General features: G+C 39.9%; 2 protein-coding genes across 6 annotated transcripts in view; both read left to right on the top strand.

Annotated features, from left to right (window-relative positions):
- The first annotated feature begins 1855 nt into the window (after window positions 1-1855).
- LOC137301046 (guanine nucleotide-binding protein G(I)/G(S)/G(T) subunit beta-1) lies at window positions 1856-62336 on the top strand. Of its 3 annotated transcripts, none has more exons than XM_067970427.1 (11): window positions 1856-1931; window positions 39063-39170; window positions 43636-43674; window positions 46479-46585; window positions 49276-49339; window positions 52020-52182; window positions 55178-55244; window positions 56445-56646; window positions 57635-57851; window positions 58320-58430; window positions 60812-62336. In XM_067970427.1, exons 2-10 carry the CDS (start codon window positions 39114-39116, stop codon window positions 58424-58426), a joined length of 1023 nt encoding a protein of 340 aa, XP_067826528.1. In that variant the 5' UTR covers window positions 1856-1931; window positions 39063-39113; the 3' UTR covers window positions 58427-58430; window positions 60812-62336. The 3 variants fall into 3 exon arrangements, with proteins under 3 accessions (XP_067826528.1, XP_067826529.1, XP_067826527.1); XM_067970428.1 differs by lacking the exon at window positions 1856-1931 and adding an exon at window positions 2421-2802 and having other exon boundaries at window positions 58320-58434; XM_067970426.1 differs by lacking the exon at window positions 1856-1931 and adding an exon at window positions 2424-2802.
- A 22752-nt stretch (window positions 62337-85088) lies between these two features.
- LOC137301045 (NAD kinase-like) overlaps window positions 85089-121896 on the top strand; it is an 85244-nt gene continuing 48436 nt past the window's right edge. Inside the window, exons 1-3 of one of the 3 annotated variants that reach the window (XM_067970422.1) lie at window positions 85089-85228; window positions 85398-85618; window positions 119434-119517. In XM_067970422.1, the coding sequence (XP_067826523.1) occupies window positions 85443-85618; window positions 119434-119517 (260 nt within the window). In that variant the 5' untranslated portion in view covers window positions 85089-85228; window positions 85398-85442. Of the gene's footprint in view, window positions 85281-85346; window positions 85619-119433; window positions 119518-121896 lie in introns of those variants that run through there. The other 2 variants (XM_067970423.1, XM_067970424.1) reach the window with 2 other exon arrangements.

Raw genomic sequence — 121896 nt, 5'->3', positions numbered from 1 at the left:
GTACGCTGACAACATCCAGCTTTACCTCTCCATCACCTCTCTCGACTCCTCCATTGCCTCTATGTTGTCAGCCCACTTATCCGGCATCTAGTCCTGGATGAGCTGCAATTTCCTCCAATTAAACAATGGAAAAGTAATGCCATCATCTATGCCCCCTCACCCCCACAAGCTTCGTACCCTCAACCCATATTCCCTTGAGGCCTTCCATGACTGGAGGGCGACACAGGGACTGGACTGTATAGTGTATAGTGACAATAATATTATTTAATTTGATAAGTTTCCTTTCTTTGGTGTGATTTGGGTGTTTTTTGTTTGTGCCCCTCAAAAATAGGGCACTTTTGTTAGATTTCTTTTATTTGGGATAATGACAATGAGGCAACCCAGTATCTCCTTACAGGTTCACCAAAAGAGACCAACCCCTATCTAGCTATTGTCTCAGGCTCAACCAAACTGTTTGCGATCTCAGCAAACTATTCGACCCTGAGCTGAGCTTCTTTCTCGTTGACTTTGGCTCCGTGTTTCCCAGCATATTGAATTTAAAAACCTTGTCCTCAAATTCCTGCCCTATCTCTGCAAGCTCATCCAACCTTTTCATCCAACTTTTCATCCAAGCTTTTATTCACCTCTCCTAACAGTTGAACCATAGCTCATTGTCCATTCTTTTATTATTTTTATCTATTTTATTTTTTCTTTCCCCTCTGTAAAGCATCTAGTGACGTTTTTGACATTAAAGGCGTCATTTTTGAAAACATGTTCAAAGAGGTAGATTTCAAGGAGGTATGTAAAGATATGGAGAGAGATAGGAAAGCAGATGGATTTATATTTGAGTTTTAGTGGCATATTTATGCCATTGAGATTGTAATTGCAGAACTAAAATTCAGATATAGATCTGTCAGCAGCAAGACCACTACAGATCGATGGTATTCCAGTAGATTAGCATTATATTAGCTCCAGTTTAACATGAAGAGCCAATACATAAGGTAGTCATAAAAATACATAAGGATATCATAAAGTCACAACTTGAGTCATCGTAAAAAGTTATACGTACTTGCTCCTGAAACCCTCATCCATGTCTTTGTTACCTCTAATCTCAACTATTCCAATGCTTTCCTGGCCACCCTCACACCTTGCATTTTCCGTAAACTTGAGCTCACCCAAAACTCTGCTGCCCATATCCTAAGTCGCACCAAGTCCCATTCACCCATCAAACCTGTGCTCACTGACCTACATTGACTCCCAGTCTGGCAAAGCCTCGATTTTAAAATTCTCATCCTTGCTTTCAAATTCCTCCATGGCCTCGCCACTCTGTAACCTCCTCCCGCCCTACAAGCCTGAGAGAGCTCTGCGCTCCTCCAATTCTGGCTTACTGTGCATCCCTAATTTTCATCGCTCCACCACTGGCGGCCGTGACTTCAGCTGCCTCGGCCCTAAGCTCTGGAATTCCCTCCCTAAACCTCTCTGCATTTCTCTCATCCTTTAAGATGCTCCTTAAAACCTAACTCTGTGACCACCTGTCCTAATGTCTCCTTATGTGGCTCGGTGTCAAATTTTGTTTGATAACGTTCTTGTCAAGCGCCTTGGGACATTTTACTACATTAAAGGCGTTCTATTAATGCAGGTTGTTGTTGTTAGTGCATGGTTGATTGCTTGGGTTGGCTCTGATGACATACCGTATCAGTGATCACGTAACCTGGAGACTCTAGCTCCCTCTGAAATTGGGAGTACTGCGAACTGCAACGTGCAAACTGGCAATACATGATGAGTGTCACCTCTCCAGAGAGTTCAGTTGTGTAAAACACCACCAACGTATCTCAACACCCTCCAGATCCTCAACTGGGTGCACTTGCCACAGAGGGTTCAACCCATCAATCCCAGTGGTGTCAACTAACGACACATTCTCAAGGTTGATCTGAGGAGTCAGGCTCACGCTGGTAAGTAAATCTAATAAATGCAAAGATTAATTATGTGTCTGTCTTTGATTTGGGTTTATCACTGGAAGCTATTTTAGACTCTGTGGAAAATGTGCTGTGTGCTACGTGCTATTTACTTGAAGAGCTGAAACACTGCGCCGTTATCTTTATCAGAGTGCATATGAACATAGAGCAGAAAGAAAATATTTTCAAGAAACAAAGCTGTATACAGTCCTCATTAGGACTCTGGAGTACGTTACACTGAAAATAAATACACTTCTGCTCCTACTTTAACTTGTACCTGTGCTGTAGACTAGAGGGCGCTGCAACAGTCGGCGGGTTGGAATCTGGAGGCACGTGGCCGGTCCCCTTTCCCCCTCCCCCTTGACGAAAGGGTGGCGCGCGCGCGCGCACACACTGCTGATTCCCGTCAATGGGCGCGGCGCGAAGTGCGCGCGGACGAGCGAGAGCGTGGGGTTTCCCGAGCGCCCAGTGCAGGGGCAGTGCTGTACCGCGCCCATCCGCTTCTCGCCGTGTCTGAGCGAGAGGGGGGGGAACGAGCGAGAGAGAGTGTCTGTCTCCATCTAATGGCCGAGGGGAGCTGCGCTTCGTCCGGCTGAGGAGACGGTACAGAGTTGAAACCGGGTGGGGGAACGAGAGAGAGAGAGGGGAGGAAGAAAAAAAACCCAGCAGAACGATCCGAGTAGAAGAGAGAGAGAGAGAAAAAAAACACAAAAATTTAAAAACAAAATCCGGCTGTTTACAGTCGGCCCGAAATCCGACCGTTTAGACGGCAGCGAGCTGGGGAAAAGAGCAGGAGCCTCCAAACAAATAACGCCAAACCGAGGGCTGTGAGAATTCAATGATACTGGCAGGGAGCGAGAAGCTGTAGGTAAGGCGGGTACAAGCCAACCGACTCCTATCGTTTGAAAACTGCGAGCGGATAAATAGCCCGAAAATAAGCGCCGTTTGTGTGTGTGTGTGTGCGCGGGGGGGAAGGAGCAGGAAGAAAGGGGGAAGTAACACGTTTGGCGAGTGAGGGCTGATTAGGATCGGGACGGGGATGTTTGATGTGTTTTTTTTAAAAAGGGGCAAAACGTGTCCGTTGCGGCAGTGTGGCAATATCCGATCTAATTCCCGGGTTTAGCCGAGTGTTGTTGGAATTGTTTGGTAATCTTAATTTCTGTTCGGTAAAACCGAGAGAGATTTTGGGAACCGTTTGTCTTCCTTGTAATAATGAATGAGTTCCTCAATCTGGGCCCACACTCCAAACCTGCACAAATATGGCGTTGAATTTTTTTTCTCTCTCTTATTCCAAGAGTAATGACGGTAAATGGGTGCAAATCCTGGAGTTTAGGTAAAATACTCGACGGATTTGAGTTCTTGACCCATTTCATAGCAATCTCGCTGCCTGTGAAATCGCCAAATGTGCTATTTATAATTTGCAAGACTATTTTCATGTAAGTGATTGTATTGGGGGCACCTCCTTATTTCTTGCAGGGCTGGGTTTGAGGGAGTGAAATTCGACCATGCTGAAGATTTGCTTTCATAGAATTAATGTTGCGTCGCCTACGGGTTTTTGACTTTTGCCAATAAAGTGCAGCAGTCATTTTTTTCTGACAATGTCTATTATCGGCAAGGAAACATATAATTACTGATCAACCACAGTGGCATACTAAGACTATTTGGTAATCCCTTTTCCTATAATCTTTCTCCATTTGTTTTTAATGAAAGAGAAACTCATGTCTTAGTCTGTTTTTTACCTTTTCCCCATTCCCCCTGTTTTTACCTTATTCAACAATAGCTTGTCCATGTAATGTGATGCATATGATTTAAAATGAAAATTTTTACATCTACGTGCTACACAATAGTTAAAATATGTGCAGCCAAGAGATTTGTTCCTTAGAGCACCGAGTTAACATTTTATGACGAGTAATGGAAAATTGAACAGGTGGGGTTGTGCTTATATTTGAACTAATCCTTTCTATCACTGAAATGATATTTTTCTAACTAGTATCCTGGTATATATGATGCACATTAGGGAAGGAATGGTTCTTGAAATTTAAGTTAGGGATCACGGTCTATAATACAAGTGCAAGGAGTGAAGACAAGCTGTGATGCAACACTGTTAGTCTTCACAAAACCCTGTCTGATGCATGTACTGTTTGTACAATACTTTTTTAATGCATGCTCAAGATGGTGAAATTGTAAAAGAAGTAATGCCTTAATAGAGACACTATGTAATTTTGGACCACCCCTTCCAGTAGAGAGAGAGAGAGAGAGAGATGTATGTAATCATAAATGGTGGTACAAATTCAAAGGTCAGCTGGCTGTTTTTCTTCATTCCTCACTCCCTTAGGTGCACCACTCTCCACTCTTGACTGAAAGGGTGGCTAAGTGATCTCCGGCATCTGCCTGTGGTTCTGTAAATGTGCACTTGTATATGCACAGAGGTAGCAGTGATTTATTACCCCAGTCTGTAATCTTTGTTGAGAATGTTTCTGATAATATGGATAACATACGAATTAAGAGCAGGCGTAGGCCATTTGGCCGCTTGAGCCTGCTCTGCCATTTAATAAGATCACGGCTGATCTGATTGCGACCTCAACCCTCCTTTCCCATCTACCTGCTATAACCTTTGACTCCCTTGTTAATCAGGAATCTAACTCAGTCTTAAAAATATTCAGTGACCCTGCCTCCACCGCTTTCTGGGGAAGGGAGTTCCACAGACTCACGACCCTCTGAGAAAAAAATTCTCCTCATCTCCGTCTTAAATGGGCGACCCCTTATTTTTAAACTGTGGCCCCTAGTTCTAGTCTCTCCCACAAGGGGAAACATCCTCTCGGCATCTACCCCTTCTAGTCCCCTCAGGATCTTATATGTTTCAGTAAGATCACCTCTCATTCTTCTAAACTCCAGTGTATACAGGCCCAACTTGTCCAACCTTTCCTCATAAGATAACCCCCTCATACCAGGAATCAGTCGAGAGAACCTTCTCTGAACTGCCTCCAAAGCAATTATGTCCTTTCTTAAATAAGGAGACCAAAACTGCACACAGTATTCTAGATGTGGTCTCACCAATGCCCTGTACAACTGTAGCAAAACAACTCTACTTTTATATTCCATTCCCCTTGCAATAAATGACAACATTCCATTTGCCTTCCTAATTACTTGCTGTACCTGCACACTAACTTTTTGTGATTCATGTACTAGGACACCCAGGTCCCACTATACCTCAGAGTTCTGCAATCTCTCTCCATTTAAATAATATACTGCTTTTCTATTCCTCCTGCCAAAGTGGACAAGTTCACATTTTCCCACATTATACTCCATCTGCCAAATTTTTGCCCACTCGACTTAACCTATCTATAACACTAACTCATCGTGAAATGTATTTGCAAACCTATAAGTATGTATATATATCTGCAGATAATTGTATACATTAGTATTGAGCATTGTATACCTTTTAATCTCAAAGAATGGCAAGGCATTAACTGAATCATTGTCTGAACATTGTACAAGATTCCTAACATTTTAGAAACTTTTCTCTTCTGGTAGAATTAGTTTTAAATATTGCTCTGTACTTGACTTTTCTATGGGCACTCACTTAACAAAATGTGTTAAGATATATTTTTCTTAGTGCAGATGGAGATTTACCCCATAACTGGGACATTATGCCAGTTATGGACAGTGAAACAAGCCCCCGGCCTACAGTTTAGTAGTGAAGCTAGCATTGTGGCTGATATATTGCAGAATGCATGCAGTATTTAGAGTCATAGTTATACAGCACGGATAGAGGCCCTTCGGCCCATCGTGTCCACGCCTGCCATCAAGCCCTGTCTACTCTAATCCCATATTCCAGCATTTGGTCCGTAGCCTTGTATGCTATGGCATTTCAAGTGCTCATCCAAATGCTTCTTGAATGTTGTGAGGGTTCCTGCCTCCACAACCCTTTCAGGCAGTGAGTTCCAGACTCCAACCACCCTCTGGGTGAAAAAGTTCTTTCTCAAATCCCCTCTAAACCTCCCGCCTTTTACCTTGAATCTATGTCCCCTTGTTATAGAACCCTCAACGAAGGGAAAAAGCTCCTTAGTATCCATCCTATCTGTGCCCCTCATAATTTTGTACACCTCAATCATGTCCCCCCTCAGCCTCCTCTGCTCCAAGGAAAACAAACCCAATCTTCCCAGTCTCTCTTCATAGCTGAAGCGCTCCAGCCCTGGTAACATCCTGGTGAATCTCCTCTGCACCCTCTCCAAAGCGATCACATCCTTCCTGTAGTGTGGCGACCAGAACTGCACACAGTACTCCAGCTGTGGCCTAACCAGTGTTTTATACAGCTCCATCATAACCTCCTTGCTCTTATATTCTATGCCTCGGCTAATAAAGGCAAGTATCCCATATGCCTTCTTTACCACCTTATCTACCTGTTCCGCCGCCTTCAGGGATCTGTGAACTTGCACACCAAGATCCCTCTGACCCTCTGTCTTGCCTAGGGTCCTCCCATTCATTGTGTATTCCCTTGCCTTGTTAGTCCCTCCAAAGTGCATCACCTCGCACTTTTCCGGGTTAAATTCCATTTGCCACTGTTCCACCCATCTGACCAACCCATCTATATCGTCCTGCAGACTGAGGCTATCCTCCTCGCTATTTACCACCCTACCAATCTTTGTATCATCAGCGAACTTACTGATCATACCTTTTACATTCATATCCAAGTCATTAATGTGGACCACAAACAGCAAGGGACCCAGCACCGATCCCTGTGGTACCCCACTGGCCACAGGCTTCCAGTCACAAAAACAACCTTCGACCATCACCCTCTGCCTTCTGCCACTAAGCCAGTTTTGTATCCAAAGTGCCAAGGCACCCTGGATTCCATGGGCTCGTACCTTCTTGACCAGTCTCCTGTGGGGGACTTTATCGAAGGCCTTACTGAAATCCATGTATACCACATCCACTGCGTTACCCTCATCCACACGCCTAGTCACCCCCTCAAAAAATTCAATCAAATTAGTCAGACATGATCTTCCCTTGACAAAGCCATGTTGACGATCCCTGATTAATCCTTGCTTCTCCAAGTGGAGACTAATTTTGTCCTTCAGAATTTTTTCCAATAATTTTCCTACCACTGATGTTAGGCTCACTGGCCTGTAGTTCCCCGGTTTTTCCCTACTCCCCTTCTTAAATAATGGTACTACATTAGCGGTTCTCCAGTCCTCTGGCACATCCCCTGTGGCCAGAGAGGTTCTGAATATATGTGTCAGAGCCCCCGCAATCTCCTCCTTTGCCTCACACAGTAGCCTGGGATACATTTCGTCCGGGCCTGGGGATTTATCCATTTTTAGGCCTGCTAAAACCGCCAATACCTCCTCCCGCTCGATGTTAATATGTTCGAGTATATCACAGTCCCCCTGCCGTATTTCTATGTCTACATCGTCCTTCTCCATAGTGAAAACAGATGCAAAAAATTCATTTAGAACCCCTCCTACATCTGCCGGCTCCACACACAGATTGCCATTTTTGTCCCTAATGGGCCCTATTTTTTCCCTAGTCATCCTCTTACCCTCAATATACTTATAAAACATCTTAGGATTTTCCTTTATTTTGCTCGCCAGTGTTATTTCATGGCCCCTCCTTGATCTCCTAATTTCTTTTTTAAGTATCCCCCTGCACTTTTTGTACTCCTCTAGAGCTTCCTCCGTCTTTAGCCTTTTGTATCTGCCAAAAGCCCTCCTTTTTTTCCTAATCCATTCTCGTATATCCCCTGACATCCAAGGTTCCCTGGAGTTCTTGGAACCACCCTTGACCTTTACGGGAACATGTTGCCATTGTATGGTCTCAATCTCCCTTCTGAAAGACTCCCATTGCTCCGATGCGGATTTTCCTACAAGCAGCTGATCCCAGTCCATTTTGGCCAGATCCTGCCTTATCCTATTAAAATCGGCCTTCCCCCAATTTAGAACCTTTATTTCCGGCCCCTCCCTGTCCTTTTCCATGACCACCTTAAATCTCACCGAATTATGGTCACTGTCACCAAAGTGCTCACCTACTAGCACTTCTTCCACTTGGCCGGCCACATTCCCTAGAATTAGGTCCAGTACCGCCCCCTCTCTTGTAGGACTTTCTACATGCTGGCTCAAAAAGCTCTCCTGGATGCACGTTAAGAATTTTGTACCCTCTAAGCCTTTTACACTCTGAGTATCCCAGTTAATATTGGGGAAGTTGAAATCCCCCACTATTATTACCCTATTATTTGCACAATTTTCTGAGATTTGCCTACATATCTGTTCCTCTATCTCCCCCTGACTGTTTGGGGGCCTATAGTACACTCCCATCAAAGTGCTTGCCCCCTTTTTGTTTTTAAGCTCCACCCATATGGCCTCATTAGAGGAACCTGCTAATATATCATCCCTCCTTATGACAGTAATTGATTCTTTAATTAATATTGCGACCCCTCCTCTTATACCTCCCCCTCTGTCTCGCCTGAAGATTCTGTACCCCGGAATATTGAGCTGCCAGTCTTGCCCCTCCCTCAACCATGTAAATTTAATAAATTACCTGTCATGGATCTAACTGTTAACATCTCTCCCTCCCCAAGAAAATCTTGGTATTCTGTTTAATAAGTAATTAGGCACTACTTGTATAATCTACATGATTAGAAATTTTAAATGAGATTTGTTGGATAAATGCTCAAGCTATGGTATGAGTAGCCTCGGTAATTGAAATTTGTTGTTCATGGAATTACTCAAAAGTTTTGATATACTAAGACTTAGCGCAAACTACTTTTATTGCAGTGTTGATTTGCCAAAAATGGAATGGAAACTATTCAGCCCCCCATCTTGGCCAAGATTTTGTGCAGTATAGTGATCGTTTTCTGGAAGTTTGTTCTTTGTAAGAGTTTAACTCAAGTTTTGAATATTTAAATTAAGTTCTGCACTGAGTATTCTGTTATAGTGTACTTCCTACAACTGTTTAATTCTTTATACTGGTGAGAAAGTGTGCTGTTAAGACTGTTTGCAATTATTTTTGGTAGCTGTGAAGGGTGTCCATCTTTGCACATATGGTATTACTAATATTTGTGTTCATTGCCCACAAAGTGTGCTTTAGATATTACTTACACGCACTGTTCATTTACTTTATCTAGATGTTAGTGCTCAACTGTAGTAACTTTTGTGTTCAAATCAAGTATATGTACCTAACTGCATTATGGGTAGATGTATACTTGACAGAGCACATTTAACTTTTTTTTTTAAAAACTTCCTTTTCATACCATTATCCCCCTTTCCTTTTGTGAAGATGCTGTCACCCTTAACAGCCCTTTTAATACCTCATCCTAGTGACCATGTTTCATGTATGAGCGAAAATGGTGAGTGGTTGGCTATTCAACCACATGTGGCATCACACAAGCCCCCCCCCCCCCAGTGATGACTTCTCCTGGTCCCACTTACATGTACCTTCGAGTGTGATCATTGATTTCTTTTTCTCCTTATCACAGTATGTTACTTATTTTTGCTCAATAACAGATGACTTGGAGTTTGCCCAAGAACATGAAGTGCGTGGGTTCTGATACCCAGGAGTGTTCAACTGGTTTATAAGCAGCTTCTGAACCCTGAGACGCTGTTACAGCCTCAAACCTATATTTGTCATTTTTCCCCCATTTATATAATTAACTTATTTTTTGATTAATGTGCTTTGATGTTTAGGTCTTACCATTAATATTCATGTTTTCATTATTACTCTGCATAATTCCCATTTTGTATCCAGGAGGCTGACAAGGTGACTTGTTGAGGCTTTTCCTTATGATCTTTAACCAACCATTAGGAAGTATGCTAGAATGGTTCAAGATTATGTATGCCTTGATATTATGCCCCTTTCTCCCTTTTTACATTTGGGTTACATCATCTCCATGCCATACGGGTTAAGGTCATAGGAACAGGAGTAGGCAATTCAGCCCCCCCCCCCCCATTCAATTAGATCATGGCCAATCAGTACTTCCATTTACCCGCCCTTTGATCCATGTCTCTTGATACCCTTTCCTAATAAAAATCTGTCGATCTTGGTCTCAAAAATTTCAATTGACCCAGCAGCCACAGCCTTTTGGGAGAGAATTCCAGATTTCCATTATTCTTTTTGTGGAAAAGTGCTTCCTGGATGATCTCGCTTTAATTTTAACCCTTTAATCCCTGGTATCATTCTGGCAAATCTGCGCTGTGTTCCCTCCAAGGCCAATATCACCTTCCTGAGGTGCGGTACCCAAAACTGAGCGCAGTGCTTCAGATGGGGTCTGACCAGGGCTCTGTTCAATTGAAGGATAACTTCCTCCTCTTTGTATTGCAGCCCCCCTGAGATAGAAGCCAACATTCCATTAGTCTTTTTGATTACTATTTGTACCTGTGTACTAGCTTTTAGTGATGTGACCTAAATCCTATTCCTCCTTCACAGTTCCTAGTCTCACCATATGTTGCCTACTAAATATTTAGTAAAATATATACCTAATTCTGTTAGGCAGACATGTAGCTTTTAATCCAGATTACATGAAATAATTCGCAAAGATGTGATTTCAAACTGATCCTGTTTTCAGAATCACCATTACAGTAAATCACGTTTACAAGCAGTGCTGTTATCCTACTTTGTAAGTCTCCATTTCCTTTGAATGTGTATTAGTTTTAAGAAGCTGAGTATTATGGAATAATTTGTTGTATGTACAGATGCCCTTGTTTTTCTCTGGGCCTCTTGTGACAGGGGAGATATTTTTCCGCCTGAATCAGGGAGGTGATTAACTCAGCTTGTTAGTGCAGTGCTTCCATTGGGACCAGGCGAGCTATTGTCAGTGGCACTGCTTCTCCCAACAGGCAGGAAATGGATGGCTATTCCAGGCTAACTAATGTCTGCGTGCCATTATTTAAAACTATTTAAGACCATTTATGTGGTGTAGCACTAATGCATTGATGGGATTGTATTGTGCAGTTGCTCAACTTGCATATAAGCAGGAGATGATGCAGACTGAAGCATATTAAGTCATAAACAAAGGTGTCAGATACTGTGACAGTTACAACTTTAAAATACACAAGAATTAGAAATTTCACTCAAATTCTTGTGAATTCAGGTTTCTCATTTCTGATCTATAAAGTGGCAGTTCATTAACAGTCTTATTGTCTAGATCACATTCTTTGCAAATTAAAATTTGTTTGCCATTGACATAACCGGTTTGACTATGAATTGCACCGTACCTTTTAAAAATAGATTTGGTTTGTCAGAATAAAATGTAGTTTGAATGAAAAGACTAATGAGAAAGAAAGGAAACTAACCAAAAGAGACTGGGAGAGGAAGGGAAATGAGGAAAATTCTCCCTTCAACCAAAAATGAAGCTGGTGGTAAAGAGGTTGCTGACCACTTTAATACAATGCGCAATGAACCACAGAGCTGGGGTTTTGATTTCTTCCTCTGCTGATGTCCAGTCTTGGCTGGTTCTTTGCGCACAGTACTAAAGTGAGTGATATAGTGAATTTTAGCAGACGAAGCATGAAAGGCATTGATGCCCATTAAGGCAGGCTAAACAACCCATTTTTTTTTGTGGGTTATTTGATTCTGTATAAGTTAATTTGCATTTCAGGAATAACCATTTGAAAGTGCTTTGATGGAAATTATCTTTTGGTTTTCCCCTATTAATCTTTTTGGTAGATATATTTACAATTTTTAATGTTTGACTTTTTTGCTAAATTGCTATTTATTTCTTTTGCATCAAAGTATGAGATTGAATAACTCCTGGTTAAGCAGGAACTGTCTCAATTCCTCTTCACCTTGAAATTCTGGAGCCAATTGTAATACCCGCAAGGAGTTTTTATTCTTAGGATTATGGACAATACTGGGATGGAATATATTTATTGCCTGTTTGTAGTTGCCCTGAGGGCATTGAGTCAACCATGTAATTTGGGACTGGAGTCACATGCAGGCCAGACCAGATAGGGGTGGCAGGTTCCTTTTCGATGAATGACATTAGTGAACAATCTGGCAGCTTTCATGATGCTAGCTCACATAACAAGATTTATTGAATTCAATTTCACTATTAATCATGGTGAGATTTGAACTCCAGACCTCTGGGTTGCTAGTCCAGCACTATAACCACTAAATGTACCTGTAAACGTATGTATCTCTGCTGACTGGCTCCAGCTGATAGTGAAATTCCGAATGTTGGGAAAAAAGCTGGAGTAGTTGGTGCTTTTCTAATAGGAAACGTTTAACGGCAGTACAGTAGGCCAGTGGTTTTCCAATTTTTCAATGTGAGAAATTCTTTGCAAATATTGATATACTCACAGCAGTCGGCTACATATTGTGACACTACTGGGGATCTTCTGTTCTAACTTCTAAAAGACAGTGATAGCTCCCTAAAATAAAGCAGTGATACTCTTGCTGGAAATGTTTTACTATCAAAATACTGCCCTGGTGAGTTGACAAATTGAAATCTGATGACCTCTGTTCACCTGGGATCCCCTTAGGGTCTAGGCATCTGTTTGAAAATCTCTGTTGCATGCTACCATAAGGGATTTTTTTTAACATTTTAAGTTCAAAAAGTCAACTCCATATTTGCTGTAGTTACATTGCAGCTGACATATAGTAGTGATGGTACAGTATCACCTCTGGTGGTCTTGTAACTTTTGCAAACTGATTTCTCATAGATTTTTTAAAAAACTTTCCCGATAGTGGACAAGCAATATAACAGGGCCATTCAACTTGGCACCACACCATGTGGGTAGGGGGAGGTTAAACTAGGAATACTTGAGGCTGACATTGGGTGCAAAATTAATGCAGAAAAGTGTTCCATTCTTCAGTGACAGCCATCGTTTTGAGCACAAAAATCCCAAAATAGGCATTGCGAACACTAATCGTATTCTCCAAAATCAGACCCCATCAAGCTCTTCCCTGCCAACAACCCCCCCCACCTCTGCTGAAGTGATTTCCTTGTTTTCCCCCTTCCTTCGTCCTCCACCTTGATCCACTTAACCCCCCACAATCTTCCAACACTGTTTGATTTGATATCTTGTCTTTACTTTCTGCATGCAATGCCACAGGAGTTCAACCAGTGGTTTTAAAAAGTTCCTTAATACAGTTGATTACTCCTACTGTTGAAATTATTTTCTTTTCATTGTGTTGAAATTTAAGTTCTGACCTCTGTGTTGATATTGCTGCCATTTAATTCAGATTGCCAGAGACTGACTCTCTTAGTCAGCTGCTAGTGTTTACTGTGCTAAATCCTTATCCCAGCAGTAGACTTGTAGAACCAGATTTCCATACAAGCATCAGTATTACACACCAGGCAGAGAGAAAATCTGGTCATCTGATTGGCTATCTTAAATTTAAACTAACCTCCCCACTGTTAACATTCTGAGACTGTTGTTAAAACTGAGTTTGGCTTGCATTTAAGTTATTTTTGACCAAACAGAATATCTGCATTCAGCATTTCATACATAATTTCCACTTTTCTCCCTTTGAAGGTTCCATTGGTGGCATCACCCTCCAGTACCTCACTAAGCTAGCTGTTCTCTTAATGTGTAAACCTGGACATGCTATCTATGTAAACCTTAACTTATTTTAAGTACAATTTAGACAAGTAATGAGAGAGATTATATTTTTTTTGAGGGGGGACGAGGGAGATAGTAATCCAGTCTCCAATATCATTTATAATTGGAGTATTTGGAATACTGGGGCAGGAAATGGTTATCATTTCAACCTCTTAAAATTGTTCTAGCCATAGCATTCTGCATATAAAGTAGCCATTTTGTGTTTTTCTAAGGACATGGAAAGCTTAGACGTTACGTTAATCAGAAGTATAAAAAAGCCTACAGTTAGTGTATTAGGTTGTCCACCTGTTCTCATTTGACTTACTATAGGTAAACATTTCTTGTAAATACAAGTGGGCAGATCTTAGCCTCAGCACCGGTGGCTATGGTGAGGTGTGGCCTTTAAGGCTGAAAACCCTGAGGATGATCTGTCAGTTATCTGATTGCCCATGAGACACAGGACATTCTGTAAAGCAAGGCTTGAACCAACTTTCTAGTTGTATTTTAATGAGTTTATGACACTGTTTTTCAGCCATCTTTAGGAGTCTTAAATTTACCTTGAATGCAGAAGGATGTGTGTATTTAGTTTTGAGGCTGTTCGTGTGCTTATGTGAAAATGCAGGTGGTGTTCTAGGTTTAATTTGTGTAGGAATTATAGCTTGAGGGACCAGCCTTGCCAAAACCCTCTAAGGACTATAGAAGTGTTCTGCAGTGCGTTAAAATATTACTACATTAGCATTTGGGTTCATGCAGAAAATACTGATTAAAAATCTTTGTTTTCCTTTCATAAAGACTGTTGGGTTGTGCATGGTTTCGAAGGAAGCATTTTCATGCAAAGTTGTTTTGAAGTCCCCTTAGTGTGAATTGATGTCATGTATCTATCTAGATGTGATAGGTGTGGCTTCCTTGAAACTGTACAAAAGAAAAACAGCACTCTTTGCCTCCTAAAATGCATTTACTGAGACTGAAACACATTTACATCCCACTGCAGATATGGTATCTGATCAAATCTGATCTGATTATTGTTATAAATATGAAGTAACTGCTTAAAATCTGAAATAAAAAATTCTGGAAAGATGCAGCTGGGATGCTGTTAATTTCTTTTCTGTTGCTGACCTGCGTTTTTTGATCTATTTAGCTTTCTGTCTCTTGTCTTATATGATCATTGCACTATATAGGAACGTTGAAAGTGTTCGCATGGTTCTTAAGAATTATCGTCTAAATAAGCTTTAAAGAGCTTTACAGTAACAGCAGTGAAAACTGTTAAACTGGTTCAGAATACTTTGGTATTGGGAATGGGCTCTGGGTTTGCTAAGTGCACCTTTTACGTGGGTTTTTAAAACACTTATCTCTAGATCTTGGCAGACCATACCCATATAGAGTTCCTGTTTCTTTCTAATGGAATTAATGTTAATTCAGGTACTGGCATTAACAAGTTGCACAATATAGTGTACAAATAATTAGATTTTCTGTCTAGTTGCAGAAATCTCCAATGTGGTGATTAAGTTCATTTTGCATGGGTCCAAATAATGAACTTGTAGCTACAGATACTGAATCTACCAGTACCCAATCAATACAGCAATGTCTAAATAATAAGTTGCACCTTGTAGCCCTGATGCAGAGTTTTTAAATTGTCACATTCTGCCATTTGTTTTATTGAGCGTTGCCTGTAACAGTGAATCCTTAAAGAAAGATGGATCTGAATTTGGTCTTTATCCTCAAATCTTAATGGTCGTTTATGGAAATTATACAGTGAGCAGTGTGGTTCAAATTTGTGGCTTCACTCAGGTGTACGGTTAGATGTATTTGAGTGTACCCAAGTTTTAAGTGAATATTCTCCATGGGGGTAGGTCAGAGTTCAGTTCAAACATGCATTATTATTGCATACACAAGATGAATAATGAGGTTTCTGTTAGTACTTAACAAGCCTCAAACAGAGGAAAACTAGCTTTAAACTATTAAGTTCTTAATACCCTGATTTTGCTGCCAAAATAACGGCGAGTTTAATGGTACTCGTCGTTATTAATGTGTAAATCGTCCAGCAATTTGTGTTGAGGAAGAGAATACCCTATGAATTGTAAATCACCAGTAGTTGCTGGATGATTTGCACTGCGCTGCCAGCAGATCACCCTCAACCTCCCTGTGAGTTTCATGAAATTTCTGTGTTTGTGCATTAATTGCCAATTAAACTCACCACAAAGTTAAGGCTGCTACTTAACAGCATAAGTACCCATTTAATGAGATTTATGTTCCTACAATGCCACTCAATCCCTCCAGCCCAGAAAACGAACAATTGAAATGGAGTCTCTTTCCTACAGATAGTAAATTGTTATTACATTTTTAAAATTTTAAATTACATTTTTTTGTTACTTTTCCTTTTTTGTCTCTTTTTATTCACTCTCTTAATCCAGCCTTTCTTTCCATCCCTTTATTTCTCTTTCTGTACCTGATTTGACTCTAATATACTCTATTTCCTTCTCCTTCATTCCTCAGTTTCTTTTCCCATGCTTAAATCACATTGGTTAAAGAGATAGACCGTTGGTCCTGTCGTTCACCAAGGTCCCAGCTGCCCCGTTGCCCTCACTTCAACGTTACCAGCTTGCACATCTAGTAACTTGCAGGGCGATGGGAAAAGTTTAGCTAGCGGGGCATGCCATGAGATGCCCTGCTCCAGCAAAATCTGGGCCATAATCTTAAACATTAGTTTGATCTATAGTCTGTTTTGCTGTTATGCCTAAAAATCTGGGGTCCCTTCTGGCCAGCAAGAGCCTGAGAGAATGGTGCTGCTTTATACTGCAGTTATTGGTTTTGTATTTACTTTTTCAAGGTTGTCAAAATTTAAATCTCCTTCACATTAGCTGTTCCAAACCACCATTGCGCTCCACTTTGTATGAGAGTGCAATATGAAAAGTGTGTTGCATTAACACAGAAGCGTCAAAATAAAAAGTAGAGGGGTATTTAATCTTGGTAAACTGAAAACATGATTTCCTGAAAATTGGCATTTGTAAAGAGATCTGAAACATAGCTTGTCTGTGACCTGTGATCTTTAGGCATGCTGCAACAAACTGCTTGGCATTGAACTGATTGCTAAATCATTAGTATTCAATTTCTGGCCAGATGATTGTGCATCCTGATTGACATTTGAGCTTAGCTATTTTCATTTGGTTGGAATGGAAATGGTAAAGAAATAAATCTAGGCTAAATAAATCATGGTGGCCATAAAGTCTCTGGAACTTCTCTGGATGGAGAGGAAAGGACAGGAATGGAGCATCTTGGAGCTATCCAGACTGAAGGTAGTATTGAGGCTCAGTATTGGTATTCATCTGTACACTGGAAACCAACTGAGGGAGTATTAGTATGCTGTACTTTTTGTATGCTTATATCACATGGTGTTTAAACCTTGCTTAAAATTAATGATTTGCCAAATATACTGCTTGTATGCAGCTTCCACAAACTGCTTCTGTAAAATTAATTTATGTTTGTGCTACTTTTAATTCTCTGGGTTAGTATGGATCTAATGTTTGAAGAATTAATGCACAGCTGTACTCTGAGACTTTTTTTGTCAGAGACAGGAGATCAGGAAATAGTGCAAGAAACATGTTAGCAAGAAGTGGATTGATAACTCTTTTCCCCCTCCCCTCCCCTGCTGCACTGCTATAATAAAATAAATAAGATTGAGCAGGACAAGCATAAGCTAATCATTGAGAAGGCCAGAGTGGTATAAAGAGATTGGAGTATTAACATGATAAAGGTATTTGAGGATTGTGCCAGGCAAGGAATAATCCTGATGGAGGAATAAACCAATGCTTGTGAGAACATTTTGTAAGAGTGGAATCAACATAAAATAGGACTGGGTATTCTTCTCCTAACGTCATTAGTACATTAGTTGGATTCTGAGTTTATTAAACTCTTCCATACTAGTCTCTAGATTTAAAAATGGGTTCTATAGGTAAATTGAACAACTAAGGTTATTAAAGGGAATATAAATCTCTTGATAAATTTCACTTCTTGCCTGTATTTAGTGAATATTAGACTTCATAGCCATTGTTTATTCTTCAAGTTCAAACATACTGTACTCAGCCATCATGATTCCTATGATTCCCCCTTATGGAATTATGATAAGCATTGTAATTGTGTAAAATGGATAACTTTACACAATTGTTAAAATGTAATATTGCACAGATTAATGCATTTAAGGTGAGTCAATTTTGTAAGCCTTTTGATCTTGATTCTGCTGTGTTCTGTCAAATGGTGTGTTTAAGTGAAACTTTTTATATTTGACCACATATTGAATAAAAAGAGTTTATTCCAGGTTTTCACCATTTTGGTGCTGAAAGACCTCTTTGCTGTGGGGAGACTGAAGTGAAGCAAGCTTGGACAGTCTGAATTTAGTCCTAATGGGTATGGACCAATCCACAGAACTGCTCACAATTCACTACTAATCTCACTTCGAGTGGGCAACAGAAAAATTCACACTAGCACAGTTGGGTTATTGTTGTGCATGGAGGCAGAGAAAAAGGAAAAGGAAGTATTCGGTGCTGTAGCTTGGCAATAGAAAGCAGAAGTATTCCATTCTCCAAAACTGACAGTGACAGACTGTGTCTTAAGCACAAAACTCATCAAAATATAAACTCAACTCTGTAGAATAAATGGTCAGTTCTATTTTACAATATTGTGTAATCTCTAAGTGAAATAAATGAGGATCTACATTCCAAAAGCAGAAAAATGTTTCCTAACTAGTAATTAAATCCTTTTCCCTCGAGTACAAAAATTCATGACCTTGTTGTTTACTTGGATTTCTTTACATATTAAATAGATTCAGCAATTAAAATGAAAATGTGCTAATCTTAACATTTCAACTTTATGCTTCATATTGATTTCTTGACCTTTGGCTAAAGCTAGTGTAATTGCAGTCAGGCTCATTTTCTTGAATGCCCCAACTCATATACATTCCAACAGGAGCCAGATGCTTTGCTCAAGTGGCCATTAATATGTGAGCTAAGGTAGGCTGTTTGACCGTGGAGTGTATCACAGATGAGCTCAATTCTGGATTTAAGAACCAAATTGTTTTAAAGCGTTACATTTTACTGGTTTAAAATAGACAACAAAAATGTTTCCAGAATGGTAGCTGTTCCACAAAGGCAGTGTCTATCAGTTAACCTATTCTTAAGTCAAATATTTCACCTTTTGATTGAGGGCTTTTGGAGGGGGAGACGCTTTATTTACTTTGCTATGCTGTCATTGATGGCACTCTGACTTCATAAGGTACGCTGTTACCTCAAGAATGACACCTGAATGCTGATGTAAATATCGTCTTTGAAAGCAAAATAATGTATTTTCTGTGTGGCTCAGCCGATTCATATAGAATTTGAGAATCAAGTCAGTTTGCACAGCTGTTGGGATAATTTGTGGACTTTTGTGCCGAACTAGTTCTTTTGGGGAAGAATTGACCAGAAAGGAAGAAAACAATGAATTTTTAAACTAAGAATAGAGTAGAATGGCTTGTCATGGTGTAGTTTAATTATGAAAAAAATTGCTGTGCTATTTACACTTCAGTACTATTGCACAAGAGCATTTTATTGAGTAACACATTTTTTAAAATGATGCTGGAATGTTACTATTCAGCTTTTAAAATATTTTCCATTGGCCTTGGCATCAAGGCTTAGGGAATGTGTTTGTAGGGTTGGGTAATTATTGACGGACTACTGTAATTACATAACCAAATAAGCATGGCCTCTATAATTCTGTGGCATCTCCAGGTGACTTCTACAGAATGAGAATGTAGACTCTGTGGCATATCTGTCCATGATTGGGGGCCAGCTCAATAAATGGAGGAGATGTCTCCTAACCAACTGCACTGGTCAGTTACCAGTGGCATCTTATGTGACTGTGATCATGGCTCACTCTCCCTCCTCGCCCTTCCTTGACCGTTCCACAGCCTTTGACACAAGTCAGCTACTCTGTATTCCTCAAATGTTTTTTCTCCACAGAGCACCCCTGTAGACCTGCTGTCTCTTGGTCCCACTTCTGCCATTCACACAACAGACATTACATTACCTCAAAATGTTTCTCCTGTGTCCACATAGTTACTTCTGATGTATCCCAAGGTTTTATCCTTAGCCCCCATCTCTCATTTACATATCACCCATTGACAACTTTATCCATAAGCAAGGAGTTGGTTTTCACACACATGCTGATGTCATTCAACTGTACCTCATCATCTCCTCCGTTGACCCCATGTCTCCAAATGCCGATCCAAGATGCAGACTTGGTTGAACTAAATGTCCTTGGTATTCTCTTCGACTCTCCTAAATACCCGTGTGCTTCAACTACAATCTCTCGCCCAACTGCCAATTCTAATGACCCATGGAAGCTAAACTTGAGCACTGAACTGTCACCAGTATAAGTCCATGTCAGAAAATATGTAAAAGTCAGGTATACTATATAAAATGAACATTTTTCTGCATCAGTTCAAGAGTTGGAAAGAATGTGTTTTGGGTTTCACCTCAAGCCATTAAATCTCCAGCTGTGTAATCACTGTGGTGCCAAAACGCACTAAAGTGGTTAATTATATCATCAATACAATTTTCTGTTCCTGGAATATTGACCATACCTCACTGGTCTCGCACTGGCCAATTGACCTGGTAGATCAATGAGTATGACCACATTTCATATCTCAGCGTTGTGTGATAGAACCAGAGGTGGAATCTGTAGATCTGCTCCAAGCTTGCCAATGCTGTTGTAAATAAGTCATTTTCAGATTGGCTTAGAATTTCTCTTGTGCATTGGCACCATGTTTCATCCTCTGATCAAGGAAAGAAGGGTGATGTCAGAGCCTTGTTTAATTGGATTCCCATGTCTATTTATAATTCCTTTGCTTAAAAAAAACTTGTTTTCTTTTACATCTGATGTATGTTGAATTCTAAAATGGTTAGATGTTGGAAAGCACAGAGTTAAAATTTTAACCAGTGATGTATTTTTGCAGATGGCAACTCCATACAGATGTTGAGTAAACAGCAGCATACACACTTAGTGTTGCCTTATAAAGGGCCTTTGTTTTTACAAGATGACACCATGAATTCTTGAACACTGAAATATCAGTTCCAGCAACAAAAGAAATTACAATTACACATACATTGTATGCCCCTTACTGAATCTTGGGGACCTATGACACAAAAATTACAATAATTTTCTTCTTTCAACAGGTAATTTGCCAAGTTTTAGAAATAAAAAATACAGAGCAGCCTGTGGATCTAACAATATTGGGCTCCAAGGACATTTGAACTTGAATCATAATTTGCATTGTCATTCAAATTTATCAGTCTTGAATAGGTAATATTTTTGTTATGTTGATTACCACTGGACTGTAAAAAGGAACTTCACATCATAATAGAGTAGCCTGTCAGAACAGCATTGATTGTAACTATAGAGAAGTCCACAGCCTGACCATACCATAGTTCTGCACACTGTCATAATTTACTGCAAGTAGGGTAAGAAACTAAAAATGTTAAATGGAACAGCAAGCTGGTGGTCGCAGAATAGCTCTAGGTGTTGTAGTGAATAAATCTATTAGTGCCTAGCTGCAGCAAAAAAAAAGATAAGATGGGTTACATTAGTAGAGGGGTGGTCTGCTGCCTATGTTGGTCAGATAGAGTGAATAGGAAGGACCTGTTTCCCTTAGCAGAGCGGTCAGTAACCAGGGAGTACTTGGTAGAAGGATTAGAGGGGAGCTGAAGAGAATTTTTTTCATCCAGAGGGTGGTAGGGGTCTGGAACTCACTGCCTGAAAGTGTGGTAGAAGCAGAAACCCTGAACTCATTTTAAAAAGTACTTGGATGTGCACTTGGTGTCCGTCACCTACCGGGCTACAGACCAAGTGCTGGAAAGTAGGATTAAGCTGGATAGCTCTTTTTTGGCCACGATGGGCCAAATGGCCTCCTTTGCCGTAACTTTCTATGATCCCATGAATCATCTGGTGTAGTGTGCAGTTCTGATTACCTAATAAGGATTCTATTGTCTGAGAGAGTACAGGTAGTGAGTAATTATTGGTATCTGGAATTCAAGCTAACGGGAAAAGTAGGGAAGTTAAGCCTATTTTCTCTTTTGGGGGGTGGCGGGGGGGGGCGGTGAAGGAGTCTGTGAAGCAGTGTCATTAACATTTTCACTGTTATGAAAGAAATTGTCAAAATTAATCCAGAGAAATTGTTCATGATGGTGGAGGGCTCAATTATACAAATTCCTCTATTAATACAACCCATTTTATGCTGTCCGAACACCTCAGCCACTGTCTCCGGCTCCAATATGACATTCCTATTTCTCTCACCAATCACTTGCAGGCTCCCAAGTGTAGTTGTTAATATAGTATCAAAATTACAGACAGATTTGGACATGCACTCCACTAGGAACTGGACACCAACTCATTTGATTTTAACCTTTGTAGCTGTCAGAGGTAACATTTTAGGGTCTTGGCTGAGCAGAGTTGTCAGAGGTGAAAGACTATATTAATCCACTGTGCAATCACCTCTCTTATAGAACTGCTTTTTGATTGTATATTTATCAGTATTGATTCATGGAGCTAATGTTTTGAAAAATGTGTAACTGAATTGCATATTCAATGTTCTTAATTACCAAGGTTTTGCCCAAGTTCCTACTTGTCAGCTTGGCTCAGTTGATAGCACAGCTGTTTAAGTCAGAAGGTTGTGGGTTCAAGCTCCATTATTGAAGAATGCATAATCTAGGCTGGAGATTTCAATGCAATATCGAGGGAGTGCATCATTGTTGAATGCCGTGTCTTTTGGATATTAAATAAGGCCCTGTTTGCCTGTCCCCAATTCCCTTGCCCACAAAGCCAAACCTCCTCTTGGGCCCCATCCTTCTATACCCTTGAACCCCCATCTTGTTTTTCTCCCATCTCTCCACACTCATGCCATTGCTGAGCTCATCTTGTCCATGAGTTTACACCCTGCTTCTTTGATCCCATTTCTTATAAAATAATGACCACCCAATTTCCGTTCCTAGCCCCCATGCTAGCTGACATTGTAAATGGTTGCCTCTCCTCAGACACTATCCCTTTCAAAACCGCAATCATCGCCTATTCCTCAAAAAAAACACTCAATCCCTCTGTTCATGCAAGCTACCACCCAATCTTGAACTTCCCTTTTATCTCAAGTCCTCGAATTTGTTGTCTCCTAGATCCATGCCCATCACTCTTGCAACTCCCTATTTGAATCCCTCCAGTCTGGTTTCATACCCTACAGTAGCCAAAACGGTCCTAGTCAAAATTACAAACAACATTCTCTGTGGCTTTGACCATGGTGCATTACCACTCCTTGACCTTTGTGCAACTTTTGAAACGGACAGTCGTGCCATCCCTTAACGTCTCTCCTGTTATCTGGCTCGGTTGGGACTGCCTTCACTTGGTTCCACTCGTGTCTATCCGATCATAATCAGAGCTTCTCTCTTAATGGTTTCTCTTCCCATCCCTGCACTGTTACCTCTGGGGTCCCCTAGGAATCTATCTTTTCCCCACTACTTCCCTCATCTACATGCTGCACCTTGTCGACATCATCCACAGACATGGGGTCAGCTTTCATGGGCACACTGACACTCAGCTCTGCTCTCCACCATCTCTCTTGACCTCTCCATTGCCTCTGTCCTGTCAGACTGCATGTCTGACATCAGGTGTTGGATGAGCTGCAATTTCCCCCAGGTAAATATTGGGAACACCAAGACCATAGTCACCCACCCAGCCGTATTATCCACACCCTCGTCACCAACGTTATCCTTCTCCCTTGCCACTGTCCTGGGCTGAGCCAGACTGCTCGCAACACCAGCATCCTATGCGACCTGAGCTGAGCTTTCAACCCTTTTTCCTTTTGATCACAAAAGACTTGCCTGCTTCCACCTACGTAACATCTGCTCCTACTTCAGCCCATCTGCCACTAAAGCCCTCTCCCTTTGTTACTTTCAGACTTGACTATTTCAGTGCTCTGCTGGCTGGTGTCTCATCTTCCACCCTCCATAAACTTCAGCTCATCCAAAGTTCTGCTGCCAATTCTGACCCGTCCATCACTCCTACATTGACCCCTGATCCCCTAATGTCTCAGTTTTAAAATTCTCATCCTTATGTCCATGGCCACACCCTTCGCTATATCTGTAATCTTCTCCAATGCTACAACTCCCTGCCCCAAACTCGCCACTCCTCTTGTGCATCCGCCACTCCATTTACCCCATTGTTGGTGGCTGTGCCTTCAACCGCTTCAACCATATGCTTTGGAATTCCCTCCCTAAACTTCTCTGCCTTTCCACCCTCTCCTTTAAAACCCTTCTTAAAACCTACTTCTTTGAATAAGCTTTTGGTCACTCCTCCTAATATCTTTTTTCCTACATTACAACTGTGTATGTGTCAAAAATACTTGATTGGCCGTAAAGTGCTTTGGGATGTCCTGAAGACGTTAAAGGTGCTATGTAAATGCAAGTCTTTCTTGCTTTGGAACGGGGTCTTTTTTCTATGTTAAGGATGCTATATAAATGTAAGTAGTAGTAAAGGATACCATGGTATTATTCGAAGAAGCCAAGAAATTCTCCTGGTATCCTGGCCAACATTTCTCCCTCAACCAACATCAACAAAACAAAACAGATTAACTGATCATTCATCTCATTTGCTGTTTGGGGGACTGTGTACAGTTTGGCTGCTACATTGCCTACAAAAATGACTATTTCAAAAGTAATTCAATGTGAAATGCTTTGGGGCACATTGAAGTGTTATGGCAGTACATAAAAGCATGTTTTCTTTAGCTTTTCAAGGCGGCAGAGGGATACCTCTGAACAGTGGTTAATGTTACTTTACCTCAGCTGTAGTGTACTCCACCATTCATTATTATCCATATAATTTGATTTTACATAATGGAAAAATTGTGTATTTAGTGTGTTGCTTGCACTCATTGGAATGCCTATGTTCGAATAAAGTGGTATTCCACATTTGCCTGCAGTTTACATCTACATCTTAGTGCGATTATTAATCCTCTTTTAATTGCATCATAAATGGGAAATCTTTGACTATCTGTGTGCTAGTTTTGACTCACTGATCCTTACGGGTTTTATGCCACTTGCCAATCACAACCTCACATTTTTTATTTCAGTTCTTCCTGTTTGCAAATTCAGATTTAGTAGTAGGTAATCAATTTCGCAATAGCCTAGTTTTCAAATGACAACAATGTTTTTACTTTTTAAATGAAATGATATGCATTGTACTTTATACCTGTGGGTGATTACAGCACTGTAATCTGTTTTGAGGTTAACATCTTGAGCCCTTTTCTTAGAAAGGATGCCTATAAATGCCCCATTATCACTTCTGAATAACACAGGACTTTTTTTTTAAATAGCTGAGGGCCTAAAAAGTCTTTAAGACATCCTCTTAATGTATGGTTTACAGTCTTGGTACTCTCTTCCCCACAGCCATACCTGGTTGTGAATTTCAGGTTTCCCAGCATAACTACTTAGTTATGCTATGATCTCTTCAGAATACAAGTGAATGTATACCTCCTAACATGGTCTATACAATCACCTGTGTGGTTTTATGTCCACTTTCTCCTGAAGGTGATTTTTTTCTGTAAAATGATCAGTGCTCAATAGAGTCACATTAGAACATTAAAAGGAACACAAATTTGAGCTGAACAGAGGGTGGGCTCTTCCCTATAGAGAAGAGAAAATTAGAGTGCCAGCCACTCCAAGTTGTTTCTGTACTCCCTAGTGACAGTATATAGTGTGAATTTGAGGAGCCCTGAAAACTGGTCTCCTGTTCCTCATCCAACCAGGGAAGGTGAGAGGGGAATGTGTTTTTGTATAGTACTGTAAAATTTCCTCTGTCATAATGTACCTTTGATAGAATTTGTTAAATGGTTCAAATTGAAAATAGAAGAAATTGAGTGGTTAAGCATTATGAAAGTGATTCATAACTTCCCTTACCTTATGGATAGCGTAGTAATATTTGGGTCAGCTTCCTAATCCCTGACGTGGCATTTCTTAGATCCTCTTTATTTTATCCCACTGCTATCTGTCATGCTCCAGTTTCTTGTCCACATTCAAATGACTAGGAGGACTGAATAGTTGTATTGGGTGTGTAATAGAGGCTTCCACTCTGACATTGAAAGGGGCTTGCCATCATTTGGGGATAGGAGCAGACCATTTGGCATTTTAAAGGCTAATTTGTTTTTTCATAAAATATAATTCTCTCAAAATAGAACTCTCATTTTATTGAAATTATTTCATCTAATTGTTTGCGGTTTCTTTTTGAACTTGTGCGATCTGTTTTAATTTGATCTTGCAATACTGGCAAGTCTCATTTATTGCCCATCCTTAGTTGTGTTGAGAAGGTGGTGCTGAGCCTTGAAATGCAGATTAAGTGATAATTTGTCAAATTCCTGTTTGTGGGATCTTGCCATGCACCAAGTGGCTCTGACATTCGTGCAATAAATGCATATATTTTAAATTAAGAAACCAAATGCATCAATTTATTGTAATGTATAGGGAAGAAATTCTAATTGCTTTGATTCTAAAAATGAGTACATCATCCATTTTAATCAAGTGGAGCATCGATCATTCATTCATACATTGTCTGCATTCTCCAATATCCACAAAAAGTATTAGCTGGTAATGGGAGACCAATGGGAGTTGGAGCTTCCAGCAAATTCTTTCCTTTTGAGTTGCCATTTTTTTTGTATGGTGTTGCTGCCATCAAAATGAAATTTTGCACCAGGTGAGGCTGGCTCACAGCTTTCCCAAGCAGCTGCATGCAACTAACTGCTGGACCTACCACATAGCTGAGAGCTCACCAAAAATGCTTCGCCCATCACAACCAACTATAGAAGTTGCACTAAAGACACTGTCCTCAACCTCCCGTGATCCCACCAGAAGCCATCTCAGATAGCACTGACATATGAGAATAATTACCGAGTCTGGCTGCATGTTTGGGAGTGGCATTAATCAGCTCTGCAGTGTCAGCTGATACTTGCTGGTAGAAGTAATTGAATGCTGCTGGAGAGGTTGGAATGGAGTTTGTGTGCAATCAGCAGCAAACAGCTCATTATTTGCCAATTACCTGTGGGGATCCTGCAATTGCGGTGGATAATTGAGTGTCTACTGTAGTTGGATAGAATGTAACCATCTTTATATTTTAATTCATGTTAACTTGCAACTATGCTTGTGCTCTTTGTATTTTGTACAGATACAATTGTTCAATGTATTGAAGATACTGTGCCTATAATATTCTAAAGTACTTACCAAAATCACCATAATTTAAGATGATTAGCCTCTATTACCTTTTTAATTACTGAAATATAGTAAATTGAAGATTATTTTTAAAGTTAGAGCCGAGTCAGCTACTTGGGTATGACTTACTGTTATATTTGCTGATCTGCCTGTTGGATTGAAAAGTGCTGGTAGGTATAAAGGATAAATCAGGTCCGCACTTAGATTTGCCAAAGCGTGTATAGCCCATGGATGTAGCTTTATCCATTTACCAGTGCATAACACAACTCCCATCCTGTTTTTCACAGATTTTCCATTTTTTCTTGTGTTTTTATACTGCTCTGGTGTCAAAAGTAGAATGTTGTTTTGGCCTTTGGGCATAAATTTTGGTTCCTAATGGATTACTTTGTAATCTCATCACGGAAGCTCGAATTTACCATATCCTGGGAGCAAAAAGGTGTAAACTGGGGAGGATTACCTCCCAATGCCAGTCAATCAATCTGACAACTGCCTCTCCATGGATCATAATTTACAATTCTAGAACAGATTTTGGGAAGATCATTAGTTGATATCAACTTCTAAATTTGCAGAGGGTTTTGTTCATTTGGTTGCTTATTGCTTCTGCTCTTAGGAAAAAATATACTAAGGGACATCAGGGTAAGATTCATCATAGCAATCACACCATCCCTCATCCCTGATGCTTTCATGTAAGTAAAGAGTGTACTAGTTGCACCTAACTCATGCTCAGCAATGTGGTTGGTATTGCATCACCTGTTGGGTATCACTATAGTTGGATCTAGAAATCCAACAGATGTTTGATAACTCAAGGATCAAGCCTGCTGTGTCTTTGACATTTAGCACTCACCCTTCCAAGCGACAGATAAGAGATCTGTCTAGGATGTACAGGTTTTAGTACTCTTCAACAGAACACTTAGTCTCACTATTGAATAGCAGAAGTTAGGAATGAATAGAAGAATATTTGTATTTATATAGTTCAGTTTTTGTCAAAAACCCCTTGAAATGCTTTACACGATGAATGACTTTGCACTGACTGTTATGTAGGCAGGTTAAGCACACAACGTCTGTCACATGGTTGTGAATCCCATTATAGCATATAGAAGCATACTGTTTGATCAGTTTTTTTCCAATTTTATTCCCTGCTGAAGGAGGTGACTTATTTAGGGCAAGGTCCCAGCAGCCCTCCTGTAACTCATTCAAATAGCGTTCTTCATAGGTGAGCTTAGGTTTTATTGGTAGAATATTTGTCCATGGCAGGAGGAAAACGGCTAAGATTTTCTGATCTTACCATTTGCATTTTCCAGCAGTGTTTACAAGAGCCCTCTCTTTTGTTTCCCCTCCTGCACCCCCTCCCCCAAATAAAAGGCCTGATGGCATAGAAGCTAGTTGTACTATCTGTTCCGATTGAGATCAGCTAACAAAATCCAGATTAGGGTTGAAACCTCAATGTTTCCTCGTCTGTTTAGCTGAGGATCACACTTGGGCTATTTATAACCCACTGAACAATTGGGGAGCCCATTGTTTATCATTAAAATAGAAATGGTTTGCTGTCTGGTGCCTGGACACAGTGGCGTGGAGTTTCCGCCAGGGGTGTAATCGGTGAAATGTGCCCAGAATACACTGGACTATCTCCCATGAATCAGTGCAACAAAACAGTGTATTTTTGATTGGAACAGTAATCTCCAGTATCACAGAAGAGTGGGATTGCCAGGAAATGAGCCATTCCTCACCAGGGGAGATCAGTTGACTGATTTAATGCTCTTGGTCTTACTTTTTAATTGGCTTCAAATGACTGCTGTGTTTAATTAAATAATTACTGTAGTAGTGCAGGACACCTGTGTGGCTTCAATTGACTGCTGGTCATAGGTCTTAAGTGCCACGGGCAGATTAAGTTAAACTATTTGCAGTAGCAGAAGAGACAGACCTGGGTCAGTCTTCAATTGACTGCTTGGTCACTACAGGTCAGTTGATTAAAGCTGGATTCATATAACCCTGGGTGCGTTGCAATGTGATGAATACCCCCAAAAGGGCGCAATCGGTGGAAACTCAGCATTCTGATCTGGGGGTGTGGCCAGTTTTCCGGGCGGGGACTGCTTCGGGCGAATGGACTTTTGAACTAGCGTAAAAGATTGCGGATACTCCAGCGTAAGGTGGTTATGGGCGCAACTTGCTTAAAATTTTGCGATCTTTGCGCTATTTCATTCAATTCCACCCAGATTAAGCTGATATCTGGGCAGAAATCATGTGGAAACTCCAGCCCAGCATCTCCTTTGTAGTCTTGCTAACTTGCAATTTGGGAGCTAACGAGTTGCAGTCTGTGTTCCTTCCATCTTCCTATAGAATAAAGTTCACTAAAGAACATTCCTTCTATTATCCAGAGAAGCAAAATGATTGTGGAAGATCACTTGTTTCTAGTAATCATGCTATAACATCAATTTATGCCTTAGAAGGGGTAAAGCAGGTAGCAAGAGAAATCCAGAGAAATTGTTTAGCTACATAAGTGTTAGACTTTGAATTCTTTTAAGATTTGCGTGAGTTGCATAGAAATATGAACGATCTAGAGATTGTGAATGTGCTAAATGAATTTTTCTCCTCAATCTCGTTGAAGATTGGACATATTCCAGATCTAGTCATAATTTATCTTTGGAATCTAACATATGTAGGCATCAGTAAAGCATATATTACTAAAAGAATTTGTTGGCTTAACACCTGTTGACATTTTGTGGAGAGAACCAGTTTAATGGGCTAACTTGCATTTTCTCATTCCATACATGTTAGACCATTCAGCAAGATCTGTTATAACAAAAACTGATTTGCATGAAGCTTTGGAGAACACTTGCAAGGCACCAAATATTTGCTTCTGTCTCAAAACATTGTAAGGTTGACTTCTCTTACTATTCCTAACCAGACCTTCCTGAAGCATGTTACTTTGGGAGACCAGTTCATGTGAAAGAGAATTGCATCTCTTCCCCCTCCCCCATAATCCCTTCAGGAGATGGTGACTCATGCTGAGAGTTTTAGTTTATGTGGAATGTGTAAGAAGTAAGCAGCATTTTGTTAGGACACTATCGTGACCAGTGTTTTGCTCTCCATAGCTGACATTTTTCTGTCGCTGGTACGCTAGTTTGTCAGCTTGTGCAGTTGTGCATTCCTGTGTCCAGAGTGAGAGGGTTGTTTTTCCTTTTTAATCCAAAGTTAGTGTTTTAATTATCTTGTAACATATTGTGGCCAAAATCTGAATGCTAATTTCTAGAATATAATTTTTAGAAATGTATCATTTGCTAGAGGTAGCCATTGCAAAGCATTGTGTGCTTATTTTCTTATAACCCTGCATGTATGCGTGTTTGTTGCTGCTGTATCTCTAGCTAATTAAAAAGATTAGTCAGAGCCGAAGTGCTGTACTGGATGGAGGGAGTAATGCTTGTTGCAGGGCTATTAAATATAGAGACAAAAACATGAGGGAACACAAACCTTACAGTGTGGATAGATTGAAGAGACTATGTTTCCGTTTGAAATCACATCACTGGAATCCAAAAGTGGCATGGATGCTGTTTCTGCTGAAGTTTGACCAGAAGTTCTCAACATGTGATCAGCTGAAAAATAAGACTGCAAACATCTTGTGCTGTGAAGTAGTGGGACCTGCACTGATTCAGCGATTCTGTGAGCAAATTAAGAATAAAATCAAAACCTAAGCAGACCAGATAGGGCAAATAAAAGAGTGACCATTTTGGGGGGGAAATTATGGCGCCAAACTGGTAATTGTGCAGTATTTCATCAATTGCCAGTCTTTAACTACATCCATGTTATTTCCAGGCTTAGTTTTCAGTGTTGCTTCATTTAAACTTGCCCATCTGCTCCCAGCATGCATACCTCATGTTCAATTGGATATGTAATAGTATGTGTGTGCAATGAGGTGGCTGGTATTGGGAGGGTATCAAAAAAGATTTTGTAGTTTTAAAAGTTCTGTAGAACAGTAGAATATTGGACTTGTATCTCAGCATTGAATTCAAGCAGTCAGTAGCTTGAGTTTTATCAGTTCTTAGCCAAAGCCAACAAATAGTGTCACCACAATTAATATTGCTTAAGAAGATTTTAAATATCACTGTTACATTGGAGTTACTGTAATTGCTGGACTAAGTGACAATTTACAGATATTAAGCAATTGGTAAATTTACATGGTTATATCAACTACAGTGCAGAAACAGGCCATTCAGCCCAACTGGGCTATACGGGGTTTATGCTCCACACGAGCCTCCTCCCTCCTTACTTCATCTAACTCTATCTGTATACCCTTCTATTCCTTTCTCCCTCACGTGTTTATCTAGCTTCCCCTTAAATGCAGCTATACTATTTACCTCAAATACTCCTTGTTGTAGTACGTTTCACATTCTTACCACTCTTTGGGTAAAGAAGTTTCTCCTGAATTCCCTTATTAGCGACTTTTATTTTTATGACCTCTAGTTTTGGACTCCCCCACAAGTGGAAACATTTTCTCTACGCCTACCCTATGAAACCCTATCATTATCTTAAAGACCTCAATCAGGTCACCCCTCAGCCTTCTCTTTTCTATAGAAAAGAGCCCCAGCCTTTCCTGATAAGGATACCCTCTCAGTTCTGGTATCATCCATGTGAACCTTTTTTGTACCCTCTTGCCTCTATATCCTTTCTATAGTATGGAGACCAGAACTGCGCACAATACTCGGTGTAGTTGAACAAAGATTTTATACAAGTTTAATATAACTTCTTTGCTTTTCAATTCTAACCCTCTAGAAATGAACCCTGATGTTTGATTTGCCTTTTTTATGGCCTTATTAACGTACATCGCTAAATTTGAACATTTGAATTTTAAGGAAGGATGGCGTGGTAACCACTCCACTATGATTTATCGAGGTCTCTGCTGGAGTTTTTGGTGCAGACTCTAATCCATAAAGAAGTAAATGTAAATTGTAGTAATTTTAACTTACATTGTGAACTGCAATTAGATAATTTGCATTGTCTCCTGGGATAAATTCAAAATACTTATCTTTGAAGGACAGTAACCCATTTCTTTGGTCCAAAAATACTGTAATACTATATTTGTGCTGAAACCCGACTTCAGCATAATTTGAATTTGCTGTTTCATGGTTCATAGAGCATTTTGTTAGGACACTATCGTGACCTAACTTTGTCAATGCTATGATTTAAAAAGTACAAACTGAATGAATAACTCTGCTCCTACTGCCAACTCTGTGCAGCTGGTTTTCCTCTACCTACCCTATTGTGCTAGTTCCCTATCACCAAAGGAAATATAAAGTCAAAGTAAATTTTGCACATGTTGATAGATTCAAACCTCCAGGTGATGGCTAGTTTTGGTATCTTAAATAAATTTTTAAACATAGTTTAAACAAGCTTTTATATTTGGGTGAGTCTTAAGTATTTGTGTGTACGCGCACCTTTCCTACACAGTGGTATCAAAACTAATTTCTGGACTACGCAGTCACGCGTGTGCTCTCGTCTCTGGACTTTGTATGTTGGCATCAGTGTATGGTGGGGGAGTGTAGTTCCTACCCTAAATTTATTTTATTTGGCTGTACTTCAAAGCATGTATCTGTAGATTCTGAGTTAGCTTTTCTGAATCCTGTAGTCCAGTGGCTTGCACGGTCAGAATACAAACCATGGTTTAAGGAAGGGTATGAATATTTGGAGCTGCCTCAGTTTGTGAGTAGTGGAATGTGGGCCATCTCGTATTACACCGTTTACAGTGACTGAACACATGCTGGGCAAGAATCCAGTGTTGTCATTTGTATTTAGTAAAAAGTGAAATTTTCTTATTCTGTGACCATTTTAACTGTAAATCTAGCTAGGAGTGCCATTATAGATTTTTATTCTACCACACATGGATTGCATCAGGAGACCATACTGAGATATATATATACACACACACACACACACACACACACACACACACACACACTAGAGTTGTTGTAGGGTTGTCACTGGTAGCTTCAATGAGAGCAATGAAAGATGATGCATTAAGAACATCACATAATAAGTGTATTGGCACAATTGTTAGTTGCTAGCTTAAATGCAATGTTTTCTATAGTGTATTGATATTAATATGCTAAATAAATAAATTGTGAAGACACTCCTTTTTACCTGCGCCTATCCCCAAATTTCTCCCTTCTCTCCTGAGACATGAAACCGAGGCACAGTCTGCCTGCTCAAGTGGACGTAAAAACACACTCAGCACTATTAGAGAAGGGTAGGGTCAACTAATATCACTAAAACAGACTATCTAGCCATTGCTGCTTGTGGGATCTTGCTTTTTGCAGATTGGCTGCCTAGTTTGTGTGAACTATAGCAATGACCCCACTTCAAAAGAACCTAATTGGCTAAAGAGCTTTGTGAAGTGCTGAGGACATGAAAGGTGCTATACAAATGCTAGTTTGTTTGTTCCGTGATGGCAGTGACTCGTGCTAGTTGTGGTTCCGTGGATGTGAGCAGTCCTTTGATATTGCCATTCCTCATGTTAGCGTTTGTCAGCATCAGCAGGCTATTTGAATAGGGATCACAGCTGAATGTAAACTTGCGTCCACATGTACAGTTTCCAACAGGGATTACTAAATACCAATGATGCATTACCTCCAGATTTAATCAAGTTCCAATTGTGTTGATAGATTTTACTTCTGTATAGCTATTGACTCTCAAGGGGTCATTCCTAAAGTTTGAAATGTTTCCCAAACCTAGATCTGTTGATCTTGAACTTCTTTGAAGTTGGAGGAGGAAGATAAAGGAAAACTAAAATACTTAATTTGAATCTCTCCAGTCTGGTTTTCACCCCTGCCACAGCACTGAAAGGTACCAAATGACATCCTCTTTAACCGTAACCATGGTGCATTATCCTTTATCTCTGAAGCCATTGACACAGTCGACAACACCATCCTATTCCAACACCTCTCCTCTGTTGTCCAGCTCTGTGGGTCTGCCCTCACTTGGTTCCACTCTTGCCTATCTGCACATAGCCATTGCTGGAGATGCTCTGGCTTCGACCCTGCACTTGTTCCCTCCAGAGTCCCCCGAGGATCTGACCTTTGCCCCCTCTTCCTCATCTATATGCTGTAACCTGGTGACATCATTGCAGACATGGAGTCAACTTTCACCTATATGCTGACGACACCTAGTGCTACCCTGTAGCTTTTTCCTCTCCGTTGTCGATTACCCAGCCGTTGTCTATCATTTTCCCCACAGTGTATTTGGTTTGGGGACATTTATTATCATTATTTTAAACAGCAATAACATGAACAGAGCTAAATTATTTTGATGGGATTTAAAACATCCAGTTCCCATTAGTGTTTTAGGTTTATTGTAGAAATAAGACAATTCACCCTGTGTTTTTTATTTTTAAATTTACCTTGTTGGGGGGAAAGCTTTGCACAGGAGCATTCAGACTTTCATGTGTGCTGTGTATTAGTTGAGGGCTGTTGCCTGATTATACTGTGAAATTCTTGCGGTTCTGAAATTGCCTGGATGATGAACTCCTCGGGTGAATCTTAAGCCCAGAGAGCAATTCAGAAAACGCCAATTCATGATTACTTGCAGTAACAGACCAGAGTCCATCTGGGTGCTTACCCACCTATAAACCTGCTGGTTTAGTCCAGGAAGACCTGGTAAAAAGCGGATTTTCCTGGATTGGCCGTAGTAATTCCACCAAGTTTACATTGGGGTTGCCGCTGGTTGCATGAGACCTCTGCTTCAGGAATAGGTGGCACAAAAACCTCACTGCCAATATAAACACAGCTTACAGTTTATATGCCCTTCCCAAGGATAAGAGTAAAATGCCCTAAATAAAGGAAAAACCATTTATGTAAGGTACTTGGGAGAATTGATAACACACTCAAAATACGTACCAGAATCACTATTTGAACCAGACTTCAAAAAAAAATAACTCCCATGAAAGTATATTGGAGCTAAAATTTATGATAGATTTAAAATATCTGTTCCATTACTAAAATAATCATACCCGCTTGGGCCTTATGAATACTGAACTGTTTTGTAGCAGTCAAAACTATGTGCTGTTGAGTGATAACGTCAGTGAATTGTATGATGTGTTGATTAGTTAATACTGTGAAGTAGAATTGGACAAATGATTAACATAGTATTACCATAACACGTAACTGATTTGCTGTTCTGTGAATTAAATAGAAACATGATTTCTGTCAGTTTGGTGAATATATTGTGAAAGAACAGACCACCCTAATCATTCCATTCTTCTGTACTCTAGTATCTGGATCCCCATTTCTAGCCTCCTTTGCCCATTTTTCCTCTCAATATGCACCAGAAGTGGTGGTTAGTTTGATAACAGGCGAGTTATGATGCCACTCTTCCTGATAATGAGAAATCTTTATTGCCTTCAACTCAAGTTAACTGGTTCATACTTTCATAGTTTTCAGGGGTTTTTTTAGGCATATGTCTAAGTGTATTTAAATGGCTTTCGTTAAAGAAATAATTTTAAAGATTGTATTTGGGATGTTGCTTTTTCATTAGACATACATTGAGCAAAAGGAAAATTTATGTTCTTAAATGCTACCCTATTAAAGGTTTTGAGAATCAAACATTTTGCTTATACTGTATGATACAATTAAGACAGTCAGATTTGATTAATCTGCGATATGTTAGTAGTATTCAAACTTTTCCAGCTGGAAGAAGCAACCATTGAGTGTTTATTTTTCCACGCCTCTTCAGTTCCTTTTTTAAAATTTACTCCCACCACTGTGCTGCTGAAGTTGGGGGATGGTTCATGCCCTTTTTAAACCTTTCCTTTCTGGTCATTTTCAAAACTATCCAAATCTGCCCTACCCAGTTAGCGACATCTTACTGTCTTCCTATCGTGAGCACAGTAAGAGTGTGGGTCAATGTTTGCCCTTCAAAAGAAATTTCACTCCTTGATCCAATCGAGTCTTAAAGTTTGACTTTAAGACTCGATTGGATCACTAAGTGGGTGATAATTGTCCACTTTCTTTGGGGTTGAGTCATAAAGATCCATTGTGAATTTGAATAAAGGGTAACCTATTTTTTCTGATTCTTTCTGTATCTCAGTATCTACCTCTCTTTCATTTTTCTTTTCTGTTTCCTTGCTTTTAATTTTCTTTCCCCCCCCCCCCACTATTCCTCCCCCCCCCCTTAATTCTTCAGTGTATGTCCCCATATCGTCTCTTCCCAAATTGCCCATTGTATGTAAGTTGATCAATCCAGTTTGAGCCAGTCCAAGTATAGTTGGGAGGAATGCAAGAACAGCAGCTCAAAATAGTGACTGCAATCGGCACACATTTCTTGCTGTAAGAGCACAGTCATAGGTTTAGTCCCAAAGCACATTTGTCCAGTCAGCATTCCTTTAAAGCACCCCCTCAAAATGTTGGAGTGTTTGCATGATGGGGCCTGGGTGTCACTGCACTGCACCCAATGAGAACCACTACATTAAACCATATGCCTGGGGATCCAAATTACCTTTGTCATTGTCAATACTTCCCATTGTATTATTGGATAATCTGTAAACCTCTGACTCCAAATTGAGTTAATTTAATATCAGACCTCTGATTCCCATTGTTTTTGGGTTGTTAATCCAAACACTTAATACATATTGAACTGTGCATAATGATTGTGATGATAAACTGGTATTTATTTAATAGTCACTTAACACTAACTGGCTGTGCCTGATGAGGTTGTTTAAACAAACGTTTAGACCAGCCATCTTAAGATGTATGGCAGACCTGGCAATTGACCTATTCATAATTTGTAGTTGTCATGATATAATACTCTTTGCAACTGTTTACACATTACTGACCATATTCACATTATACTAAAATTTTATTAATGGGAATATCTTGCAAAATACAAAGCTGCATCCAGTAAGCTGAGAGCACATTGTTAAAGATCAGCTTGTTATTGTACACTCAACCATGTATTTTCTCTCAGGCATATATAAATGAAAATATGTAAAAGACACCTACAGTTAAATTATTTTCAGAGGGTTTCAGGCTCTGTGGGTACTGGTTTTAAATGTTTCATTTCTTTGTATCTGCTGCTTTCAAGCAAGGTATATTAAAACCCAGCACCCACAAAAACTGAAGCCCTTGTAGTATCTTTAATTTAACTTTTAAGTGTCTGTGTGCCGCTGAGAGGCGAGCCCATTGCTGGAGGCCAGCTGGTTTCCATATGTTCTGCCAGTGAGCAGAGTTTGTTGAAATTGCTGTCCACTCACTGGCTGCAACTTTCAACTTTACAAGACATCATGACACTAGAACATGAATTTTACTAATAACAAAGACTTGTCAGGTATGTCTCAGCTGTTCTGAAGACTGTCACTGCAATTGTAGTACATACTTTTAAAAAGGATTGTCAGACCACTTCTGGGTTTCATACTACTTAATTCTGAAAATACAGTTCAGTGATTTACACCCAAAACAAAATTCTGTTTTCCAAAACTATTGAATAAACCAGATCTGATTGTAATCCATGGGCCAGCATAGTAAACATTACATGGAACCAATGCACAGTCTCTATGACTTTGCACTATAGGAGAGACTAAACAAACACATTAGAATCATTGGAGTGTTACCAAACCACTGGCCCAGTTGATAGGACTTAATAGCATCTATATAGCAAGGCCCAAATTTGACCTCCATTGTATACTGGAGCAGCCCAGATGCATCAGCTACTGAGAAAGTTAAAGCAACACTGTAAGTGAGTAAATTAGTGTGATTAAAATGGCATAGAGGTCATTCACTATACTGAGCAGTAAATGGTACTGACAGCCCTATGGATTAGATCTTGTTCTGATAGCATTAACCCTGACATATTTTTTCATAAAAAGATTAAAGGATTTGGTATCATTACCTAGCCACAAACCCAGTTTAGGAGAATGGACCAATCATCATGCAGGTTGGAAGCCAGTTTGCAGTTAAGACTTAATTCTGTACATTTCTGGTGCAGCACTGGTCCAGCTATTCACTTCATATAGAACTGGCATCTTGGTGAGTAGAACAGTGACCGTTTTGTCAACCATTGTTTGATTTAAGTTCATTTTGTGAAGTTTCATCTGTAGTAACAAAAATACTGAATTGTTCAATGAGAATAAAAACAGACGCTTACGTTTTTGCCTCAAACTGTTACTGCCAGTTTGTTTCTTGAACTGAAAAACAATCTTGACGGTTGAGAAGTTTACTTGGTCAGGTTCGCTTCTGTAGTTTGTTTTTTTCAAGAAACTCTTCAAAGTGGATGCCTTGTATTTAAAAAAAAGTGTAGTACCCGAAGAAGTCCAGTTGTAGCTGCGCACATGACTTATCCATTGTATTTTTAATGTAAATAGTGGCAAAATTAGTAGTTGGGACATTCATTTCAGCTTACAGAATTTGTTGATTTGACAATGTCTGTCAAATGCTAAGTAGATTCTTTGCCCAGGTTCAGGTGAAGGAAAAGAAAGGAACAGAAGTGACTCTTCATATTTCTGATTTCTCAGAAAATAACAACTGATTTCACCTCCAGCTATGAATGGAACCTGGTCATTGTTCCATGTAAATGCCAGCTTTCAATTGGCTTAACATGGAGAAAGATAACAGTGTAAATGTAAATTGAGTGTCTTATGACAGTAACTGGATTTGGGTCATGGATTGTGGTAGGTTTGTATAATCAGCAGGTTTTTGTTAAACCGATTTGGCTTAGCAGCAGAATCAACAACACTGAGCCTGAGTGAATTATACTGCTGAGAAAGATGCAGCCCTACACACCTAGTGAATGGACTAGACTGTAGGAAAGTGTTGAACGATTAGGACAAGCTGACATTTAAAAACCCTCAGAAAATTTTGTAAGTATGAAACAACTGAAAAGTTGTAACGATTTCCTGGTTTATACAGTGCTCCTCGTGGGGATTGTATTTCTTCCCCTTGGTGCTAAGAGCGTTTAAAAGAAAAACAGTGGTGCATGACTCTCTTTGGAAACCTTTTTAGGTGTTCCAACATGTTATATCTGTATAATAGTTGTATATTTTTGTTATCTGATATATTTAGTACATATGTGTATATAAAGAGACTAGAAAAATGTGGAATAAAATTTTAGAAGTCAATTCTCAGTTAACGCTTGAAATCTTGATCACAGTTTAGTCCCATACACTTTTCTGCATTTTTGGTATTGGCTAAAAGTAATTTTTTTAAAATCTGTTTTGCAGTTCTTTGTCTTTATTGTTAACCCCTCTCCTACATTTTAGCTATGCTAGATGTTCTGACATAAGTACTTTTTCCTCCTATCTCTTTGATCATTGTCAGAGTATGTGACTTACTACTGTTTTTTTTTAGATAACGGAGTGTCCCAGTGGAGGCAATAAAGCACAAGTTTAGCACAGGAAAATGAGTGAACTGGAACAGTTACGTCAGGAGGCTGAGCAACTGAAGAATCAGATCCGAGTGAGTATTGCACCAGCTGCCCAACACATCCAGAACTATTAGATTTTAGTTTGGTTTGAATTCACAAGTAGGTTGATTCTTTAAAATTATACTTGAAAAGAATGGCAGCGGACTGTGCTGTAAATAGTAGATTGTAGGTTTGTCTGCAATTTCCTGTATGGCAAGTTCAGTATCTTGGCATATTATCGTTTGAGATGGGGGGGGGAGTGGGAGGCGGGAGAGGAAGGGAGAGAGAGATGGACATGAGGATGCATAGAAGTGAGTGTAGAATATTGGAATTTCTCCATAGTGATGAAAAATGGTAGTAAGTCACTTGGCCCACCTCTAGCAGCTAACTTGTGCGGCATTGGCAGGGGCCTTAAGTGGGTTTAAGTGGATGGGGGAAGAACAACAACAACTTGCCTTTATGTAGCCCCTTTAACGTAGTAAAACATCCTAAGGCGTTTCACAGGAGCATTATCAAACAAAATTTGACACCGAGCCACATAACAAGATATCAGGACAGGTGACCAAAAGCTTGGTCGAAGAGGTAGGTTTTAAGGAGCCTCTTAAAGGAGGAGAGAGAGGTAGAAAGGCTGGGAGGTTTAGGGGGAGATTTCCAGAGCTTAGGGCCCAGGCAGCTGAAGGCACGGACACCAATGGTGGAGCAATTAAAATCGGGGATGCACAAGAGGCAAGAATTGTAGGAACGCAGAGATCTTGGAGGGTTGTAGGGCTGGAGGAGGTTACAGAGATAGGGAGGGGAGAGGCCATGGAGGGATTTGAAAACAAGGATGAGAATTTTAATATTGAGGCGTTCCCGGACTAGGAGCCAATGTAGGTCAGCGAGCACAGGGATGATGGGAGAACGTGACTTGGTTCAAGTTAGGATATGGGCAGCAGAGTTTTGAATGAGCTCAAGTTTATGGAGGGTGGAAGATGTGAAGCCAGCCAGGAGAGCATTGGAATAGTCCAATCTAGAGGTAACAAAGGCATGGAACGAAGCTTTCAGCAGCAGAGGAGCTGAGGCGGAGATGAGCGATGTTGCGGAGGTGGAAGTAGGCGATCTTGGTGATGGAGCGGATATGTGGTCGGCAGCTCATCTCGGTCAAATAGGACACCAAGATTGAGAACGAAGAAGTGGGAAAAGGAGGAGAGCAAACCAAAAGAGAAATCAAAAATTGAATGCAGAAATTATAGTGGTGCCAAGGTGTTTTTGGAGATTAATCACTAAGCAGCATTTCTCATTTCAGTCCAATTCTATCTTTAGCATGTCTTAAATGAAATTGATACAGTACTTTTTTAATAGAAATTCTTTATTAAAAATGCATGCATATACATAAAGCAAAAACAGAAAACTTAGGTATAATACATTTTTCTTCGTATATTTTTAATTTGTTCACCATTTTTATCAGAGTTTTCTTGACAGCTGTAAAACACTTGACCTATTTGGGTAAGTGTTCCTGGTCTACTGTTCATGTTACACTGTGAATGGCCAGTAGGAAGTATTATTTGGTAGGGCTGATTTAGCTTGGTTGTTTTTCTGCCCACTGCAATTGAAACCCCTTCCCCCAAATTGTTCATCAGTGGTTTAATTGAAATTATTCAACCTGTGGTAAACGAGGCAGAGCTCTTCAAGGGTTCAGGATATTGGATGCCAGCATTTCTTTGTTTCTGACTCTGGAGTTATGAATGTATAATGCCTTCTTAGGAACTGAAGCTCCTGAACACTCAGGTGCCAGCAAACATTCTATCAAAGACCTGTTAAATGTTTATTTCTTCAGTCAGAGAATTCCAGGCCTTTGATTTCTACCTCGAATGGGGACAGTCAGCAACTATTTATGCAAATTTATACCAAGTTATGGCTTTGAGCGAGAAGCTTAATGGGCCTCATTAACTGCAAAACTTGTTTACCTGGTCGGCAGCTGACTTCCCGATGGTCCGTCATGCCCATAATACAAATTAGCTATCCACAGCGAAGGTTCTGTTGCTGCATGAATGGGTAAAGAATCTAAACACAGATACCTTCCAATTGCAGATGTTGATGAAATTTATGTGCAATGTACCCAGGCCTTTTGGCCCAACTGGTATTTATGCTCCACACAAGCCGCCTCTCACCCTACTTCTAGTAGTTTCAAAGTGCATCACATAATTCATTACTTTGTGAAATGCAGTGATTGTTATGTAGGCAGGAACAAACTGATGTAGAAAATGCCAAGCAAGACAGCTTCTCCAGCAGTTGGTTACGGTCCTGCAGAAAAGATTGATTGGAAAAGTCTTTGGCAAATAGATGCCGTTCTATGCTATTTTTAAAAAATATATATTGTGCTCATGGTGAAGATTTTACTACTGAGAAAAGGAACTCTTCTCGTTCCAGGCACCTGGTGTCTGCATTGTGCAGATCGGGTATAGCACAGTGAGATGCAGAGGGACGCTCTTTATATTCTGCCCCAACATCATGTCTTGGCCCCATTCTCAAACGCATTCTATACTGCACCTGTGTGGTGTTCTTTTCATCTCCCATACAGTTATCTTTGGCTTCTCCAATTCAATTTGGCAGCTATTGCTTAATTAGGGGCAGATTTGAGCTATAGCCCCATGGCCTCTAGGAACTGGATTGATACTATTATGCAGCCATCAGACATGAGATTTTCATCCCATCAGTCTGGGCTGCATTTGAACCCAGGGCCCAGATATGAATGGCCATTGCCTAACCCAGGTCTAGCTGGACAGCTTTTATGATGGAACAAATAAGTTTGCGACCCATCCTTGGTTTAAGAATCCAACCCAGAAGATACACCATTTGATGAAGAGGTATGTCTGACAAAATAGTGCAACCCTTCCAAATTGAACCTATCAGAAAAGGTCTGCTAGAAGAGGAAAATCCATTGATGTTAGAAGAAGGCGGCATAGGCACAGCCTCATCTGAGTTCACAAGACTGGTGCTGCCAGCTGGGGGTTAGATAAGTTGGTGCAGTGTTATTTTAGCACGTGGAGACTTCTGGCGAACTGGTCATTTTGATACACAGAAAAATAAGTTGCATTTCTGTATTTTTCGGTATCACTGGCCTATGGGCTTTTCCACAATTGTAAATTATTAAATTAGTGGATAAGTAAGCTCTTAAAATAAACTCGGAATGTTTGATTTCAATTTCCAGTGGGAGATTTAAGATCTTTAACATCTTTAAAAATTCCCTGTATCCCTTTTTCTTACGAGAAGGTGAAGCCTAATTGTATCTGTCCGGAGGGAGTGCAGAAACATAACATAAGAAATAGGAGCAGGAGTAGGCCATTTGGCCCCTCAAGCTTGCTCCGCCATTCGGTCAGATCATGGCTGATATTCGACCTCAACTCCACTTTCCCGCCCAATCCCCGTATCCCTTGATTCACCTAGAGTCCAAAAGTCTATCCATTTCAGCCTTGAATTTTTTCAGTGACTCAGCATCCACAGCCCTCTGGGGTAGAGAATTCTAAAGTTACAACCCTCTTTGTGAAAAATTCTTCCTCATCTCAGTCTTGAATGGCCGACCCTGTATCCTGCGATTAAGCCCCCTAGTTCTAGACTCTCTAACCAGGGGAAACAATCTCTCAGCATGTACCCTATCGAGCCCCCTCAGAACGTTATATGTTTCAATGAGATCACCTCGTTCTTCTGAACTCGAGAGTATAGGCCCATTCTACTCAACAAGCAAAGTCATTAAGTAATGGTTTTATCAAACATGAGGTGTTTCTTACCATGCTTTTTAGTGGAGAAGTTACGGCTTTTGAAACTCCAGAAGGGCAGTATGGCCATTCTCTAGTAATCGTGTATCTTGGGGTAAGCACAACCAAAGGACAACCAAACTAAATTGACTGATAGGAATGATAAATTTGTGTTCCAAGCTATTAAAGCTTTTTGGAAATTAGAGTATTACTTTACATTACCAAGCTCAAACTAGAGTGATTAACATTAGCGTATTCCTGTTAGTGTTTGCACTTTTGCGTTAAAACTTATTGCTGTTAATTCCATGGAATCTTTCAGATTAAGCAGGATACAGTAGCCTAGTGGTTATACTTCTGAACAGCAACTGGGCAGAGGTTGAGTGTTCAAATCCAATCATGGCAAGTTGTGAATTGAATTCAATAACTCTTGGCCTAGAACTAAAAAATGACCATGAAAGCTGCTGGATTGTTACAACCCAGCTGGTTCACTAACGTCCTGCCACCCCTACCCAGTTGGGCCTACACTGACTCCAGTCCACATGGTGTTGTTGCTTAATGCACTTGGGGCAACTAGGGATGAGCAATAAATACTGCCTTGCCATTGTCATCCACATCCCAAGAAGAATTTTTTTTAAAAATAAAAATTAGATAATGGAAAAGGTTTTGAAAGGGATAGGTAGTTAGAATTGCATTAATGCTGTATAGGCTATTGATCTGTTTCTGGATGGACTTGTATTGGAATATGTGGGTGCATTTTTATTTATTGTCTGTTTTTCCTTTTTAGGATGCCAGGAAAGCATGTGCAGATGCCACTCTGGCCCAGGTAAGGATATTGTTAGTGATGGCGTACTCATTATATTTTTGCAAGCTTTTCCATTTTTTTGATAGGTTAAGTAATTTATTTAATAGCTTCTGAAAATATACCTGTTAAAGAAAGGGAAAGGATAACTACAAAATTATAGTCTTGTTAGTCAGTTATGGGTAAACTAGAGTCCATAAATTAGTGAACACTTAGAAAAATACGGGCTAGTCGGGCCATCAGTGTGCATTTGTAAAGGGTGGGTTGTGTTTGGCTAATTGATTTTTTTTTTGTTGTGGAAATTGGAGAATGATTTGATAAAGGGAACACAGTGGATGTTGTAGTTGTGGATTTTCAAAAGGCACTTGATAAGGATGTGGAAGCAACTTGTAAAAATGAAAGCACATAGTATTAAAGAGATTGAAGCTGCAGTGGTAGCGAATGGATGAAGGGCAGAAAATGGGAGTAAATGCATTTTTAACATTGACAGTGTGGTTAGTGGTGTGCCCTGGGGATCTGTCCTGCGACCCTGTCCAATCGTCGCTGTTTATAGAAATGATGGGCAGAGGAGGAATAATATTGATGTTTGCTGGTGATATCAAATTAGGGGGCATCGCAAACTGAGAGGAAGAATGCAGGGAGCTGCAAGAGGACATAAACAGGTTAGTGAAATAGGCAGGCGGCCAGTGCAATTTAATAAAGAGAAATGTTACGGTACATTTTGGGGGAAAAGAACAGTGAAAGGAAATGTACCCTAAACAGTGAGATTCTAAAAGGGAATAGATATCCATAGACCCTTCAAGATGCAGATACAACTTTAAAGGTGGCAGTACAGGTAGAACTGCATTTTAAAAAAAGCGAATGGGATTCTGGGTTTTAAATTTAGGGTTTTATACACAAGCAGTTGATAGATTGTACAAGACATTGGTTAGACCCTAGCTGTTATAGGCACCCCATTAGAGGACGATATTAGTCATGGATAGGGTTATTATACCAAGAATTAAAGGTTATTGAGATGAAGAAAAAAAATAACTGGGGCTTTTTTCATTGGAAACCGTGAAGGTTAAGGGGGAGTGATCTAATAGTCGTTTTCAAAATTATGAAGTTTTGAGAAGGTAATTAATTAAATATTGTTTCCATTGATTGGGGATTGGTAACAAGGAGTCATAAAAACAAGATTATCCCCAGAATAATGGAGATATTAGAAGATTTTTTTTTTCTTAGTTATTAGAACAAGTCTGGTCAAAAGTGGCAAGTGAGGCAAAGACTAACATTTAAAAGAAAGTTGAACGAGTTTTTGAAAAAGAATATAAAAGAGGATTGGAGCGATTATCTCCAGTTGAAGAGCTAACACAGCTATAATGGGCCAAATTACAGTCTCTTTTGCAGTAAAATATAACATGGTTTTGATGTAATGTAGTGATGTCCAGATAGATACCATGATCAATTAAATGTTTGTATTTCCTCTTTTTAAAGCTTATGTTATATTTTCTTGACATGTTGGCCCAGAAACTTGTACAATATACAAGTCAGCAAAAATCTCATTGAATGTGTTCACACTTCAAAGCTGCCTCTGAAAGATGGCTAGATTCACTCAACGTTCACTCAATAAGTTCTTTTTCTTGTTACCATTTCTACCGTGGCTGGATTTTAATTTTCATTCTACAAGTTCTGTAATGTGGCAAGAAAGCTCAGGCAAAAAAAATAATTATCTTTAGAAATAGTTGCAGTTAAATTAGTAGTGTTTCTTTTCATTGTGCAGTATATAAGTCAAAGACAGTATGACCGAGGCTTAACAGGACTTATGTTCGTTTTTGCCATTTGTCATCACTTAGGCCCAGGATGCAAAATGTTATAACTAGTATAGGATTTTTATATAAGCAAACCTAACTCTAATTTGTGCTATGGTTCAATCCATAGGTTACATAAAAATTGTGTAGAGTAGGGTGACGTTTGTTGTACATTGATGAGAGGTTTTAGTAAGGAATGGGGATTATTCAATCTAGCTATTGTCCTTAAAATTATAAGATGATTTAAATTGCTGTGGAATTCATAACTTAGTAAGTTTCAGACAGGAAATGATCCTCAGCCAATCTAGCCCACTTACCCACAGACATGCAAATGGACTTACAGAAAAGATAAATCACTAATGGACTTGGTCATAACTTATGACATATTTAACTACCTACCTCTTCATGAATCTCCCACTCCCTTTTATGTTTCAAAATCAGTGACTAAAATACTTTCCCTCCTTGTAGCTTTTTGTGTTCTAAGCTTTTTATGGTTCACTTTCTATTTTTTATAATTTCACCCTCAGGTTTTTAATGTTTCCTGGATCTTTCACCACCTTTGTGTGAAGTGGTTTATTTTCCCACAATATTTTAAACTTTCTGCCTATTACTAAAACATATAAATCAGGAACTTTTGTTTCATTCCGTGTTCTCTGTTGTGAGCTAACTGATCTCAGCTTGGATAGCAGTGGGGTGTTGCAATTGACTGGGGAGGAGTGCCTGAGCTAGGGAGAATAGTAGGGAGTTCAGAGTTTCTATTCAAAATTGCAGTTCAAGCGTCCTTACTCAGAAAAGAACCTGACTGGACCAGTATCACATTTAATTCATTAACCTGTTTGTTTTCTCTCAAAATTTGTTAGTTTCATAAGTACAGTAAATACAAAAGCTTGTTGATTTAGCTACTGAAAAACATCTTTCAGTAACTGGATGTTTTCAGATTTTTGGTTATTGTATTGAATTCTAAAATTCTTGTGAAATAATTGATATGAAATGGGTTCTCTGATGTAAGATCACATTTTCTTTTTTTATTCTTTGTAGATCACAGCTAACATTGATCCTGTGGGTCGAATTCAGATGCGTACTAGACGAACACTACGAGGCCACCTTGCTAAAATTTATGCAATGCACTGGGGTACTGACTCCAGGTGTGTACATCATTAGGTCTCCTGTTTTCTAAGTTAGTATTGATTCAAATGGATAGTGACTATGCAGAGCAGCAGCATGGAATAAAATAAGTTCATTAGAGTTTTTATTTTGAATTTTTGAGGTAACAAGCAATCTAGTCACTGGCACAGTGCCATTTTAAATGGAATTTTGTTTGCTGCTTGTATCCCCAAAAGGCCTGTTTTCATTACCTAATGACTCTGGAGAGAGATCAATGCACAACATAAACAATTGAGTGGTATTCTGTGAAAACATTCTTGTGAAATGTTGACCTTTATCGTGTTTTTAGTATAATGCAATTACTACCAAGGTTTAAAGTAAGTGATCTAATAGATTTTTAGTTACCAGAAGCTTAGTAACTATATAATAAATTAGCATGTGATGTAGACTCTTAAGGATCCGCTTCTACTCCTGGATATGGCTTATTTGCTTCCATTCTTTGAGATGTAAAAATGTATGTGCTCCTTTCGGCATGTTTTTTAAAGATTGTTTTGACTCAACTATTTAAGTACAATAATCGGTAAATCAAAATAAATATATAATTAAAATTATAATAGTGCAGCATAATAGATGCATAGAAATTATATTTTAAGCCTTTCATATTCTGATATTCCAAGGATTTTCATTTCCAACAGGAGCGAATCTGCTTTACGTAAAGAAGGGTTAAAGCATTCAGATTTTATAAATACAAATGTATAAATGCACAAAGCAAAACTCCAGCTAATTAAACTGAAGCAGGTGTGGATTAGATCATTAGGGAAATCTAACTGCATGTGATCAGATGCACCTACACCCTAGAGCCCATCGAGAAATGGGGTTATTCATCTGTAGATGAGCAGTATGACCCAGCATTTCTGCAACTTCGTAATATTGCAGTAGCAAACAAGCAAAATAAACTTTTCCCTTTGTTCATTAGACATGTTCTGCATAAATATAGTTTAGATATTTGTCCTGTGGCTGTCCATGTTGAAATTGTATAACTCCTTAAGAGATGTATTTATTTCCAAAATGTTCACTACTAAATCAAGCATGCTGTTTGGAACTCAAGTTTTAGTAAACATTCCAGTGCTTGTATGTTAGTGAAGCAGTTACTCAACAGACCCCTCCTGTACTTGCAGTCAGGTGGCTTGCTGTTTACCAATTCTTCCAGCTGCTGTTTATGGCTGTGTTTCATGAAAATAACATTGACACTCAAAGTGCTTTTTTGTAAATCAAGTGTTCTATATTTATGGAATGGGATATTAAATGTGATAGTTATAGGCCACTGTAGCTTTGAATCTCATACAGAAATATATATGTTTATAAAAGATTCTAATTGCATGAATATAGAAGTAGTATATCTTTGAAAAGGTTTTGAAGGCACTAATTTGATGTACTTGAAGATTAAATTTGTTAGAATATTTGTCCCATAACAATAGCAGCAGTATGCAGAAAGCCAAATTGCACAGTGATCAGGTTAACGTGACTTACTAAAGTGATTAAAATAAACAGCCCTAAGGAGAAGTACCAAGAACTACCACTGTATTTCAGCTTTAACCCATGTTGGGTCCCATTCTAAAATGGTTATCAGTGAATTGTAAGATAGATAATGCAAAAGCATAATTATTTAGATTTCAGTGTGTTGCAGAGCTTCATTGTTTTTTGCTCCAAGTTATTAAACCCTTGATAATTAATGACGCACAAGGGAAGATCTCAGGTGTACATAGCTGCACCTGTTGTGAGAATCATTTACTGCTATGAAAATGTGAAAAAATGGTAAACTCTTAACTGTTTTGTCTGCATTATGATAACATTAGAAAATGTAATTGTGCTTAGTACTGTTTAATGAAATTCGCCTAAATTTCTATAATTAGAGTGCCACCAGCGTACTAAGTACAATAACGCACCACGGTAAAGCTGACTAAGTATATTGCAGAATATAAATTGAGTACTTTTATTTATGTGCCTAAAGTGTAGTGTAATGTTTTTGCAATACCACTGTGGTGAATATTCTAAAATCCCGACAATTAAGGTTGGTATGTTGTTTATCTGCCAAAACATTAAGCTCAGTTAATTAAAATGAAATCTTTTGTTTTAAATAGTGAAAGATGAGTAAGAGCCTTTTATAATGACGCATATTTAGAAAAGTTTGGTGTTTGATGTTGAGCAATGCAGAAATCCAGTGTGCACTTGCTACATTGAATCTTAAATACTAAAATTAAATCTGAAATAATAAAGAAAAAATACTGTTACAGCTGAATTTTGGCACATTAATGTTTATTCAAGAAATTCCGTTTTAAATAATTTAGTATTTCATTGAACTTTATTTAGCACACATGATGACTTAAAAAAAATCTTGTGGAATGCAGTCATTTTGTGAGCTGAGCAATGCTTTAATCTGTTTGAAGTAAAATCTTATATGAACCTTGTGATTTGCCCTATGTCTCGCTGCATAGTAGTCAGATGTTTTGGGGAATAAACTTTGCTTGTATTTGTCATGTGCAGCATATACCTGTGGGTATTAATTTTTTAAAATTCTTCTTTGTGTATCCTATAAACAAGTTTACATGGTGTAAAAATACTTGAATATATTTTAGAATTTAAAGATCAATTTTGAACTGTTATGGTTGGATTTACTCCAGATAATTCTGAAAGCGGTATCAGCTGTATTTTTGTGTTTTTCTCCCTATAGGCTGCTAGTCAGTGCCTCCCAGGATGGGAAATTGATCATCTGGGATAGCTATACCACAAACAAGGTGAGTACAGTCTGAATTTTGGAACTGAATTTGGCTCAAAAGTTTCCATAGCTACACTTAACACTACAAACAAGCATTCAAAATATACCCACAGCACCTTGAAAACCTTGGGCGTTAATTTTGTTTAGCTGCAGTATTTGACCCTTGCATCACAGTAATTATACAACTTCAAAATTTGTAAAATTACCTCTGGTAGCTCTGTGGGTAAAAGTATCACCTGGTGTATAACTGAGCCATATAAGCATGGCGGGTCCTAGTTTTAACCCCCAATCTATAAGCATGAAATTGACCTGTGGCCCTAGTTTAGGGAGGGGAAAAATCAGCCATGGTTCCCACTCCTGGTAGTTATGTGAATGTCAGGTCGTGACAGCATCAGGCTCAATTATCATGTCCTCTGTGGTCAAGTAAGCTGCTGATGACTACTGCCTTCATTTACATGAATGGTCATTCATGTGAGGTACAGACGTGCTTGTGGCACCTATTGATTGAGTCACTGTCTTCAAGAAAGGAAGAGAAAATATTGAGTGGAAATAGTTATAAATCTGAGCCATAATTTTCTGCTTGAGCATCCCCTTAAAAGTGTGTTTCCTAGGACTTATATAAGGCATTAAATATCCTAGGAGAGATCAGTTTGGGTGAAATTTCTCCAATTCAAATTAAACTATGTGGTGCAGGAAAGGTTTTAAGATTTTGATTAAATATTTTTGCATTCTGTTAATTGCACATATAAACAGCTTCAAGCTTGAACTGTATCAGTGGTTGTATGTACTGTATAGCGTTTACAGAAGTATTGAAATGTTCAGAATCTGTTCGCCGACTACACAAAGGAGTTGGCATATAGTTAGATGGAAATTCTTGATTTGGTGGTGCACTGCAGTAAATTTCATAGAGGCTGCTTCATCTATAGTACAGAATGATTATGCTGAACTGATCATATTTGAAATGGAGTTTACATAACATTGACATAAACTATATATGGCAATTCTCATATGCAGCTACTATTATGTTTTGTGTTATAAATATCTAATATGCCTGAATTCTTAAACTAGAATTACTTTAAAGTATTTATAATAAGTTCATTAACCATTTCATCTCTTAAAACCCTGGATTTTGCATTCACTAAGAATTTGTTGGTATAGTGCAGCAAAAATGTCAATGCTAAATGTTATAAAAGGTGTTACAAAATCTAAACACTTCCAGGTGGAGAAACACCAAACCCATTGTGTTCACCCTGACTACGTATTTTTGAAAGTTGTATAGTGACATCTCCATCTTAAGGTCAGCAAGTTTCTGTTGCTTTCCCCCCTTTTCCCATGCCCAGCAAGCCAAAGCTCTCTCTTTCCACCAGGCTCCACCCTGCCCTAGCCCGAAACCTACATCTTTCTCTTGTTTCCCTTTATGACCCCTCCTGCCTGCTCCAATCTCATCTTACCTTGAAATGCACCTCCTGCTCCCACTTGACCCCATTACCACTAAACTGCTGACTATCCAACTTCCCTTCTTAGCCCCCATGCTGGCTGACATTGTAAATAGTTCCCTCATCTCAAGTACTGTCCCCCTCCCTTTCAAAACTGCCGTCACCACCTTTCAAAACAAAACATCCTCGACGACCGCTCCGTCTCCAACCTCCCTTTCCTCTCAAGTCATTGAATATATTGTCACTTCCCAAATTCGTGCCCACCTTCCCTGCAACTCCATTTTGAATCTTTCCAATCATGTCTCCACCCCCATCACAGAACTGAATCAGCCTAATCAAGGTCACAAATGACATCTTCTGTGACTATTACTATTGTGCATTTTCCCTCCTCATCCTCTCATTTTCATTTTCCTACACATTCATTCCTTGCATTTTGGGGCAGTCTTGTGCTGTTTGTGTGTCCCTGCCCAATAGATTGAGACTGCCCAATTGATGTCTTCTGAAAACCGCTTTTGGCATCTTCTGTACTGACATCGGGGGAATGCTTAATGGTGCCTTCATCCAACATATTTGTTCAGGCTTAAGAGTTTAAATGTGATATCACAAGCAATCCTGTGGTAATAAAATGGGAAGTTTCAGAGCATTTATTTAAATTGAGAAATGAATAACCAATCTGTATTGTGCTCCAGAAGGAAGAAATATGACAAGTGGAGTTACGTAGATTTGGGGCATTAAGGATTAATGGTAGATTAAATCCAGCTGGTGATATTTAAGAACATAAGAAATTTATTTTCATATATTTGAGCATTTCATATTTTTCTTTAGTTGGTTTCTTGAACTTGTGAAATTGTGGCGTGACAACAATGCAGTATCTCGTCTGATATATATCTCTCAGCTACTGAAAATAGTCTACTGAACCACATTGGTCGGCCACACCGGTCGTACATTTCTTGAATTGCGCAAATTTTGAAATTCAGCCAAGTATCAGTGCGGAAGAATTTGATTCTTGAATTGAATTCTTTGTTTGTGGTTACTCTTCATAATACTGCCTTAGGAAATCAAGGCAGTGCAGCCACTTCAATGCAAATTGTGGAAATTGAATTTGAAAAAACAAAGGAAATTCATAACTTTGTAATCTCATTGCTAAGTAATAAGATGAATTTTTTTCATTGAATGGAGGGAAAGATTCTTTTTTTAAAAAAACACAGTAGAAATAGGGCACTACTTCAAGATGTATTTTTGTTCTGTGTGTTTGAACAATAGGTTCATGCCATTCCTCTGCGTTCTTCCTGGGTCATGACCTGTGCATATGCCCCTTCTGGTAACTTTGTTGCTTGTGGTGGTTTGGATAACATCTGTTCCATTTATAACCTGAAAACCCGTGAAGGAAATGTCCGTGTGAGTCGTGAACTGGCTGGGCATACAGGTAAGCAGTCCTAACCAAATTTTTCCCTCCTCATTTTACATTTCTGGGGGAAGGAGGCACAGTGTAGATGTCATGTTTCTAATGGTGCCATTTGCAGTTTCTAGCTAGTATTATAAATTTCTATATTTTCATACAAAAGAGCTTTGGTAAACTTGAAGCTATTTCAGAAGAAATTATAAGATGTTGGGTGTTGGTGCAATGTCTGATCTATAACCCTGGTTCTGATGCATATCTTAAAAACAAAACACTGGATTTATGAAATTAAAGCACGAGAAATGCAGGTCTGTTGGCATCAAAAAAGACAGCCTAATTTCTGGTCTTCACACAACAATCTGTCTTTCTCTTTACAGAGGCTGATGGACCTGCTGTGTATTTCCAATGTTTTCAGTTATTACACATCTGTTGTCAATACAATTTTCTATCCAATAACATAGTTTTTATGCCCTGATCATGATTAGCTTTCTTTTACAAAAGGAAATCCTATTTTGTAGATGGATTATGGAGCATTTTAATCAAATTCTCCTCCCCGTTTTGTCTATTTAAGTCCCCATCCTAAACTTCATTAGCTTTTTTATTAATGCATCAATACCATCAGCCCTGACTCGGTCTGTGTCCACTTGATAAAGTCCTTTTGTCAGTTCAGATTTGTGTTTTACACTTGATTGTGCTTACAAATCTTAGCAGATGCTCTAAAAGTTTTTAAGACTTAACTTTAGATGATCAAATCATCAGTACTTCAGCTGCAGTGGATGTTGAGTCAAATCGTCTCCAGTTGGTGCCAGAACCCAGCGTTAAGATCTGCATTGAATGTCCACAACATTTTCCTACCAATTTTGCATAATTTGTGTGAAACCTGCAAATGCCGCATGTGATTTTCAACATGCAGGCAAATTTTGGGAAATCCTCATGCAAATTATAGTACCTGTCCTACCAGAGAGAGAATTGGAGAAATTGGATAACTGAGGTAAATACTTATTCACAAAGCAACCTCCAAATCATTAGACCTGTTGGGCAACTTAATTCACAAATCTGCTGTTCTGTTTAGAACTGCTATTGCTTAAATCCTGCTATCAGATAACAAGGTACTACACCAGTCCACCGTAGTTGGCCTAGAAATATGAGTCAAATTTGCTACATACGGTATTCTTAGCAAAGATATTTGGCTCAGTGTATCATGTTCTCTTGGAGCCCAATAGGCAGAACTGTCAGCTCTCCATTCACTGAGAAAATCCAAATAGGAACTGTTTAGAAGGCTTCAGAAAGTGCTATCGAAACTAAAGATTATTTGGGGATGGTTGCTAAAACCCCTTGTACAGTTCAACACACTATTTACTTTCTTCAAAGGCAGACAGAATTCCCTTTTATGCTGAAGGAGGTTTCACAGCTGGAGTTAAAAGATCCAGTTGAGGTTAGCAAGACCAGAATATAGATAACCAGGCATGCTGACTTCAATAGTGTGATTCATCACCAATGATCCCAGTATTGGTGGCGCTCCAGTCTGGCTAATAGGCAACTGTACACTAAATCTTGGGTTTGTTGGGGATAGTGGACTTCATCAGTTGAGAAAATTCCCAGCTATTGTTAGTGCAGGGCCTATTCTTTTCTGGCCTTGATTTCAGACAAGTCTGGCACAGTCTCACTATCGCCAGACTCCTTGAGAGAGACAGCGTAGATGTCCCTGTGTCTTATCAAATTCAAGCCAGATCCTCGGATTGATGGCAGTAATCTTGTGATAACTGACCCAAGCGTGTGTAAGATTGTTGTAAATAAACTTTGATACAAGAACAGCGACTAGGAGGTTACTACTTCAAAATAGTTTTGACACATTTATACTGAGTGCACGGTAGTTCCAGACACCACCCTGATGGCTGCATTCCCCAGGGAGAGTCATTGACTTAAATATTGTAGACCCATTACAACTCTTACAGGCAAATTAGCAGGTTTGCACAATGTTTAGTGTACTTCCCTGTATTCAGACAACATATCTTGTTTAAATTGATGTGACAAATCTTTATTGCCTTCTGTTTCCCCTTGTGTGAAGAAACCTATTTTCAGACCTCACTTTGGACATCACTTTCAGTTCCCTACAGACCAGATTGTTGTAGATGGAGAACCAGATACAGTAAAGGACACATCAGAGGTTTCACTGAACAATTGCTCTGGCTCTCAAAAGATTATGGAGCATCCCTCACTGACAGATACCCTAAGCTTCCACTGTAAAAGCTATAGTTCCTACTATAGTTAGTTTAATACGCTTCATCCTGTAAAAGGAAAGCTGCCTTAAAAAGGGAGATAATGGTATTTTTTTTTATACGCCGATTGAACCTGCAGTAAGTAATCACTATAAAAGTGGGGGGGCAAATTACTCTGCTGTTCCCAGAATTGTGTATTTATGTAAGATAAGAAGGAGCATTATGCTCCTTTGATGACACAGAGTTTACCAGTGAGTGCCTGAGCCATACAGGAAAGTCCTAGGTTCGATCCTTGGCTTCTACCGAATTAGCTGATCTCAGCCATATGGCAACATGGATATTATAATTTACCTCAGTGCCCTGAGTTAAAAGGAAAAATCTGCTGTGGATCCTGCAGGAACTACATGTGTGGATATGGGTGAAGACAGAATTGGGCTTGACTGTGATTCCAAGTGTCACAGAATCACAGTCAAGCCCAATTCTGTCTTCACCCATGTCCACACGTAGTGATGGAATAGATGTCTAAGCTATCCTATAAATAATGCTTATTTGGGTAAGTTACAGAAGCTCACATGATACCCATGGACCCATATGACAGCAAAAAGTTGATAGCTTTAGGGAAGAAGAAAATTAATGAAAATGGGCATGACACATCTTGCTGCTTGACTGTAGTTAACTATATAGTGTAACTATTTGATTAGACTACAGGATGAGGATTATTAAAGATGAATACAGATTATGGTCTTGCTTTTGTATACCCATGCAGTTTTAATGATTTCTGGTTTAACTATTCTTGATTACAGGTTACCTGTCCTGTTGCCGCTTCCTGGATGATAATCAAATTATAACCAGTTCAGGAGACACCACCTGGTGAGTTGAAACCACTTTGGCAGTCCTGCCAGACTGGTTAAAACGATTAATGTTTTTCAAGTTTGCTTTGAAGTGCATTGTCAAATGATACTAATTTTCATGCAGTATACAGGATACTGAATGCAACTGATATAGGGAAAGTGAGGCAAGATGTTGAAAATTGAATCTTTTCTTTGCCATATGCATTTAGTCTCCTTTGAAAAGATCACCCAAGATTGCAGTGTCCTTAAAGAGCTGTAAGGAAAGGATAACCAAGCTAAATTATTGGAAAAAAAATTGGGAGATAGAAGAGTTTCATCCAAGCTTTTTAAGGTCTTAATGAATTGGATGGATATAAAATGAGGGCATAGATACAAATTAAATACAACTTAAGGGGTAAATGATTCACATGTAAACTGTAGAATAAGCTGCCCCTACTTGACTGAATACCATCTTGGTTCAAACGTTAGAAGTTGCTTCGTGATTGCAGAAGAAGTGAGTTATATCTTGTTTGACTCATCTATTTGGTGGGGGAGATTCAAATAGTCATGAGCATGGAACTAAATGATATGATGCAGCCAATAAGTTGGCCTTGACTTGTTGCAGTTTTATATAAAAATCTGATTAATGTATCCAAGCAAATGGATGAAATCAGGTGGATAGACTTGACAGTTTTATATTTCCATGTTTTGTTTAATCGTGTTGCAAAATTTGAAACATTTGTGACTCTGCATTAATTGTAAACAATTTTACAACACCAAGTTATAGTCCAGCAATTTTATTTTAAATTCACAAGCTTTCGGAGGCTTCCCCCTTCCTCAGGTGAACGATGTGAAAAAAAAAATTTTTTCACATCGTTCACCTGAGGAAGGGGGAAGCCTCCGAAAGCTTGTGAATTTAAAATAAAATTGCTGGACTATAACTTGGTGTTGTAAAATTGTTTACAATTGTCAACCCCAGTCCATCACCGGCATCTCCACATCATGTCTGCATTAATTGACAGCCCTCAGTCTGATCGTCCCCAGAGTAAAGTTCAGGTTAAATTATATGCAGATTTAAACACAATTTGAAATGTTATGATTTCTCAAATAAAATATTATATTGAAGGCTGAGATTGTTGAAATACTTTAAGGGTTACTTGTGTATTGTACATTTATGCTGTAATTTGAGGTGTTCTTTTGCATCCAAGTTATTTACTTTTACATATTTTTCTATCATCAGTGCTCTTTGGGACATTGAAACTGGGCAGCAAACAACTACATTCACTGGCCATACTGGTGATGTCATGAGCCTTTCTCTTGTCCCTGATACAAGGCTTTTTGTCTCTGGTGCTTGTGATGCCTCAGGCAAACTTTGGGACATTCGAGAAGGCATGTGCCGACAGACCTTCACTGGACATGAGTCTGATATAAATGCCATTTGTGTAAGTTTAGATTTTTCTTTGTGGGTTTGTTTAAGTGTGACTGGGGTACCACTGTCTGATCATTAGTCAGCCAGAACCAATAAAATAATGGTTGGAAACCTTGTCCTGATTTTGTAAAATGCCTGTGTAACTATAATTTTACATTCTATTTAGTCCTTGTTTATACTTTCAAAGTAAATAAATGGCACAAAAATAAGGTTTGAGAATTTCTTTGGCTTTTAAAATAACCACAAGGCTTTTCAGATTCTCTTGTATCAAATTGATACATATATTGTGAGGTTGAACTCAATCAAAAAAATTTCTTGGTATAGCAAAGATAAAGTAGCAAAAGTGTTTTTTGCTTGATCTGTTCAGCATGTATCAGAATGTTTAACTTTCTGTAAGAGAAAATACACCATCAAACTATTCTGTTCTGGAGTTCAGACAAAATTAGAGCAGATCTTTGTTCAAATATATGACTAATGCTGTTTTGTGTTCAAAAGTTAAAATTGAATGCTGGTTACCCAGAAAGACTCATTTTTATGCTCATTTAAGTAACTTGAAGACAGGCATGGTGATTTTATTTCTGCATCGCTCTGAAAAAGTAGAACAAACTAATTATTTCTCCCTGGTTTAGCCTCAGCATACAAAATAATAGGTCATCTGCAGTCTCCTGGCTCCGGGGGCAAAACACTGCTGGTGGGTTCCGCTGCATGTTGAACTGCTGGAGTATTTTTGTAATTCAGCAGTTTTGGGTCAGCTGCCAGGTAAATCCCAAAATGCAAGCCCCATTTAAAATTAATCTGGTCACTCTAAGGCACAAGTAGACCCCTCTCAGTAATTGACATCACCAGAGCAGTTCAGGAGGGTAGGAGCCTAGAAATATGAAGTATAAGTATCTCTTTCAGATAGACATTGATGGAATACTTTGAATAGATAGTATTTCCCCCTACACCTGCTTTCTTTTAAGTATATGTGTACATGTTTAATGTGTTCTATTGTCTTTCAGTTCTTCCCTAATGGAAATGCATTTGCAACTGGTTCAGATGATGCCACCTGCAGACTGTTTGACGTGCGTGCTGATCAGGAGTTGATGGTGTATTCTCATGATAACATCATTTGTGGCATTACATCTGTAGCATTCTCCAAGAGCGGTCGTCTCCTGCTAGCTGGCTATGATGACTTCAATTGCAATGTCTGGGATACTCTGAAAGCTGACCGTGCTGGTACTTTACACTACTTCATTCTAATTATGCGTCTGATTTTTTTTTTGTGTGTGTGTGTGTGTGTGTGTGTGTGTGTGTGTTTAATTATGAAAATATTTCCTGCGCAAAGTAGATTTCAGATAAAGTAAATTTGAAATTGTTTACAACCTTCTGCCTAGCACTACTTTGGGTGTTGCTATGCAATTTAAAAACTGCTAGCATCATTACCACAAACAGTAGTAAAAAGTTAGCTAAAAATATTCATAATTTTTGTAATGGCAGCAAACATATCTAGTTTTTTTTAAATACCATCAAGCACCAAAGATGGTCAGCAGAGGTCTAAATCTGGACTACATAATATTTGATTCAAATTAGCCTCAAATCAAAATTGATAAATGGAAAAGAATCATCAGTGTTTTTTCCCCCACCAAAATCCAAGTATAAGTTGTATTTCTGCACTATTAAAGTTTTTGCCCTTTCCTATTTCAGGTGTTCTGGCTGGCCATGATAACCGTGTGAGCTGCCTGGGTGTTACTGATGATGGCATGGCAGTTGCAACAGGATCATGGGATAGCTTTCTGAAGATCTGGAACTAAACCTGTAGGTTTGTTGAGCAGCAGTAATCTGCAGCTGAATAAGATCTAGCATATTTGTGTTCTAATTTCTGTTGTATGTAAGCTTGTTTCTTACACTAGGGTCAGCACAAATTTGGTCTGAAAATCCAGTTTGATTGCAAAAGTAGTTCTTTTATATTTAATGCAAATTGACTTCAATGCGAGAAAATACATTTGGTATCTTTACAGATCACAGCAAGCTGGGGAAGTCAATCATTGGCAGCTTTGTGTTTTTAATAGCTATTTCCTATGATCCCGCATAGATTTTGCAGCCATTCTGAATATGAACATATTCTGTACAGTTTCTTTATCATTTTGCGAAGAGAATTCTATTGCAAGTGAATGGTGGAGCAGTTCATCATGATCTGTGGAGAATCTAAATCTGTACGTTAGTGATTATTTTCTTCCAAATCGACCTCCACATTGGGATTGCCATTTTATTTTTAAAAATCCAGAAAATAGAGGTTTATTCTCAAATTTTTCTTAAAGTTTGATTTTTCATGCTTTGTGTAGAGAGAGATCTGTTCCAGTCACTTCGCACAAACATGAAAAAGGAAATCTGTTTCTTGCAATGTAACTGCAGGTTTCTGTACAAGCAATTATGGGGGAAAAAAGAAACAAATTGGCATGAAGAATCTTGGTGTCGCTTCTGGGGTGAAAACTCATGCCATTTCCAAAAAGATTTCTATAGTGCTGTAATTCCTCATGTGTTCGGCTGGGTCAGACTGAGTTGCCTGATAACATTCTGGATCTGATTTTCATAAAGCCGAAGATTGGCACTTCATTTATTACATCAAATGTGATCTTTTTCCTCAAGGTTTTTGTTTGGTTTGGATGGCAGTTGCTTGCTTGCATGCATGCTTAATAATAGATGAAATTCAAGCATTTGTACTGTGTATAGGATAACCAGTAGCAAAGTAACAAATTGCTTGCAAAATTCATTGCTGCAGCTTGCTGGTACTTCTATTTTTAATTTTAACAGGAAAGTTATCATTTTCTACTTGACCTCTATATTTATTTGTGTGTTCTGAATGAAACAATTGGTGTACAGCAAGTTATAACACCACAAGTAAAGCATCCTCCTTCAGTCCCTCATGACCTATTTGGATCGTTAGGGAACCACCTGTTTGTATCCTGTTTTATGCAAACTTTTAGAAAATTGTGCAGTTAGACCCGCACTGGTTCTCAGTTTTAACCATAATTTTGTTCTTCACGATACTATATCAACATTTGACCCCCTTCAAATGTGAGTGTTTGGTTTATACTGAAAGGCTGTGCTGTTAGCATTAGTTGTGGTTTACAGAGTTAGTGTACTAACTTCAAGCTGTTAGAGATCAGCTGTGTTTGATTTGGCATTCTGACAGGGCAGTCCACAGAGAAAAACTCTGGGTGAATCTGAAGTTTCATTTGGGTGAAGGAATTGTCCCGTCATTTTATCTGCTGCCACACAATTTAAAATTGGACATTATTTGCAGACCGCTAAGTTATGTGTCTCACACAGGATGATTTAGACAATCTCAATAGTTAATTCATGTCCTGTAGTGCAAGGCAAACCAGTGACAAAGCAGCAGATAGCCAAATGGGTAGTTGAGTACATCCGTCACTACAGCCATCTGCTCAGGGGCAAATTAAGTGTCATTCTACTTGTTTGCCTGCTGCCTAGGCATATCAGTCAGGTTTCAATTGATAACTTATGCAAGATTGCTACATTGAGCAATCATCACACGTCTATTGAACATTTATGTCAGGGTTTATGTAAAGCACATGTCTCTGTCTTTGGCAGATCAGTCCTAACAGCTGGTGACTGTTATGTAGGCAAAGTGGTTAGTCTCAGTTTAGCTTCAGGTTAAAATGAATTGGTACAATTTTGAAGTTCTTGAGGCTTTACATGACATGGGAATAGGAGACTATTTTCCCAGAACCTTTCAAGCTATGGTGTGGGGGGTACATATCATTTGACGAAGAGCCCTACGAGATTTTTTTTTTCTTTAAGTGAGAAGAAAATGGCTCACATTTGGAGGAATTACCTAAAGGATCAAACTTCCTATTTGCATTTGAAACCTTTTGGGGAGGATTCCATGTGTTTAAGCACATAAAAATATGGTATTAATCAGGTTGCTTAACCTAGAAATGAAGTAGCACCTTGGATTAGCAACCTAACTTTTAAAGTGGGGAATAAAATCATAACATTCTAACCAGTATGATGTGGAATTGTTGACTTATCAGCAGCAAGTACCAGAACATAGAATGTTACTAAGTTGTGAACAGATGGTGGTTCAGTCAGCAAGTGTTTATTTCCAATTTCTATCTAAACAAGGGTTAATGGTACAATACTCACCAAATCATTTTTTCTTTTAATCTTTCCAGATTGCAGACGGACTCCATGGTGACTGGAAGACCATTCCACATTCAATGACATTGCATATCCGATCCACTGATACTGACTTGGACACCCCCAACTTCAAAGGGCAAAATGTACTTTTAACCTTTGCTATAATGAAGAGCACAATGTTAGGCATCTTTAAATGGAAGATTCTGTGGTATAAAAATGAGATTGCGCATTCCTTTTGGGACCATTATTTTGTTTTTGTCTTGAGAAAACACTATCATCCCACAAAATGTAACTATAAATGAAAACTTGGTAATCATGAATAAACCGCTAATTTTCTCAGTAGTTTAAAATTTTAGAACCATGAAGGTTTGCTGTCAGTTAAGGGTTGAAAGCTCTGTTTTAACACGCATCTCAATTTTAAGTTGTGTTTTTAGCTAAGGAATTTGCTGGTATGAAATTTTCTGAAAAACAAGGGAGTCCTAGACCAGCATCGTCCTGGTTTGTCAATGACTGTAAATTAGTACCAGAGCTATCTTCTTTTTGGTCTTGTCCTGTGTCACAGACCTTTTGTTGCACAAATATTGCATATGATATGCGTTGGAACTAAACTAACCAAGCACACCCAGTCCTGGTAATGAACGCTTGTTTTTAAAATAATGTGTTTTTTTCCCCCCTTCACCTTTGTGGGTAATGTAGAAAAATGAAAACTCCCCAATGAATTTTAAGCTGACGGGTTTCTTGGTGAAGTTGATCAGGGCTCACTGTGCCCATACTTACTGAAGATTCCTGCTTTTAGCAGCCGCAGATGTCCTGTGCTTGGATTTGGTCAATGTGTGTATCAATTGATGTAAGTCAATGTTGAAAATAATGATCTTGAGGTTTCTAAGTTAATTTTTTTTGGGAGTTTTTTTTTGTTTTTCTGTTTGCCATGGGAGGGTTTACTCTTATAGAAGCATGCTGTAGAATTGCAAAAAGTGCTTATGGAATTAAGTCAATAGATGTTCTTTTAAGACACACCTGTTAAATTGTAATCATTGCAGCTGTAATCATGGCTACTCTGTGCATAATCAATGAAGAATAAAAAGCTATGCACTTTCTGGAGTAGCACGATCACAAACTTGGCCTGTTCAAACGATCTCCACCTTGAATGATTCTTAAAGAAACAAACCATCTTGTTTATACATTAAAAATTGAAATTCTTTATGTAGAAAGCTTAATGTTAGAATCATTTTCTAAGGAACAGGTTTCTGGCTTTCTGAATTTGCTGAGTTTAACAGCAGAGTTTTCTGCACCCATACTTTACTGTAAACAGAAGTGCTCTTTACTAGCATTAGTGGCTTTCTCATTCTATTCCTGCAAACCTGTACAGATGTGCTGTAATTGTGCGTAGGCCTGGACTGGCAACCCTTTCCATTAATTCTGTAGGTCTTTCCTCACTCCTTTCCTTTTGCCTTTTGTATTTAATTTTGAAGTCGGTGTACTACAAGAAAGCTGGATGCAAGATAGATACTATATTAAAATGTACTGTTATTTAAGATGTAATAAAGCAGTTTGACATGAGGTATGTCTTGGCTGGTTACTTTTGTGGTACATTTCCGTAGACTTGCAATAGCTAGATTGACTATCTTTATCATTATTTAGAAATTTCAAAAGCCACTGAGACTAAATCAGAAGAAATTTTGCAACATCCAGTTCCCATTCCTGGCCTACTTCCAGCTGTTCGATGGAGTATCGACAGCACTCCCTACGTAGCTTATTCACTGCATGGGAGGACGTGCTGCACCCGACTAGAATAGGGTAATTGACTGCCGTGTGGCAGAACAGCCAAAACACACTAGATACTGACTTAGCAAGCACAGCATACACCATAACACTACCACTCCCCAGAACTTGTCTCCAGCGTTGCCTTCAAATCCCTTTGCAAAGCTTACTCGCTATTGCACAGCATCATGTACACTGTACCTTGTATGTTGCATGCTATGAATGTAATGTATGATTTCTAGCCAAAGAAAAATTGGACTAATAAAAAATCAAATACTAACCTTAAGCTGCCAGTGTCAGAAATTCTACCGTCATTTTCCTCTAATGCAATTGATTGTAATTGTTTTGTATGTTGTAATTTTATTTTTTCCTTTCCATTCCTGGAATCAGTGCCTCCTGCTAAAGTATGGTTTCATAGCCCATGGTAGTCCTCACCCAAGTGGGCCTAAACAGTGTGGCCAATTAACTAGATCAGATCATAATTAGGCTTGATCTTATTCTCACTTGATGTCACACGTAGTTTCCAGCAAGAGTCCGCTTATTGATCAAGAGTGGGTTCCCTGGCTAAGATCATCTCAGCGCAGACTAGAGGTCGGACCTGAAACTTTTCTGATCTGTACTGCGTAGTACTTCGCCATGTAATGCATTTGCCCAATGAACTTGAGAAGTGGGTTGAATTGAGTGTAAAACTAAATTTTTGCAGATTGTTTTTTTAATTTGCTGTCAAATGCCTCTTTAATTTCAATTATCCTGAGATGTAATATTTTCACTGTGCAAGTGAGTCATTTGTCCAAGTGGAAAAGTAAGTGGTTGACTTTCATACTTTGTTAAATGCATTTATAATCAAGAGCTGCAGTCTGGAATTTAAAAGGTCTAGTTCAGCAGAAATATCCCTAACTCATCACCACACAACTCTTGATGGGTAAAGATGCTTGCTTAAATTGCTGAAATTTCAATTGGTCTAAATTAGATCAAATGCCTTAAATAAAATCATGGTTGTAACTATAGTGTGCTACCTCTATTATAAGGTTGCAGCAGCCTTCCAGTGAAGTGTTACATCATGAGTTTACTGGTTACACTTGACACTAAAACAAAATTGATGCAAGTATTAAGATTTCATTAAGCAAGCCATGATTATTGCTGTCTGATTATATATTTGCTTAACATTTCTGGGAATTTTTCCGTTTTATAACTAAATAGGTAGGTGTTGCATTTAACAGCTTAAAAATTACACAAACTTACACATTTCTTTCACTAGTTACATAGTTTAATATTTTTCCAAATGTGTTTTTCCTCGTATTTATCTTGCTTCCCCTTAAATGCATCTATGCTATTCACCTCAACTACTCTATGTAGTAGCAAGTTCCACATTCTAACCACACTCTGGGTAAAGAAGTTTCTCCTGTATTCCTTATTGGATTTATTAGTGACTGTCTTATATTTATAACTCCTAGTTTTGGTCTCTTTTCTCTTCCAACGCCCCCCCCCCCCCCCCACCCCCAAAAAAAAGTGGAAACATCTACGACAGAGCCGTGGTAGTTCTCGTCTTGTTTTTCCCAGACAGATAAAGGGCAGGTGGGGCTTGTACCTGAACGATAATTCCAGTCAATGTTACCTTGGTGCTTTTAGATTTGAGGCACTTTGAGGATTTCTGTGCTGATGGAACTCATCTACCCCAGGTGGTGTAGGAAGGGAGAAATCAAAAGATGCACACCAGCAAAGCTATATTTTGTTACGTGCAAAGCACTGGTTAGATAGCAAAGTTCTTCCAGCAATTGGTCTTGGCTGTTCTGGAGAATGGTTCCACAAGGTCTGCTATCATTTTGTCTGGTTTAAAATCTTAGGTTTTCCACACAATATCAAGAAAAGTTTGCTGAAGCTATTCATTTTAAGCATCAGGCTCTTTGAAGATTAAGAGTTTTAAACAGGAAATATGTGGCATTGCAGGAATTTTCCATGGAAGTTGCTGGTCAGGCAGGAGAAGCACATGGACCAATCCTGCAGACCAACTCCAAGCATTATGCATCATCAGAGCTTCCAGATGAAATCCTTTTCTCCAGCTTGTGTATCAGTGACTCCCTCCTATGGTGTACCCCTTTATTATGGATGGTAAAATACATGTTTTCTCAAGCAATAGCTTTGAATTTCACCTGCTGCATAAGTCTACTGACTGCATTCCCTGTAAATGTTCAGGGAAGTCATTTTCTCAGACTGCTCAATGATGTACAAGAAAAATCCTGTTGGACAAGATGCCCTAAAACTTGCAACTCTGTAAAGCTATAGAACAAATTCCTACTGATTAGGAAACTCAGTTTTACTCCTTTTACTTCTGTAATCCCCAAAACTGAAATTTATAACCAATTCTAGACCCCTGTTCACTTTGAAGAGCAAATTGAAAATCGTACTGCAGATCATTCAAATACTGCGGTAAGGAGACCTGACCAGCTGCGTTGGATGTGAAGTACACGTACATTCCGAGTGGGATGAGAAGCCCACAAGATACCTCAGGTTTGTTGTTGGAATGCATTACCAAAACAAAGGAACTGTGTCAGTGTCAGTTCACCCGCAGTGTTTATCAAATGCTTGATGGTTCCCTACTAACACAGGAGGGATTGCTCAGCTATGTACTTAAATAGTTGATCAGGTTACAGAGGTGCAACATGTAATCGAGCTACTGGAATGTCAGATTTATAGTTACTGGATATCCCAACTATGCCAGACAATCTATTCATAAGAGTTTACTTCCTGATGGGACAGTGAATACTATTTGTTCCTTTTTAGATAGATTTATTGTGACTACTACTGACTGCCATAATCCAAGTGGGATCTGAACTACAGGCAAACCATTACTTATGTGTTCTGGGTAATGGCAGCCCACTTACTGTTTGTGCAATCGCTTATAATTACCTTCTTGTACATATGCCCTCTGCACATTTTACTACCTCAATAAATTACTGTAGATCAGGAACATTTACCATACCAAGGTCATAAACCACAAGCATCCATTCCAAGCATCTCCTTAGTCTCATAACAGATGCATCTCTCAGGATGGGGCCCATTTGCAGGAATTGTGGGTAAATGTTTTGAGTCTGCTTGCACATAATGAGGCTTTAGTGCTAGATCAATTCAAAGAAAAGGTTCCAAATAGAGCTTTGAAGGTGTGGCTGACAGCATAACTGTGGCTTGCTGTGTCATTTGGCAAGATGAAACCCAATCCCCAGCTCTTACACTTCATGTATTGCATTAAGGCTATGTCAAATGTGATCAGCATAAAACTCAGCAGCCAAACAGAACAAAATGGTGGATCCTGTTCAGAGATAAAATCTACAGAGATTTGATTTTCAAGAAATAGAACAAAAGATTTCCACAGTTTTTCAAGATCCTAAAAGAGCAGTGACAATGGACTGGTTACCAATTCTTTAGAGGGGAAAGTTCCTGAAAGAATTTTTCCTTTTTTCTCTTAATATCCCAGATTCTCCAAAGGATTTGGGAGGAGATGACTGTCATCCTTGTGATTTCTGTATTTGTTACAGAAGACTTGGTTCTTGGAGCTTCTGGGTCAGTGTATTGCAATCCATCAGGATCCCCTGGACACTGATGGTCAGATCAAGCACAGTGACCCCCAGAGCTTCAAACTTGATTGAATAACTGTTGTATATGTGAAAGGTGAGTTTTCATCCTATATGACTGACCGTGGTAAACCATCCCTCCTGATCCTTCTCCACCTGTCTGCAGCTTTTGAAATGGTTGACCACGCCATGCTCCTTCAATACCTATCCTCCGTCGTCCAGCTGGGTGGGACTGCCCTTGCCTGATTCCATTCCTATCCAATCGTAGCCAGAGAATCACCTCCAATGGCTTCTCTTCCCACTCCCGCACTGTTACCTCTGGAGTCCCCAAAGGATCTATCCTTGGCCCCCTCCTATTTCTCATCTTCATACTGCCCCTCGATGACATAATCTGAAAACACGTCAGGTTCCACATGTACGCTGACGACACCCAGCTCTACCTCACCGCCACCTCTCTCGACCCCTCCACTACCTCTGATTTGTCAGACTGCTTGTCCAACATCCAGTACTGGATGAGCAGAAATTTCCTCCAACTAAATATTGGGAAGACCAAAGCCACTGTCTTCGGTCCCCATCATAAACTCCATTCTCTAGCCACCGACTCCATCCCTCTTCCAGGTCAATGTCTGAGGCTGAATCAGACTGTTTGCAACCTTGGAATGAGCTTCTGACCTCATCTTCTCCATCACTAAGACCACCTATTTCCACCTCCGTAACATCTCCCTTCTCCGTCCTTGCCTCTGCTCATCTGCTGCTGAAACCCTCATCCATGCCTTTGCCACCTCTAGACTCTACTGTTCCAATGCTCTCCCGGCTGGCCTCTCATCTTGCACCCTCCATAAACTTGAACTCGCCCAAAACTCTGCTGCCCATATCCTAACTCGCACCAAGTCCAGTTCAACCATCATCCCTGTGTTCGCTGACCTACATTGGCTCCCAGTCCAGCAATGCCTCGATTTTAAAATTCTCATCCTTGTTTACAAATCCCTCCATGGCCTCTGCCCTCCCTATCTCTGTAAGCTCCACCAGCCCTACAACCCTCTGAGATCTCTGTACTTCAATTCTTGCCTCTTGCACATCCCAGATTTTAATTGCTCCACCATTGGCAGCCGTGCCTTCAGCTGCCTAGGCCCTAAGCTCTGGAATTCCCTCCCTAAACCACTCAGCCTCTCTACCTCTCCTCCTTTAAGACGCTCCTTAAAACCTACTTCTTTGACCAAGCTTTTGGTCACCTGTCCTAATACCTCCTTATGTGGCCTAGTGTCAAATTTTGTTTGATAATCGCTCCTGTGAAGTGCCTTGGGACATTTTACTACATTAAAGGTGCTATATAAATGCAAGTTGTTGTTTTGAGCACCCAGTGGTTAAAAACATCAGCAGATACAGAAAGCTATAAAGCTAAATGAAAGTGTTCTGTTCACTATGACCTTGTCCTATCTTTAGGACTTGCTAGATAGTGGGATCACTGACTTCATTAAGAGTCCATGTGATGTTTATTGTGGGTGTAGCAACAGGACAATATCCCTCTGATATCCCGATTCATGAGAAACTTGGAAGGTTTCCTCTGTATTCCTTAAATTGTCCCTTCCAGAGACTTTCATTTACTCTTCAATACACTGATGTCTGAACCATTCAAGCTCATGGATTCCTGTGAGGTTACGCTCATTTTGTTCAAAATTCCCTAGTGATAGATTCTCCATACCTTATATGGCGTGTGGACGTAGCAGGCCTTGGGCTGTACCTTTCATCACTACCTAAAATTGTTCTAGTTTCATTTATCACAGATTACAGTGTCAAATTTCTATCCATCTCCTCTTATCCCCTCTACTGAAAGGAAATATCACCGTGTGAATGGGGAGAGGCTGTTGCCATTTTATCAAAGAAGGCAACTTTCTGAATCATTTGTGGACAAAGCCTCAGACTTACCCATCACTAAGGAGAAGTTAACAAACTGCTGATGTGAGCTGTGTTACAATGATGTGGAACCCGTTGACAGTGTTAGAGCTCATTCTTTTAGTACAGTGGCCATTTGGGCCAACATGTGGAGGGTTCGTTTTGATTCCATTTGCAAGACAGTGAACTGGACCAATATATATGCGTTTACTAAATACAGTTATCTTGAATTAGCATCCCAAGATGATAGACACCTTGGTTTGATAATACTTCAAGTTTGGTTGAACGTATAAGAAACCTAGCACCAACAATTCAATTTTTAATGATGTATTGGTGAGGAGAGAAAAACATTTCAGGTGCTATGTTTGTGGGAAGCTGCAAAAGTGCCTACAACCAAGGCTCAAAAAGATTGACATTTTAAGACATTGAGAGAAAGATCGGTGAAAATTCATCTCGTAATTTTGAAACCTGGCAACTTTTTCAGGGAAAAGCAGTAAAAACTGATATATTATTGTTAAAAATGCATGGTTTTAACACTGCCCTTTCACCTCCGATCCTTTCCTTGACAGTTACACCTCTGTTCCCAAGGCACCTGCAGGCGCTCCTGTTGCAGTAGTATAAATTACGTTTAACTTGACTTTGGTGTGTTGAGTCCTGACCCTATCTGTAAAGAGGAGTAAACATTCCATTCTTGGATGTCATCTATTGATTTAATAAGCACAAGGGGAAAGCAATTCCTCAAAGGCCTTTGGAAGAGCCAAATAATACATCCTGAGACACTTTTTGGGTAATTGCAGAGCAAAAATGGCAACACTATCTTCAATTACTCAATGCAATCTTGTTACTTGTTACACATCAGTGATAAAAGTATCAGTTAATGTGACATATTTTAGCCCATGAGCCTACGTTTACAATATTGTGTTTTGTTAGGAAAGGTTGAATTTATACCTATCAATTTTAGGCAGGCTGATAGGATGTCCAAAATGCAGCTTGAAGCTAGAGCATTAAGAATGTATTGCTAGGGTCTCTGAACCAGTTGCTACTACAGCAGGAAATGTGAACATCACAAGGGTTTGGTGTACAAATTACACTTCTAACCAGTTGTTCATTTCTTGGGGGAGGTAGGAAGTGATATAGATTGGGACAGTATTAATTCTGGAGATTATTGTCACCATTCAAGTCTTAAAAACAAGATGCTAACAAAGGCCTACCTCAAAATATTGTCATATTTCTCTATTACAGGGCTGTTTTCAAAGCACAATAAACATTCGCTGTTTCTTAAGATAGATATAGCACATGCCAATGGAGAAATAAACCAGTTTCCTGAATATTATTAGATTACAACCTCAATGGGTACAGTAGATTTTTGTCTCCTGAAGAAAACTGTATATAAAGCAGAGGTCTGGATAGCTCTTAGTTTTCATTCAGAAGAAAAATCTCATCTGGGTGTACAGCTCTATAGTGAATAAACAGTGGATGTGAAGGGTGAGTTGCTTTACTCAACATGCTCTAGAAATCAACACATCAGACTACTGGTCCAACAACTTAGAATGAAAATCACGGGGCAATCATCCTCAGGAGGAGGTAACATTAACCTGCACCAGGAGTGGTGAATCTGGTGTTCCAGAGGAGAGAAGTGTTCTCTCAACTTATGCATGTTATAGGGTTGAGTGTCTCATTTTGTTACACACATATTGCAAATGTAATGACAGTGGCCATTAATTTGCAGTGCCTAGTAACTGCTTATGCAACCACTTGTAACGGAACCTCTAATACACTGGTCCCCAATGTACACTCCACTGCCTGAATACGTTGCTGTAGATCAGGGGTGTTTGCCATTCAATGATGGTCACAAAACTAAAGCATGTTGGCAGAACTGTGCCTCTGAGCACCTCCTTAGTCCTTTTCATTCATGACAGATGTATCTCACAGGATGGAGGCCCACCTGCAGGAAGCTTGAGCATGAGATGTTTGGAGTCCCCCCACACTATACTTGGCACTAACAACAATAACAACAGCATGCATTTATATAGTGCTTTTAACGTAGTAAAACATCCTAAGGGGCTTCACAGGAGCATTATCAAATAAAATATGCCACCAAGCCACATAAGGAGATATTAGGACAAGTGCTTGGTCAAAGAGGTAGGTTTTAAGGAGTGTCTTAAAGGAGGAGAGAGAGGCGGAGAAGTTTAGAGAGGGAATTCCAGAGCTTGGGGCCGAGGCAGCTGAAGGCACGGCCGCCAAAGGTGGGGCGATTAAAATCTGAGAGGCGCAAGAGGCCAGAATTGGAGGAGCGCAGAGATCTTGAAGGGTTGTAGGCCTGGAGGAGGTCACAGAGATAGGGAGGGGCGAGGCCATGGAGGGATTTGAAAACAAGCTGGTTGATTAGTGTTGAATCAGTTCATAGGACATGTTCAAAACTTTCAACTTGGGGCTGAAAGGTTCTTGGAATTAAATCCTAGAAGGGTTTTGCTCATCCTTTCATTCTTTTAGGCCGATAAAATGACCAACATGTCTTGAGCTGTGGGATGAAAACAGGAGCTGAGCTGTTCCTGTCACACTGTTGAAATATTTCCTGGCTGCCTTGTCCTGTCTACCTGTTCAAGGAAACATTAAAAATTCCAATGCACTATTCAAATTCCTCCCTCAACAAATACTACCAAAAAAACCACATTATCTGATCATTCGTCTGATTGCTATGTGTGGAATGTTACTGGTGCAAAATAGCTGCATGGTTGCCTACACAACAATGGTCACTGCACTCCAATACAGTAGTTCACTGTGTGTAAAGATGTGGTAAGACTACAAAAATCCCTAATGTTGAAGAGGATAGATACCACAAAATCAACATTTGTTGGTATAAGTGGTATATTTGGGATTGTTAACTGATTAGAAGATACCAATTTTCCATAGTGGGCGTTAAACTGTTGTACAGTGATTTATGAAAATTGTACTCTGTTGATCTTGCATAATTTATTTAGGATCTTGTATTTAAAATAACTCTATTGTAACAGTCCTAAATATATTAAATGCTACATTCAGTACAGACAGTTTTTCAGTGCTGAGTTTCGTGGCACTTTGAGAGAGGGAACTTGTATTTATATAGCGCCTTTCATGACCTCAGGACACTTTACACCCAATTAAGTACTTTTGAAATGTAGTCACTGTTGTAATGTAGGAAACACAGAAGCCAATGCGCACAGCAAGGTCCCACAAACAGAAATAAGATATTGAACAGACAATCTGTTTTTTAGTAATGTCAGTTGGGGGATAAATATTGGCCAGGATACCGGGGAGAACTCCCTTGCTCTACGTCGAATAGTGCCATGGGATCTTTAACGTCCATCTGAGAGGGAAGACAGGGTTTTGGTTTAACATCTCATCTGAAAGATAGCAACTCTGACAGTGCAGCACTCCCTCAGTACTAAACTGAAATGTCAGCCAAGATTATGTCTTCAAATCTCAGGAACGGGACTTGAATCCACGACCTTCTGACTCTACCACTGAGTCACAGCTCACTTTGAATCACTAATCTGGGCACAAATGTGAAATGTTTGTGTTATTCGTAACCTTTATTTATTAATAGTTTGTTTTTAATAAGATCCCATTGTATTAAGGGAATGTGGCATTTTAAGTAAATTACCACCTACAGAATAACATGTTCTTTCACAAAGCAATTTCACCACTTTTAAATATGAAAATATTTAAATACAAAGTACATGAACATACAGAGAAATTAAATGTGAATTATACAGCCTGTTGGCAAGATTGCCACATACCAGCAATGCTGATTTGCACTGTGATTGTGCATGTTTTAGATGAAGCAGAGTTATCTCCATTTGAGGTGAACTAGGCTGTCATCCTGAGTAACAGTTTCACTGATGTAGTTTCAAGCTGCATGCAGAACTGTGATGTGAATTTTGCAGCAATACTGTCACATATCACATGTTGAGGTGGACTCTATCAGAATTACACAGTCATGATTCTTAACAAATACAGACCTGTCCGTATTTTATTCCTATTATTTAGGCAGAACAAAGTTCAGTTTATATGCTAATTATTTTCTACAAGTTACGCACAGATGATACATATCTGGAGAATGAGGTTTTTATGAAGGTGTTTCTTATAAGTATTTAAGGCAGGGAGTTCCCTTGGTATCCTGGCCAACATTTATCCTTCAACCAACTCCACCAAACAGATTAACTGGTGATTCATCTTATTGCTGTTTGTGAGACTTTGATGTGCAAATGGGCTGCTGTGTTTGCCTATAGAACAGTAACTACATTTCAAAAGTAATTCAATGGGGTACTTGAAACTAATGTCTTGGGATGAATTTTACACAAGAACTGGGAGTCCACAGTGACTCATTTGCTATTAGCAGGAACAATAATGTTCTGGGTTGCCCTACTGGCCTAAATATGTGAGTAAAAATATAGTGATTAATTGAATAAGAAGTAGCTGAGAATTCAAGGAGACAAAAGTGAGTAATATAATAAAATGATTCACTGCCCCACTCGCTTTATTTTGCCTTTAAGATATTAGGGTGCAAGGCACTGCTGATTCAGTGTATTAATATTAATCTGAGGTCACTATTGCAGATTGATGTCTGCAGCATGTTGAGTATCAAGTTTATTTTAACTGTGAAAAATGTGGCTAGTTTATCAATAAAGGAATATTATCAGTTGTGGCCAATAGTTCAGTTTGATAAACATTGATCACTGCAAGACAAAATTATTATTCAGCTCATTGTGGCACTGGGAATATTTACAAGGCAAATCCTGCACGACGACAACAACAACAACAACTTATATTCATAAAGTGTCTGTAATGTAAAAAAATGTCCCAAAGAGCTTCACAAGTAGATATAAGGAAAACACGAAGGGACAGATTAGCTCACAAACAAGAAATAAAGGTATATGTGTGAGTCAAGTGCAGCATAAATGATTCAAACTTGCTCCACGTCCAATTGAGTTTCATTATATTTAGGAATATTTTAAGTCAGCAAAGTTTACACTGAGAAGTTTTGAAATTATTCCAATTTATAACACAAGCAGTTCAAAATAAATGTAGGTATGCAGAATATAAACCACTTTGTTTCAATCCACACTTCTATTTGTATTTAAAAATAGATCTCTGTTGCCAAGCAGCTAAAGTAGACATCTATAAATTTGGGATTGGATTGCTTTTTTGTTTTGGGAAAGGTTATGAATTAATAATCATAGATAGCCAAAGCAATTCAAAGGTTCCGTCAGTGCTGCCAACAGAACCTGAGCGCCACCTGATGGTGAAACCAAGAACAAGAGTGGAATGGCAGTCAATTCAGCTGAACAGCTTTCCATGAACTGACAATATGAAACAAAAAATAAAATACCAATCGTGACTGAAACCTCATAAACAGGTCAAAATTAGAGGGTAAGAATTCCTTTCTTAACAAGAAGCAAATTTAACTTGGCCAACAAATTACTATCAACCACAGAAGCAAAAAAAAATACTTGAAAAGGACCACAGGTCCCTCAGTAGCTGAAAGGTTAACTCTTCAGGTGCTGGTCTGTGATGAAGAGGCATCAGAAACACTGTTGAGGAAGGTTGCCACCTTTGATGCCAATGGGCACCCTCCTTTGTGGCCTAATGTGCATAAGGCGTGGTATGAGGTGGCTGACTGGGTGAGCACTGTCATTTCCACAGGTGAAGAAAATGAAGTGATTAAATTTCTATACTGAAACACTAACCAATCTTTGTCTTTTCGATGCTGATCAAAGTGTTGTTCATTTCCAGCATTCAGTAGAGTGGGAAGGAATATAATTATTCCATTTTTATACAGAGTTCGTGATGCTTACCGAGTTGTTTCAGAGTTCATAGAATCAGGAGGAGGCCATTCAGCCCATCGTGTAGGTGCTCTTTAAAAGAGCTATCAAATTTGTTGCACTTCCCTGTTCTTTTCCATTAGCCCTGTAAATTTCTCCTTTTCAAGTATTTATCCGACTCCCTTTTGAAAGAATCTGCTTCCTTCACCCTTTCAAGCAGTGCATTCCAGATTATAACAACTTGCTGTCTAAAAAAAATTCTCCTAATTTCTCCCCTGGAATTTTTGCCAATTATCTTAAGTTGGACCTTTGGTTACCGACCCTCCTGCTGCTGGAAATAGTTTCTCCCTATCTACTCTTATCAAAACCCTTCATAATTTTGAACACTGCTATTAAATCTCCCCTTAACCTTCTCTGCTCTAAGGAGAACAATCCCAGCTTCTCCATTCTCTCCACGTAACTGAAGTCTTTCATCCCTGGTACCATTCTCTAAGGCCTTCACATCCTTCCTAAAGGCTTCCCTCCAGCCTGATAAACTGTTCACCACGACTCTCTGTTTTATGACTCTTAGCCAATTTCATATCCATGCTGCCATTGCCCCTTTAATCTTATGGGCTTCAATTTTGCTAACAAGTCTATTATGTGGCACATTATCAAACACCTTCTGAAAGTCCATATACAGATCAACCTTCATCCTCTCGGTTATTTCATTGAAGAATTCAGTCAAGTTTGTCAGACTGATTTGCCTTTAACAAATCCATGTTGGCTGTCATTTATTAACCCTTGTTCTTCCAAGTGACGATTAATTTTATCCCAGTCTCTAGAAGTTTCCCCACCATCGACATTATACTGACTGGCCTGTAGTTACCTAATTTATCCCTCTCCCCTTTTTTGAACAGGGTGTAACATTTGCAATCCTCTAGTCCTCTGGCACCACTCCCATATCCAAGGAGGATTGAAAGATTGTGGCCAAAGCCTCCGCTATCTCCACCATTACTTTCTTCAACAAACTAGGATGCATCCCATCTGGACCGGGTGACTTTTCTACTTCGAGTGCTGCCAGCCGTTTAAGTACCTCCTCTTTATCTATTTCTATCCTATCCAATTTCTCTACCCCCTCCTCCTTTACTATGACATTGGCAGCATCCTCTTCTTTAGTAAAGACAGATGCAAAGTACTCAACTACTATCTCAGCCATCTGCCTCCTCTTTGGCCCCCTAAGTTACAGCACTGCTCTATATTTTCTGAGTACTATGACCTGTAATGTTACATGAGACACTAATTCAGTTACTTCCTCCTACTGACATTTAGACAGCTCCAACAGGAGTTGTCCCACCTAACTACTAAACCAATCTGTCAATCCATAAGGATTCATTAAAGGAAATTGCTTTGCAGCAGACCTTCCCTACAGAATCATAGAATGGTTACAGCACAGAAGGAGGCTATTCAGCCCATCGAGCCCATGCCAACTCTTTGTAAGAGCAATCCAGTTAGTCCCATTCCCTCGTTCTTTCCCCGTAGCCCTGCAAATTTTTTCCCTTCAAGTATTTATCCAATTCCTTTTTGAAAGCCACAATTGAATCTGCTTCCACCACCCTTTCAGGCAGCGCATTCCAGATCATAACTACTCACTGTGTAAAAAAGTTTTTCCTCATGTTGCCTTTGGTTCTTTTGCCAATCACCTTAAATCTGTGTCCTCTGGTTCTTGACCCTTCTGCCAATGGGAGCAGTTTCTCTTTATTTACTTTATCTAAACCCTTCATAATTTTGAACACTTCTATCAAATCTCCTCTCAACCTTCTCTGCTCCAAGGAGAACAAACCCAGCTTCTCCAGTCTATCCAAGTAACTGAAGTCCCTCATCCCTGGAAACATTCTAGTAAATCTTTTCTGCACCTTCTCTAAGGCCTTCACATCCTACCTAAAGTGCGGTGCCCAGAATTGGACACAATACTCCAGTTGTGGCCGAACCAGTGTTTTATAAAGGTTCAACATAACTTCCTTGCTTTTGTACTCTAGGCCTCTATTTATAAAGCCCAGAATCCTGTATGCGTTTTTAAAAGCTTTCTCAACCTGTCCTGCCACCTTCAAAGATTTGTGCACATATACCCCCAGGGGTCTCTGTTCCTGCACCCCCTTTAGAATTGTACCATTTAGTTTATATTGCCTTGCATCATTCTTTCTGCTATAATGTATCAATTTCATCTTCCACGTGTCCGCCCATTCCACCAGCCTGTCAATGTCCTCTTGAAATCTATTACTATCCTCCTCACTGTTTACTACACTTCCAAGTTTTGTGTCATCTGCAAATTTTGAAATTGTGCACTGTACACCCAAATCCAAGTCATTAATATAAATTTAAAAAAACAGTGGTCCTGGTACCAACCCCTGGGGAACACCGCTGTATACCTCCCTCCAGTCCGAAAAACAATCATTCACCACTACTCTCTGTTTCCTGTCACTTAGCCAATTTTGTATCCATGCTGCCACTGCCCCCTTTTATTCCACGGGCATCAATTTTGCTGTCAAGCCTATTATGTGGCACTTTATCAAACGCCTTTTCAAAGTCTATATACACATCAACTGCATTGCCCTCATCAACCATTTCTGCTACCTCATCAAAAAACTCAATCAAGTTAGTTAATCACGATTTACCTTTAACAAATCCATGTTGGCTGTCATTTATTAACCCTTGTTCTTCTAAGTGACTATTAATTTTGTCCTGGATTATCGTTTCTAAAATCTTCCCCGTCGCGGTTAAACTGACTGGCGTGTAGTTGCCGGGTTTATCCTTACACCCTTTTTTGAACAAGGGTGTAACATTTGCAATTCTCTAGTCCTCTGGCACCACCCCTGTATCTAAGGAGGATTGGAAGATTATGGCCAGTACCTCCGCAATTTCCACCCTTACTTCCCTCAACAACTTAGGATGCATCCCATCGGACCAGGTGACTTATCTATTTTAAGTACAGCCAGCCTTTCTAGTACATCCTCTTTATCAATTTTTAGCCCATCCAGTGTCTCAACTACCTTCTCTTTTACTATAGAGCAGACATCCCATTTAAGTGACTACTACTGCATCTCTTGATTCACAGAACAAACTTACTTTTAAAGTTACTTTCATGCTAATTTTTAAAAAGTGGTTTAACTAGTTTAATCAGGGGATTAAGAGAAGTTAGGAGATAATTTGTACTGGGGAACTCGCTGTACTGCGCATCTAATTCATGTCATCGGGACATCCTAGAGCACTTCACAGCCAATAAATTACTTTTGAAATGTGGTCAGTCTTGTATTATAGGCAAACTTGGTGCCAATTTGCTCCCAGCAAGGTCCCAGCAATAAGACGAATGACCAGTTAATCTGTTTTTGGTGTTAGTCAGGACACTGGAAGAACTCCGTGCTCTCATTTGAATAGCACCATGAGATCTTTCATGTCAACCTGAACAGGCAGACTGGGCCTCAGCTTAACGTGTCATCCAACATATGATGCCTCCGATAGTGCAGTGCTCCCTTAGTACTGCACTGAAGTGTCAGCTTAGCTTTATATGCTCACGTCCTGGAGTGGGGCTTGAGTTTGTACCTGTGTACGCTTTACAGCGCTCCTGATTTATCCAAGGAGATCCGAGGTCATCTGTGCTCATCCTTGGCTTCCGATGTTGTGGGGCATATGTGATCCAGGGACTTCCTGGATGGAGCAGGAGACTTGTGAGGTGTATCCATGATTCCTCACATAGTAAACTCAGAAGTTTATTTGAGCTGGGATGCCTGTGGAGAGCACCAAACTGAGGTGAACATTTCCCCACAAGGAGGATGTAAAAATCAAAGGTTGATTGAGTCTAAGCTGCTCTGGTCCTCCCCCTGGTGGATAAATTTAACAGTGACATTGACAGGGGCCTAAAATTTGCAACTGAAGCCTTTATATGCTCAAAGGGGTAAGTTTCCAGATTCTGTGAAAAAGGCGATACCTGTTACTGACAAGAATATCAGTTTACCCTAACCTCTCTCACTGTGCCTCCTTAATCAATAATAATCATTTAATATGTTTATTCAAATTCTCCACCCTAAAAAGGATTAAGTACACACTGATTATCTTGCTGAACATCCAACCTTCCAACAATAAACCAAGGAACCATTTGCAAACCTGAAGAGGCAAAATCCTGAGAAGGGAATCCACTTTGACCCAAATTATTATTAGGTCTGATGGAACCAGATGCAGAAAGATAGAGGTTGGAGCAGAAATGTATCTATAAGCAGTTACCTTATTTGGCTCCAGGAAATCAACTCAGCAGGATACTAGAAGGGCAATTCTTAGTCATGCCATTTGTGGGTATTTTTAGAAAAAATATGTCAGGACCATAAATCAGAAGAGAAGTATTATGAGGCATGGCTGGATTATAGAGGAGTTATCACTGGGGAGCACCATCTTCAGGGTGCATTAAATGTTTTGTATCCCTTTCTCCAAGCTGGAGAAGGTTAGCGTTGCCACTGTCCTCAATCATCACTGTCTGTAAAGGAACATTTTTATTTTAAATATGGTATCGAAGCTATCACAACAAAAAAAATGTATAGATTTGTAGAAATTGCAATTACTTTCCTGTACTTTTTGTTCCATATGTTCACAGCAATATTATAATAGCGCTGTTAGACTGTGCACTATAGTTAGACTGGTAACTATGAAATATCATCTTATCTCATGAATTAAGATCAATCAGCTGATGAGGGTCAAGAGCACAAATTAGTTGTGAGGTTCTTCCTTATGAATGATACTCCCTGAATATTCTATCTGAACCATGAGTGTAAAGATAAATTAAAACTATTGAATGTAGTTTAATACAGACTATTATAAATATGTGAAGTCCCTTAATACTCAACACCATTATTTTCTTTTTAGTTACTTTGCCACCATATTACAAACTAAACTGTCATGTCTCTGCTCTGTAATATCCCGCATTGTTTGAAGAACGAGTGGGAAAGTGTATCAAGAATCTTATGTTCTGTGCCATGGACTGGTGGGATGTTGTGTCATAACCACAATTCTGCACGTGGTGAATCACAGTCTCAACTATGATTCTGTGAAGAGGCATCAAGTGAGGATCAGTGAGAGTGGGAAAATCAGAGGACCAGTTAGCTCATGAGACTCAGTTAGCAGCCAACAATAGAACAGCAATACCGGGGACCTGTCCTCTCAGAGGTGAGGCATAGGGAGACCATAGGGAGAAAATTAAAAATAAATTACCAAAGGGCAAGTGTCATTATCAAATCTCCTTTTAAAAATCCATTACCAAGAGTTGTAAATATATTTCTTATATAGTTTACTCTAAAGGAATTTGTTAATTTCTACCTGTCCATTCTGTTGGTCTCTCTTTACCAAACACCATGCCTAGTTGACAGGTGAATTGCCCCCCAGGTCATGGGCGAATAGGATGTGTGTAGGTATTCTTTGTCTGTGATAAATGCAAAGTTTATACTGCTGGTTGCGTCAATACATGCTTCAGTCTCTTCAATTTGATTCTATAATCAGCCAAACATTTTAGAGTAGGATTAAGATTGTGAGAATTGTCACCTGTGACTCTGAGATCATCTGAAATGGACTCAACTCCCTCTAAACCCACCAGTATTTTATCCACACATTCTTGTAACCTGGTCAGAGCTGAAGCTGCCCCAAAAGATAGTTCTGTCTAATGAGTGCAACCCCAAGTGAGTGCTCATAGCCACATAGTTTCACAATTCATCGAGCACTACTCATTAAACCAGTCTAGCTTTGAGAATCTCTGACCATAATACGATGGATTGAATGCACTCTCTGTGCACCGAGAGACTTTCAGAGCTCGATTTACTGAGACTTTGCAGTCACTAAATGATTTCACTGATCCATCCAGTTGAGAACTGGCACAACTGGAACTGCCTGTTTGTAGAAGTCTGCTTTCCTGATTATCTCCAGTCATTTTAGCTCTGCTGATAACAATTTCAAATTAATATTATGATGTGGAGATGCCGGTGATGGACTGGGGTGGACAAATGTAAGGAGTCTTACAACACCAGGTTATAGTCCAACAGTTGGTTGGTGACGAAGGTGGAAGCCTCCGAAAGCTTGTGATTTCAAATAAAACTGTTGGACTATAACCTGGTGTTGTAAGACTCCTTAAATTAATATTACACTGCAAATTTTTGTTCTATAGGTTTTAATGCCCCAACAAGACATGTAGCAAGATATATAACTCATTTTAAAAGTCTCTTCGGCTGTATTTTTAACAATGACATAACTCGTCTTTAAGGGCAGCCAGTTAATGTTGCAATTATGAAATCCTTCTCCCAACAGAGGGACCCAGGTGCATAGAAAATATCATTAATTAAAGAACTTAATGGGTCTACAATGTGCCTAAACTAATCTTGAGAAATGAAGTTCCCTAGATTATTACAGCTCCCATACCGATCCCTTCATAAAATGGCAGTTAATGAACAGAATATCAAAATTACAGTGACAATAATAGATTAACAAACATTCAAGTGTTGGTTATTACTGAGATCATCCTAATTTCATGGATCAAGCAATTACTGACTGACAGAGAACTGTCCAAGCAAGTGTTCTTTTCCTGACAAACTTATTTCCCTCCCCTCCCCTCCCCTTCACTCCTGGAGATCATATGTCGTCTTATACAATGTCCAAATCACCATTATTCACAAGTGAGTCTAGGCATGAACATTTCCAGCAAAAGTCTTGAGATAGCAATCTGAAATCACTCTGTTCAATGAACTGTGAAGTAATATATCTTGTTAAATTTGCAATTGGAGGCATGGATCACAAAGTAATCCAAGGACAGCTCCGCTCATGTCAAATCATGACCGGACAAGTCTGTTATGAAAAATATAAGAGGGTATGGATTCATAAAAGTTATTTGGTCTACTCAGCCCACCCTTCCAACAGACCATGTACAATTGAACTGTTCAAATTCCTTTCAATAGCATTGATTTCTCCTGTAATGCTCACTGCCCATATATCTTGCTACTGTCTAATTTAATAATATTGTGCACGAAGTACCCTCCTCCATATCATTTTTGCATTGTATAAACAGCAGAGGCTCCAGAATGGGCACTGTGGTAAATCACGGCTCATTTATCATTGCCTTTTACTTTTATTGCCAAACTATTTTTCAATCCAGTTAGTGAATTTGCCAATAGTTCCTCATGCTTTGATCTTCTTTTAAAGTCTTAGAAGCAGAACTTTATGAAATTCTGTCAATTTTGGAAAGTCCGGTTAGCATTTCTTTCTCACAGGGTTTGCAGTCCACCAAATATCAAGGAAGCTCACCTCCCACATGACACATGCAAGGTATGAATCTGTCATCAAAATGGTTCCTAGCACATTCCAGTCTTCTGAAGCATTGGGAGGCCTTATCCCAGGGGCGTAGCCATAGCCCACCCAATAGGCACCCAGGCCCACTCAAATCTCAGCCTGCACAAATGCTGTCTCTCCAACCCCAGCCTGTCCTTGGAATATTTCCAGCTCCTCATTTCCGTCGATTATGCTGGCAGAGCGTTTCGGATGATCGATGTTAACCAAATGACCTGATCTTGGACTTGAAACTACAAGCCGAGCTGCCCTTGTCCTACTCGGGCCCATCCACCATGGGTTGGGGCCTAACCAAATTTCATCCAAAAAAGTTACTTCTAAAATAACCTTTCCAAAGAAAGCTGCAGAACTAGAACTAGGAGTATAAATCCTGGCAATGATAAGTTTCTGTCCTTCAACCTTGATTCTAATAGTGAGTCAGTGGTTCTTGACAATATTATCAAGGTTTTAAGACCAAATTGTATTGTGTATTAGTATAAAAGCCTGATGATTTTTAGAATTAAACATGTCATCAATTTTACCCCCAACCTAATTATGCTTCAGTTTCAGGGACCCTCAGAAGATAGATGATTTTCCTAAAGGAGGGCAATATGTGTTTAAAGCCTGGTTAACTTAAAAATATGTGCCCTCTTCACAGGTCAATCAATACTCCTAACAGTTCAAAATATTACTCTGACTATATAACAGATGATGGAAGAAAAAAAGAAAACCTGATATCAGAGGAACCGGATATAAAGAGCAACAACTTGCATTTAACAGGACAAAAATTGATACCGAGCCAAAGGAGATGTTAGGATAGGTGATCAAAAGCTTGGTCAAAGAGATTGGTTTTAAGGAGTGTCTTAAACGAGGAGAGATATGTGGTTTAGGGAGGGAATTCCAGAGCTTAGGGCCTAGACGACTGAAGGCGTGGCCGCCAATGGTGGGGTGAAAGAAGTGGGGGATGCACAAGAGGCCAGAGTTGGAAGAATGCAGAGTTCTCGAAGGGTTGTACCAAAAAGTCCACCTCCTTGTATTCATTTTGGGGGCCAACTGTATGTGGGGAGGGAGTGGAGGCTGAATTCTTAACACCTTTTACACCTCCTCACACTGGGATGCCAATAGATGAAAAGGAAAAAATGACCTTAGATACAGGCTGACATTCTAGCAAGAAACCAGAAAAACTCAGCATAACGTCAGAAGCCCTGAAAGAATTTAATTCCAGAGTTTATGGCAAGAACGCTATTTCTCAGGTGCAGATGTAATCCTGATTACATTGCCAGTCTTTCATCAAATATGTATCTTCACAAGTATTAATATTGCTAATCCATAACCTCAGTACCACTTGTGCAGTATGCACTATAACTGAAAGGCGTGCTGTAGTCTGAAAAGTTAAACTTTCAACATTATTTTCCCTCAAGTTCTGATAGCAGCTTCCAGCTTTAAAGAAAGAACTGGTGATTATACTAGTACCTCATAACATCCTTGGGACGTCCCAAAGTGCTTGACCACCAATAGATTACTTTTTGAAGTGCAGTTACTGTTGCTATGTAGGCAAACATGCCAGCCAATTTGCACACAGTAGGATCCCACAAAGAGCAAATGAATGAATGACTAAGATAATCTGTTTTTGGGGGTGTTGATTGAGGCAAGAATGTTGGCCTGGACGCCAGGAGAATCACCTGCTCTTTTTTGAACAGTACGACGGGATCTTTTACATCAACCTGAGCAGGGAGACTGGATCTTGGTTTAACATCCCATCTGAAAGACAGCGCTTCTGACAAGGCAGTACTCCCTCAATACTGCACTGACGTGTCAGCCAAGAAGTCCCTAGTGCAGCTTTAACCCACAACTTTCTGACTCAGCAGCAAGTGTACTATGAACTAAGCTGACAGAAACAGATTTCTCCCCCACATCTCATATACACACACAACAATTTAGTGCAAAATAGTATAATTTCTCACAGTAATCTGTAATGACAGTCTCATTAGCTGTGGGGTATTACCTTTTATTCTCATTTCTCACTGATACACCATAATATTATCGCTACTCGTGTGAATTCCCCATGATTCACTGGGCACTAGTTTCTAGCAGAGAATAAATAAACATAGCTTGTGATTGTATTCTATAATCTACATAGATGCAATGCTGATTTCTTTAAGTAATTCACTGTAGCACTGTCGCTTCTCACAGAGATTTCTGCAATGTTGCAATGCTTTTTTTTCATAGTGACTAATGTATATCTTTTGTAACAATTCACTGATTTCTCACGGGAACACACTGATGTATTCTTACTTTTTTTAAGGTGTTCTTATTATTCTCAGGGATTTTCTGCCATGGTGTCATTAAAACAGTGGTTCAGTGCTCCCATTATTCACTGATTCACCACTACACTTTATTCATAGGATTTCCCTTTGCATCTGGCTTCAGAGGATCAGGCTGATTCCAAAGTTGACAGCTTTGTATTGATTAAGGGAGAGATCCGGATTGTTTAGATCATGTCCCAATAATGTTCATTACATGCTAATTTAGGTCAATAGGCAAGAGTTGGTGTCTGGCCTGTGCCAAGCTCTGCAAAGACTCCCAACCAGGGAAATAAAACAACCGGCTTGCTCAAACACAAGTTCATAAATCACACTGCCGCCAGGTCTCCAGTGCCATTACTTTTCAGTCTAAGTGGCAGCAGCGTGAAGAATGGCTTAAGTGCAGCAAATTTGCAATCACCGTTGATTTTAATGTGGGGGGGGAGCTATTATAATTGCCTTCTAGCTGTTTTCGCCGAGGGGTAAAGGTGGAGCGGTGCAGAAGTCCCAGCAAATAATGGCGTGGCGTAGGTAATGGTGCAAGTCACTCATGCCATAATTTCCTGGAATTTCTGCACCATAGTAATGGCGTCCGCCGCAGATGCGACTTTACTTTGCCGTAAGTTTTCAGCAAATTGAGGCCCATTTAATGTTTGCTATTGGTGCTGCGTTGCCTTTGACAGCAGAGTGCAAAACTGCCTGGTGAGATGGTGTTCTGTGCCTTCAGATGCATGTGTGCTGCCTTGTTTATGTTGCAACACAGCCTCCAGGGATTCTGAGGCAAAATTAGAAATATTGGAAATACACAACAGGTCAGTCAGCATCTGTAGAAAGAAAAGACTGCTTAACGTATGAAGCAGAACTCTAACTGGGAAGAAATTAGGTTCAGATCTCCAATATTGCTAGCTCAGTGAGACGACCCATTACAACAACTTGCATTTATATAGCAACTTTAACGTAGCAGAATGCCCCAAGGTACTTCACATGAGCGTAAACAGATGGAAATTGACACCGAGCCAAAGAAGGAAACATTAGGACAGATGACCAAATGCTTAGTCAAAGAGTTAGATTTTAAGCAGCATCTTAAAGGAGAAGTGGAGAGTTTTGGAATTCCAGAGTTTAGGGCCTAGGCAGATGAAGGCATGGCCACCATTGGTAGGGTGAAGGAAGTAGGGGATGTACAAGAGGCCAGAGTTGGAGGAACTGAGTTCTCTCTGTGTTGTACGGCTACAAAAAATCATAGAGACAAAGAGAATGTTAGAGATTAGAGATAGGGAAGGGCGAGCCCTTGAAAGGATTGGAACAGGAGGATAAGAATTTAAAAACTAAGGGGCTGGTAGACTGAGGGCCAATGTACGTCAGGGAGCCCAGTGGTGATGGTTGAAGAAGTCTTGGTGTGAGTAGAACACGGGCAGTATAGAATTATTACTGCTCGATTGTAAGCATTGAAAACAAAAAGGGAAGAAATAGCATTGTTTTTGGAAGGGGGAAAAGGTAAGAGAAATTAGCTCCGAGAGTATTGGAGGTAATACGGTAGAGCAGCAGTGCGCATGTGGGGACGGTGGTGCGTACGGAGCCGATAGGCAGATGTTCCTCCTTGTTGGGATTGGCCTAACGGGACGGAGTGGGGGGGGGGTTCACTCGGTGACGGGTTTAACGAGCAGATGTACTGCGGGCAAACGGCGCAGCTTTAGCGGGGTTTGCAGGTTATGGCGAGTCGGAGGTGATCCCGGTGCTGCAGCTGGCGCGAGCGCCCGGGCCGGGTTCTAATGAAATAGATACATTGTAACCGTGTAAGTTTCAGTGACAACTTGGAGTTTCCTGCGTCTATTGGTCATCTAATAGGTTCGGAAATGCCAATCAAAGCTATTTTTAAATAGAACTTAGACTGGGTGCATTGGGCTTTGTGCTTTTTAATCAATTGTTTCATGTTATTAAATATTCCTCTCTTCTTCCTAACAGGCAGTTCTGTCGTTGACTTGTTCCACATGAATCCCTGACACGGCGATGATGGAGTGCGCACGGGAAACATCTCTCGGACCAGAGCGACTGGACACCGAGCAAGAACTCGGCTGTTACTGCTGCTGCGGTGAGGAGTTGGGCGGGGGGCCTCTGCTCCGAGGGAGAGCCAAGTCCAGGAGCCTGTCTGCTTCCCCTGCACTGATCAGTGGAAAGGTGTACCGGTAAGCAACACAGACTCAGCATCAGGTGCAAGAGCTCCTGCCTCTAAGATTTTATTTTTTTTTAAGGGAGAAGGTAATTATTGGGCAGGCTGGTACTTTTGTTTTAGAATAAGTGCAATAAATGGAGTCCAATCGAGAAACTGATAATTTCCCATTTGTGACATTTCTGGAGCCTTACCTTGACTTCTCAAACTATTGCTGCTGTTTTCAAATTCTGGATTATGTTAGGTGGTTTCTTTAGTTTTAGAATTGCAATTCCAAATGTTTGAATTGATTGTGATGCTCTCACTGGCATATAGCAGGATGCTGTTGCCTAGGGCCTGGGAAGTAATGTATTTCTATGACAAAGGCCTCGATATTGCCATTTTATGAAAATGCACTAAACCACATCCTCCCACACACTGCACGGGGGAGGGACTGGTGAGTGGTCAAAAGTCGGGATACAGGGCCTCTGTGTGTCAGTGTAAAGTTTACATAGATAGTTAAATGAAAGAAAGCCAGTGAAGGGAAATACTACGTCCATGGAATGTTACAGCCCAGATCAGCCATGTGGCCTATCAAGTCTGTGCTGATGTTTTTCTCTGAACTACGTAGGTCTCATGTTTAAGGATCTGATTAGTTCATCCTCTGGAAATGAAGAGTGAAACATTCTCTTTGTCTCTATGATTTTTTTAAAAACTCTAGAATACCTCGGTTATGAGAGTTGACCTGGGAAGGTGATGGATGGGATGTTAATGCATTTTGTTTGACCACGTTCCAGGTATCTTACTATAAAGTGCTGTTGTCTTGATTAGTCAGCATTGCCATAATGATCTGTAAGATGATATATGGTCAAATGGTGTTAGTAATACCTCCAGTACACTTTGCCATATTCCACTTCACTTTGTGATTTGACTCCAGTTGGTGTTTTATATAATGGAACAAGCTGTATTACTGTTGTGAAATATGTAGAATTATGAATAACTGAGAGAGAGTAATGATTCTGTACTTTAATCATGATGTCAATGTTTGAAAGGGTTTAGAAAGCTATAAACCAAACACTGATTTATAGCCTTTTACCCACACTGCCAAAAGGATTTCAATCTTAGAAATTTTGGAAAAATACTGGAGAGAGTCTGTTGTTATCACCACTGTGGAATAATATTAAGATTCTAATAACAAGTACATGATGTCACTTGAACTCTATCAGTTAAAGTGCCAGCTTTGTCAGTCCTAATTATTCATAATTCTATATTAAATTTCTCATTGCAACTGTAATCTAACCAAGTGTGATTTAATAAAACTTACATTCTGAGCCAATTAGGATTCCAAATTGGTGAAAAGAGAGACTTACATTTATGTGGCACTCAGATATGTCTGAAAGTATTTCACAATCAATTACATTACTTTGAGCTACAGTGACTGTTATATAGATAAATGCAGCAGCATTTTGCTCAGAGCAAAGTCCCATCAACAGAAATGATATGAAGGACCAATTAATCTGTTTTTGGTGGTGGTGCTTGAAGGAGGAATATTGACAGGATGTGACGAGAGCCTCATGCTCCTTTTTTAATTGTGCTTTGAGATCTTTAATAAACCCTGCCTGACTGTTCTGGGGAATAACATCTCATCTGAAGGACATTTCCAAAACAGTTGAAAATATACATTTGTAAAAGGCACTCTTAAATTGATGTGCTCTTGGCAGCAGGTTTGCTGTAATCCTGCTGCCACTGGCACACTATTGAGTACAGGAGGCAAGCTTCGCATCTCTGACAACACTCCAGCTCTACCTTTTCATGGGTCCCAATGTCAGAATCATGAGAAATACGGGCCTCTTCCTATTGGCCCTCCCAACAGTGACCAGCAGCATAAAGGTGCAGTAAAAGCTTTGGGTGGTGCTCTGAGATCTTAGGCCTCCACTTGAGGGTCACGGTTGATTAGCCCCAGCACAAATTGTGCAGTTTAAATTCTTAGATAAGTCCATAAAGATTCCAGGGTCCTGGATGGCTTTTTATTTTAAAGTCTTCATCTTACAATCATTGAATTGTAGAGTGTTACAGCACAGAAGGAGGCCATTCGGCCTATCGTGCCTGTGCTGGCTCTTTGAAAGAGCTATCCAATTAGTCCCACTCCCCTGCTCCTTCCCCATAGCCCTGCAAATTTTTTCCCCCTTTAAGTATTTATCCAATTCCCTTTTGAAAGTTACCACTGAATTTGCTTCCACCACTGTTTCAAGCAGTGCATTCCAGATTTCCAGATCATAATATCTCACTGCATAAACATTTTTTCCTCATATCGCCTCTGGTTCTTTTGCCAATTACCTTAAATCTGTGTCCTCTGGTTACTGACCCTTCTGCCACTGGAAACTGTCTCTCCTGATTTACTCTATCAAAACACTTCATGATTTTTGAACACCTCTATCAAATCTCCCCTTAACCTTCTCTCCTCTAAGGAAAACAATCCCAGCTTCTCTAGTCTCTCTGCATCCCTGGTACCATTCTAGTAAATCTCCTCTACACTATCTCCAAGGCCTTGACATCCTAAAGTGTGGGGTCCAGAATTGAGCTTACACTAATATTACAATAATAAAGTTACTGAAATGTCAAGACTGGCTTTATTATTTTAATATTTTAGTACTATACAACCAAAATAAACTCAAAAGCAGTTTTAAATAAATGTTTATTTAATGCCTCAACGCATCCTGAAAATATCTCCATGTGCTTCACACAATTAGTTACTTTTGTAGTGCAATGATTGTTAATTTGGTTGGTAGGTGCTGGCTGGAGCCGAAGACAGTGACTTCAGTTAGTGTTGAGGTGAAGGAAAATTTATCTCATCCAGGACTTCATATTGTACAGGTAGTCAAAGTATAGCATCAATCTTGGAGTCAACAGTGGAGGCAGAAAGGTAGTTAGATGTCGTCAGTATAAATGTTGAAGCTAACCCTGTGCATGTGGATGATGTCACTAGCGTGTAAATAATGAAAAGGAGGGGATCCAAGGATGGAGCATTGGGCCATACCAGGAGTGAACATGCGAGCATAGAGGGGGGGCGGAAATAGAGGGAGAACGAAAATAAGGGAACGGATGCCAAATCATGGATGGAAAGATTAGGAGGAGTGATAGGTTTTCAAAGGTGGAGAGGTTTAGGGAGGGAGCTTTAGAGAATAGGGTTGAGGTACCTGAAGGCTATACCACCAATGTTGGAGCGAAGGGAGGAGGTGTGCACAAAAAGTCAGTCAGAGGGCCGCGGGATATAAAGCTGGAGGAAATTGCAGAGATTGAAAGGGTCAAGGCCACTGAGGGATTTAAAGATGAAGATTCTGCATGTAATGCTTTGTGTGACTGGAAGTCAGTGAGGACAGCAGAGATGTGACTTAATGCTGAACAGGATACAGGCGGCCTGCTTTTCGGGCTCATTGGTGTTTATGGGGAGGTGAAGAATGTGGCCATCAAATAGAGGAATCAAGTCCAGAGGTGACAAAAGTATGGTTTCAGTGGCGGGCAGTGACGTGGAGGTGAAGATAAGCAGTCGGTGATGAATAGGACGTGGGGTTTGTAGCTCGGCTCATGTTTGAACATATGCCAAGGTTTCACATGTGCTCTGGTTCAGCCCGAATGAGTGGAGAGTATGGAGTCAGTGGCATGGAGTGGATTTGTGGCGGGAATTGAAAACAATAGCTTCCGTCTCCAGCTGGAGAAAGTTGACTATGTTAGACAGACTGTCAAATACAGACAGATAAGAGCTGATGTCTGTAGTCAGCCTGCTCAAGAAATGGCTGAATATAAGCAAAGGCAATGTGGTGCAACGAATGCTACAATCTGGGCAAGAGAGCTTTCAGCAACCGATGGTAACCATAGAGACTTGCAGTTTGTTCAAAAGACACTACTGGAATCGTTTGGAAGTTCCCTGTTATTTTTAATTTAACAAGAAAATGAGACATGTCGGTAATAAACTAAAAGCTTGCATGCGAATAATATTCAATCAAAATCCCAGATAAAGTATATGTTTTAATGGGATGCACCAACAAGTTCCAGTTGTAGGATTTGAAATAGGTTCATTATTAATCCTTTACATTACGCTGTAATAAGAACATAACAAATAGGAGTAGGAGTAGGCCACATGGCCCCTTGAGCCTTCTCTGCCATTCAATCAGATCACGGCTGATCTTTGACCTCAACTCCACTTTCCTGCCTGATCCCCATATCCCTTGATTCCCCTAGAGTCCAGAAATCTATCTCTCAGCCTTGAATATATTCAACGACTCAGCATCCACAGCCCTCTGGGGTAGAAAATTCCAAAGATTCACTACCCTCTGAGTGAAGAAATTCCTCCTCATTTCAGCCTTAAATGGCCGACCCCTTATCCTGCATCTATGCCCCCTAGTTCTAGACTCTCCAGCCAGGGGAAACAACCTCTCAACATCTACCCTGTCAACCCCCCTCATAATTTTATATGTTTCAATTAAATCACCTCAATCTTCTAAACTCCAGAGAGTATAGGCCCATTCTACTCAACCTCGCTTTGTGGGACAACCCTCTCATCCCAGGAATTAATCTAGTGAACCTTCGCTGCACTGCCTCTAAGGCAAGTATATCCTTCCTTAGATAAGGAGACCAAAACTATACACACAGCTCTCACCAAAGCCCTGTAAAATTGTAGTAAGACTTCCTTACTTTTGTGCAGCAGAGCCAGCCAGGTTCATGGCACCGTGGCTGGCTCTGCTGCACAGGAGGGCAGGAAAAAGAGTGGCAGAGCTATAGTGATAGGGGACTCGATTGTAAGGGGAATAGACAGGCGTTTCTGCGGACGCAACCGAGACTCCAGGATGGTATGTTGCCTCCCTGGTGCAAGGGTCAAGGATGTCTCTGAGCGGCTGCAGGACATTCTGGAGGGGGAGGGTGAACAGCCAGTTGTCGTGGTGCATATAGGCACCAACGATATAGGTAAAAAACAGGATGAGGTCCTACAAGCTGAATTTAGGGAGTTAGGAGTTAAACTAAAGAGTAGGACCTCAAAGGTAGTAATCTCAGGATTGCTACCAGTGCCACGGGCAAGTCAGAGTAGGAATGACAGGATAGCTAGGATGAATACGTGGCTTGAGAGATGGTGCAAGAGGGAGGGATTCAAATTCCTGGGCCATTGGAACCGGTTCTGGGGGAGGTGGGACCAGTACAAATTGGACGGTCTGCATCTGGGCAGGACTGGAACCAATGTCCTAGGGGGAGTGTTTGCCAGTGCTGTTGGGGAGGGTTTAAACTAATGTGGCAGGGGGATGGGAACCGATGCAGGAAGTCAGTGGGAAATAAAATGGTGACAGAAACAAAAGGCAGTAAGGGAGAGTGTATAGAACATGACCGGACAGATGGTCTGAGAAAGCAGGGCAAAGACCAAGGGAAATCTAGATTAAACTGCATTTATTTCAATGCAAGAAGTCTGATGGGCAAGGCAGATGAACTCAGGGCATGGATGGGTACATGGGACTGGGATGTTATAGCTATTACTGAAACATGGATAAGGGAGGGGCAGGACTGGCAGCTCAATGTTCCAGGGTACAGATGCTATAGGAAAGATAGAGCAGGAGGTAAGAGAGGAGGGGGAGTTGCGTTCTTGATTAGGGAGAACATCACGGCAGTAGTGAGAGGGGATATATCCGAGGGTTCGCCCACTGAGTCTATATGGGCAGAACTGAAAAATAAGAAGGGAGAGATCACTTTGATAGGATTGTACTACAGACCCCCAAATAGTCAATGGGAAATTGAGGAGCAAATATGTAAGGAGATTACAGACAGCTGCAAGAAAAATAGGGTGGTAATAGTAGGGGACTTTAACTTTCCCAACATTGACTGGGACAGCCATAGCATTAGGGGCTTGGATGGAGAGAAATTTGTTGAGTGTATTCAGGAGGAATTTCTCATTCAGTATGTGGATGGCCCGACTAGAGAGGGGGCAAAACTTGACCTCCTCTTGGGAAATAAGGAAGGGCAGGTGACAGAAGTGTTAGTGAGGGATCACTTTGGGACAAGTGATCATAATTCCATTAGTTTTAAGATAGCTATGGAGAAGGATAGGTCTGGCCCAAAAGTTAAAATTCTAAATTGGGGAAAGGCCAATTTTGATGGTATTAGACAGGAACTTTCAGAAGTTGATTGGGAGAGTCTGTTGGCAGGCAAAGGGACGTCTGGTAAGTGGGAGGCTTTCAAAAGTGTGTTAACCAGGGTTCAGGGTAAGCACATTCCTTATAAAGTGAAGGGCAAGGCTGGTAGAAGTAGGGAACCTTGGATGACTCGGGAGATTGAGGCACTAGTCAAAAAGAAGAAGGAGGCATATGACATGCATAGGCAGCTGGGATCAAGTGGATCCCTTGAAGAGTATAGAGATTGCCGGAGTAGAGTTAAGAGAGAAATCAGGAGGTCAAAAAGGGGATATGAGATTGCTTTGGCAGATCAGGCAAAGGTGAATCCAAAGAGCTTCTACAAATACATAAAGGGCAAAAGGGTAACTAGGGAGAGAGTAGGGCCTCTTAAGGATCAACAAGGTCATCTATGTGCGGAACCACAAGAAATGGGTGAGATCCTGAATGAATATTTCACATCGGTATTTACGGTTGAGAAAGGCATGGATGTTAGGGAACTTGGGGAAATAAATAGTGATGTCTTGAGGAGTGTACATATTACAGAGAGGGAGGTGCTGGAAGTCTTAACGCGCATCAAGGTAGATAAATCTCCGGGACCTGATGAAATGTATCCCAGGACGTTATGGGAGGTTAGGGAGGAAATTGCGGGTCCCCTAGCAGAGATATTTGAATCATCCACCGCTACAGGTGAGGTGCCTGAAGATTGGAGGGTAGCAAATGTTGTGCCTTTGTTTAAGAAGGGCGGCAGGGAAAAGCCTGGGAACTACAGACCAGTGAGCCTGACATCTGTAGTGGGTAAGTTGTTAGAGGGTATTCTGAGGGACAGGATCTACAGGCATTTGGAGAGGCAGGGACTAATTAGGAACAGTCAGCATGGTTTTGTGAGAGGAAAATCATGTCTCACGAATTTGATTGAGTTTTTTGAAGGGGTAACCAAGAAGATAGATGAGGGCTGTGCAGTAGACGTGGTCTACATGGACTTCAGCAAAGCATTTGACAAGGTACCGCATGGTAGGTTGTTACATAAGGTTAAATCTCATGGGATCCAAGGTGAGGTAGCCAATTGGATACAAAATTGGCTTGACGACAGAAGACAGAGGGTGGTTGTAGAGGGTTGTTTTTCAAACTGGGTGCCTGTGTCCAACGGTGTGCCTCAGGGATCGGTGCTGGGTCCGCTGTTATTTGTTATTTATATTAATGATTTGGATGAGAATTTAGGAGGCATGGTTAGTAAGTTTGCAGATGACACCAAGATTGGTGGCATTGTGGACAGTGAAGAAGGTTATCTGGGATTGCAACGGGATCTTGATCAATTGGGCCAGTGGGCCGATGAATGGCAGATGGAGTTTAATTTAGATAAATGTGAGGTGATGCATTTTGGTAGATCGAATCGGGCCAGGACCTACTCCGTTAATGGTAGGGCGTTGGGGAGAGTTATAGAACAAAGAGATCTAGGAGTACAGATTCATAGCTCCTTGAAAGTGGAGTCACAGGTGGATAGGGTGGTGAAGAAGGCATTCGGCATGCTTGGTTTCATTGGTCAGAACATTGAATGCAGGAGTTGGGATGTCTTGTTGAAGTTGTACAGGGCATTGGTGAGGCCACACTTGGAGTACTGTGTACAGTTCTGGTCACCCTATTATAGAAAGGATATTATTAAACTAGAAAGAGTGCAGAAAAGATTTACTAGGATGCTACCGGGACTTGATGGTTTGACTTACAGGGAGAGGTTAGACAGACTGGGACTTTTTTCCCTGGAGAGTAGGAGGTTAAGGGGTGATCTTATAGAAGTCTACAAAATAATGAGGGGCATAGATAAGGTCGATAGTCAAAATCTTTTCCCAAAGGTAGGGGAGTCTATAACGAGGGGGCATAGATTTAAGGTGAGAGGGGAGAGATACAAAAGGGTCCAGAGGGGCAATTTTTTCACTCAAAGGGTGGTGAGTGTCTGGAACGAGCTGCCAGAGGCAGTAGTAGAGGCGGGTACAATTTTGTCTTTTAAAAAGCATTTGGACAGTTACATGGGTAAGATGGGTATCGAGGGATATGGGCCAAGTGCAGGCAATTGGGACTAGCTTAGTGGTATAAACTGGGCGACATGGACATGTTGGGCCGAAGGGCCTGTTTCCATGTTGTAACTTCTATGATTCTATTCTATAATCCAATCCCCTTGCAATAAAGGCCCACATTCCATTTGCTTTCCTAATTGCTTGCTGTACCTGCATGCTAACGTTTTGTATTTCTTGTAAGAGGACACCCAAGTCTCTCTGAACACCAACATTTAATAGTTTCTCACCATTTAAAAAATATTCTGTTTTTCTATTCTTCCTACCAAAGTGAACAACCTCACATTTCCCCACATTATACTCCATCTGCCACCTTCTTGCTCACTCACTTAATCTGTCTATATCCCTTTGCAAACTCTTTGTGTCCTCCTCATAGCTTACTTTCCCACCTAGCTTGTATCGTCAGCAAACTTGGATCATTACACTCGGTCCCTTCATCTAAGTCATTAATATAGATTGTAAATAGCTGAGGCCCAAGCATGATCCTTGCGGCACCCCACTAGTTACAGCCTTCCAGCCTGAAAATGACCCCTTTATCCCTACTCTCTGTTTTCTGTCCGTTAATCAATCCTCTATCCATGCTAATATATTATTCCCAACCCCATGTACCCTTATCTTGTGTAACAACCTTTTATGTGTCACCTTATCGAATGCCTTTTGAAAATCCAAATATACTACATCCACTGGTCCCCATTTATCTACCCTGCTAGTTACATCCTCGAAAAACTCTTAATAGGTTTGTCAAACACTATTTCCCTGCCTAATCATATTATGATTTTCTAAGTGCCGTGTTAACACGTCCTTAAAAAAGGATTCTAGCATTTTCCCGACTACTGATGTCAGGCTAACTGGCCTGTAGTTCCCTGTTTTCTCTCTCCCTCTTTTCTTGAATAGTGGGGTCACGTTGGCTACCTTCCATTCCCATGGACCGTTCTAGAATCTAGGGAATTTTGGAAGATCAAAACCAATGCATCCACGATCTCTACAGGCACCTCTTTTAGAACGCGAGGATGTAGGCCATCATGTCCAGGGGATTTATCAGCTTTTAATCCCATTAGTTTCTCGGGTACTTTTTCTCTACTGATAATTACTTTAAGTTTCTCACTCTCATTAGACCCTTGGTTCCCCACTATTTCTGGTATGTTTTTTGTGTCTTCTACTGTGAAGTCGGATACAAAATATTTATTTAACGCATCTGCCATTTCCTGATTCCCCATTATAATTTCTCCTGTCTCAGCCTCTAAGGGACCAACGTTTACTTTTGCAACTCTCTTCCTTTTTACATACTTATAAAAACGGATTGTAAGAGCTTCTACATCTCTTGCTAGTTTATTTTCATATTCTATTTTCTCTCATCAATTTTTTGGTCATCCTTTGCTGGTTTCTAAAATTCTCCCAATCCTCAGGCTTACTACTCTTGGCAATGTTATAGGCCCCTTCTTTTAATCTAATACTATCCTTAACTTCTTTAGTTAGCCACGGGTGGATCACTTTTCCCATGGAGTTTTTATTTCTCAATGGATTGTATATTTGTTGAGGGCATTGAAATATTTCTTTAAATGTTTGCCATTGCTTTTCAACCATCATGCCCTTTAATTTGGTTTCCCAATCTACCTTAGCCAACTCGTCCCTCGTACCTATGTAATTGGCTTTATTTAAGTTTAAGACTCTAGTTTCTGACTCGTCCTCCAAACTATCTTTGCCAATTTGATTTGCCCAGTCTATATGAAGATTAAAGCCCTCAATGATTACTGCATTACCCATGTTACAAGCTCCCATTATTTCATGATTAATACTCTGTCCAATGGTATTGTTACTATTAGGGGGCCTATAAACTACTCCTACCAGTGTTTTCTGCCCCTTGTTATTTCTTGTTTCCACCCATACTGATTCTACTTCCTGATCTTCCAAGCGAAGATCCTTTCTCACCACTGTCCTTATTATTAGGGCTACACTCCCTCCCTTTCCATTCTGTCTGTCTTTTCTAAATGTCATGTACCCTGGAATATTTAGTTCCCAACCTTGGTCACTTTGCAACCATGTTTCTGTAATGGCTATTAGATCAAACTCATTTATCTCTACTTGTGCAACTAATTCATCTATCTTGTTATGAATGCTCCGTGCATTCGGATAAAGAGCCTTTAATTTTGACTTTTTACCATTTTTTCCTGCTTTGACATTATTTGCAGATGCAATATTATTGGTAAACTCTCTGTCCCTTCCTGCCACACTCTGCTTATCTTTACCCAAATCACTACACCGCTCTGTTGCCTTCACTTTCCTGATTAGATTTCTAAATTTTCCGTCACATGACCCCTCCCCTCTCTTTTTGGTTTAAAGCCCTCCCTACAGTCCTCGATCAATGGTAGATCATTAACCTGTCGCTGGCCCAGATGAATGAGATCAAAGTCTCTGTTCTATCTGTAAGAGACATGTGCTACTTGTCTTAAGAGTACTGCTTTCTATGCCAGTTGTTTCACTGTAATTGCTGTAAGCAGACCTTGTCCCTTGCCATCCAAAAGCTCTGCATTTTACACAATCTCTCCTCGTAGCTGTTACATGACCCAGAGCTAACAATTACCCCAATTGACCCAGTCAACAATTACTTGGGTAGTTGTAAACTTTGTAAAAGAGTTCACATAGGCTAGTCTTTGACAGACCGAATCTCATTAGGCAACTCGGAGCTTGTGCAGTTTAAAGTAACTAGAGTCTTTATTTACAATTTAAAGAGCACATGAAACCATCAGAATTTGGATTATGCAATATTAGAACACGACAATAATCAGACATAATTGCCTTTTGCAATGTCTACAGGGAATTAATTACTCTTTTGAATGTTCTGATGAAGCAGTGAAGATAGACAATCAGTTTTGTAGCACAAAGATTCTTGATGGATTAGTACACATGAAGGCTCTTTTGCCCCTTTATCACATTCCTTTCCTGAGATGAGCTGTCTTTTACAGAATGCAGCAGTCATTCAAACTGGCGAACCTTATTTCTTTAAACTATATTTTCATTTTAGCTTACCAGATATCAAATCAAATACCCATTGAGACAGAGGACAAGGACAGAGCTGATCCAATTAAAACTCTTTGATTAATTGATTAATGGGAAGGAAACAAAACTTCTGATGGTGGTGTTATTTGCTTTGGAGTTCCAAGAATGGTATAATAATTATGGATTCTCCTTCTGGAATTCCCTCCCTAAACCACTCTGCCTCTCCTCCTTGAAGACACTCCTTAAAACCTAAGTCTTTGACCAGTCGCCTGTCCTAATATCTCCTTCTGTGGCTCGGTGTCAAATTTTGTTTGTAAACACTCCTGTGACGCGCCTTGGAATCTTTTACTACGTCAAAGGAGCTATATAATTGCAAGTTGTTGTAGTATCTCCAGTCCTCTTTCTGCCTGCCCATTTCCATATTGAGAGTGGCTCCATGGAGCTGAGTGCCCATGTTAATTAATTGAGGAATATTAAAAGATTCTATAAGGATCTACTAAGATCTTGAACTGAATTTTATTTCATAACATTTTAAGGTTGTGTAAGTCAAGTATTGTACTGCTGGTTGCTTTCTGTATTCTTTTGCATTTGATTATATTCTTTTAAATAAATTCAAATAAATTAGTCCTGTAGCATGCTACCCCATTCATGTCACACGTAATGTTGCAAGTTTGCGATTATGGGAGATGCAGGTCTGATTATGGAAACTATCTTTTGCTGTGAACACAGATAAATAATGTTGAGTGCAGGCCAGAATTTCAACAGCAATATTGTCTCATCTTTACACCATTCCTGTAAATTCTGGTTGCTGCCCTATTTAAAATGTTAATATATTGGTGGCATATGTAAAAGTGAGAAAATAGAGCTGGAAAGGTGGGGGAGGGCATTACACTCCAGCTGTATCTTAAGCAGAAGTGTCTCCATGGAAAAAAGAGGGAGGGGCAATGGTGCTCTCTTGATAAACAGCACGCAATAATCTAGGTCCCAACAATTTGCAATTCATCATAGCTGCATATAACTTGCATAATTTTTTTTTCTCACAAGCTTCATATTTAGATATTCAGATCTAGCTTCTACTTTCTAGAGAGAAATGGTCTTTAGCGTGAACCTGTTCATTGTATATTTTGGATACAGAATGAAGTACAGTATATTCTAATTTATATCTTTGCAGGTTTAAATATTGACCACGCAGACAAAGTTGGGTCTTCCTATGGGTTTTTGAACACTCTGGCTGAGTTCCAAAATTGAAACCAGTTTCTCAACTTGTACCTGCATTCTGGTTTCCTAAATTGTGAAGGACTGTGTATGGGAGTTGTGCTGTATAGCTGTCCACTGTCAAAATGTCCAACTGATAGTGGGAGCAGCCAGCATAATTGCATTATTACTGGACAGGCCCTTGATGCATCTAGTTGTTGACGACTTGTATAAGGCAGGCGGGCTGCTCGCACAGCAGGAGCTGGATATGAATCAACAACTTGAATTTATTCTGTGACTTTAACATAAGGAATTAGATTTACCCTTAACTGTTAAATAGATTCCACTTGCAGGTGATACAAAATAGTTTCCTCAGTATAAATCTATATGGTAGGAATTTCAACACTGTCTAGATGTAATTATTATGTAACAGGAATCTGATTTGAAAGGCCTGATGATAGGATCATCTTTCACAATAGCCATATGCTGACACTGTTTTGAAACTCCTATTGTAGCTTTGTATTGAGCAAACTATTCTGCATCTCTTGCAATGAGTATCTGTTTTAGTAATTAGGAAAAGGTCCTTTTCAACTCTAGCTTCTATTGTGCAAGTAGCCTACTGGCCTTATGCAATTCATCAACAGCCAGGAAATGTCAAAGGCCTTTCCTGCCAGAATCCTGTACCTCATCCCTTCATGTGTGCGCCCAGGCAATAAATGTCAATAGTTTATTCAACCATAGGATGCTCCACCGGCATGCCCAATCGTGGTCCTTGCCTGACATCCACATGCACATTTACCAGCAGGAGTGTTTGGATAAGGATGAGCAAGTGGAAATGCTGAATGAGTTTAATTTATTTTTTCCCTTTCTTAGTTTAGGGTCACTGAGGCCAGTTGTGGAGCCCCCAGCTGCTACTTTAGTTTAGAGTGACTAACTCAGCAGAGACCTGGGACCCGTTTTGATCTATGTGCTTCAGTACCCCACACGGTGCATTTACCCTTTCAGCCGTTAGAGGAATTGCTTGGATATTTTTACAAAGCGGTAAGGAATGAAGCATTACTTTGGAGTGTTAGTGTTCCACCACACTAAATGCTAAAATGCAGATTGACACCTGTAATCTCACGCAGTTCCTGATCTCTGCTGTCTTGACGTGAGGAGGTGCTTTGTGGAAGCCACGTGCTTCATTACAGGAAAGGAACATAACCCCAAGCTACCTTTTGGCACTTCCCAGTAGCTGACCTCAGAGTGGCATTCATGGGCACCTGGGAGCAACCATCAGGGGTAGAGGGGAAATAAAAAAAAATCAGAAGTCAACCTCAGAAAAGTTATACTAAACCAGAAAAAGCAACTTCAAGGACAACTAATGGAATTTCAGCATCAGTTTGATTTTTAAAAAAACTGGGACGTTTAATTAATCAGTGCTACTGTTCCAAGTCATTTTGAAACCTCCCGCCCCAGCTATTTTTTGATTCTGTATTCGTTGCAGTACTAGGTTGTGAAATGTTTGATTATCTAAATATTCTGGCACTGTCAGGTATTTAGATAGTTTGTCTGAAAGCAAAGTTGATCCCTGGACTTGGCTTCCATTGAAGGTAACTAGTTCTGCTTCATTGATGTGACAAATATCTTTCTGGGTGAACCTACTGATTCAAGATATAACCCAGCTTTTCATTTTCAGCAGTTGATACCTAGATTAAAAAACTTTGGCCACAGTTAGAGGCACGTGTAGCATCTCAGAATGAAGGTGGCCAGGACGTTTTGGGGCAAGGGTTGAAAATCTGGCACCCCCCCCCACTGCCAAAATGTTCTATGTTCATACATTTGAAACTGAGACTTCTGCGTCCATTCATGTACCATATGTTCAAAGGCAGATCCTTTGAGGGTTAGGCATCACCGTCCAGTTGTGATAATTATCCAAGGAATGAAAAAGCAACTGCAACTGATATTAATACCTGGATCTTTGAGTTGTGAGGCAGTTAAATCTACATTAACAGCACGAAAATCTGGTAAATGGATTTTTACCCAGCTTCAATTTGTTCTTGGGTCATTTCTGTTATATATCAATGTTGTGAGCAACATTTCTGTCGAAGTCAATTCCTGCAGCCCAATCCCATTGTAATTGCTTGGGTTTAATTTGAATGTAATTTAGAACATTGGCTAAAAATTTAGCACCCATTTTGATTAATTGAAGGAAACTTGTTTATTTCAATTCATATCAAAGAATTTTGATGAAAGCCAGTAGAAATACTTCCTTTATTGAAGTTTGTGCATCACTGATGTGGTTTTATGGATGATTTCTGCTAATGCTTTTCGATAAATGTAACAGATCTGACCATTTCTTCCTTTTATCATTATTCTAGTTGAGCGGTTGTTCGAAATGAGCCAGTTACTTAAAATTCAGAGTGGGAGGAAGAGAGAAGCACATGCCCAATTTGGTGCAATTTCAGAACTGTTACCTCTGGGCTTGAGATGAAATCCATACCCTGGATCAAATTCTCCTTTATTTCTTGGCTGTGGCGTTCTGTGCTGGATGACGTTTAAGTACTTGGAGCTTGTTTCCTTGTCAGCATGAATCTGCAGAACAAAACTGAGAATGAGTTCAGAATTACTCTTGTGATGTTTTATGGGGTATTGGTATGTGTTTTCATAGAATCATACAGCACAGAAGGAGACCGTTCGGCCCAGTGTGTCTGTGGCAGCTCTTTGAAAGAGCCATCCAATTAATCCCATTCCCCTGCTCTTTCCCCATAGCCCTGCAAATTTTTCATTTTCAAGTACTGTATATGTATTAAAGGGGCATCAGTGTGTGTTGTTTTATGGGGTATCTGTCATTTCATGTGTATTATTGAATGTTATTTTATTGGGAGTAGTCTATATTTATGAGCAATGGTCCAAATAAAAATATATTTTTAATTATCTCCAAACTTAATCGAGTTGTTTGGAGTCCTAATTTCCCCCCCCCCCCTGATTTCCTCCCAGTTTTTGTCTACTAAAAAATCAAATCTTACAAACACCCAAAAAAGGGAGTTTTTAAATTGCAAACAAAAAAAGTATTAATGATCCTTAAGTATGTCCCTAAAGGGGAATCAGCAGAACCATGGCCAGAGGCTGAGTAAAGTTTTTTAAAAACTGAGACCTAAAATGATGCAGACCTGGAGTCAATGGTGGATCCACTTCAGTAAAAATACACCAAAAGAGATCTGAAATCAGTCAACAAATGTTAGACAAAAAAAACTGGGTGGGTTAGAAAGTAAGTGCTGATTATGCTGTCCATCATTAATGTGGGTTACAGAACAGGTGTCAGAACTTTTAATTTGGAAATAAGATATAAATGAGTTTCTGTTTAAGTTGTAAATAGGCCATTTTATAGTTGTCTTGAGGACAGTTGAAACCATAAAGCTTTGTTAAAATCTCTGTACTCTAATCCCTGCAATGAGTGAACTCCCTGCTTGCAAAGTGCTCAGTTTACACAGTTGAGTCAATTCCTGATTAGGGAAATATAAACACCTTCAGGAAAGAAATGTATTTAAATAAAAGTGCAAAGGTTTAAATATAGGTTCGGAAGAGGGCCCCCACAATCTATTCTCTAATCGCCTGGATCTCTGCGCAAAGCCACAAAACCAGGAACTGTGTGAAGAAAATTTTAAGATGCAGGGAAAATAATAGTGACTCAATGGGTGTGTGGTTCTTTTTATGTAATCGGGGTTTTCCAGTATTACAAATGCTTGGACAGTATAACTTGCAGTATAATTGTTGTCGTTTTTAAGTATGTGTTTGCGAGAGCCATTGAGAAGTGTTAGGCCCTGTGTCACGCAGTGGAATTGCTATTCTGCAAATTAAATGCAGGTGGATCACAAGCTGACATTTTAAGTGATGTTGTAAAGCCAATATTGCAACGAGTTCAGATTGTTTGGAGGGATTTCCATTCTCAATTTATCATTCTCAGATCTGTCTGGGTCCTTTTATCTCTCCTGTTGAGGACTTGTGGTGGCTCCTGTAACCTGCGTCCAGTGTGAGGCAGAAGAGGAAAAGGGGAATATAAACTGTACCCCTCTCCCTGATCTGAGGTGCTGGCCCGAGATATCATAATCAACAAACTCTTCGGTTCATCTATTTTTTTTTTGCCTTTGGGGCTTTTTGAGTAAATAGTTGCATACTTTTGGAGGCAGATGTGCTTATTTTTTTCTATTTTGAAATGTTATGATTGTGTGTTTAATCCCTACCTAGAGTATGATCAGATCTGAATAACTTCTGACACAATGAAATATTCTGTTAATGAGAAATTGGAGCAGTGGAGTATACCACACAGATTCTGGCACATCAGGTACCACATTGGGGAAAATGGGGCAGGGTGTATAACGGGCGGACGGTTCAGTATCACCCCCACCCAAGTTGAAAGTTCTGACGCGTGAATGGGGCAGTTTTAACATCTCTGGGAAGCAAAAAGGCTGTTTGAAAAATCAAGAGACAGGTCGATAATTCTTGAAAGACAAGTGCGCATTTAAAAATCATTTTTTAATATGGCAAATTCCGGAAGGAGAAAGGGTAATACTCGTGGGCCTGAGCGAATGTAACACGGTCGTCACATTGTGATTTGTGATACGTAGTTGGGTGCACTTGTTGATTAAATGTGGTACCTGATGTGCCAGAATCTGTGTGGTGTACTCCACTCCTCCAATTTCTCATTAACAGAATATTTCATTGTGTCAGAAGTTATTCAGATCTGGCGGTACGGCAGCCAAAATGCCTGTACCTCCAGCTCTAAGCTGTGGGATTCCCTCCCTTAACCTCTCCACCTCTCTACTTCTCTTTCCTCCTTTATGACGCTTCTTAAATCCTACCTCTTTGACCACCTGTCGTAATATCTCCTTACGTGGCTTGGTGTCAAATTTTGTCTGATAACCCTCTTGTGAAATCTGAAGAGCAATGAGCTCTAACCTCACTATGTTTACTTAACACCAGTTAGACGTTATAGTCTTAAAGGGACACAACCTTAACCCTTATCAGCAGCACAATGCTTTGCAACCAATGAGCAGGTCAAAGTGACTAAGAGCTGTGCTTTAGGAAACTGATGACAAAAGCATAAGGGACATAATCTGAGCCGGAATGGAAGCTTCAAAGGAGTATTTTTATTTTGCCTTTGAACCAACGCAGAATGTGTGAAGCTTTACCAATCCGTTGCAGCGCCTTTTGACTGATTTTGAATATATAGAGCTGCGTTTACTTTGAAAATATGCTACATGTAGAAAGTTAAGTTTCCTTTAATTAGCCTTACATAAATACTTGGCAGCTCTCTGTTCTTGAATGCAGTTAATCAAGCCCCTCCTATAAAGTGGTGAACATATGTTGAGCTATTAGTAGCTGTAGGCTGCTGATAGGACTTTTTCTTTCGTGGGTTGCATGGACATGAAAGTAGTCCCACCTTGGAGTTGGAAACAGACAAGTACATTTAGTATCTTGCAGTGGGATGGGGATTGAGAATAATATTTTACCCCTTTTAACAGAATCTAGCAATGATCAGTATTTAATACTCAACAATGTAGGGTTCATGAAGGAGGAGAGTAAGGATGCTGCGTACAGTGCTCACAGGAACTAAAGATCATTTTCATGCCCAGCCACCCCACAGAATAGTTGGCAGAACAACCTGAAATCAGTAGTGACGTGTTGCAGTGTTTAGTGTGTTGATTCTCTTTGTACGAATCTGTGGCTCTCTGATGTGTGGAGAATTTGAGGCTGTTTTGGAAAACATTTGGGTGGGGGTGTGTGTACAGAACTAGAAAATCTGGATCCTGACTGTTGATTTTTGCAGAGGAGTGAAAATTTGAACCGCCACAATTGGTTGGCAAGTGTGTAGTATGTGTGCATATCAGTTGTTATGGCTCTTGTGCTTTCTTCGATGGATGTGTTTATGAACTATGGGCAATTATATCCATAGTAGCAAACCTTCAAACTCCTAACAGGGTTTGCAAGTTTGAATTTCATCCTTGACCAGCATTAATGAGTTTTTCTATTAGATTCAGGGGCTATGGTTAATTTTTTGTTGCTGAGCAGGACCTGTTCTCTGCAGAGTAGATTGTTTTACCTTTATTTGTGTAAAGTTGTGCTGAAAGCTGGAGATTACATTGGATTTCTTTTTTTTTCCCTTATCAGGTTTAGGGATGTCTGCTGGGAAAGAGATAAATTTTTAGTTCTGTGCTCAACGTCAGCAGTAAAGACTCCCAGACCAAGGTGTAGGATTGGTTAGACATAACTCCCTTTACACCAAACCCAGCAATGTGCCTTAGCCCCAACCTGGAAAAACATTCCATGCAGTGGAAGTTTGACATTTCTATTTCTCAACCAGTCACCCTAATGGCTTCTTTAAACAAGAACGCCAACTAGTGCTGAATTATCAGTTGGAGTCATTACCTGATATGAAGAAAGATGGTCGTGGCTATTGGAGGCCAGTCGTCGCATGCCCCAGGACATCACTGCAGGAGTTCCTCAGAGAAGTGTCCTTGACCCAACCATTTTCAGTTGCTTCACGCATTAGCTTCCCTCTGTCATAATGTCAGTAGTGGGGCAGTTGACAATTCCAGTGTTAAGGAAAGAGAGAACAAATTTTCACAAGCTTAGGATATTGGAAAGTGCTTCAACGCCAATTAAGTACTTTTTTTTTGAAGTGTGGTCACTTTTAGGCAAACGTGGCAGCCAATTTGCGTATATCGAGGTCTCGCAAACAGCAACGAAATAAATGACCAGATAATTTTTATTTTCGTGGCGTTGGTTGAGGGATAAATGAGGGCCAGGACACTGAGAACTCGCCTGCTCTTCTTTAAATACTGCCATGGGATTTGTTATGTCCACTTAAAAAGGGCAGATGGAGCCTCCGTTTAATATCTCATCTGAAAAACGGCGCCTTCAGTAGTGCAGCATTCTCTCAATATATCCTAGATCATGTGCTGCAGTCTCTGAAGTGGGGCTTGAACCCGCAACCTGCTGACTCAGAGGTGAGTGCGTATACACTGAGCCAAGGGTGACACCATGGGATGTTCAGCTCCATTTACATCTCCTCTAATAATGAAACAGCCCATTCCAGCCTACAGCAGGATCTAGTTAACATCTAGGCTTGGGCTGATCAGTAGCAGGAAACACTCATGCCACAAAAGTGCCAGGTAAAGACCATCTCCAACAATAGAAAGGCCATACATCTTCCTTCCCGCCCCCAACCCAGACCTTCAATAGCACCATCATCACTGAGCCCCCCACCATCATCTTGGGGGTCACCAGTGACCAGAAGCTTAACACTATGATTACAAAGGCAGGGCAGAGACTGGGTACTCTGTGATGAGTAGCTCACCTCCTGGTCCCTCAAAGCCTCTCCACCATCTACAGGGTTCAAATCACGAGTGTGATAGAATTAGAAACAGTTGGTTATAATTTTGGGGGTCTCTCTTTGCATTCACAGAAAAGTGAAGCTCCCATAGGCTGACCTGCATCTTCTATTATCCGACACTTGCAAACTTGTGTGTATTGTGAATGGGAGTTTTTTTTTATTCGTTCATGGGATGTGGGCGTCGCTGGCGAGGCCGGCATTTATTGCCCATCACACAAGATATCAAGTACTCTTTCACGGCGATATTTGACACCGAAGTTTGCATGCGTTGCCCACCAGCATGCACTCCTGCTCAATTCGAAAGGCAGAAAATAGTATTTGACTATCATTCAGGTTAAAACTATTAGTCAAATTTTATACAAGATTACGGGGTGATCTAATTGAGGTGTGTAAGATTGATTAAAGGAGTTGATACTTTCTATCTATCCACCCTATTTCCTCTGATGGAGGAGTCCAGAACAAGGGGGCATTACCTTAAAATTAGAGCTAGGGGTGATGTCAGAACGCACTTCTTCACACAAAGGCTAGTGGAAATCGGGAACTCTGTTTCTCTCTCAAAGTTGTTGAGGCTGGGGGTCAATTGAAAATTTCAAAACTGAGATTGATAGATTTTTGTTGGGCACTTCATTAAAGGTTACTGAAGCAAGGCGGGTAGATGGAGTTACGATACGGATTAGCCATGATTTAGTTGAATGGCGGAACAGGCTCGAGCGGCTGTATGGACTACTCCTGTCTCTATGTCCCTATTGCAAGATTTAGAATGACACAGATGCAAGAGCAATACAACAGGTAATGTACTTCAATCCATCTCAAAAATAAGTGTCCAAAATCCATTGAATCTTTTTAGCGGAGACTTTAATGAACGTAACATTGGTGTTTCTTCAGTCTGTGGAGTTCCACTTCACCCCGAAAACATGAAAACCCACAATTGCCACGGGGGAAACGTCACCAGCACCTGTACTAGCCATATAAACGTATTTTTAATCAATCTTAACCTTTCAGGCAAAAAGAATGTGAACTGCTGACTTCTAGCATTTGAATGGGTTTGGGTTTCTTTGAACACTTGTTTGCATATCAAATAGTTTGGTCCCAAATCAACCCTTAGTGATCAGTAGGTCTCTGCAAACTTCACACACAACCAACATTTCCAAGACAGGAATGCATTGCTGCTGCAGTAGTAAGTTGGTTGGACAAAGTAAAATCTTCCTTGTATCCAACCAAGCACATTGTTTTTTATAATTTCCACTGACTGCAAATCCAGATTCTGTCAGGGTTTCTAGTGAAGGTCTTAAGAAGCTTCAGTGTTTCAAAAGTGTGTGTTGGATCCAGGATCACTGGGGAGGAGTTTTTGAAGCTTGGACAACTCAGCTTCCTTCGTCCATACCCACTCCTGTGTGAAGAAGTCATGGAAAGAGCATTGAGATGATGCCTTTGAGAACTGTACAGCATCCCTCTTCCAGGCATTCAAAACACCACCTTCATTGCCATCTAAACTAATGCTAGATAAGTGCAACTTGACCCAAATCCTCCCCTTTTTGATCTCATAAAGACCTTTTGTTGATATTCGGCTTTGAATTGGGGAAGGAACAAAATAAGACATTACTGTACTAATTCCTAGAGCACCAATAATCAGATTTGGAAGGATTTTATATCTCTTGAAGGGGCAGAGGGGAATCTGTAGATGAGTCATTTAATTGCCTGAAACTGAGTTATGAGGATCCTGACCTAGTGGGCTAGGGTTCTTGGAGGCTAACTCAGATGAATGGCTCCTCGTGCTCTGAATTTCATCGGTCTATGCTATCAGCTATGAGAATGAAGCTACTATCACTTGTCTTCCTCAGCAATATATTGGCAGCTCCATTCCATGTTTACATTCACAGAGGATCGAGTGATGCTTGCCTGCCTGATCTAAGGCTTTGACGCCATGACTTAGGTAATTAACGTAGCAAGTCAAATCAGTATTCTTCATGGCAGCCAGTCCTAGCCAGTTGCTAGTATAGTCTTAGTACTGCACTTATCGCCAGTGATTACACTTGAGGGCACAGAGTTCTCTGAATTGTCCAAAGTAGACTGTGATGAAGACATAATTGACATCAGTGTTGTACATACGTTGCAGGAGTGTAAGGAGTTAATATGACAAATCAGCGAGCCCTCCAACTCTAGCTTATCTTCTTCAATGAGACTTGCAGAAATCTTCCATCTAGATTGACGCCCTCTACTGAAATGAAATTCTAAGACTGGTGATCTGCTCTTCCTGGAAGAGTCTTGAGTCCTATCTCCTGGCACCGGCTGGCATGCACTTGATGGCCTGATAGTTAAAAGCTTTACCCAATGGGTACAGTGGTGCCACATTACCTGCACTGTTACTGATTTGGCTACATGGAAGCTTCCAATGAAGGGCATGGAATATTGTTGGATCAGTGTTTGGTACGAACATCTGAGAAAGGAACAAACCGTGGCACATTGTTAAAATAGAGATGACTTTTCATCAGATTGTTCTATCTGCTTTTGAACCTCTTTAGGCGGGAAAGAGGTCCTCTGCGACCATTCATACTTCTCTGTTTTGCCTGAAAACTGAAATTGATTCTATACTAGTTCATGTGCCCTTCATCAGAACCTTTAACCACCACTGATGTGCAGTTTCTGATTTAGAAAAAGATCACCAGGTGCCATATCCACAATTTCTCTCCTGAGTTGGCAAGCTATTATGCAACGTGAATGATTCCTTCCTGCAAGGTATGAGAAACCCTGCACTTAAGTAATTTGTTTCTTAGTCTTTGGAGCAGCAGAGTAGACTTTATTGAATTAAAATACACAGTGGTGGCTGTTTTAAGACATTAAAATTATGAAACTGCTTATTTCCTTTATCGTGATACCACTGAATCATCATTGATGCCATTCCAGCCATGAAACATGGCCAGTCAGATTGGATAAGTGAAGAAATTCTTACAGCTGTGAACAAGCTAACATATTGGCTGCAGATATTGTGCTGATGTCCTGTTTCACCAAATTGGGCTGGGTTAGATGAGCAGAAAATTACAGGAACTGTACAAAATGGCGAGAAGCCTAAGGAGCATACAATTAGCACTGTCCTCTTGTATACAATTAGTGTTACACAAGAGTTAAAATGCCATTGCCATATTATGTTCTTTGGTACACTTATAACCATGCAAGACAAGTGGTGAGTGGCTATTTTAAGGAACTTTTTAAAAATCCAAACACACAAGCACCTCCACCCTGTCTGAGTTTGAAATGAACATTGTTTTCCTACAAACTGTAAAAGAATGGTCTTGCCTTTTCTGGAGTACTGAAGAAGTCTTAATCAAACTGCATTAACAGGTTGATTTGACAGTTGAGGCAACTTTTATTTGTGCTTGCTTCTATTCATGAGAGATTGCAACATCTCTATCTTCAAATCTGTGTGCAATAAGCTGGATTTGTCCTTTAGTCAGCTGGTTCAAAAACACTACAGAATAGAGATATTCGATAACTTTTTGTCGTACTGTACTGGGGAAAAGAACCATTAGTCGAATCTTTTAATGGCCAACTCTGGTTAGTTCCCAATTTATAATATTGTAAGACGGGGTAGGGAGATTAGAAGTGAGGGATTCTGGTCCCTTAGAGTTAGTTGCTACGGAGAACATATCTATCATGAATTGCAGAATTAATACCAGTAGCTGTGGTAGTCATATTTTATTCAGATTCACAGCTGATGTTGCAATGCTTCTAGAGATGCCTAATATTCTTTTACCCCCGCTAACTGCATTTGACATAGCAGTAAAACAGTGGTGGTGTCCAAAGACTGTTGACCTCCTCAATAAACAAGTTGTAACCTTGGGTACTGGTGGGCAAAGATGATTACAAAGCTGTCCTTTCACCTCTAGCATCCGGGGGTTGGCTTGAGGTCTCCCCTCCCTGCTGGCTGTAGAGGTTCTACATGAAATGAGTTACGACACTCCGAGAGTTGGGGAACAGCATAAGTCTTACAACCTGGCATAATATTAGCAGAGGAAATAAAAAATGTTTAAACTGGTGCAGTAGGATGGGAGGGGTTTTCAACTGAGTTTAGCGGTAAGTGTACATGTCAACCATTTGCATTTCACTTACGGCCAACGTTTTGAGATCAGCTTGTCCATATTTGCAGACGAAAGTCAACACCATTTCAGCTCCTACCCATTGCTCATGCTGCTCTGGGAGGTGGAAATTTTCTGTGGGCAAGAATTCTTATGGTGCAAGACTTAAAGTTCCAGCCCACAGCAGAGTTCCATTCCCTGGGAGCAGTTCTGAGGGGGAGGTGTGACAGTGGGAACTGTGGGTTGGAGGAGAGTCCCAATGTGAACTGAAAGGAAGACAGTCAACATGAACTGAAGAGGAGAAGGTGGCAGCATGAACTGTGGAGAGGAAGGCGGAGAAAGTGCCATCATAAACGAGAGGAGATGGCAGCAGAAATTGAGGAGAAGAGTGCCATTATGAGCTGGGGTTGAGGCGAAGAGTGTGAACTGAGGGAGAGAAGAGTGCCTCCATGTCGTGACCACTGTGTAAACAATTTAATGATCTGTTCCAGTACAATGGCCCTGAGTCTCCACAAAAATGATGGAAAGTCCCCACAAATTTTACTTTGAATTTTTTGCGTTGAACCATTTCACATTGTGATTATTTTTTTAAAAAATGTTCTCTTCCTTAGCACTGACATGTCCCACCTGGATGAGAACACAGTTCCACCTCAAATAGAAATTTGTAATACAAAGTGCACCTATAATGTACAAAACTGGAGATGCATTAATGGTAATGTGGTTGTGCACATAAATAATGCCCAGATATTCACCAATTGTAGTAAAAAGGATTCCGGCAGTGAGGACAAGACTGACCAGACCCTACAGGAGCCAGCTAGCAATATTAAGCTCTTTGATTTTTTTTCAGCCTGAATGCCTTTGACTGCAGTTCATCCCAAAATTATTTTTGCATTCCTATGTGTTCATGTTGAACCACAGGATGTCAGACTTTTTCCCATACAGTAAGATGTGAAACAATTAACAAGTTATTTAAACCTTACAATTTGTTGCATTTATCATTCTTTGTGTTGTAGGTTGCCCTTTTAGTGCAGGTAAACCTGCAGGAGTCACTGGTGATACTACAGAACGCATCTGTGTATATTCCTTTTTGCATTTTAAGCTTTGTTTGCGATGCCAAGTTTATCCAAACGTACGGAAATGACAAGACAGGAAAAGACCCACTGATCCATACAGCCTGTCCCAAATAGTTATGATGCCCTATGCATCACAATAAAGACACTCCCCACTCACCTGGAGCCATGTAATCTCCTGAGAGAGGCAAAAAACCAGATGATAAACCCTGGAAAATTCCTCTCTGACCCCTTTATGCAATCAAAACTAGTCCAGGGGACCACATTGACCCTGATTTATATTATAGGGTACCTACCTCTTGTACAAAGTGATCACCACAACCAGAAACAGGTCCAGCTCTCTCTTGAAGAAATACATCAAATGAGCATTCATTGCATAAGCCAGCAACCTGTTCCACAGGTCCACTATTCTCTAGGAAAAGATGATTCGCATAACATCCAAACTGGTTCTGCCCTTGCATAACATGTCTGCGTGACCCCTGGTCCTCCTTAACCTATCCAGTTGACATAATTGATCCACATAAACACAATCTAGTCCCTTCATTAATTTCTAAACCTCGATCAAATCGCCCGAGTCTACACTTATCTGCAGACCCAGTTCTTTGAGCCTATCTGGGTAAAAGGTGCTTTTTTTTTTATTCGTTCACGGGATGTGGGCGTCACTGGCGAGGCCGGCATTTATTGCCCATCCCTAATTGCCCTCGAGAAGGTGGTGGTGAGGCCATTTCAGAGGGCAATTAAGAATCAACCACATTGCTGTGGGTCTGGAGTCACATATAGGCCAGACCGGGTAAGGATGGCAGGTTTCCTTCCCTAAAGGACATTAGTGAACCAGATGGGTTTTTACGACAATCCGGTAGTTTCATGGCCATCATTACTGATACTAGTATTTTAATTCCAGATTTTTATTTAATTAATTGAATTTAATTAAATAATTGAATGTAAATTCGCCAGCTGCCGTGGCGGGATTTGAACTCATGACTCTGGATTTTAGTCCAGGCCTCTGGATTACTAGTCCAGTAACATAACCACTATGCTACCGTACCATGAGTTGAGGAAATTATGTTGTGCCTGTTGTGTTTTATAAAATCTTACCTGGTAATTTCTCTCCAGTTGATTTAAATCCAATATCATACTGTCGATTGCTTTGTGGCCTCGTGTCTGTTCCACCAGCTTTGACATGTTTGTAGTTTTAACTGTGCTTCTTGTTTTGAAATCTAATGTTTGCCAACCATTTAACAATTAACCTGTTAATCAATTCTGGGAATGTTACAGTACATGTAATCCTTAATGCAGCTGAATCGTTGTGATATTGTAATATTGGACTGAGACAAAAGAACATTTGAAAAATGATTATGGGCAATATGAATCAGAAACACAGCATGGTTGAGCACTGAAGCAGTGAGAACAAGTTGACTTTAATTGGGGCACTTCAGGTTGGATAAGAACAAAGTACGACAGAGAAATAAACTAAGTGAATGACAGAAGGGAATAGGTTGAATTAGGGTTAAATTAGATAAAGAGAAATAAGGAGAGGGAAAGTAAGAGTGTCGATTTAAGAAAGAGAGAAAAAAGAGGCAAAGAAAAAGTGAGAAAATTTTAAAAACCTCTAGGAACAATTTACTACCTGTAGGAGTGAGACTCCATAATTTCAATGGTTCCCTTTCTGGGCCTCCAACGTCCAGTGGCATGCCACTCATGTCATTAACAGGGTCCTTACGACATGAATTACCAGCCCTAGATGGTTGTGGCGAGATTAATTTCTATTAACGGCGCAAATCCAGCAATTTCATGATGCACAATGGGGAGGCTCACGGTGAGATGATAATTTTCATTATTTTTTGCAAGGCTAATGGCGAGGCAGCAAAAATAATCCAGCAATTTGTGGCGAATTGGAACTCATGGCGTGTCTCCTCTTCATCACAAATTGCTGGGGGTTTTGCACACTAATAATGGTGGGCACAGTGAACTGGTCGTTATTTTTCCAGCAATATCTGGCGCGTGGACATGAGACCACAGAGGTGACTGTTGATCCATGGGGAGCAGTAGGATCCAGTGAGGACAGGTTCGTTGGAAATGAAGGCAAAACAATTGTTGGGCAGATTAACAGGGGCTTTTGCGTCTGTGCAGGTGGAAGGCCAGTGGATTGTGAGTCAGAGAAGACACCAGTAAAGGAATTAGAGGGTAGATTTTTGAGAGGGAGAAAGGAGGGGGTGGTGGGGTAGGAGGTAGGCAGGGAAATCTGAATGGACAGTCAGATGTCTTATGTACATGGAAATCCATTGCTATGCTTGTGTCTCCAAGCTAAACTACAGAGAAATTCATTTAAGTATTTTATTCTGGATATAATAGAATAATCTCCTCTTCCTCCATCTGAATCACCTCCTCAGTGCTCAGGGCGTAACATTGCTTTCATGAACTTCTCATTGAATATTGAATTACTGTAACAAATCATTTTGCTGAGAACTGTAAAGGCTGTCAGACAATTTAAGTCAAAACACTTTCAAGGGTTCCAGACATTTTCACTGTAGCAAATAGCACTTGTGAAATTCTCAAGTTTAACACAAGAACTTGCCGGTAAAACTGAGGAAGTAAACAACTGCCAATTAATCTGTTTTTAAGGGCTGTTTAGAAATTCAATGATGTCTCAGTTTTTATTTTTGATTAATATATTAAAATACTTTGTCTTGGTTTATTTCCTAGTAGTTTCGTAGTCGTGTGAGGTATTCCGCCTGAAATAATCTTCCCAAAATCCTACTGATGTTTTGGACTTTGCTCCAATATGTCAACAATTCCATTTTCAAAGTCCCAATATTTCCAACCTCCCCTTTTTTTTGTGCGACTGTGGAGCTTTCAATTAGTTCCAAACTTCGACAATGGGGAAATGGTGGCTCCATTGAGCAATCACTGCTATCCCACTCTGCAATCGCTGCTGTCTGAGGTCTATTGCCCACGTGCAGGCATTGTAGCCTCCTGCGTACCCCTGCTATGAAATTGCTGAATATTTAATGATATTCAGATTAATGAAAGATGTCTAAAATTGACTGAGCTAACCAAGGAGATCGACTGGGATTTGAATGTTCTTCACAAAGCCATGACTGATTTGTTTAAATCCAGGGTTTGTTTGCTAAGTTTTAAGATGTGGACACTGCTTGCTACTGTTTCTATTTAGAGTAAGTCAACTTTGTCATCTTGTGATGGCCCAACCTTCTGATGCAAGGATTGTGCTCTCAGGACTGCACTTTCAAAATATCTTGTATGGAATTGCATTGTGAATTTCATTCTCTCTAAAGAGGAAACATAATACAGTTCAGATTCTGGTATGTAATTTGTGAGATAAGTTGTCACTTTGTACAGCCTATTCAGTGCATTTTTTTTTCTTCTTTTGGAATTGTAATCTTTGTCATTTGCAAATAAGTGCTTGTAAAGAAAATTGAATAATTTTATGATTTGTTGTTTGGATTGGGGTGTATTCAGCAAAGTATTAATAATCTTAGTCACATGAAAGGACCTTGTTATACAGTGGTTTGAAATACCTGTAGGAGCCAAATGGTAGATCCAGACCCAGACTGACTGTCCATCTTTCTGCATCTCTATCTGAAGTGAAATGAGTATCAACACCCCTGCTTAACTGAGTTTATAATAGCTATGAAACTGTAAAATGTACCTAGAATTCAGCAAAAACTGATGATTTTATATTCTTGTGCTGTTAATCCTGTTGGATTATTAGCTGTTTTCTTTAGCTTTACTCATAATGCAGATCTTTAACATATGCCCAGGTGACCATGGAGTATATCCATGTAGTGTGCACTAGTTTGCTAAAAGCCTTCCACAGAACTGACTGCGTTATTGATTCGAATTTGACTGTTATCCATTGAAATTTTATTTTGGACAAGATCGTGTTGAGTTTCTTTTTTGTCTATGCTGTTCTCTTTCTGGGGCGAGGGTCTTGTAGATACTCTGGTTCATTGGATGAAAGACAACAGTGACTGGATTCTATAGTCAGGATTAGACAGGCATTTCTGCAGTTGACCCCCACCCCCACCGAGTGTCCCAAATGGTATGTTGCCTCCCAAGTGCCAGTGTGAGGAATATCATGGAGTAACTGCAAAACATCTTTGAGGGGGATGGGGAACAGCTGGAAGTAATGGTTCATGTTGAAACCAATGACGTAGGAAGAAATGGATTTGAGGTCCTGTAAAGGGAGCTTCAGCAATTAAAAGATAGATTAAAGAGTAGGACCTCTGATTATTAATCTTAGGATTGCTCCCAATGCCGTGTGCTAGTCAGCATAAATTGTAAGATAAGGGACTTAAGTACATGGCTGGAGAGAATGTGTAGGAGGGACAGGTTCTGATTCCCGGGACACCAGGGCCAATTCTGGGACAGAAGTGACCTGTGCAGGATGGACAGGCTTCACCTGAGCAAGGCTGAAACCAGAGTCTTTGCCCATAGAGCCACTAGTGTGGTGGGGAATGGGTTTAGCACTTAAGAATTAGGAGCAAGAGCAGGCCATATGGCCTCTCGAGCCTTCTCTGCCATTCAATAAGATCATGACTGATCTTCTACCTCAACTTCACTTTCCCGCCCTATCCCCATATCCCTTGATTCCCTTAGTGTCCAAATATCCATCGATCTCAGTTATGAATATACTCAATGACTGAGCATCCACAGCCCTCTGGGGTCGAGAATTTCAAAGATTCACAACCTTCTGAGTGAAAAAATGTTTCCTCTTCTTGGTCCTAAATGGCCGACCTCTTATCTTGAAACTATAACCCCTAGATTCTAGGCTCTCCAGCCAAGGGAAACAGCCTCTCAGGATCTACCCTGTCAAACCCTCTAAGAATTTTGTTTCAATGAGATCACCTCTCATTCTTCTAAACTCCAGAGAATATAGGCCCATTCTACACAATCTCTCCTCATAAGGCAACCCTCTAATCCCAGGAATCAATCTAGTGAATCTTTATTAAACCGCCTGTAAGGCAAGTATATCCTTCCTTGGGTAAGGAGAGCAAAACTGTATACAATACTCCAGATGTGGTCTCACCAGAGCCCCATATATTTTCAGAAAGACCTTACTCCCTCTTATACTCCAACCCACTTGCAGTAAAGGCTAACACACCATTTTCCTTCCTAATTGCTTGCTGTACCTGCATGTTAACTTCCTGTGATTCATGTACAAGGACACCCAAATCCCTCTGATTAACAACATTTCTTACCTTTTTAAAAAAAAATTCTGCTTTTCTATTCTTCCTACCAAAGTGGATAATTTCACATTTCCCCACATATACTCCATCTACCACCGTCTTGCCCACTCACTTAACCTGTCTATATGCCTTTGCGTCCTTCTCACAACTCACTTTCCCACCTAGCTTTGTATCATCAGCAAGGTTGGATACATTACACTCGATTCCCCTCATCTAAATTATTGATATAGATTGTAAACAGCTAAGGCCCATGTACTGATCCTTGCAGCACCACACTAGTTACAACCTGCCAAACCAAAAATGACCTGTTTGTTCCTACTCTCTGTTTTCTGTCCGTTAACCAATCCATGCTAATATATTCCCCTCAATCCCATGAGCCCTAATCTTGTGTAACAATCTCGTGAGGCACCTTATTGAATGTCTTTTGAAAATCTAAGTATACTACATCCACTGGTTCCCCTTATCTATCCTGCTAGTTACGCCCTCAAAAGCTCTGATAGATTTGTCAAACATGATTTCCCTTTCATAAAACCATGTTGACTCTGCCTAATCATATTATGATTTTCTAAGTGCCCTGTTACTACATCCTTAATAATAGATTCTAGCATTTTCCCTACTACTGATATCAGACTAACTGGCCTGTAGTTCCCTGTTTTCTCTCTCCCTCCTTTCTTGAATAGCGGGGTTACATTTGCTACCTTCCATTCCACGGGGACCGTTCTAGAATCTAGGGAATTCTGGAAGATCAAAACCAATGCATCCACTATCTCTGCAGCCACCTCTTTCAAAACCCGAGGATGTAGGCCATCAGGTCCTGGGGATTTGTCGGCTTTTAGTCCCATTAATTTCTCCAGTACTTTTTCTTTACAACTAATCTTAATTACTTTAAGTTCCTCACTCTCATTAGACCCTTGGTTGTCCATTATTTCCGGTATGTTTTTTGTCTTCTATCTGTAAAGACAGATACAAAAATTTGTTTAACGTCTCTTATACTTTCTCCTGTCTTAGCCTCTAAGGGACCCACATTTACTTTTGCTACTCTCTTCCTTTTTACATACTTGTAGACGCTCTTATAATCTGTTTTTATATTCCTTGCTAGTTTACTCTCATTCTATTTTCTCCCTCTATCAATTTCTTGGTCATCCTTTGCTGATTTCTAAAAACCCTCCCAATCCTCAGGCTTACTATTCTTTTTGGCAACATTGTAAGCCTTTTCATTTAATCTAATACTATCTTTAACTTCTCTAGTTAGCCATGGCCTGCTGCCTCTTTCACTTTGAAGTCTACCAATTTTTTTCAGTAGTTTTTATCCATAGTTATCCTATAAAGTTTCTCTACCTCCTCCTTTTCTACCCTTTCATTCCGACAACCACACTCTTCAGTGAAAAATGAGATAAAGTACTTATTTAGTATCTCTAACTGAAGGGTGTGGTTGTTGGAATGAAAGGGTACAAGAGGAGAAGGTAGAGCAACTATATCGACACATGTAAAGAAAATGCAATGGATGTTGTGTATATAGATTTTCAAAAGGTGTTTGATAAGGCACCGCATAGGAGTTTTGTTGATAAAATTAAGGCACATGATATTAACATGTGGCAGCATGGATAGGAAGTTGGTTAAATGTATTTTTGGATTGGAGAGATGTAAATAGTGGTACCTCCAGGAGTCTCTGTTGGCACCGTTGCTTCCCAATATTAGTAAATGATCTGGATGTGGGTATAGGGGCACAATATCAAAATTTGCGGATGACACAAAAATAGGGAGCAAGGATAACTCTGAAGAGGCCAGTAAGTGACTGCAGGAGAACATAGAGAACATAGAGGCATTAGTAGATTGGGCAGATAGATGTCAGTTGAAATTTGATGTGGAGAAATGTGAGGTGATACATTATGGAAGGAAGAATAAGGAGAGGGACATAGGAGGATAATAGACTGAATGGTAAAATGTTAAAAGGTCTACACGAGCAGAGAGACTTAGGGGTACAGGTACACAAATCTTTAAAAGCACATGGAATTCTAGGTTTGATAAATAGTGTAAAGAGTACAAAACAGAGGTAAAGCTAAACCTATACAAATCATAGGTTAAGCTTTTGGAATAGTGTCCAGTTTGGGCACCTTCCTTTAGGAAGGATATCAAAGCCATGGAGAAGGTGCAGAAGAAGTTCACTTCGATGATAAGTTGGGAGCAGCGACTTGGAGAAAATTCATTAGAACAAGAGGAGACCTAACAGAGGTGTTTAAAATGAGAAGTTTTGATGAAATAAGTCAGGAAAGACTATTTTCACTGGTCGGCGAGAGAACATAAATTTAAGATAGTCACCTAAAGAACAAAGAGCGCTTTGGAGATTTTTTTTAACGTTACAGCATGGGATGCCTTACCAGAAACAGTGAGCGACGCAAAATCCGTTACAGGTTTTAAAGGGAAGTGGATAAATATTTTTAAAAGATAAATGTCAATGGATATAGGGAAAAGGCAGGGAGATGGGACATTGAACAGCTCTTTGAAAGCAGCACAAGTGCCAAATGGCCCCCCTCTGTGATTTACAGGAGTACAGTCTTTGTGCATATAACAACTGGAATTTACTGCTGTTGTTCAATTGGTGTCTCGTTCAATTAAATTACTCTTCAATTATCAAAGTTTAATTGAACATGACACCAAAAGATTTGAATCCTAGGGGTAAGTTATTAGGTGGTATTCAGAACTTTGTGTTAATTAAAGATAACGTTCTGTAAATTAAAGCAGTCCAAGTCTGTGCTTTGCTCCATTTTTCAGCTTATCCTTTATAAAACTTGTTTTTAGTGACAAACAGGAGCTAAATTGTTAAAGTAAATGAGTTAATTTAGCTTGCAATAGATGTCAATTTAGAATAAGCAGCCCACTTTTGGTAGGTTTTCCTTGCTCTGAATATATTCTGTTAGCTATTTAATAGTTTCACTGCATTGGCCGCTAACAGTGACACTTCCACTGTTACTCCCAGGTTATTTCTAATTCAATTCCGTTCACTGTATAATGTGGGACACATTTGGTCTTTTCTCTACTGTAATATAATCAGTGTTAAGTGTACTATGTCATTTTTCTGCTTATATGCATAACTGATTAAAGCTAAATTTAGCTGCAATATCTATCTCCAATGTTCTTCCTACTTTTCTGTTAGCAAGTTTGGTTTCGGGATCCACGTAAACTTATCGGGATCAGAAAGAATAAAGGCTCAAGCACTAAGCCTAGTGGGATACGAATACTCCTGTCCATTCGCCACTACTCTCTGCCTCCTGTCCTTTAGCCAATTACGTACCCAAGTTACCACCATCTCTTTAATACCATGTGCTTCTATTTTCCGAATAAGTATATTATGTGGTACTTTATCAAATGCCTTTTGAAAGTCCATCTACTGCACTACCTTTGTCAATCTTCTCCGTTACTTCATCAAGTGCTTTCTGGAGCCCAGGGGGAATTAATTTTGAGTGGGGAGTGTAAAGGAATTGGAAAATGACAAGCCTGTTCTCCAAACTTTGTTGGTCTTAATTTGCAAAACAATTTTTTTTTGAAATTATTATAAAGATCGCCCCGCACACACCAACGTGCAATGCCTTGGCATCAGAGGGCAGTGTGACTTTCCACATAATTTACCATTGGGAGATGTTTCAGTATCAAAGTGGTTTATTTTTAAAGGCTTGTACAGTTACTATTTTGAATGACACTGGTTTGTTTTAATCACTAGGAGGACACGATCACTACATGGACCAAGTCCAGCAACGAAATTTGGACCAAAAGCTTGCATGTTGCAGAACCCAAAGGCTGTAATGTAAGTAGCTTGTTTATGCCGATCACATCTTAAACTGAACTGCCTGCAAATATTCTTATTTTCCTACCAGTGATTGCAAACTTTTAATGTACAATTGGTTTCATTTTAACTTCGCAACTCTTCAGGAAAACCTTGAGACTAAATTTATTCAGATGTTTTGTTTGCACTGTCTGTGAAAATGAATGTTTCACGTTAATACAGAATACTCCATACAAATTTCAAGATCCTTGTTTTCCCACAAAGCAAGGACTATATCACTGCTGATGATACCCTTGAAGTATAGTACTAAGTGTATCATTTAAAATTGCAGACCCAGCCAAAATACAATACAGATATTACTATTGTCATAAGAAAGTTTGGCTAAAATTATGTTCTAATCAGTTCCTGCGCGTGAACTTTTCTCAGTAGTTAACTCTTTCATGATTCTTTGAGTTCCAAATTATGGAAATCTTTCATCTACAAATGACTATTTAAAAAGAGCTTGGTATTTTTGATATAGTGATGATGTAATGGTAAGAAACTGGTAGGTGCCTGTAACCACACATGAGCAGTTTTCTTTTCTGGGTGATCAGGGGAGAACAACGAGGCAGTGTCAGAGGGATGAACTAAGAGAAACAGCTAAATAAGCAAGGGCTCTTCAATCTGGAGAGGTAGTACCTCAGAGGGGACCTATTTAGAGGTATATAAATACTTAACAGATACATCAAAGTGACAGGACACAATGATGCATGTTAAAGGCAAGTTTAGGAGGGTTGTCTTTACACAGAGGGTGATCAGCTAAAGTGGGTTGCTAGGAAAGGCATCCAGAACATTGGGCTCATTTAAAAACCAGCTTCCTGCTGGAACTGGAGAGAGTAGAGTTGGACTTCTGGAAGGATGAGCAAAAAGGCTGCCTTCAATTCTATCTTGTGATTTTTGTAAACCAGTATTTGCATTTGAACTTTCCCTAGAGGTCAGGCTCTGTGCTCTCTTAAGGGGTGGGAGGAAGAGAAATACTTGCTTGATATGGATCCTTTGCTCTACAATTCCTAGCAGGTCGACCAAGAAGCCATATTAGCTTGCCATTAGAGTTGACCAAGGTTTGGGTCGTCATACCTTCTCAGTTGAGGAGATAATGCGGATGCTGAAGGACAAGATCACTCTTGTAGTTGTTGAGTAACTGTACTGTCTTCTGGAAAGTGCCAAGGATTCATACTCCCGGGTTAAGTATGTCAGACGATGTTATAATGGAAAGGTTTAGTTTTCTCAATGTAAAAATTAATCCACTTGCCCCCTAATCTGGGGCAGACACAAAGAATTTTAATACTAAATGAGGTTCAACTGGCAGCCAGCATTACTCATAAGTAATTTAAGTGCAAAATGAGTTTTGATCTAATTCTAGAATATTTATGGTCATTTTAAGCTATTTCAATGTGAATTTTCCAATGCATTTGTCTGCATTGAAGATCTGTAATTTATCTCTCAAATTTTAATTCTCTAACTGCTGTATCACATGTAAACAATTTTACAACACCAAGTTATAGTCCAGCAATTTTATTTTAAATTCACAAGCTTTCGGAGGCTTCCTCCTTCCTCAGGTAAATGTTCAGGAGCTCCTCGAAGCCTACGCATTTGACAACGCATACAAACTGCCGGCTTCATGACTACGTATCACATGTAGCCATTTGACTGACTTTTTGCACTGTCATCACTTGAGTTATGAAGCCTATGGTGTGAGACTGGGCAGAATCTGATTTAATGCTTAAAACTGTAGGATACACAGCAGCCAATTTGTGCCCAGCGAGGTCCCACAAACAGCAATAAAATAAATAACCAGGTAATTTGTTTTAGTGCTGTTGGTTAAGGGATAAATTTTGACCAGGACACTGGGGGAGAGCTCCCTTGCTCTTCAAATAGTGCCATGGGATCTTTTACATCCATCTAAGCAGGCAAACAGAGCCTCGGTTTAACAGCTTGAACCATGACCTTCTGACTCAGGTGAGAGTGCTACCCTCGAACTAAGGCTGACACCAATGACTTTAGAAAGCTCCTATTGTATACTGTGGAAAATATTATCAATAATGTCGCATGGTTCTGGTGTGAAGTCTCGCCAACGGTGAGCTTGATTTTCTGACCTATCCTTGCCATTAGTGAGACTCTGCACCATGAACAGAGCCTTGCAAAATGACCCCTTAAATATTTTTATATAAAATCAGAAACTATAAATATGCTGTGCCTTGATTTTTTTTTTCTTTGCTTGATGACCTGTTCATTTACATTTGAGCGACGTTCCAAGAATGTAGATGCTGTCATTCTGAGCAGATGGGCTGCGATGTCTATTGAGGATGTGCTGCATTATTAATAGACAATTGTAAACAATTTTACAACACCAAGTTATAG

The sequence above is a fragment of the Heptranchias perlo genome, chromosome 32 (assembly GCF_035084215.1).
Source record: "Heptranchias perlo isolate sHepPer1 chromosome 32, sHepPer1.hap1, whole genome shotgun sequence".
NCBI classification, from domain to species: domain Eukaryota; kingdom Metazoa; phylum Chordata; class Chondrichthyes; order Hexanchiformes; family Hexanchidae; genus Heptranchias; species Heptranchias perlo.
This window is presented reverse-complemented; position numbering and strand designations above follow the sequence as displayed.

Bases quoted from the DNA above. Each gene is read 5' to 3' on its own strand.
- LOC137301046 (XM_067970427.1), top strand. From the start codon at position 39,114: ATGAGTGAACTGGAACAGTTACGTCAGGAGGCTGAGCAACTGAAGAAT. The intron at 43,675-46,478 runs GTAAGGATATTG...TATTCTTTGTAG, and splicing joins CAGATGCCACTCTGGCCCAG to ATCACAGCTAACATTGATCC. The intron at 49,340-52,019 runs GTGAGTACAGTC...TTTGAACAATAG, and splicing joins ATAGCTATACCACAAACAAG to GTTCATGCCATTCCTCTGCG.